This window comes from Serinus canaria, chromosome 13 (genome assembly GCF_022539315.1).
Source record: "Serinus canaria isolate serCan28SL12 chromosome 13, serCan2020, whole genome shotgun sequence".
Classification (NCBI taxonomy): domain Eukaryota; kingdom Metazoa; phylum Chordata; class Aves; order Passeriformes; family Fringillidae; genus Serinus; species Serinus canaria.
The window spans coordinates 14,652,362-14,782,795 of record NC_066327.1 but is presented as its reverse complement, the minus strand read 5'-3'; the positions used below and the strand labels follow the sequence as shown (position 1 = coordinate 14,782,795).

Below are 130,434 nucleotides of genomic sequence, written 5' to 3'. Positions count from 1 at the left end.
ATCTCCCATCACCACACATTTCCCGGGACCTCCTGTGCCAATGCAGTCCTGGACCAGCCATGCACACAGGTAGGGCAGCAATTGTGGGGTGCCCATTTTCATCCCACCATGCTGCCTCAGGCAGATCCATGAGCTCCAGGACATCTGCCTGGACATTGGTGGGGGCCAGTGGCAGAGGAGACCCCCAGCACCCTGTAAGCAGAGCTGTGGTGCAGCAATAACAGCCCTCCTTCAGGCTGGCTCATTATTACTGATGGCATTTGCATGGAAACAGGATGTTTTTACTCCTTGCGGCTCCATCTGCTCCTGCTGAAGTCACCGCTCTGCACATGAGCTCCAGGGGGCTGCCATGGGAACGAGGGCGAGCTCCCCCGCAGTGCCGGGACCCCCAGCTTGGGCTCCCACAGTAGCCAAACCCCCCAGGCAAGCAGCAGGACAGGGCGAGGTGGGGGTACCCAGTGCACATGGCACCTGAGGGGGGCACCCAGCATGGTGCTGCCCTGGGCAGTGCAGTGGGGAGGGGGCTGGGGGTCCCACGTGTGATGCCAGCCCCATCTGCTCCTTGCACCTCTCTCCTGGGATGGCTTCCAGCTCCTGCTCCTGGCACCGTGCCAGCAGTGACAGCAACAACACTCCCACCCCCTGGGCACCCACTGCATCCTCCCTGTCCTGGTGCCCAGCTGGGGGTGCCGGTGGTGCCCAGTCCAGCCTCAACTTCTCTCAGTTCCTTCAGTGCCATGGAGGGGCCATGCCAAGGCTGTGTGGTGTCACCCTGCATGCCCCTCCTGTGTTGCAGGCCAGCGTGGCTGGGTCATCAGTGGAGAAGTGGCAGGGTGCACTGACAAATGAATAAACTCTAATTAATACAGATTGAGGAGATCACTTTTAATTCCACTTGCTTTCCCTCTTGCTGAAGAGAAACAGAGGGGATGGATGAGCCAGATCCTGCTCTGCAGCTGCCAGAGCCCTGAGTCCTGCTGCCAAGGGTCAATGTCTGCCTGGCTCATGCTCCTGGGGGCATCTGGGACCCATGCCCACCTGCCAGGGTGGTGTGAGGGGCTGCAGCACATGGGGAGCCATGGGAATCAGAGCCTTTGAGGAGGAGATTGCAGTGCCTGGCTGGCCCAGTGCCTTCCACCCCACATGCTCAGCATCTGGGTGTCCTGCAAGCCCCAGAGGGATGCCAGAAACACCGGTCCCACTGGGTGCTGTAAATGGATTATTACTCAGAGTAATTAAGGTGGAATTAAAAATTAATTATCCTCTCCAGTGTTCCACGGTCATGGCTCAGCCACGTGCTACAGCCATTGTGTCAGGGCTTTCTTCTGAAAAAGACTGGATTAAGGTGGAGGTGGGGGGAGGGCATCACCTGGTGAGCAGTGGTACACCCAGGCTCTGTGGGCTGCAGCTGCAGCTCCCTAGGGATGTCACCGCCCTGGAACTGCTCATCTCTCACCACATGCCCCAGGTGCCACTTTTTTCTGGGCCAGCTGGGGTGAGGCAGCTCCCACCACCACAGAGCCTGGCAAGCCCCTGCCTGTGCCGTGCCCGACCTCCTGCCCAGCCCTGGCAGCCATGGGCAAGGCCAGCCCTGAGATTTTCTAAACTCCCATCAAATATTTAAGTAGATATTTGAGCTCATGTATAATGGATCGCCCCGTGCGCTGCCTCCCTCTCCATTTGTGGTATTTAAGGAAGGCGAATATTAAACACCATTGTATTAGCAAAACCGCGCCTGCTTAATTGAGTTACAAACAGGGAAGGTGCTGACGGGTAAACAATGCATAATGCAGGGACCCAGGGCACAATGTGGCTGCCCTGGTGCCAGGCAGGGCTCTGCAGGGCATGGGACAAGAGGGTGCTCCAGCAGGGTGGACACTGGTGCTGATGGTGTCAGTGGTAGAGCCAAAGGTGTGAGGAACACGTGTGCTGTGTAACAGAGAGGTGACAGCATGGCACAGCACAGCAGGGCATGGGACAGCTTGGCTTGGGATAATGTGGCATGGTGTGGGACATCCCAGGTGTCATCCTGCATAGGGATGCTCAGAAATGGAGCCAGTGAGAACAACCTCAGCCACACAAGGAGCAGAAAGATTATGAAAATGAAAAGTAAATAAATATGGATGTTGAGGACCTAATTCTGATAAGAGGATTTTCAAAATTAGCCATTTGCAAGAGTAGATTAACGATGCACAGTGCTGGGGGTGGGAAGGGCTCCTTTAGGATGTGCAGCAAAGCCTATTGGGCACAGCCTGTTCCTTGTAGCCCTGAGAACCCAAAGAGTCACTCCCCACTTTTTGAGGAGATGGATTTGCTGCTGCTGTGGGGGAAAATGAGGTGGCCAGAAGCACAGCATGGTGTCACTCTGCAAATACAAGTTCTGCAGACACAGTATCAGGGTACCAGGACCTCATCACAGAGAATCGACATCTGGCAGCACTGGGATGCAGGTGCTGCACCCAGGATGACCCACTCCAAGCATTGCAGTGGGTGCTCCTGGATGGAGCCGGTGATGATGCCCCCCTGGGAGCACTGTGGGTGCTGGGGCAGGGGCACCACTGTATGCTCTGAGCAGGGGCAGGAGGCTGCTGGGGCTTGGAGAGGCTTTTTGTATCCTCTGGCTGGGATTTTCTATTCAGGCAGCCAAGTAGAAATCTCATTACAGACTGGCACAAAGGCAGTCCCCATCCCTGTCCCCACACCAGGCTAGGGGCAGGCAGGGTGGGCACAGCTGTGAGCAGTGTGAGGTTGTTCTGGGCATGGGCAGCTAGCGGGCTGCAAGTGGCTATTTGTTGTCCCCAGCCATCCTTTGTAGCACTCACCCTGCCCTGGGCCAGTCAGTCCCATGCCCAGTCTAACACAGAACCCCCACTTTGTGGTACAGGTGGTTCTGAAGTGGGTGCTGGCTCCTTGACATGAGTGGGGCAAAGCCCCTGTGCTGGCAGGCAGGGTCAGGCAGGGCACGCTGCAGGCAGCCCAAGCACCCCGTGCCCAGCACTCCCACAGCAGCAGCAGCAGCAGCCAATTAATTAGCAGGGCGGTGGGAGAGCAGCCGGCGGAGCTGTGCAGGATCGATGGGCACATCGACCGCCCAGGAAACTCCAGTCCTTCCGGCCAGAGATGTGGAGCTGGAGCATGAAAAGAGCCTGGCATCCCCCTGCCCCGTGAAAGGGGGTGGCTATGGATGCACCATCAGCAGCCCCTTGTGAGGGCACACCGAGGTGCACAGGGCCAGGAGGGAAAGGACAGGCACTGCCACGTGTCCTGTGTCCCGGCAGCCTCAGGGCTGCCGCCTGCTCCCCTGTGAACCGGGAGAGTGGCTGGTCCCCGGGCCACGCTGGGAGGACGTGGGGCTGCTAATATTTGGATGTGTCTGTGTTGAGGGAGGTGCAGGGTGGTCCCTCGGAGCTGGTGGCATCCACTGTGGGAGCTGAGGGAGGGGGGTGAGGGCAGGGGCAGTACCAGAGTCTCGGGGACAGTATGGACATGGTGGCTCGTGGAGATGAAGGCTCTGTGGGCACGTGCCAGCCATCTGGGGGGCACCCAGGCCATGATACAGGACCGGCAGAACACACCCCAAAGGTGTGGTGGCACTGTCTGCACAGCCCTGTGCTGCAGTCATGCCTGCAGGTTTGTGGCCACACAGCTCCTGTCCCTGTCCCCATCCCACCCGCCCACTCCCCCCGCCTGCCTCTGCCAAGCGAGAAGTGCCAGCCCGTCCCTGCGGGGAAGGAGAGTGCTCAGCCGTGTTGCAGAGCCTGGTATCCACCCAGATGAGAAGTGACAGCAAAGGACCCTTCTCAGGTACAGGCTCCCTGAGGCGCAGGGCAGGAGATTCTGTCCCCGTCTTTGCCTCTTCTGCTGCTGGCACTGGGGACGGCCCTGCAGGCATTTAACCACTTCCCCGCCGTGCAGCTGCAGCTGGAGGGCAGCAGCCACCCAGCACCAGCAGTACCACCCATGCCTGTCCCAAGCTGCAAGAAACAGGATAAAGCAGGCAGAGCCCGAGTGGCGGAGCAAGAACCAGAGGTGCAGCCCCTCTGCTGTGCCCCACTGTGTCCTGCCAGCCCTGTCCATGCCCGGTGGGTCCACAGGCCCCTCGCCTCCCGCATCTCCCGCACTGGCTGCTGTCTCTGCCGGGAGGTTGTCATGGGAACGGTGCGCTGTAGGTACCCCTCACCCTGGGTACCCCTCCTTGCATGCCACGGTGATTCTGAATGGAGGGTCGGCACAGCCTGTGCCCTTCCAGGGCCCAGCAGGGAGGGCACGGGGAGCTCCAGTCCAGGAATGTATGGGGGTGCTGGTGGCAGCCAGGGACGGAGGTTCCCTGCATAACCATGCCTCTCCTGCAAGGTCCAGAGTGTCCCTGGCCCCTGGCTGGGTGACGGGGCAGGCAGGTGGGCTCAGGCACTGCGGGAACAGCGTGGCACAGCCTCAGCACTGGCAGCCATGCTGCCTGCCCACTCCCACGGTGAGCCAGCGCTGCCTGTTCTTCCCCAGCCCACGCACCCTGCACGGAGCCAGCAGCTCCTTCCCCAGTTTTCTGGGGGATTTTAACCCTGCAGCACTCACTGGTTGCAAGAATGGGTGCCTGCACCTGACATGTGCTAGGGGCAGGATCTGTCCTTGCTGCCAGAGCTGGTGGCTCAGGGAGAGCTGGACTGGCAGTGCCTGGCCATGGCTGCATGCCAGCTGCTGGCAAGGTGACCCAGCATGGGCACCCAGCACCACTAACCCACAACCCCTGCATGGAAAGGGGGACACAAGACCCCATGCTTGCAGCAGCACAGTCCATCCCCATTCCTGCTGTGCCCCATGGCAACCCCAGCCCCATATACCCCACCCCTCTTGTGCCATGTGGGTCCCTTGACCCGCACCTCCCATCCCCACTAGACCCCACAGCACTCCTGCCCCGCCCACCCCTGTCCTTGCAGGCCGCTGTCTGCCCTGCCTCCCACCCACCCCCACCTCCAGCCCTGCCGCATGTCTGCTGCCATCTGCCTCTCCCTTTTGATTAGTATTAATTTTTAATTATTATTATTGACAGGGCTGCCAGCTGGGACAGCTGCCCAGCATGAGATAGGCCAGGGGCAGCCCTGGCACTGCTGTACTCCCTGTGTGGCTGCTGGCAACTGCTGTGCCCATCCAGGGGGTGACTTTGTGCCCCCCAGCACCCTCTGGCCCTCAGACAGGGACTGTGGGGTGCAGAAGTTGAGGATGAAGGTCATTGTGTCCCCAAAGGGCAGGCTCTGGGTGGGCACTGCCAGCCCCCCAGCCTGGCTGGGCTGCAGTGCTGATAGAAACCATAAAGCCATGGAGATAAATGGCTCCTATTATTTTTCCAATCAAAAGAAATCCCACTGTGGCTACATGAGAATGGTGATGAACCACGGCACTGCAGCAGCCTCTGCACCCCCTCCTGCCCCAGCTAACCTTGGCCTTGTGATGTGATGGGGCAAGGGCACCCTATGAGCACAAGGCCCTTGCTGGGGTACAGGGACAAGGACAGCCCGGCTGCAGGGTGCCCTAAAGCCAGGTGGGGGGCAGTGACAGGGCCATGCGACACAGAGCAGTAGGTTGAAGGGACAGAGGGACAGACAACCCCTACCTCTCACACACTTGATGCTGTCACTGCTGGGGAGGGGCATTAACGGTGCGTTTCAGGGGGTCTCAGCAACCCCTCCTGCAGTTTCAGCTTTGCCAGCCCCATGAATGGCCCTGCCTGTGTCTCCTTCTGGGCGGGGGTCGGCTGGGGTAGCGCTGTGGTCCCACTTCAGGCACGGACCCAAAAGTAGGCAGGGCAGGGCAGACAGGGACCCCACCGCAGGCAGAGCAGGCTGCCATCCCTGCCGCGCCGGAGCCGCCAAGGCCGGGCGAGCGGCACCATCGCGTGGCGAGGCACCGGCGGTACAGGCAGCAACCGACACGCCGTGCCCGTGCGGGACCAGGGGGCCAGGCAGGCAGAGCCAGCCCCTGATCTCTGCTGGAAGCACCCCCAGTTTGGGGTGCTACCCCCCATACTGCATCCCCTCATGCCAGTCCTGCTGCCTGCAGACCTCCCGGCTCTGCGTCCCTGCCGGGGAGGGCAGTGCGGTGCTGTTGCCCTTGCACAGAGAAATGACCCAAAGCCATCACATGATGCAAGGACACAGGGACGTGGCCTGACACACCACCCACCAGGGATGAACTCCTGTCTTCAGTCTCTAGTATCATCCTCTGCCGGGAACAGGAGCAATATTGGGTGGTGGAGGGCCCTGCATTGCCCTCGGGGAGCTGCAAGGCTGATGTTCCTGGAGGAAGGCAGCTGAGTCCCAGGGACAGCTCTCTGCAGCCATGGCAGCTGCAGGGTAGTGCAGGACTCACTCAGCAAGCTTAACCCCACAGGCTGCACTGCAGGCAGGCGAGACCCTGGGTGACACAGCCACAGCAGCTGCCTGTCAAGCTGTGAGCAGACAGGTCACAACCAGCTTGAAGAGCAGTGGTCAATACTTCACCCTCCTGCAGGACAGGTCTCTGCAGAGCCTGTCTGCAGGCAGGGCAGCACTGAGTCATCCCAGCAGGGGACAAGCAGCCCTGGCTCTGGGCTGATGAGGTGGCATGGTTAGGCTGGACATGTGACCCTGGACAAGGTGCAGCCCTGGGCTGAGATGGAGCTTGGGTGCTGCTGGAAAGAATGGAGGATATCCTGGATGAGAGCTGCAGTGAGGGCAGAACTGCAGCTGCCTCTGTCAGGGGGTGAGCAGACAGCTCCACCTCTGGAATCTGACTAGGCAGGGAAGCACAGATACAACAATCAAACAGACAAATAAAAGATTAAAGGACAGAGTGTGGGGTGGGGCTGGAAGAGAGTATGGGAGGCCAGGAGCAGCAGAAGGGACAGCAGAAGACATGAGCCTTTGAAAGGAGAAGTCAAAGTCCCAGGGCTCAAAAGATTGAGGTTGTGAACCTGCAGGTCTGGCAACAACAAACCTTGGGAAGAAAATGAGCTTCATAGCACCTATACTGCAAGTGTCTGAGGAAGGGGATGCAGCACAGGGACCATGCTTTGCTGCAGCTTAACACCCACCCTGCAGGGACACTGCCAGCCCTCAGCTAGGAAACTGATCTTACTGAGAAGGCAGACCTATGTCCCACACATGTGCAGGGACTTAGGAGAAAAGTGGACCAGCTCCCCAGACTGAGCTGACCCAGATGAGCTGGGCCTCACTAGTCCCTCCCATGCCCAGGTTTTCAGGGCAGTGAGCTGTGCCCATGCCTTGGCCAGGGGAGGACAGAACAGCATCCTTCTGGGAGCTATCCAGGGCCCTCGAAAACACAGGAAACACCCCCATAGCCTCGGGGAGAGGGGCACTGGTCACAGGCTCTAGGGCAGCTGAGGGGACATGTGCAGTGTCCCAAGCCCACCACACTGCCAGCTCTGTGCTCCTGGCCCCTCTCACCCAGAATGTGCCAGGGTTTGGCACATCCTCATCTCCCTCCCAGGAAATGTCCCCAACAAACAGGGGCCACCCCAGGTTGCCAAGAGCCCTGGAGACACAGATCATGCTCAGATGCAGACATTTATTGTAAGACAGAACATGGGGACTTCGTAGGCAGCTCCCCACAGTCACACCACAAACTTGGTCTTGGCAAGGGAGCTGCTCTTGGTGGCTGTATCTGCATGAGCCTGGTACCCAATGGCCACCTTCTGTGATAGCCCCAGGTGCTCCTTGTAGATCCGCCTGGAGGGGAGAAGGGGATGCATGAACAGGGCAGCGCCTCTTCTCCCATTGTTCCTATTCCCCTAAACAGGGGGAGCCCTTATTCCCCTGTGCAGCCTCCCACAAAGCTGCATTACCCAATGTGAGTGACTCCTTCCTGGTTCTCTGCTTCCCGGGTCCAGATGGCAATCTTGTCCCCCTTGGTGCGGATGTTGATGACGGCCCCGCACACTTCATCACTGTACTCATCAAACATCTCCCCAATGAGGCACAGCAGCTGTTGGAAGGAGAAGGGGAGCCTGGGACAGTCACCACTGGGGCTCAGCCCTGGGGCAGGGGGAACAGCCCAGGCAGGACCCTCAAGTGGGGCAGCACTCACTGTGTCCAGCCAGAAACGGTCCAGCTCGGTGTGCCGCTGCTGCTTGGCCAGGGTGATGAGCCAGCGCCCACCACGCTTGTTCTGGCTGTCCTCCCACATGGGCTCGATGCCGTCCTGGGGGCAGGCAAGGGGACAGTCAGGGGCACCAAGTACTGGCCAGAGCTGGCCTGGGGAGCTGTGAACATCCAGCCAGGCTTCCCCTCCCCCCTTATGGCCAGGGCATGCTGTCAGCCTTCTCAGCAGCCAGTGCACCCCCATAATGCTGGGTGGTGGTGGGATTCTGAGGATGGGGTGTCATACCTTGAAGAGGGAGTAGTCACAGCCAGCTGCAAGCTTGCTGGCTAACTGGATGTGAGTGTACAGCCTGTGTTGGAGACACAGAAGCAGGTGGAATAGGTGCCTCAGGCTCAGACCCCCCCAACAGAACAGCTGCAGAAGGGACGCAGTGGGTGTGCCCACCCAATGCACACTCACGCCCAGAAGTCCTCCACAGTGCTGAATTTGGTGACAAGACGCAGGTTTGCCTGCCACATCTTGCTCTTGTCATTCTTGAAAAACCAGAGTGCCCATCTGGGGACAGAGGGGAAATGGGGCATTCAACCATGCCAGAGTCCCCCTCCAGCCCCCACACACCCCTCCCAGTGCTGGGAGAGGCTATCCATGGCCAGGCCTCCCATACCTGTTCTGCAGGGGGTGCTTGCCCTGGATCTCTGCCGGGAGCAGCTCTTGCTGCCGAGCCCTCTGCCGGCGTCGCTCCTGTTGCCTCTGCAGAGGAAGGTGGGACAGCCCCGAAGAGCCCCATGAGCACCCCAGCAGGGAGCCTTCAGCCCCTCAGCTACTTTCCACACTGGGCACCCCGAGGGCTGGCTGGGCTCTCTGTGTTCTACAGCCTCCCCAGCCCACAGGGCAAGCACCCACCTGCTCCCCTGTAGCCATCCCGACCAGTAGAGGCTCTCCTGGACAGCCTCCGGCTCTTAAGTACCCACAGGCAGGTGGGATGAGGAGCTATCCCAGCTGCAGCTGGTGGGGTGGGTGGTATCCTGGGGAGATGGAGCCAGTCCTGCCCCTCCTGGGGAGCAGAGAGATGGGGGATCCCTCTCTAGGGCAGGGAGCTGGGGGATGAGGACAGGGGCTCACAGTGGGATGGGATCAGGATGAGGGAGTAGAATTGTGTAAGTTGGGCACCATGGTGTGGTATGGGCAGGGCAGGATGGTACCCAGAGAGGGTGGGATAGCATCGGGTTGGAAGGTAGGGATAGGATGGGATGGGGAGGATGGAGTCAGGACAGGATGTGATCGGGAGGGGATGGGTTCAGAACTGGATGTGGTGGGATGGGAATGGGGTGGGATGAGGTGGGGAGAGGACATGACGAGGAGGGGATGGGAATGGCATAGAGACAGTGTGGAATGTGGAGGGAGCTGGAAGGCAGTAAGGATGGAATGGGGTAAGGGCAGCCTGCAGATGGAAAGCAGTGGGATCGGGATGAGATGGGACAAGGAACGGGAGGAGATGTGACCGGGAGAGGGTAGGATAGGATGCGATGGGGGTCAGGACAGAATAGCGTGGGGTGGGATCACGATGAGCGATGGGGATGGGAAGAACGACTGCCCCGGGGGGGCCGCGCAGCGCTGGGAAGGAGCCTGCGGGGCTGGGACGGCGAAGGGCCGGGGGCGCCGCTGCGGTGCGGGGCGGTGCGGGGCGGTGCGGGGCGGCTCGGCACGGCCGAGCACGGCTCAGCCCGGCTCAGCCCGGCGCAGCCCGGCGCGGCGCGGTCCCCCCCGCGCATCACGGCGCAGCGCGGCGCAGCGCGGCCCCGGCACAGCCGCACTGAGCCCGCCCCGCCGCAGCCCGGCCCGGCCCGGCCCGGCCCGCCCGTCCCCACCGACAGCGAGCCAGGTCGGGCGGGCGGCGGGGCCGGGGGCACGGGACCGGGATGCGCGGGACCGGGATGCGCGGGACCGGGATGCGCGGGACCGGGATGAGCGGGACCGGGATGCGCGGGGCGGGCGGGCGCGGGGCCGGGGCGGGGTGAAGCCTTGCGGCCTCTCCCCGCAGAGCCGCCATGGAGGTGTTTATGAAGGGCTTGTCCAAGGCCAAGGAAGGGGTGGTCGCCGCAGCTGAGAAGACCAAGCAGGGGGTGGCCGAGGCCGCGGAGAAGACCAAGGAAGGGGTCCTCTATGTCGGTAAGGACCGGCTTGCCCTGCCTACCCCCTGCCAGCCCCGGCCTGCCCCCTGCCTCCCCACCCCGGCTAATCTCTGCCCGTCCCTGCCTGCCCTACCGGCCCTCTCTGCCTGCCCTTGCCTGCTTCTGCGTTTGCCCTTGCGTCCTCCTGCCCATCCCCCTGCCGTCCCCTTGGCGTTCCCACATGTCCCCGGCCCCGCTCCCCCTCTCCCCTGCTCCTTCCCCGCCACGACCACCCTGCGGCGGAGTGCCCCGGGGCAGAGGGTCGGTGCCCGCAGTGCCTCGCTGCCCACCGGGAATCTGCAGGGCACGAGAGTGGGCTCCGCAGGCAGGAGCAGAGTCGGGGGCTGGTCCCCAGGCAGAGGGGATGGAACCCTAGGGGACTGGACCCCTTGCAGCTCCCAGCCTGAGCCTAGGGTCTCTCAGCTCTGTGCCCGGGATGCTTTGGGGCAGGAAAGCGCAGAGGGACCATGATGGAGGTGGTGACCCCTGTGTTGGGATGTGCCTGTCTTGGGGCAGGGGTTGGGGACCGCGTTTCTCCCCGTTGGAGAGGCAATGCCCTGGAGCTGATCCCACACTGGCATCTCCCCTGCAGCCGGCTGGTGACTGAGGGGCCCCTCCGTGCTGCCCTTGGGGGCGGGATCTGTTCGGGGCCAAGTCCTAGAAGACATGGCTGGCAGGAGGAGCTGTTCCTGGGCAGTCTGTGTGCCTGCCTGGCCGTGGTGCTGGAATGCCCAGGGAGGGAGCTGAGGCCAACTCTGCTTGCAGTGGGAGGGAGGAGGGTGCAGGTCTAAGGCTCTGTTCTGCTCCAGAGGGTACAAGCTCTGTAGGAGAGCTGAGGCCCCAAAACTGTTCCCCTGGGCAGTGATGGGCACCTACCCTGGGCCCCCATCCTCACTAGGGTGTATTTGCTGGACTGGGGTACAGCAGCTCAAGGAAGAGCCTGAGGTCCCATCCTACAGGAGCTGGCCAGCCCCTACATTTCCTTCCATCCTAGACATCCCATTCTGTGGGGTATCCTCGGTGGTGTCACCCTGCTTGAGGGAGCTTGGCAGGGTTGGCAGAGCCAGCAACAGCACCCAACTCTGGACACTCCAGCTGTGGGGCTTGCCATGCTCTGTTGGCACCAGCTCTAGGTTTGGATCCTGTGGAAGGTTTTTCTCAGCACAGCTGGCATTCACCCTGCCTGGCTGTGCCCTGACACAGTGCTGGGCCCTGGGGTCTCTGCCCTGCCTGGCATGTGGTGGCAGCCCTGTGCTACCCCAGCTCTGCCTCCTGCAGGGACAACAGGAAGGAGCCTTGAGGGGAGCCAGGCAAGTGCTCAGCCCCGAGGTGCCCTGGCATGGGGTGTGGACAGGCTGCTGTCCTGGTTCAGAGCCCTGCCAGGGTCCCGGGGCTGGCACATGTTGGAGACCAGCTGTCAGTCCCTCTAACCCCATCTCTGTCTCTTTCTACCCTCAGGGAGTAAAACCCAAGGTGTGGTGCAAGGCGTAACCTCAGGTACGGGCCCCTCTGTCTTCCTGCCGCGGTACCCCTCTGGCCCTGAGAGCACGGCCACACTAACGAGATCAGAGGCTAATTGAGGGGCTGATGTCACTCTGCTAAAGCCTCTTATATAACAGGGCTGGCAACCAAGGATTTGCAGCGGCTGCTCACACTCCTTGCCCAGCTGCAGAGCAGTGTCATGGCCCCCTCCCCTCCCCACCAGGGCAAGGAAGTGCGGAGAGCCTGATCCTGCCCAGTATCTCCCCGCCAGCTCCCCCCGTGGGTGGTGCAGGGCATGAAGCCACAGCTGGGCACCCTTTTTGGCACGGGGGGGGGCACTGATGGGCACCCTGGGCTCTTGCAGTGGCTGAGAAAGCGAAGGAGCAGGCGTCCCAGCTGGGCGAAGCAGCCTTCACCGGCGCCGGCAACATCGCAGCGGCCACCGGGCTGGTGAAGAAGGAGGAGTTCCCTGCAGACCTGAAGGTGAGAGTCCCCTGGCACTGCCATGCCCGTGGAAAGGCTGGCACATGCCCAGCTTTGGCAAGGAGCCCTTTGGCCGTTCTGCAGTCCCAAAGCAGAGAGCATGAGGGTGCCCAGGTGGTCTCCTCGTGCCCCGGGCGTGCGCGGCCTCGTGCGCGGCCTCTGCGGACGTGTGCGCGCTCAGGGCCTGGCATGGCGGCCCGGGCCCGGGCCTGTGGCGCTCCAGCGGCTGCGAGGTGACCTGACAGCTGCGGGAGGGGCGGCGGGTTCCAGCTCGCCGCCCCATGAGCCCTTGGCTTCCAGCTTAGCCCAAAATAGCATCAGCTGAAGAAATGAGGCCACCGCCGCCGCTGCACAGGGGGATTGGCTGCCCCCCTTTCCCGCCTGCCAGCCCCGGGGAGGGGTTACCCAGCACCGCCCTCCCCTTCCAGGGATGCAGGATGCTCCCACAGCCCTGCCAGCTCCTGGAGCCTGTTGAGGCCCACGTGGTGCCAGCACTCATTGCCTGCCCGAGGCTGGGGCTGGGAATAGTGTATATATGGGCATGCACACACAGCCCCTGGTCCCACAGACCTGTGCATGTCACCTCCCAGCTAGGTGCTGTGTGCCCAGGGTCCCACTGGCTCCCCATGGAGCACCTTGTGTCCTGGGTGCATTGCTGGTCTGGCAGGGGCAGGGAGGTGTTCTGTGTGTGTGTGTGTGTGGCACTGACCTCCTGGTTCACTCTCAGGCAGAGGAGGTGGCCCAGGAGGCTGTGGAGGAGCCACTGGTCGAACCGCTGCTGGAGCCAGAGGGGGAGAACTACGAGGAACCCCCGCAGGTGAGGGGACAGGTGGCACAGTGGACACAGTGTGACAGCGGTCAGTGCACTGTCCAGAGCAAAGCTGGTGTTGGGCTGGAGAAGAGAGGGGCTCTGTGCCCCACCTGAACTCTCTCACTGGCTCTTTCCTTCCCCATCCCGCAGGAGGAATACCAGGAATACGAGCCAGAGGCATAATGGACCCCCATCCTTGCCTCTTCCACCAGCAGCACAACGAACCGCCGGTAGCCCCCTGCTCCTCTCCAGCCGGCCCCGGCCGGTGCCCATGTGCCGGGGAGGAGCAGGGGTGCCCCTGCCCCGTTCGCTCACGAGTTCTTCCTCCAGTTCCGTTCCAAGGGACCGTGTCCGTGTCTCTGTACCATGTCTAGCAGTGAGAAGCACCCGCTGTGTCCAAGCCCCCAAGCCCTGGCACGTGGCCGAGCCGTGGGCGCTGCCCGCAGGGGCCGGTGTGTGTGTGTGTGAGTGTGTGTGGGTGTGAGTGTGTGAGGCCCGGGTTTATGGCTCTGTTTCCCTCCCAGCACCATAAACCCTGGCTGTGTCCTGGCGTGTCTGTGTGTGTACAAAGCATGTTTACCTGCTCGCGGGCTGCTGTACATTTCGCTTGCACGCGTGTCCCTGTGGTTCTGCTCTGGTCATCGTGGAACTATTTTTTTTTTTTATATATATCTCTCTCTATCTATGGGTGGACGGGTCTTTTGCCTTTGTGAACCCTTGGCGCCTCAGCCCGCTCCCCAGCCTGCTGGGTGGTGACGGTGCCTGCGCCTCCCCCGAGGTCCCATAGTGCCGACGCTGTGTTGTGACGTGGCATGGATATTCCCCCGTCGCTGGATGTGCAATACGAGGGCAGCTGCCAGTGACACAGCTGCCCTCGTGTCCGTGAATAAAGCCAACTCTTGTCTGTAGCCCCCTGGTCCTGGTTGTGGGGTCCCTGGGGAGGGGTTGACCTCATGCCTTGGTGGCAGGGGTAGTTTTGGAAAGAGGAATAGGGCTAGTGCTGGGGGAGTGGTCAGGAGTGGTTGCTCATGAGGACAAGATGCTTTTGTGACTGCTGGCTGCTGCATCACACAGGTCATTGTGCCCTGACTCCAGCCAGACTCTGGCTGAGACTTGGGGTGCAGGCAGTGTCCCCATACCACCTGCCTGTCTGCAGGGCTTTGCATCTGCAGGGGGCCCTGTGGGGCTGAGAACAACAAGCCAGGGTAGACACAGACCTGGGCTCCAGCACTGGTTCCCCTCTCTTTACATGCCCCTGCTCCCTTCAAGGGGCAGGGGACGTGGCTGTCACCCACAGCTTGTTCAGATGCAGTGTGACCACCTGAAGGGCAGGTGGGTGTCACACATTCTGTGGGGTGTCTGCCATGACAGGGGGTTCTGTGCCCACCCCACAGTGCCATCCTTGGGTCTTCAGCTCTCCCAGGGCAGGACCACCAACCCAGCCTGGGGCCCCAGCTAGCCTTTAGCCCCTTGACTGCATCATAAGCTGGGGTGGGAGGCTGGGCTGAGTGTCCCTGCCATGAATATCAGATTAGATCCCCCACCTGTGCTGGCTCCAGCTTTGCCAGCGAGGAGTGAAGCTGCAGCAGTCAGCACGGACACACAACAGGTTTGCTGATGCCAGCAAATCCCATCCTGGCTCTGGTTGCAGCAGTGCTGATAGCACTCCCTGTGTGTTATTGGAAGGACTGAGACAGCTCTTTGGGGACTGGCTGGCTGTTCCCCTAGAGCATTTTTTCCTTCCCTTGTCCAATTCTGCTATCCATGCACAAGCAGACCCAAACCAGCAGCAGCATGGCTTGCCCCAGTGCCAGGGAGGCTGTAAAGGGGCTGAGGCAGACGCAGTGTGGGGGAGACAGGCCCGTGCCTGGGAGAGCTGGAAGCCAAAGAGCAGGGAGACAACTTGCTCAAAGCAATGCTTTATAGGAAGCAGGGTGTCCACCCCCTGCACAGCAGGGCTGTGACCCTCACAGGGCAGCTCCCTTGGGTGCTGTGTCTGTAGGTGCAGCTGCCCTCACTGGACACAGTGAACACCTGCTCTGGCTTCCCTGTCCACACAAAGGCTGGACTTGCAGTCATGGCTGTAATTTTCTGAAGAGGGCAGAGCTGTGAGGCTGGTGTGTGCCAGGAGGGTTTGGCAGCAAGAGGGGGGCAGAGGTCCCCAAGTAGGCAGTGCCAGGTGTGAGCACTGGGCACAAGCCTGGCACAACCCTGGAAATGGGGTACACAGCTTTGTGGAACACAGAGAGCGACAGGGATCCAGCAGCAACAAGGAGCACAGCTGAGCATGAGGCTTTATCTGAGATGGATGGAGTCACTGTGGGAAGATGAGCCTTGTGCTGACCTGCCAGGAACTGTGATGAGGTGCCATGGGTGGGAACCCCTCAGCCAAGGGTTTTTGTAGCAAGGCAAAGAGCCCAAGAGCAAGGATGGATGAGGCAAAGAGCCCTCAGGTACCTCAGCTGACTGTTCCATGGTGTAGGACAATCCTACACACAGTGGTGGGAGGAAGCTGGTATTCGTCCAAATATTATTTGCTCACTTTTTTCTGCTGCCCATGATTTTCAGTGCCAACACGGTGACACCCCAGTACCTTCAAGAGCATCATCTCCTCTGCCCTGGGGGAAAGTCTGATAAAACAATGAAGACTGAGAATGGAGAAGAGCCAGCCAAGGTCATTCCAACGATCCTTGCTCCCTGGCAGCAAACAGAGGGGCTTGGGCTTTCCTTCCCCCAAATTATGTAACTTGCTACCTCCACCTCCGTCCCTCTGGCACAGCAGGCAAGATATCAGTGTGGTGATGTGGCACCTTCCTGGGCTGCTGAATTCCTAAAGCCAAAGTTCAGCTGTGCTGCTGCCACTCACACACCAATGCAGGGTGTGTCAGGAGCATGTGGCATGAGTGGTCTGTACATTTGCTTGCTCTGGGATGTGTGTTCTCCCTCCTGAGCTGATTCTCAACAGTGGCAGGGATGAAGGTCTTGTGAGACATCTCCAGGATGCTGTTGTCATAGGGATCTGGTTTTGGGAAGTCATCTATGGTGCTGTGGTCCTGGAATGTGCAGGACAGTTCTGATGTTCCCAGCCTGGCAGTGTTAAGCACAGCCCTCAGAGCTGGGTCTGTAGGACACCAGGGACAGCCACCTTCTCCATGGGGATTTCAGAGACAGGCACTGACCACCACCCCTTAAAGAAAAGCGACTGGGATGACTGGGCTCAACTCAGCTGCTCATAGTCTTATAGTGCCTTGGTGCTGATCCTTCTGGAATTGTAAATGGCTCTGTCTCTGTGTCCCCCACACAGATACAGCAGGCATCAGACCTGTGCAGGTGTTCAGCCCATTTTGCCAAAGCTCTCCAGTGACATGGAGCAGAGATGTGGGGTGTGGGGAGAGGGAAGCTGTGGGGGCAAACATTTAACCTGGCCCTCTGTGCTGGTAACAGTTCCCTCTCAGGAGCTTTTGCTGAAAAGCACAATTCTTGGTGAATGTTTTGGCTGGATAGAGACTAGGACCTGGCAGGACAGAGATCTCCTTTGCTGGTGGGAGGGTAGTGAGAAGCAGAGTCTGCTCACCTTCCAGCTCATCCTGTCTTTATCACCTCCAGAGCTCCTGGACGTGATGTTCCAAGCACAGCATGCTGTTCAGTTCCTAGGAGCCAATCCTGATAGAAAACAGATCCAGTGAGAAACAGTCCCTTGGTGGGCACCACACAGCATCCAGGCATAATCTGAGCAATCCTGCACCTCACACTCCCGTGCAATTGGCTGCCACAGCACCAGCACAGAGCAGGGCCATGGGAGAGATCAACTTTCCTTACTGGGATGAGGATTTTCCACTGTTTGCCCCGAAGCCCTAACCCACTTGGTACAGCTCCTAAAAGCAAAACTGACACTGCAAAACGAGTCCCAAAACTCAGCAGAACTATCCACAGAGTAGTCAAGGTTTCCAGCTGTCTCATTCTCTGCTGTATCAGCTGTATCAGCAAAGCAGAAGGATGTGTGGAGAGAAAAAGGATTGGCATAGACAGGGCTGTTCCTGAGGGTACTGCCGGCAGCAGCTTAGGGTGCAGCCTTGGTTCAAAGCCTCTTCCACGGGGGAGGGAACTGCTGTGAGGAGAGAGGGCTTGGAGGGATACACAGAGTGCCAGCAGCACTTTAGCTGTGTGTTTTCCAGCTTATTCCTCCCTGTCAATGGCCTCGGGAATGGCAGCTGCAGGCGCTGGATCAGGGCAGCAGCGCCTGGCCAAGAGCAGGAGCTGCTGGAGTTACAGCAGGGGGAAGCACCTCACCGCAGTTGTGAGCTCGACCTGTCTGCAGGGAAGAGAGGGAAGGTCCTTCCTGGGAGGGGAGGAGAAAATGCAGTGCTGGTACTCTCAGGGTCCCACCGAGCTCTCAGGCTCCAAACTGGTGCTATCAGAGTTTACCCAGTGCCCCACTGAGCGGGTGTAGGTGTTTGCTATCCATCTCCCACTCCCCAAATACTGACATCAGGGGCCAGCACACCAATCCCAGGCCCTGTGGAGGAAAAATCAGTCACATCTTGTCTTGCAACTCATTTGCTGAGCTCCATCCAAAGCATATCTAGAACTGGGTGATTTCCACGGGCTGTTCATGGTCTCTGACACACCAAGGAGTCCCCTGACCAAAGTGTGATGTTGCCCATATCCCAGGGCCAACCCAGATTTCCTCAGGTGTGAATGGCTTTGGCTTTCACAGGGTCTTTGCCTTGTGATCACTACTCACTGAACTATCTCCCACATGTTGAGGCAGGAGAAACCTTCACTCCTCCCTGAGTCTGAGCAGGCCAGTGGGAGTACAGGATAATGTCCAAGCGAGGCCCTGCCCAGGAGAAGGACAAGCCTGAGGGTCCCTCTACTCCAGATTCTCAGTGCAGGCAAAGTAAGGTGTGACGGGATGGTGAAGCCCTGGGACAGTGACAGGCAGTGATGGTGGCAGCCTCTGAATCTGCCTGGCCAGGCAGCTGCTGCCTGCTCCCCTGGCTGCCAGCACACATGGCCTACAGAGCTGGAACAAACCTACCACCTACAAATTCCTTCTTGGCCTTTTCTACAGTAAAAGGCCTTGTCATTTTCTGTTCCTGTGCAAGAACAACAAAACACAGTTGTTACTAGAGGCCCCAGGAAAAACCACACAGCCTCAGTACAGCATCCAGCAGCTGTCCTGCCCTGCCTGCTGGCTCCAGGGAGTTTAGTCACAGCAGCTGGGGACTCAGGAATGGAAAAAAGAGATGTGTGGACTCCTGCTCCCTTTGCTCACTGCCCTTCTAAGCCCTTGCTGATTTGCCCCTTCCCCCAGCACAGCAGGCAGTGGTGGGAGCATCCCCACTCCAGGCTCCCTCAGCGTGTCTCCGGCCAGATGCACCAACCCATAAACCAGAGTTCACCCCCCTCTGCCTCCCCAAGCTGCTTTTCACAGTGCTGGGTGAGTGTTACTCACTACAAACATCTCCCCCCACTCGTCACAGCACATCGGCACCGGGAGGGAGGGCTGTGCAAATGGAGCGTGAGTTATGGGCTGTCGGCAGGGAAACGAGGAGTGAACTCACCCAGCATTTCCTTGGATTCATCCTCACACCCACCATGGCAACACAAAAAGGAACATCTGGAAAAGGCTGGGTAAGGCAGACAGATGTTCTCTGCCAGCTCACCTGCTCCCCAGGGGGAGGAAGTGACTCTGGCAATCGTGACCGTGTTGGTGAATCCAGGCAAGGGGCCACAGCTTCCCCGTGCCACACATGGCCCCCTGGTAATGCCATGAAGCCTCTGCAGAGCAGAGCTGAAGGCAAGATGGGATATGGACCTTGAGCCTGCCACAAATGCCACCAGCCAGAGCTGAATCTATGACAACCCAGGCACAGAGATTGCATCTGAGGAGCACAATGCTTGACACTTCCTGATCAACACCAACATTCCAGGCTGCCCGTGGTGTATTTTGCAACAAGACATGCCCTCACTCATCTGTGCTCAGGGGGGGCATCTTGCACTTCCAAAGCCCTGCTGTTTTTCACAGCACCTAATGAGCTTTTCTGACTCGTGGCCCCATCCCATGCCCAAGTCACCATGTGCTTTATGTTCCCTTTGTACTGACCCACTACAGTGCATTTGTGTGCTGTTAATGCAGCCAGGGCTTTCACTTCATGGGCATGGATTGAGCTGCTGAAACGAACCCCTGGGAAAGGAGAGAGGAGAAGTGAAGAGTCCCTGCCTGTCTGCCACAAAGGCACAGAGGCACTGTAGGAAAGGCTTTCGTTCTTCTGGAACAGCAGCATCTGGTTGTATTAGATGAGTGTATTGATGATCAGAGGGCAGGAGCATTCAGCCGTGGAGATAGGATGGGTGAGCTGGGGCTGTTCAGCCTGGAGAAGGCTCTGAGGAGACCTCAGAGCTCCTTCAGTACCTAAGGAGAGCTGGAGAGGGACTTTTTCCAAGGGTATGGAGTGATAGGACAATGGGGAATGTCTTTAAGCTGACAGAGGATAGATTTAGGTTAAATATTAGAAAGAAATCCTTCCCTGTGAGGTGGTGAGGCCCTGGCACAGGTTGCCCAGAGAAGCTGGGACTGCCCCATCCCTCAAAGCGTTCAAGGTCAGGTTGGATGGGATTCTGAGCAACCTGATCTAGTGGAAGGTGTCCCTGTTCATGGCAGGGATGTTGAAACTCGATAATTTTTAAAATCCTTTCCAACCCAAACCATTCATTGCTTATATGATTCTCTATGTTAGTTCTTTTCCAGAGCTCTCCCTCATCCTGCGCTAAGAGATCAAATGTGTGGCTGGGTTGTTCCCCAGTGTCACCACCCAGCTCTGGCTGATTGATGCTGTGCTTGGGTCCCTCTCAGTGGCACAGAGCAGCTGGCAGAGCTGGGTGTCTCTGCTTCCCCTGTCCCTCTCTCTGCCCCCAGCTGGCCCTGGGGCCATATCCCTGTCTGTACCCGGCAATATCCTGAATGATGTTCTCAGGCACCAGGCTGCAGTGTCCTGGATGCAGTGTTCGCCCATCCCACGGGGCTGTGGCAGGGGCTGTGTTTTGGGGCACCTGGGACATGAGGTGGTGGCAGGGATCAGATATCCCCCCCAATATATCCACACCAAGGCAGCTGGGAAAACAACGCTGTTTTTAGGGGGCTTGGTGCTTTTGGGTAACATGGTCTCTGGGTAACATCCTTGTCACCCCAAGGCACTCACAGCTCTGGGCATGCTGAGGGTCCTCCTGCTGGTGACACGACTTGGGGGACAACACAGGACCCATGGCTGTGGCTGGAGATGGGATCCTGGTGCCCCTGGGCATCCACTGCCACTGCCATCTGCGAACACCCCACCACCTCCTCACCCGACATCTCTGCTAGCCGATACCGTGGGCAGCCGTGCGTGAAGGTGCCGTGGCCGTGAGAGGCCATGGGAGCCCCCCTCTCCTCCCGCGGGGCAGTGCCGCAGGAGTCACATTCCCACCCAGAGCGTGCCAGCTGTGTCCCACCGCTCCCGGGCACAGCCGGGCACCGGGGAGCCGGAGCCCGGGGAGCCAGGCTGGGGCTGAGCCGAGTGCGGGGCGCGTGTGCTGCCGCTCCGGCGTGTGCGGGCGCCGGCGGCTGCGGGGGAGCCCGGTGTGCGTTCACGTGGCGCTGCCCGTGCGGCGTGGGAGGTGGGCCACGGCGCCCAGGGAGGGGGTGCCGTGCTACCTGCGCCAGCACCCCCTCCGCCGAGGGAGAAGGCGCTTTTCAGGCAGCTGCCTGGCTCCTCCCGAGCCGGCAGCGCGGGAGTGCGTTGCCAAGGCAATGGGGACCATCTTACTCATCCTCCTCGCTATTGTTCTCCTGCCAGCCCTGAGGTGCCCGGGCGGGGAGAGGAGGAGGAGAAGGCAGCCAGCCTGGGATGAAGGCTGCCTGCAGGGAGGGAAAGATGCTCCCCATGGTCCTCCCTCTACCCCCCCCCGGCCCCCCAACCCCCAGCCAGCTCTGGTGGGACAGGGGCACTCTGGTGGCAAGATGCCGATGGGGATGGGGAGAGACGCTGCTGGCGGAGCTTAGAGAGGCAGGTGGAAGCAAATGGCAGCAGGATGTGACCCCGCAGCCTCCTGCCTGCAGTAAAGTCCCAGCCAGAGGCCAGGGGGTGTTTGTCCCCTCCTCTGCCAGGACTTGCCCCAGTCCATGGTGTCCCTTGGACCCGAAATGGATGTGACAGGGTCTGGGTCTGATTCCATACAGGGCACCATAGGACAGAACCCCACACCTGTGCCTCACAGTGAGTTAGTTCCCCCAGCGCTGCAGGCATGCAGCTGGGTCCAGGCAATGCTGCAGGACTGGGATCAGCAGGCAGGACCAAGTGTGGGGACCAACACCTTGAGGAGGTGACGCGTTAATGGGTGCAGGGATACACCCCCCACTCCAGCCTCTCCAGCCATCTACTGGAGTGCCCGTTGGTGACATTGCAGTGCCTCGCTCTGCCCCAGAGAGGGAGGGGGGCAAGGATTTTTATTTAATTTCCATATCCTGCCTCCCTATTTTTAGCCTTCAGGGTTTTGTTCCAGGCTGGCTGTTTACTGAAAGAAGCATTTCCAACCTCCCTTGTCTCCAAGCAACCAGGTGTGCCAGCTCCCATGGAACCAGGCTTACCCTATAGATCTATAGGGCTGGGGGACCGGTGCTAACGTTATCTCCAAGATGGGGAAACCTGCCTAACCTTAGCACCCACTCCTCCGGACCCTATAGATCTGTAGCTCCTGTCTCTGTGCTGACATCTCTGGGTAGGGGAGGGGAGCCTGGTCCCATAGGGTGCTGAGGGGCCGTGGGAAGTTTGGGGGTCATGCTGGAGGTTTTAGGGGGGGATACAGGGATGCAGGTGAGGCGAGCAGGCCGCCTTCCCCCCCGCAGCGCGAGCGGGAGTGCGTGGGAAGGAGTTAGACAAAGCCTGAGCCCGGGAGCAGAGGCAAGCGCTGCCGGGAGCTAGACGGGGCCGTTCTTCCCTCCCCGTCCTCCCCCACCCTCGGGCGAGGGGTACTCGGGAGCCCATCTCCATCCCGCCACGCTGGCACGCTGTCCCGGTCCCTCGGGCTGACTGGGACGCAGCCCCGTCCCCGGTAATGCCCGGGAGGGAAGCTGCCGTCTCCATCAGCAGGTAGGAGGGGGACTGGGCTCTGTGTGGCTGTCACCCCCACCCACGGGACCTACGCTAAGGTTTGGGATCCCCTGACTCTGCCGGTGCCGGTTGTGTGTCCTGCTGTGCCCGAGTGCAGCGGGGAGTGCCGGGATGCTCGTCCCTGGGGCACAGGGCGCGTTGATGCTTTGGGGGTACCGGGGGGAGCTGAGGGACCATGGGGGGCTCCCGGGGCGGGCCGTTGTGGTGACAGCGATGACACCGGGGGACATGCGGTGTGCCGGGAACCCCCCCCTCCCCGCGCGGAGCCGGCTCTCCCTCGCCTCCCCACTGCTGCTGGGGGTGCCGGGGCGGGCGGCAGCCGGGGGGAGCGGCCCGGGGCACGGTACCGCCCCCGCCGCCACCGCCCTACGCATGCTCGCCGCCGCTGCCGCCGCCGCGCCGAGCCGAGCCGAGCCGAGCGGGACGGGGCCGGACGGGACGGGACAGGACGGGACCGGGCGGGAGGATCCGCCGCAGGTACCGGCGGCCCTGGGGCGCACGTGGCGGGACCGAGCCGGGCGTTGCCGTCGCCCGCCCCGTACCAGCACCCCCGGGGGGGGGGGGCGGTGTTTGGGGGTGGTATGCAGCCCCGGGACGGGCGGCGAGGGGCGGGTCGGCCACCCCCGGCCGGGGCTGCCACGGGGCCGGCTTTGTCCGGGGCTCGGCCGGGGAAGAGGGGCAGGGGCGTGCACACGCGTGTCCGTGCGTGCGGGTGTGCCCGTGGCCATGTGCTGGCGTTTGCGTGCCCGTGCGTGTGCACACGAGTGTGCAAGGGCTCGCAGCTCCTTCGCGGAGCATCGGTACCGGGCACGGTACTGATCCCGCGGGATCGGGATGCTGTCGGGGCAGGTCGGGGTGCTGGGCGGCGCGGCCCTCCGGGGATCGGGGTGCTCCGTGGGAACCTACAGACGGGGCGAGGATCATCGCCTTCGGGCTCAGCCCTGCTGGCGGACGTCGGTGACTGCCTGGTCCCCGCTCCTGTCGTCTCCCTTTGGGGGAACTCGTTTGGCTCCAGCTGCGTACGCTCGGCTCTGCCTTTTTTGGACCCACGAGTGGCCGTGTCCGGAGGCATGGAGTGCCCCAGGCCTGCGGGATGCATGTGTTCCCAGCTCTTCAGGGACTCCCTGGCATTGCCACAGTCCCGGAATGTTTGGGGCTTCCTGCCGTGCTTCTGCCCTATGGGGCTGGGCAGGTTTTGGGGACAGCCAGGTGACACTGGACCCTGTTCCCCTCAGGTGGAGAGGGAAGGGCTTAGGCTGCCCTGTGCTCCTGCCCTTCTCTGCAGCCTCCCTTGGACCCCAGGCCCAGCTTGCTCTCCCCCTCACTGCGCCCAGCTTCCCACTGACAGGAGGGGGCTGCTGAGCCCCCCAGTTCTCAGCCTGGTGCCCAGGACCATTCTCCAGCTAACACTCTCTCTGCAGAGGTGCCTGCACCGTGTCTCCTGCTCCACCAGCCCCAGCAGCGCCTGGATCCCGCTCCCGGTCCTGCTGTGCCGGGAGAAGGCTGACTTTTACGGTAGGCAGCCGACACTGCTCCTCCCTCCCCATGTGCCTGGGCACCGTGTGCCACCACACAGGCTGTGCCAGGGACAGCGAGTGCTCCAGGTGGCCACCCAACCCGTTGTCAGGGGTGGCACAGAGAAAAACAGTCAGCAGCTGAGGTCTAATGGGGGTTTGTGTGCTGCTCGCTCCTCACTGCCCCATCCTCTCTCTTGCAGACCCGTGGCGGGAGTAGCATGGGAGAAGCCTTCCCTGGGCATGGGCAGCGCTAAGGAGCCCGAGGGGCTGCAGGTGCTGAGCTGCCAGGCTGGGGCTGAGGACGCCTGCGAGCCCAGTGCCAGCTCCCCTGGCTGCCCCGTGGCAGGCGAGTGCCTGCCCGGCTCTGGCTGTGCTGCGGGAGCTCGTGCCATGAGGAACTGCTGTGTGGCTGAGGCAGAGTCTCAGGGCACCAAGGCCAACTCAGTGGCAGAGAAGAAGGTGCCATCACCAGCAGGACCAGCTCCTGGCACACTTCTCCAGGATACCAGCACAGAGCAGAGTGTGGCAGTAGCAAAAGGGAGCTGCGGAGGACCAAGTGGTGCTGCCTCTGCCTGTGGTCCAACAGGGATGGGGGTCCCCAACACCCAGAAGGAGGATGCAGCAGCCCCCACTTCCCCTGTTTCTGATCCCTGCCTCCAGGCAACCAGCAAGGACATGGGGAACACGCCAGCTCTTGCCAAACATGTGGCATTCATGGAGTCCTCTGGAAGCACTGGGACAGCTGAGCTTCCAAGCCAGGAGCAACCCCAGGACAGCAAAGGGAGATCCCTGGGTGCTGCTCCCCAGATAAAGAGCAGTGAGGCTCCCAAGCACCCCCAGGGATGCAAAGCAGACTCCCCCAACACCAGCACTGTGGGGATTGGGGGTCGAAGTGAGGCAGGACCAAGCTCCACTGCTCTGGGCCAGGGCAAAGCTGAGGGGACCTCAGTCCAGGATGTGGGTGCTGGGAGCAGCCAGCAGCCCCAAACAGCCAAGCAGCTCTGTGAATCCTACTCCTTTGAAGTGACCCCACCCCAGGACACTGGGACACAAGACATGGGGACGCAAGTGGACAACCGTGCGTCCTTGGTGTCGGTGGCCTTAAGCCCCATGAGCCCCCCATGTGGGGCTGCCGCCTTCACCTTCCCCAAGAGAGAGGCAGCCTCTGCAGCCCCACGCCTTGAGCCCTGCAAGAAGGATGCGGAGATGCAGGTGTCCATGCCTGTGGAGACCCGCTCAGTGGCCACGGGGCCGATGACGCCGGTGGCCAAATCCCCGCAGACCTCGTACCCTGAGGTGCAGGTGAAGGGGACGGTGCCGGAGGTGGTGGAGGAGGAGCCTCCGGAGCCCATCCGGGAGGTGAGCTGGGATGAGAAGGGGATGACGTGGGAGGTGTATGGGGCCTCCATGGAGGTGGAGGTCCTGGGCATGGCCATCCAAAAGCACCTGGAGAAGCAGATTGAGGAACACGGGCGGCAGGGGGTGGTGACCCCGCAAGCCACCCGCACCGGCTCCGTTAAGGGCGGGCCCCGCAAGGGCGAGGCCAAGAGGCAGCCCAGTGTCTTTCGGGCTCTGCTGCAGAACGTCCGGCGGCCCCGGTGCTGCTCCCGTGCTGGCCCTGCCATGGAGTGAGCTGCTGCCTATGCTGGCAGGGTGGGGGTGCCTCGGGGCTTCTCTGCAGAAAGTGGGGATGAGTCCCTGCCCTGGCGTCCCGAGACACCCGGTGCCAGTGTGCAGGGCTGTGGTGGTGATGGAGCAGTGCACACTGGGACAAGGTATCTCCTTTGCTGGGGTCCTCCCTGTCAGCCTGGGGTTCCCCCATGAGTGTAGCCCCATGGAGGTGCCCTGGGACATGAGACTGGTGCCCTGTCTTTGTGCTTGGTGGCTTTTTTCAGCACGAGGAAGCACGTGGCTCCTTCCAGATGGAGGCAGCTGCTCCTGTGTGTCTCTTGCCCGTGGCACGGGTCTGAAGATGGCTCAGGGTGCATGCTGCTGGCTGCCCTGAACTCTGGCACCCTGAGCAGCAGCATCACTTCCCATGCTGGCGAGACACTGGTGCGTCACCCTGCCATTGCTTTGCCTGTCCAGGGCTTGGCCGCACTCCAACAAGCCCGTGGCTGTGCATGAGTGGGTCCCCACAGCCACTCATGGCAAACACCAATCCCCCAACTTCCCTGTTCTCTCTGCTCCACTGCCATGTTGTGGGTGCCCTGGAGCTGGAGGATGTGGCCACACAGAGCACCAGGACAGATCTCAAATGAGAGAGACGGGGCCAGCCATGCGTGTGATGGAGAGCTGCTCATCCCTGTCACCATGGCTGGAGGTGCTTGGGGAGTCTGTCCCCATGGCCCCCAGCTCCACCTGCCTGGAAGCAGCACATCCTTGCCACGGCTGGTGGTGGACATGAGGCCTGCCCTGCTTCCAGGCCTGTCCAGCTGGCCCAGTGGTGCTGGAAAGGCCCCATGTGCTGGGGACACAGGCACGTGTCCCGCTGGGTTCGCTGGCTTCTCCTCTCCGATGGCAGCTGGGGACACGACGACTGCAAAACGCTGCCACTTTTTACAGCTGGGGTTTTACAGGGTGGGGGGGAGGGGAGCTTTTCTTGAACTGTGTTTGCATTTTTGGAGCTTTTTAAGAGACACTTTCAGCCATGAGCGTCCTGCCTGGAGCCACCTCCCCCGCGGTGGCCTGTGGGGCTGAGACCATCTTTTCAAACACTTTTCCTACGTTGCCTGTGCTCTGCTAGGCTGAAGAGCATTGGAGTGAAGGGTCAGTCTGCAGGGGGGTGAATATCCCTGTGGTCAGGCTAACATCCCTGTGGCTGGCAGCACCTCAATGTCCTGCCAAGATGTGGATCTTGGCCCCCCCAGCCTGGCCCCATACAGAGGACCAGCCCCACAGTGCCACAGCAAGGGGGGCCCAGGCCATGTCCAGCATCTGATGGGCAGGAGGCTCCAGACAAGGGGTGCTTGGAGAGCTGCACCATCCCCTCTGGGCAGAAGTGCAGGAGGGCTCAAGGTGCCAGAGTCACCTCTGCAGCTGTTTTCCCTTGTTAAGGTAAACTCTTGCCCACCTAAACCCACACTGTACATCCTGGGCTTGTTTTGTCCCTGTGGGGCTGCAAAGGGCTTGCTGAAGTACCAGCTGGCAGCCAGGGCTGTGGCAAGTGCCCACTCAGTGCCGTGGAACTCGCTGGGACCTGGCTCTGCTCAGTGCCTTGGGCTGTGGGACCGGTGCCGCGGCCATGCCAGGGAGACCAGGAGCCCTGGAACATCCCCTTGCCACCCTGCCCCAAGCTGTGCTCACCTCCAGCCCTGCACTGCCAAGCTGTGGCACACCAGCACTGCAGCTTCATCACCTATTTTCTTTCTCCTCTTCATTTCTTTTGGGGGGGGGGCGGGGGGAGGAAGGGCGGGAGGATCAGTCTGTCATTGTGGATGTTGGGTAATAAAACCTTGCACAAACCTCTTTGGGGGCTGCCTGCACCTCCCTCCCCTGGGGCAGAGAGGGTCCTGGGGACAAGAAGCCCAGCTGAGCCCAACAGTGGCACCTCCCCTCTGGCACCAGCTGGCCCAAAACCAGTACTTCATTCTGGGAGAGATGACTCCAAGCTGACTGAGCCCCCCAGGCAGATGGGCTGATGACCACAGGACACTGTGACCCCCATGGAACAGTTTTATTGCTAGATACTGAACATATCAACACTGAAGCAGCTGCCCAAGTCCTGCTCTGGCCCTGCTGCACCCTGTGAGCCTGCTCACAAGTCCGTGGTGGTGAAGGTGGTGTTGAGGTATGCTGTTTTGGTGGGCTCCTTCAGGTTCAGGGCAGCCACCAGCACCTCCTTGTCAGTGGGGTCTGTTGGCCGCATTTTGACCTGCTGCGGGGGGAGAGTGTGGTCAGAAGGGATGGGGACAGAGATGTAGGGCAGGGACAGCCGTTCTTCCTTTCCCTTCTGTTGAGGGGTGCAGAGTAAAGGACACAAAGAGTCCATGAGGCTCTGGGGACCACAGCAGAGAGAAGAAGGTGCAGGGTGCTCTGTCAGGACTCCCAGCTGCCAAGCACTGGCAGCTCTTTGCACACTTACCTCGACCTCAAAGTTGTCGTCTGCTGGTGCATTTACTGTATTTTCATCCAGGGAATTCATGCTGTGGAGAATGGAGGGTGGGAGGTAAAAAAGGACTCAGGCACTGGAAAAGTGAGATATGAGGTGACAGCCTGTGGCCTTTGGAACCTGTCCACAGAGCTCACCTGGTCACAGAGATGGAGTCCTCGTGGAAACCCAGGTCGTGGGAGGGATCCAGCGGGCGGTTCAGCATGGGGTTGGCCCTGGTCAGGGTTGGATGGCAGGTAAGTGCTGCCCCTTGGGGCATTGCAGCCCCTGGATGTGGGGACAAGCCTGATCTTTTCCCACCTGCTGCAGGGAGCCCCTCACTCACCCCTCAGCGTTGTACTGGTTGGTCCCGGGGATGCCAGCTCCCTGCTGTGCTGTTGCAGGGTTGAATGTTGTGGCCACCTTCAGAGCCTTCATGGCATTCAGCTTCCTCTTGTAGCTGCAAAGCCCAGGGATGGGGGGGATGAGAGGGGCAGGGAGGAGCTGGGCTGTGGGATGGGGTGGGCAGAAGCGGGTTGGAGGATGGGGATGGGTCTGGGGGTGCTGGTGAGGAAGGGGGTGGTGGGGGGTGGTAGGAGGGGGTGCAGGCAGTGAAGTACCTCCTGGTGGTGAGTACCAAAACCAGGGTCATGATGAGTATGAAGATGAGCAGGAATGCTGCCAATCCTGCGATAATGCCAATCAGCTCCGCCTCCCTGGTGGGCTTTGTCACCTCCCCGGGGCCCTGGCACAGAGCAGGGGTGAGGACACAGTTCCAGCCAGGGGAACCCCCCAGCGAGCCCCAAAGGGGTTGCTGCCCTCTCCCCCTGCCCCTTTCCTGGCCCCACTCACAATGACAGCCAGGCCCAGTTTCACCAGCTCAGCCAAGCCCACTGGATCGGACTGTATGAGTCTGCCAAGGGAAGCAGAGGTGTGAGCAGCTGGGCTGGTTCCAGCACGTGGCAGTGCTCATGCACAACCCCAGCACTCACATGCTCAGGTCATTGACATCCAGGGCTGTGCCATTGCTGTACACGAAGTAGGCCTCCATCACTGACTTGGCATCCACGCTGCAGAATCACAGAGATGGGGGGAGTGTGGTGTTGGGGAGCAGGGCATGGTGCCCTGCCCCAGGGTGACCCCCCTGATGCCACCACCATGTCCCCTTCCCCACCACCACTCACTGGGTGTCACGGGTGTCCTCCACGCTTCGGATGGCCACCACGTAGACTGCTGCCTTGGTCACTGTGGTCAGGGCCCTAGGAGCAAGAGAGGGTGGCAAGCTGGGCTGGACATCCTGTGGTTCTGGTCATGGGCACAGGAAGCAGACTGACCCCCTGAAGCCCCCTCCTCTGGTGAGGACCTGCCTGGCCCACCCTGTTCACAGTCCATGAAGCTGAGAGACACAGTTGGTGGGTCCATCCGTGCACCCCCAGCCCCAGCCCAGCACCCCTTACAATTTAATATTTTCGGAGTTACTCTGGACTTCTTCCACGGTTGTCACGAACAGGAGCCGAATGCGGTAGCTCTGATCCACTGTGAAGATCTGTGTGTGGGGACCAGGGGTGAGCAGAGCTGGGCTGGGAGGGTGGTGTCCTGGGACAGAGGTTGGGGGTGACACTCACACTCAGCACGGTCTGTGCTCTGTGCACCGGTTCCTCACCATCCTCAGCCTCCACCGTCACCTTGTACTGCCCCTTCAGAGATTCATCAAGGTTGCTGGCCACTCTGTGAGGACAGGGACACCAGTGATCCCACTGCACTGCACAGCATGTCCCCTGCCATCCCTCAAGCTCCATCCTACCTCCATGCCTAGGACTCCAGAAAGGCTTTGGCCCCTTTCCAGCCCATGCAGACCCTGCAGCAGGCAGGAGCTGAGCTGCATCCCTCCCACCCCAGCCCAGCCCCACAGCCTCACCGGATACTCCCGATGTAGGCGCCCTTGTCAGGTGTTGTGGAAATCCCAAAGAGGTTCTCGAAGGGCCGGCTGACCCCGCTGTCCTCCACAAGCACCACACTGACGATGGAGAAGGTGATGGTTCCTCCCAGCCCTGAGTCAGCATCTGTGGCCTGCAGGGATAGAGCATGGCAGGAGCATGGGTGGGAATGGCTCCTGCCTGCCCACAGTGGGGACAAGTGAACAAGGCTCCACGGACTGACAGATACAGGTAGGCAGCTTCTCACCTTCACAGTAGCCACTTGCAGGTCCACAGGAGAGATTTCAGGGACAACCACTGCCAGGAACAGACAGATGGATGGTGCAGTCATGCTGGTGAGCAGCCAGACTTGTTGCAGACCCCACGCCCACAGAGCCCCAGGGTTCCAAGCACCCACTACTGCCCTTGGCCCAACAGCCTTCATGGAAAGCACTGAGTAACCCCAGCCTGGCCCCTGCACTGCTCAGCCCTGCCCCATGCTTGGGGAAGATCCTCACTGCTGGTGAATGTGGCAGGGCATGTGTGGGTGCAGCAAGGAGCCCACGTGATGTGCCAACCCCAGCTGCTCACCAAAAGTCTCTGAGATGGCCTCGAAGACTGGTGCGTTGTCATTCACATCAGTAATAATGATCCTCAGGGTTTCTGCAAATGTCCCAAAAGCAGAGCTCTGATCACCAACACTGCAGTGCTGCAGCACCATCCTCTGCTTCCTGTGGTAGCTCTGTCCTCCCAAAAGGCTCAGGTCAAAAGAACTGGGGACAACCTCCCTCTATAGCCAAACCACCCAGCTCACAGCTTCTTGTGGGAGGTGGGAGAGGCAGTCCCAGCACCTGCCATGCCCCGTGGTGGGGAAGGAGGGGGCAGTGGGGCCGTACCATTCTGGCTGTAGCGGTTTCCTTTCTCCGTGTAGAGGTCCTCCGCCCTCAGCGTGAGCAGGACCCTGTCACACACCTCGTAGTCGATGTCTGAGCTGTTCACCAGCACTGAGCCATTGGGTGCCAGCACAAACCAGTCCCAGCACACATCCCCAGCACTGCTGTCCCCCTTGAAGCAGGCGACCGCCAGCTCCTCGAAGACCAGCGAGTGGTTGGTGTCAGGGTCGAAGGCATTCAAAGTACAGATCAGGCCCTGCTGTGTCCCGTTCTCAGCCACCGACACATCCTGCAGAGAGCCTGGCAGGATGGTGGGGGACTCATCATTGACATCTAGGATGTGGACTGTCACTGAGACATTGGCCTTGTCCTCTGCGTTGTCTGCAGCTGTGTTCTCTGCCAGCACTGTCAGGGTGAAGAACTTCTGCTGCAGCGTGTCGTAGTCCAGGGGCATCTCAGAGTCTACGAACAGCTGCCCACTGTAGTTCCCTGGCCCCAGGCGGGTTGAGCGGATTAAGAAGTTGCTGGAGCCACTGCCTCTTTCAAGTCGGAATGAAATGCGGGAATTGATCTCCGTCCGGTCGGCATCTGTGGCATTCACATCACCCACAAAGGACCCTGCAGGTGGAGACAGACACTGAGTGGGCAGTGGGCACTGACTCAGGGCCATTGCGGGTCCCACAAACCTGGCCATGCAACTTCTACCTGGAGAGTCTTCAAAGACTGAGAACTCATAGGACTGGTTGAGGAACACGGGAATGTTGTCATTCAGGTCCTGCAGAAGACAAAGCCCATGGCTGTAGCCCTTCCAGGAAACAGGATTCCCCACAGCCAGCTGGGGACAGGAGTGTGGGTATCTGCCTGCCCACAGGCAGGAGCTACACAAGCCCTCTCCTGCCTCCCTGCATCAACTATTCACTTTGCCCCCACAGAAAGCCTGGAGACATGGCACCTCTGCCACAGCCAAGGATTACACAGCCCCACCCTGCCCATCCATCCCAGTTCCAAGCCCCAGCCTGCCCCAGCATGTCCCTGCTTGTGCCCAGGGCTCACCCCCACGGTGATGGTGACGTTCACCGTGGTGTTCAGTGGTGGCTCGCCGTGGTCATACACCATCACTGTCACCACCATCTGTCCATGCTCATCTTCCAAGGCTTCGCGGTCCAGTGGCTCCTTGCTGTGCATCTCACCTGTGTCTGCATTGATGGTAAAGTTGTTGCTGAACAGTCCTGGCAGGATCATGAAGCCCAATTTGCTGTTGAGGCTGTCAGGCATGTCATTGTCGATGGCCTGAAAAGGTCAGCATTTGGAACAGGCTGTCGGGCACCTTGGAGACAGCCCCTCCCCTCTGACAGCCCTGTCAACCCCCTCACCTCTGCTGGCCCATACCTGGATCCGTGTACTAACATTCTGCCCCTCTTCCACCGAGATGAAGTAGGAGCCAATGACGACAGGCACCATGTCATTGTCATCCAGCACGGTGATCTCCAGCACCGTGGTGCCCACCAGGCCGCCCCCATCCTTGGCCTGGAGGTTGGCGTAGTAGATGGAGCGAGTCTCCCGGTCCAGCAAGCTCCCGTTGTGCACCAGCAGTGCCCCGGTTGTGGCGTTCACCGTGAAGACATTACGGCTGTGGCATACACAGAGCCTTCAGTGGAGCCACTCTCCAGGATGATGCCCTGGGCGTGGCTGGCTGTGCCCTTACGTACATGTTCTCTGGGAGCAGCTGGTAGGTGATCTGGCCCAGGACACCACTGTCTGGATCATAGGCCTGAAAGACAGAAGGAACCATCTGGTCAATCTGTTTCAGCCCTCAGAGCAGTGATGAGTCTGGGGCAGTGGCTGGTGGCAGTGAGCACCCCAAAAATGTGGTGCTGATAGGCAAGGGGTCCCACCCTTGAGTACTTCCTGTGTGTATGAAGATATCAGTGCCCTCAGCACAATCTGTACTAGAAGTGCTAGGTGTGCCCAGTGCCCTTCTTGGGGATATTAGGTGTGCCCACTCCCTGCTCAGAGCCTGACCGTGATGTTTGGGGAGATGACGGTGCCATCGGGGCTGTTCTCCATCACAGACAGGTTGTAGGTGCTCTGGGGGAACTCGGGGATGTGGTCATTGCTGTCGATGAGGTCAATGGTCACGGTGGCTGTGGAGCAGCAGTCTGTAGGGTTCCCCGTGTCATTAGCAATGATCTGCAGGATTAAAAAGGGACTGTGTCTCACATGAGCCCCCAAAGAGAGAGACCTGTCACACTCCAGCCCAGCTTCCCTGCACCAAACAAACTGCCAGGGCAGAGCCCTGTTCTGCTTTACTCCTGAGCTCTGCAAGGGAAAAGCCATGTCCCCACTGTGCCCCAATGCAGGCAGGGAGCAGGAACTGCCTCCACAGAGCAGGCCAGCCCTACAAGTCCCACCTGCACCACCATGACATGGCTTATCTCGTAGTCCACCAAGGATGAGTTTTGCACCAGGATCTGGACTTCCCCTGCGCCTGCAATCGTTGTGGGGAACACAGTGAAGGCGTTGGCATTCGGACCCTGCAGGCTCAGCTCAAAGTTGCTGTTGATGCCCTGTCAGGGAGGGACAAGAGCCAGGGTGAGTGGTGCAGCAAGGACAGGCACCAGCACCACAACCCAGCAACATGGACAGGCTCCTACCTTATCTGGGTCGTAGGCAACGATGTTGAGGTTGGACACAGGCAGTCTGGTGGAGGAGTGCTCTATGATGTTGCCTGTGAAGTTGTTCTGAGCACTGGCGGAGAAGTTGCAGCTGGACAGGGAGCAGTTGTAGAACTGGGGCTTGTTGTCATTGACATCAGTCACCAGGATTGTCACCAGGGTGCTGGCCTGGGCCTTCTTGCCATAGATATCTGGGTGCTCTTCACGTGCCTGGGGAGGAGGAGAGAGTAGGTTGGAGGGGCCCAGGGAGAGGAAGAGGATGGGGTTCCCCTTGCTATCTCCTACGCACCGTGACGTTCAGCAGCACTTCATCACTTGGCAGCTGCTCACGGTCCAGGGGCTCACTCACAGTGATGGTGCCCGTTGTATTGTTGATAGCAAAAGGAACATTGGCATCTAGGACAAGGGGACAGCAGGAACCAGTGGTAGCCACTGGGAAAGACAGGCCTGGCCCTCTCTCTGCCAGCAGGTCAGAGGATCTGACCAGTTTCCAGGATACCCATTGCTGTCTGACCACCCCTCCTGCTCATCCCACTGTGTACTCCCCTGCCTGACCCATTCTGCCCCATCACTCACTGGTGATGATGTAGGCGATGTTATCATTCACCCCTGTGTCTTGGTCCATGGCGGTGACAGTCAGCACAATGGTGCCCTGTGGGGACATGGCCATCAGGGAAGGACCTGTGACATCTCCAGCTGCCCACAGGCCTGGTGGCCAAGACATTTCAGGGCATAAGAGCCCCCAGGGAGGGCCAGGGGCAGGGACATGACACTGGGGCAGGCAGGCTCCTGACCAGGTCACAGTTCTCAGGCACAGAGCCTGAGTAGGGCTCATTGAGGAACCGTGGGTCCAGGTTGGGCACGTCCGTAATGGTCAGGGACAGGTAAGTAGAGCTTTTCTGGATGATCCATTCATTGTACAGCCATCCTCCGCCATCCTGAGGAGCAGAGCAGAGCACCTGTCAGTCACAGAGCCCCCTTACTTGGCAGTCCTGCACCCCCAGCCTGGATGGTCCCCACCTGCGCGAGGATCTTGATCTGGTAGAAAGTGTTCTTGGCGTAGTCCAGGGAACCATTGAGAACCAGACTCCCATTGGTCAGGATGTAGAAGAGCTGGAGGTTGTTCACGTTGTCTGGGATCACCTGAGCAGGGGACATCAGCCTGTGTCACCAAGGCAGGGAGCAGAGGTGTCCCAGCAGAGATGGGGGCTCTGTCCCCATCCTTCTGCCAGGCTTGGCCCAAGGGGACCCCCAGCCACCTGGCTCATCCCTGGCCTGAAACTGAAAGCACCTTCCACTCACTGCCCAAAACCTCTCTGCACCTCCAGAGATTTGAGCCTGCCCGGGCCATATCACCCAGCACCTCAGCAGCACAGGGGAGGCCCAGGAGTGGGGTTTGACCCACTCCACAGTGCTCTGTGCTCACCTCCTGGATGCTGTAGCTGACTCTGGAGGCGTTCCCAGTGTCGCTGTCGTTGGCAAACACGGTGTAGATGATGCTGTGCACAGTTGTGTTCTGGGCACACAGGGGGTGGTGGTGACAGAGCAGAGGGTTGATGCTAGGCCTGGACCCTGCCAGCCCTGCCCTGGCATGTTCTGGCCCTGCAGGGCTGCAGGTACTGCCCAGTGCCATGGGACACTCAGGGATGAGCTTCTGCCCTTGCTCAGGCTGGGCAGAGGCTGGAACCACCCCCCCCCCCAGCCTCTTGGGAACAGAGGCTACACCTCAGCCCTGGAGCTGCTGGATGGGGGTCAGACCCAGCCCCACGCCCCATCTACACCTTGATCCAGTGTCACAGTGTCCTGGGCTGACAGGTAGCTTGGGCACACCCTGAGCTCATTGCAAGGGCAGAGTCCCAGTCGTCTCAGGGTGACGCAGAGGCTCCCATTGGGAATTGCCCTGGTCACAAAGTTCTCCCAGGTGCTGGCTGCACCATGGACAACTCCACGCCCAGGCACACTGTCACCACACACCCAGGTGTGTGGGCTCACACTGTTTCCAGCCCGTTGTTGTCCCACTGCTGGCACACCCATGCCGCAGGAGCCACCCAGCACCCCTGCCCTGCTGCCCATGGGGACTGGGAGGTCCCAGAAAGGTACCTCGGGGACGACAGCATTATATGGCAGGTGTTGGAACACGGGGGCGTTGTCATTGCGGTCCTCCACGATGATGGTGACTTTTCTGGAAACCTGCCAGGTGTCAGAGAGGGCACAAGGATGGGGGTGTGGGAGATGGTGGCCAGCAGATCTGGGTGCAGTTCTGGCACCCCATGCCCACCCTGGCTAGCCAGCCAGCATCACCCACCAGCTTCCAACTGCCTTCCCACTGAGCCTTGTCCATGGACCTGTCCATGGGGGCTCCCTTCCCCCTGCAGCCACCCAGCCCTTGCCCCAGCACTCACCTCATTATTCACACCATCCCACACTCTGGCAGTGATGGTGAGCCTGGCCTGGAGCTGAGGGGACACAAGGCAGGACTTGGTCAGGGCCAAGGTGAAGCTCAATCCTTGGATGGCTGAGCCCCAACCTCTGTGTAGGGCTGAGCCCCAACTTCTGTGAGGACAACTTTCCCTTCAGGGGCTGGGTTCTGGGGCCAGGAAATGACCCACAGGCTCTGCCCTCCATCCCCATACCCCCAGATTCCCACTCAGGCAGGGATATCTGGCCCCATCCTCTGCCCTCACCTCACGGTCCAGGGAGTTTCTCAGTGTCACTCTGCCTGATTGGGAGTCAACAGTGAAGTAGAAGGCGTCTGAACCTTCGATTTGGTAGGTGAGAGGGTCATTGTCTAGGTCATAAGCCTCCAGCTGGAAAGCAAACTGGCCTGGGGGCACAGGCAGTGTCAGAACCCCCCAGTCACTCCTCTGACCCCCCAGACCCTTCTTGAGACTGCCCTACTCACCCAGCTGCAGGTCCTCAGGCACGTAGAAGATGGTTGAGTTGATGATGGGGACTGTGTTTCCTGAAACTAGAGGGAAGAGGAGCTGAGCACCATCACTGTGCTGGGCAGACCCAGCTCTGGCAGCACCTCCTCAGCTCCAGCCCAGGCTCCCAGCTGTGGTTTGGCTCTCCATGGCAGGCAGGGGAGCCCCCAGCCCTTGTGCCCTTGTGCTCATCCCACACCTCCAGACTGTGCTTCTCTTCCAGCTGCAGCCCCCACGCTTTCCATGCTGTCCAGCCCTGCCCTGCCCTGGATCTCCAGTGGGCCAGGCAGCTGTTTTGGGGTTGCAGCTTGCCCCAGGGAATGGAGAAAGAGTATTGGGGGTTGAAATGAGCTCCAACAACTCCCACCTACCCATGCCAGATGCCAAGAGGAGTCCTTACCTGTTGCCAGGAGGAAGGGGAGCAGCACCAAGGAGTGCCATGCCATCCTGCCAGGATGCCTGTGGGCACACACCAGGGAACAAGCACCTGAGAGACTGCGGCCTGCCCCCCAAATCCCTCCTGGAGAGCAGCCACAGCAGCCACCAGGGCAGGAGAGGTGCTGGTGGGGACAGTCCCCTCTGCTGAGCTGGGCTGGTGAGCAAACACCAGGCGCCACACTGCACACCAGGTAGAGGAGACTGTCCTGGGCATGGCTGGAGGCTCCACTGCTTGTGCCCCACAGGGCCTATCCAAGCAATGCTTGGAGTCCAAGAGTAACCCATGGCATGACCATGGTGTCTCCCTCCTTGTGCCAGGGCCTGTGACACCCCCACCTCCCCCCCATGCAGCACGGTGCCCGTGGGGGCTGGGATAGGGGCTGACATCCCTTACCTGTGGCTGTGTCCCTGAGGATGCTGCCTCTGCTCTCTCCTCTTGACACCGCCAGACCTTTGCCTCCTGCAGTAAACATGTTCATCAATCATTAACTGCAATTAAGGGGTGAGAAATCCCTCTCCCGACTTCCGTATTCCTTGTTCTCATCCTGCAGCTCCCACCCAGCTCAGCTCCAGGATCACTCCCCAAAACCAAGTCCCCAGCTCTCCATGCTAGGTGCTGTCCCTTAGGATTCAGCCACCCCAACCTGCATCCATGGGACTCTGCAGAAGGGGTGTGGAGCCTGCAGGGAGGCAGAGGGATCCCAAACCAGCCCAGGAGACCAAGGGGGGGTTAGGGAAATGCCCTGCATCCCCTGGGCTGGGGACATTGGCGTCCTACCAGGACAGGGGGTGGGCAGCAGCCTTGTGGTGTGGCCACTGGGGTGGGTGCCTGGGGCCCTCTGCACCCCCTGCCACCCACTCCCCTCCCCAGGAGCTTGGCCCAGCCTCCCTGACCTACTTCAGACCCGCTAGGGACAAGGGTGGATTGTCCAGCTCTGCTCAGGCAGAAGAGGGCTGGGAGGTGGCGGTGGGGGGGCATGGCCAGCCTGTTGGACCCCTGCATCCGTGTCCCTATTCCCTGGGGAACACACAGGGCCTGGATACTGGAGAAACTCTGGAGTCTCTCCAGACACTCAGCCTGCTCTGAGGTTCCCATCTCACCCTACACCTGGGTCAGAGAACCCTAAGAGAAGGGGCTACAGGGGACAGAGTGTGACCACCTTTTAGCAAACCTCTCCTGAGCTGGTCCAGGACCACCCCAGCTCCTGCAAAGGCTGCTCCGGGACATCCTCACAGACACCCCATGAGCTGCCTGCGGTTATCCCTAGAATCCTCCAGGGCTGTCCTGGGGTGCCTTCCCGAGACTCCTGGGGCTGGTGCTGGACACTGTCCTGCAAACTGTCCCTTGCTGTCCTGGGACACTTCCACACCTCCCAGGGCTGTCCTGAGACATCCACAACTACCTGAAAGGAGGTTGTAGCCAGGTGGGAGTCGACCTCTTCCCCCTGGCAACCAGTGAAGGTTTAAGCTGGACATCATGAAGAATTTCTTCCCGGAAAGGTTTGCGAGGCATTGGAATGGGCTGCCCAGAGAGGTGGTGGAGTCACGGTGCCTGAAGATGTTTAAGGAAAGACTGGATGTGGCACTTAGTGCCACGGTCTAGTTGACATGGTGGTGTTGGGTCATAGGTTGGGCTGCATGGTCTCAGAAATCTTTTCCAACCTAACTGATTCTGTGATTCTCTAGTTCCTGTGATCGTCCCAGCTCGGTGGCGGTGCCGTTGGTGCGCTGCCGCTCGGAGCATTACGGCCGGAGAGTTTTGCTGCGCCGCTCTTGGGCTCATTACGGCAGGAGGCGGCGGGCTCGCCCATCGGCGCGGCGCGGGGGGGGAGAGGCGGCGCTGCGCGGGGAGGGGGGGGGCAGCGCGGCGCGGCCGGTTCCATCGGCGCGGCGGGCGCGGGGGCGCCATGAGGCGGGGCTGAGGCCGGAGCGGGAGCGGCACCGGGACTGGCACCGGCACCGGGACGGACACGGAGCCCGGCGGGCCCGGCCGCCGCGCCATGCGAGCGGGCTGAGGGGCGGGCAGCGCCGGGGCACGGCACCGAGCGCCGGGGGCGCGCCTCCCGAAGGTACGGGGCGCGGCGGGGGCCGCAGGCCCGGGCTGTGCGGGGCAGGGCCGGGGCACCAGGGGGAGGCGGCGGGCAGGGCCCGGGGCGGGGGGAAGGGGAAGGGCAGCCCCGGGGCAGCGGGACGGGGAGGGCGGCGGGCAGGGCCCAAAGCGATGGGGCGGATGCAGGGCTGCGGGGCCCGGTGCGGCGGGCGGAGGAGCGAGCGCGGCCCGGTGCGGCGGGGGCGGCCGAGCCGGGCCCGGTGCGCGGAAGGGGCGGATGGACGGCGCGGGCGGGGGTGGCCGCTGCCGGGGCATTGGGGTTCGGGGAAGCAGCCGTGAAGCGCGGCCAGGCCCGGTGCAGCCGCAGGGCGGTGGGAGGAGCCCCCGCTGCTGGGGGAGCCCCGCGGGGACCGGGGGGGCAGCGGGGAGGGAGCCGGAGCGCGGCTACCCGTGGGGGCTGTCCGAGCCTTCCCCGGCCGGAGCCCCTTCCTGGGGTCTCCCGCGACCCCGGCCGGGCGGAAGTCAGGGGCTTCTGCTGAGGCTGATTGTCTGGCTTCAGTTAGGGGCTTCTGACTGATTGTGTCCTCGTCCCGCTTGGCACCTCGCGGTGTCCCGTCCGCCGTTCCCCCGGACCCGGTAAACTGTGCCAGCTCGGGGCAAGCTCCCGTGTGGGATACGGGACGGGAGGGGAAGTGGTGAAACTCTTTGGAAAGTTGTCCCTGGGGAGGAGGTACGAAACAAATGAATCCGAGGTGACGGGGTGGGGGTAGTGGCACCCGGGGTGGTGGCAGTGGCACAAGCCGTGCTGCCGGCCCGGCAGGATCTGTGCTGGCACCGTGGGCTGTGTGTGGGACCGTGGCAGCCCTGTCCCACGGAGGACGCATGGGACCGCGTTGTGGACAGCTGGGATGCGCTCCAGGGTTTGCTCTCTCGGGCAGGAGTTGAGCTCTGTGGCTAGGCAGGTTCTTTTGCTCCATCTGGGGACAACCCCTGTTTCCAGGAGCGTGGCTCTGTTTTGTGCTGGTACCTTGTCCACCAGCTCTGCACCGGCCCCGTGCTCCAGCACAACTGGCTGTGCGTGCCTGCAGCTCCAGACATCATCCCTGTGCTTGCTTCTGGCTGTCCTGTGCCAGTGCCTTGCTCTGTCCCTCTATCACTGCACCCATGTCGGCTCTGATGGCCCAGGACCTCGAGGCCCCCTCGAGGTGGGGTCTTGTGGCCTGGGGAGATGCGCAGGGCAGAGCCTGGTGGGGCAGGTGGGTCCCCGGGGCCAGGCAGGAGCCCCGGGAGGAGGAGCAGCTGTCGGAGGAGAGCCGGCTGCGTCTGATGTCACTGCGGTGCATGGTGGGTAATTATGCACGTTGCAATGAAAATAATAAGGCCGGCTCCATAGTGGTGTCTAAAAATACTGCTAATGCGGAGTGCCTGCTGGGCGCCTTTGTTTGTCACCTTTGGGTGTCTGCTCTGGGGCTGGCCAGGTGGTGTCACACCCCTCGAGCAGTGGGTTAGGTTTAGCAGGTGAAATGTGGCCCCTCCATTCCCCCCCACACTGGGACACGGTGCTGGTGGAGACACGGCAGGTGTTGGCATGGGAGGTGAGGCAAGAGGCACCTGTGTGTGTTTGGGAGGCTCCATTGCAATCTCCCTGCATGCAGCCATGCAAGGAATCCTGGTGGGATGGCAAAGCTTTGTTCCCCCAGCCTTGCTTGGAACTAGGCACTCTCCAGGTGATGAACAGAAATCTTTCCTGATATCCCCTGGCGAGTACCAGCTGGTTCGAGTACAGATCAGGATTTGGGCCCTGGTGGTGTGGTCTGTCCATCACTGGCATTGTGTGGCCAGGCCAGAGTTCACTGGAGCTGGGGCTGCCGGACCTTGCCTTTGTGGCTGCCACCATGGTGTGTCCTGGCACTGACAGGACTCAGACTGTGGCAACTTGCTGCTTTCTGGCTGTGCAAAGGTGGGAGGGAGGGAGGGAGGGAGGGAAAGATATGCACCTGGAACAGAGGGAGATGATGTGATAGGTGCCAGGGGGGCACCTGAGTGCTGGCCAAGGGCTGCCCAGCACTTTGATGTCCACTCTGTGGGCTCTGCCCAGATGTTCTCTGTGCAGCTCTGGCTGCTGCTTTGTCCCTCTATCTGCTGCCAGGGCACTGGAAGATCCTGCTGCAGTGGAGGGAGAGGCTTGCAGGGGTGGTGAGAGCCATCTGGAGCCTACTGGCCTGGCAGGGGGAAGGTGTTGTGTGGCAGGGCAGCAGCAGAGTGCTGGGAAGGGCAGGAAACACTGAGCCTGTGTGCCTGGGTCTCAGTGACGAGTCTCTTCCTCTTTGCGTGCAGGGAGGTCAGAGAGGTGGCGGCTGCTCTTGGTTCCCAGCTGGTGCTTGTGGTGGGCTCTGGCTCCAGCTGTCAGCTGTGGGAGCTGAGCCTTGTCCCTCTTCACTGTGCAGCAAACAGGGAGATGTCACCCTGCTGGCATGCTTTTCCCTTAGGGTCATGGCTGCATTCCTGGGGCCCTTCACTGGAGTGGGAGTGTCGCTGCTGCCTCTGTTCTTGCCAGGTGCTCACTCCAACCTTTGAAGCCACTCATGTCAGTGGTGTTCCCCTGAGCAGTGAAACACACTGTCCCTGCCTGCTGGGCTGTGTGGCTCCCTTTGGTGAGTGAGGAGCAAGGAATGGGGTAGAAGACTTTGTGAATCCCATTGATCTGCACCATGGAAGCTGTATGTTTGCATCTGCCTGTCCAGGACCAGGGCCCTGTGAGGGGAATTGATCAAGCTGTAAAACCTAGAGCCAGCTAATGAAATAGGGACTATAGATTTTTATTTTAAATGAAAGAGAGTTTAGGAGAGATTTAATTATCCTTGGTTTATGGACCTGTTAGAGGAATGAAATAACAGCTGGCAGGTAAGGGTTGGGCTTCATCTTGCATCACTTTTCTCCCAGGTTGTCTGCAGAACTGCCCAAGTCCTGCCACCCAGGGTAGAGTAGGGAATGATGTAAAGTCACTTGGAGCAGAGTTAGACAGGGTGAAGTCCTGCTTATCCTGCTGGGTGTCCCTGCTTCCTGCTGGGAGTACGTGTGCTGAAATAGCTGAGGGGCTGGCCCTGGGCAGTTGGGGCTGGTGTAAGAACAGCTGTCCTTGGTCCCTGGGGCTTGGTGTGGGCCGGTCCTTGTGCTAATGGACAGCAGAGAGTTCAGGAGCCCTGTACTCACTGGGTTGTCTCCCTGTAGGTGTCATTATCCAGGGGCTGTGGGCACTGAGCTCTCACCGACACTCGTGTACCTATGCAGTGTGTGGAGTTTATAAAGAAGAGCTGCAGAGCACTGGGATTTGCTGGGCTCAGCTGTGTGTTGGACACAAGCTGTAACGCTGTCACTACAGCCACTCCTCCTGTGTGCATCCACTCCACTGTCACGTGAGGCCGGCCTCGGGGCACGGCTCAGGAGGTGCTGGTGGCAGGCAGCACGGCGCTGGTTTTCGGCAGGAAAGCCTGGCTTCTCTGTGCTCTTGGAGGTTTCACCTCTTTATTGAGGACCTGGGGCACAACATTTTCACACAAAGATGTTCCCCTTGGCTCCCTGCTTGGACCAGTCTGGAGAAGCATGGTTTGTTACCTGCTGTGTGTGGGTAATTGGTTGGCCAAGGGGTTTGCGTACCCACCTTGCAGGCACAGCCTGTATGGTGCCAGTCTGATATGCACAGAGGCTGCTCAAACATCCGAGGAAGGTGCTGGTGCTGGCGAGCTCTCCCAGAGCACTCCAACAGTGATGCAGGAACTTGGGAGAGCCAAGCCGTGAGTCTAGTGGTCATGGAGCTGCATGAGGATGTTGCGTGGCTCCCTGAGACAGGTCAGTTCCAGAGGGGAGCAGTGTGGATCTGTGCTGTCAGCTCACAAGGGTATTGGGAGAAGCCAGCCTGCTGACTGTCTGGGCAGCAGAGCTGCACCATGGTGCTTATCCTTTCCTCCACCCTTGCACCTGCAAGTCCTCAGCATTTCAGGGCAGGAGCTGTTTCCTGGGGACACAAGCAGACCATGGGTCCCATGTCCAGTGTGGCATGTCTGGGTTTTCTGGAATGGCGTGATTTGGGAGGACTCCACACTTTGCTCTGTGCATGGTAGAGCGTGAGGTTGAGCAGTGTCCCCAACAAACAGCGCTCGTTGCTGGCCTTGGGAATATTATTTTCTAGCTTCAGACTGGTCCCTAGAGACCTGCTCTCACTGGCTGCAGAGCTGTAGTTCTGGGTCTTCCGTGGTTACCCTGGAAAGTATGATTTTAGCTCAGCCATGCAGAGCAGAGGACTGGTCTGCAGTACTGTGTGTTAGGAGCTTTCTCTCCCGTGAGCCTGTGTCTTGGTGATCCAGGCCTCTGGCATCTCTTGCTGTTGCCCCTGGGAAGGGAGGGCCCATGTTCTGGTCCTTCTTCCCCCAAGCCCGGCAATGCTGAGGCGCGGTTCCCTCCGGCAGGCTGTCTTTCCCCTGCTGTGCTGGTGGGGCTCCCTAGATGTATTTGCATTTTGAGACAAGTGTCTTAGTTGGTTTTCTCTCCATGCCTGTGCTTTGGGAGACTGGTGAACAATAAAAATCTGCCGTGGAGAGCTGTAGCAGAGGTCAGGCAGCTCCTGTGCCCCAGGCTGCTCTCTTGTCACCGCAGTTGTGCTTTGCGCACAGGGGCTGTCAGCTTGAAAGTCATGTTTTTGCTCTTAAAACCAACCTCAGGCACTGGTTTGGGGTTCTCTGAGTGATGTACGGGGACGTATTGCAGCAAACCTCCTCTGCACTTAGGGTAGTGGTCACTCCCTGTTTTGGTGCATCTTATAAGCAGCCTCTCGGCAAATTTTTAATCAAGGACAAAGGAGGGTGAATGGTTGTTGAAAATCCTGAGTTTCTCTGAGCTCCTTTCTGAAATTGATTGTTGCAGGTTGTCCGTGTCCCTGCAGGCTTCTTAAAATGCAAAACAAACCACCCAGCCCAACTTCCTTACTGTCACTAATGCTTTCAAGAGACGCTTCGTTTTGCTGAGTGGTAACGAAACTGCTCTTCGCCATCTACCAGCTCCTGGCTCTGCCTGTATCCCTTTGCAGGAGCTGCTCTGACTGAGAGCAGGTGGGGAAGGTGTCTGGAGCCTGGCCCCTCCTACCCTCAGCCACTCACTTGGCAGATGCCATTTAACACTGTCCACTGCATGTAGACAGCAGGCTGGACTCAGAGAGATGCTTGTGGAGAAGTGGCAGATGAGCTGGGGACTCCAGGGGTGCTGTGTGGAGAAGGAAAAGAAGGGTGATCCCTCCACCCTGTGCTGGATCTGTGTCAGGAGAGATTGGGTCTGATTTAGGAAAGGGCTGTTTGAAATGAGAACTAAAAGTGAAGGGCAGAGGAGTATGGAGTCCTGAAAAGCAGTGTCTCGTAGCAGGAAGGAAAGGAAGGACCATGGAGGCAGCAGGCAGCAGGTTGGGGAGGGACATGGTGGCATTTGCTCTTTTCCTGCCACCCATGTGCAGCTGAACTGTGGAAGTGGCTGCTGCAAGATGCCTGGACAGATAGAGGTGTGTGTAATTCAGCATGCTTCTGTTCAGGGGAGAAGAGGCCGCCCAGGAGAGAGGAGGATACAACCCATTCCTTGATTCTGCTGAGCTACAGAGGTGGCCAAGCTGGGCTCAGTTGCTGCACCTGCAGCCTTCTGGTCATGCTATTTAGGTTGTGCTGGTGTTTCTAGGGCAAAGTGAAGGAAGGTGGAGATCTCTGCAGATTATTTACCCTGTTCTAAGGAAATGAAGGCTTGTTGCAAGCTTACTGTTTATCTGTGTTCACTCTGCTTTGAACTTGCTGGATGGTGTCAGTTGGGGTAGGTGTCAGGTGTGGATGCTGCCTCTGAGGTCTTGGCTTGCTACAGGCTCTGGCTCTCGGGGAGGAAGGTGCTGCTAGTTCTCCCTCTGCAGTGCAGCTCAGCCATGCTATTAGACATCAGAGAATCCACGTGGGAGAGATCGACAGGAAACTGGGCGTTATCAGTTCCGCTGCCTGTGCAGCTACTCGCTCCTCATGTCAGCATCCTCCACGTGTGTGTGGCTGGAGGCGTTTGATGGGAGTGCTGTCAGCCTGGGGGTGGGAGTGGGTGGCGTGTGATCACGGCAGAGGCGTCCTGCCTCCACTGCCAGTGAACTCAGCTCCACTGGGTGTGTGGAGCAGGGAGGGAGCTCCTTGCTCCCCCATCTCCACAGTGGAGAAGTGCTTCACCCTGCTGATGTTGGGGTGTCCCATGTCCTTCCGTGCTTGTGTTGGGCCTTGGATAGGGTAGGGATACTCCCACTGCTCCTCCCTCCCTACAGTCTGAGAGCTTCTGTGTTCTTGGTGCCAGTTTGTTCACACTTTTTTTCTAGGCCCTGGGGAGAAAAGAGTAGGATCTGGGGCCTCTTTCTCTCCCTAGACTTGTGTGAGAGGCCCAGGAGAATGTGGAGATGAAGCACTGGCTTCATGCTGAGTGTTGGGGAGAGCACAGGGCAGACCAACCCTCCAGTGGGAGATGTGCTCTCACCACTGGATCACCCTGGCTAATCCTGTGTCAGACCTGACCTATATATGGTGTGAGGGAGGTGGCATGTCTGTGGCAGCAGATGGTCTCTTCAAGAGCCTGGGCTCAGAGAGACTTTGTCCTGCTGGCCTCTGGCTATCCTCAAGGAAAGGATGGGCCACCTGTCGGCTTTAGAGCATCCAGGTTCAGCCTGAGTAGCCCCTGCACGTAGAGAACTATCAAAAGCTTACGGGCTGTCCCATTGACCAGGGGTGTCACAGGTCCCTGTGGCTGGACTGGAATCCCTTGTCCTGGCCCAGAAGCATTGACCAGCATTACCAACCTTGCTGTAGCATCCTTTGGGCCCCTCACATGGCTTTTCAGGCAAAGCTCTGTACTTGGGACAGTGTGATATTGGAGTCTGTGTGCATGGCTGTGTCCCTGAGACAGTGTGGGAAGAGCTGTTTCCACATGCTCTGATCCTGTGGCTGGATGTGTGGTGCCCCATCCTCACTGGGCACAGCCATGTGCAGTGTGGCTGTGCCAGGGGAATGATCCAGCCTGGCTGGGCAGGGAGCGTGAGCAGCGTGTGAGCTGTGTTCCATCGATGGCTTCTCCTGGTGCCGTCCTGAGGACATCGATAGCTGCTGCCCACGGGGAAGCTGGTGATGCTGGAGCGGGTCTGGAGGGAGTGTCTGCAGAGATATCCACCATCTGTGGCCTCTACCTGCTGCCAGTGCTCTGCCCAGGATCAGACCGTGTCCTGGCAGTCTTGTGAAGGTGCAGTGCTGCCTCTGCCCACAAACAATGGCAAGGTCAAAGGACAGAGTGCTGTTTTCCTTCTCTTCCCTGTAGTCCCCATCTCCTGAAGCAAAGAGGCTGTAGTGGAACAGACCTGGAGGGTGGTTGTTCAGGTTTGGGCTGATTCAATCCTTTGGCTCTTCCTGCTGGAGTTCTTGCCTGAGTGCGTGGCTCTGACACCATCATAGGTCTGCCCTGCTGTGCTGCCTTCCTGTTCTGTGTGTCCCCTAATATGGGGACAGAAGCAGTTGGCTGTGGTGCTACTGACAGTCATGGTAGAGGGATCTTCCCCCAGAGTGCTCTGTGTCCTGGAGAATCCTTGAGCCTGGTGTAGCTCCTCCTGCATGCCTGGATGTGGGGTGAAGAGGTGAGAGCCTTGAGAGAGGCCTGAAGAGACCTGGGCACGGGGCTGGAATCGAGCTAAGCTGAATCCGACTGCTCATCACAACAAGAAGATACTGAATTGTTAAATCGTCAATCTGAGGTTTTCTTTGAAAGGGGTGATGCTACAAATTAATTAGCTCCCTTTTGGTTGTTAGCACTTTAAAGCCCAGCTGTCAGGGGAGGGCTGGTTTATAGGCATTACATCAGGGCTGCCGGCTGGCTCGCTCGCCTACCTGGGAATTTCTAAGTGTGCGTTGTAACCGGGGGAAATTTGGCTCAGATGCAGCATCTGGCACTCAGTGAAGCTGCTGCGATGTGCTGTCCTGAGCACGGGGATTTGACTGGTGCCTGAGCGGTGCTGTTGGGGCACACGGGGAGCCGCTGGCTCGGCCTCTCGGTGCGCAGCTCCCGGGGTGGCTCTGCCTCTCAGCGTCCAACTCTCAGCGTTAGCCACCAGCCGGGTGACTCGCTCAGGTGAGCTGGAGGTGTGCAGATGGTCCGAGTAGTTCCTGCTTCTTGCTTAATTAATGTGAGAGAATAGGAGGCTTTTCTGAAGCAAAAGGGTCTTTTCTGGTGTGTAAAAGTTTGAACTGGCCACAGATCCCCTGGGAGAGGTGTCGGTGCGGGAAAAGGGTTCGATGTCCTAAGCGGGACCGGAGTAGCCCCTCCATGCTCCCGTCCGAGCGCGGAAGGTGGTGGGGAGCCGAGGCCCTGCTTCCCCACCCCGGTGCTTTCTGCCCACCAGCAGAGAAGCACGGCGACTTCCGGGCCCACGGGACTGCCATGCCCGCGGCCCACCGGGCCCACGGAGCTGCCAGCCCGGTGACCAGGGGCCCGGGAGTGATGCGGGGGCACAGCCGCAGGTACCGTGCCACCAGCCTTAGGGCCTGTCCCAGCGGGGCGAGGTGGCCGGTAGCGGCACCAGGCCACTTGAGAAGGGCGGTGGGTGCCCTCGGTTCTGGGCCCACCCCGGTGGTTCCGGACGGGGGTCGCTGCCCCGCGTGGCGGCCCTGCGCTCCAAGATGGCTGCGGACCGTGACACGCCTGGTCACGTGGGACGCGCGCGCGCCGCGCCGCTCTCCCCCCCCGGTGCCCCCGGCCGCCCCCCTCCTTCCCCCCCCGCGGCAGCCGCGCGCGCCCCCGGTGCCCCCGAGCGCTGTGACTCGGTCCGGTGCCTCCCGCTGCTTCTTAAAGGGACAGGCACCCCCCCGCGCACCCCGGCCCGCCGCGGCCGCCCCGCGCCGCGGAAAACAAAGAGGCACCGGAAACAGCGGCGGCGGGGAGGGGGCCGGCCCGGCGGGAGGCGGGCGAGAGGGAGGGAGGGGAGGGCCGGCGGCGGGCCGGCGGGGGGGGGCAGGCCCGGGCCCGGCGTCGGCGAACAAAGAGCGGCGGGAGGGAGGGGGCGGGGGCGCCGCAGCGGCACCGGAGCGGCGGCCCAGGCAATCGGTGCAGGTACGTGCGGGCCGGGGGGGGGCGGGAGCGGGGCGTGGGCGGGGGCCGCCCCCCGGACCCCCGACGGCACCTGCCCCAGGCGGCGGTGGCGGGGTCCGGCGGCCGCCTTTGTTATTGCTTTTGTTTGGCGCCGAGCACATGGCCCCGGAGCGGCCGCTCTTAAAGCCACAGATCCGCACCGGCACCGGCAGGGCTCCGCGACGGGGGGCACGGGCTGGGGTGCGCTCCCGGCTGCCGGTGGCCGCGGTGCCTCCCCGGGGTACTGCACGGTGGGGCGCTCCGTCGGTGCGCTCCGGGATGTGCTGCTCGCCCCGCCGTGCGCCGCCGTCTCGGACACAGAGGGTCGGGTTTGGGTCGGGTTCGGCTCGGGTCTGGGGGTGGGGTTAGGAGTCGGGGTCGACCTTCCGAAGAGGCTGCCGGTGCGGCGGGGCCAGCGGTGACCCCGCTCCCGGGGGAGCTGGCAGCGCCCGCTTGGGAACGGCGGGGAAGGGGCTACGGAAGAGCTCGGGGTGCCGGGACGGAGCCGGCGGTGGGTGGCAGCAGGGTGGCAGGACCCTCAGGGCGGGCGGCAGCCCCGGAGCCCGCCTGTGCCCGAGCAGATGGCACCGGGCGTGAGCGCTGGCGCGCTGCTAACTTTGTTCTCGGCGGGGCTCGGGAGCCGCCTCCCCCCGCCCCTCCGAGGGGCTGCGGGACCGCGATCCCCTTCGTTTCGGAGCTGCAGTGGCCTCCGCGGGGTCACGGTCATCCTGCTCGGTGTGGCTGCTGGCTTCCAGCCGCGGGTGCTGAGGGAGCCGGGTGTGCCCGCTTGGGACAGGAGGGTGGGTACCTTACGGGTGCTGCTTGTGGCAGGACGAGGGCCGGGCCAGCGCTGTCCCGCAAGTCGGGGGTGCCGTCCTGCCTCGGGATGCCGTCCTGGGGTTCCAGGACCGCAGGCAGCCGGCCGCTCTGGAGGTCTCAGGAGCAGGCGAGCCCCTGTGTGGCTTCAGTGTTCCTCTGTGGATGTGCTGCCCATCCCAAAAGCCCACTGCTGTGGTGCCTGGTCTGGAAGGTGCCTGCTGGATCACACAGGGCCTTGGCACCACGTGTGCTCTGAGAGTTAGGATGTGGAACTGGAAGCAGTAACACCTCAGGGAGGCTTCTTCAGAGTGGGGCTGAACCTGGGTTATTGCTTGCATTCTGGCTCCCAGCCCACTCAGGGGCATATTGCAGCCGGGCAGAGCTTCGAGGTGGACAGAATAAACTCCCTGTGGAAGGAACCTCCTGGTCAGGCACACCCCCTTCCCTGGTGACGGTCACAGACAGATTCTGGGAGGGCTCAGCCTGCGGCTATTGCTCTTCTTCCTTTTTCCTACCAAAACAAAGAAATTTGCTTTCAGTTTCCACAGTAGTGTGGAGATGAAGATGAGGTTAAGAAGAGACTTGTATGTGGCACAGGACTTGTCCCAGTTGTTGTTGATACCCATCACCCAAAAGTGACATTGCAGCTTCTCTCTGCTGGGCTGAGTTCCCCCAGCTGAGCAGCATTCCCCAGGCTCCAGGTCCCCGGAGTGTCTTTCCTGTCCCGGGTGTGTCTTTGCCTTGGGCACTGAAGAGGAGGTGGAGCTGAAGAAGCTGCTTTGGGGGGGACCTCACCAGCCTGCAGTGAGCTGGATTTAGGGGTGTGTGGGCTGCGGTGCCAAGCCATGGCTGCTGCCGTGTGCTGGCCTCATGCTGTGGAAGCTGAAGGAAGCTGGGCAATGGAAGGGTATGCAGGGAGGGTCTTAGATACACATTAAGGCAAGGAAGGCCGTTTTGGGACCTGGGAAAGCAGAGCCTGGGGATGCCCAGCCCCAAATGCAGATGTCTCCTCTGTGTGGTGCCAGGGTTGATTGGGGGTGAGGGGTCAAGCTGTGTCCGGGGAAGGGGCTCTGGTGCAGGAACACCAGTCAGGCTGGGTGCAGGAGGGGAGATGGGGCAGGGCCGGAGCAGTGTTCCCACTGCCTTGGGGAGCATCTGGGGGAGCAGAGCTACCTCCATGGCTTCAGCACAGCCCATGCTTGTCCCCTCCTCTGTGGGGATGTGTGGCTGCACCCTGTTTGCAGCAGGGAGCTGACAGAGAAGGGCCATGAGCCCTGCTGCCACCACCAGCCCCTGCGCCGGTCACTGGAGTAGCAGTATCACTCCAGAATAGGATGTACAGGAGCTCAGCAACAAACAGCACCCCCCAGAGCAGCATCAGGGACCTGCTGGAAACTCCCCATGCCATGCTTATGTTCCCTGTTGGCCGGTGAGCAGGCTGGGATGCTGCCACAGCCACATGGCTCTTCATCACTTTCTTTCCTCTGTGCCAAAACTAAGTGCAAAAATAAGTCTTTCTCTCTCTCTCTGTCTTTGTGTCGTGCATGGGAGGTGACTCCGGCCATGAAGGGGAGGAACAGTAACAAGGGAGTTTGGAACAGGCTCTTCCTAGCCCCTCTCAGGGCCATATGCAGCCCCAGGAGATGGGGTGGGTGCAGCTCTAGTGGAGGAGCAGAAAGAGCTCCAACTATGGAGCAGCAGCCTGAGCGGTGGCGGGACAGTGCCATGACCCGCTGTCCCTCTTGCAGAGTTCAAGCTGCTGGTGTCTTGCCCTGCCTGGAGCCTGAGGTCCCGTGTGCCCATCCGCCTCCCGACGTCACCAATGCGACCATGGGAACTGGCAGTGAATAGGCGGCCGCCCTCTGCCCCTTTTGCCCAGCGCCGTTTCTCGGGGGGACCCTGCAGCAGCCCTGACCACCTCCGGCGAAGGTACGGGCTGCAGGGCGGTGTGGAGCCCTGTCCCCTGTGGCACATGGGGTTGTGGGGCCGGTTATCTGGTCCTGCTGGGGCAAGACACCGGCTCCCAGTGGGGCTTGGGGGAACATTGACAGGGAAGCACATCCACCTGGCCCAAATGAGGGGTCCCTGGGGAGCAGGGGTCCTTTTTATGCTGCGGACACGGAGAGGTCACTTGCAGGGTGAGCAGAGAAGCTGGTTCTGGAGCTGTCCAGCCTGACATGGTCTGGCACAATGCCCTGAGTATCTCACCCAGGGCACTGGGCTGATCATCCTGTAGCCATCCTGCCTGGGGCTGTGGTGCCCCTCTGGCCTGGGGGGTCACTCCTGCTCTGTTTCTCTCCTGCGGTGGCCCCACAGCCCCTCTGCCAGGCGTCAGTGGGGACGACGCGATCGACCTCTGGCAACCCTGCTGGGCCAGGATGAGCCCCAGGTGCACCCTGCCTTCCCCCAGCAGCCACACGTCCCTGTAGATGAGCCTCGCGCCTACGCTCTTCCCAGCACGCCGCCACGAATGCTTCACCCAGCCGCTCACCCACCCCACCAGAACCCATTCATGGTGGATCTGCATGATCAGGTAGGTGCTGCAGCCCCCAGCCCCACTCCCAAGTGTGATCCTGTGGTGTTCCTTGGGCTGTTGTCTGGAGTGGTGACTTGTCCTTGGGTCCCCTCTGGCCACTTGCTGCTGGGATCACCCAGCCCTGAGCCTGCTGGTGCTCTGATTCTCTGAGATTTAAATCTTGGGGTCCCTCTGCCTTCTGGGTATGTCCAGGGTGATCCCTGCTCCCAGGGGCTGGAGACAGTCCCCTTGTAGGGTTGTTCATGTGACAACTGTCATCATAATCCATGGTAATGGTGATGTGTTGGAGGCTGTGTCAGCCTGTCTGTGCAGAGGAAAGAAGGGCTCAAAACTCCCTCAAGCTGAGCCTTCACTCAGCTTGTTTCTCTGGCCACACCAGCGGGATGGGCATGCCAGTCCTAGTGCTGAGTGCCCAACGTCCTGCTATGACCCTGTCAGGACAGGGACAGCTCAGACAGGGCTGTACCCTGACTGTGCCCTCGGCACCTTGTCCTTAGGTGCACCAGGGACCTGTCCCTCTCTCCTACACGGTTACCACCGTAACGACGCAAGGCTTCCCCATCCACGCTGGCCAGCACATCCCTGGGTGCAGCACCCAGCAGCTCCCAGCATGCTCAGTGATGTTCAGCGGACAGCACTACCCGCTCTGCTGCCTCCCACCCCCGGTGAGTCACAGCGGGGGACGCCTGGGGACAGCCTGGGCCGTGAGTGCCCAGAGGTCCTGTGGGTACCTAAGCCCATTGTAGTGCAAGTTTCTGGGAGCACAGGGTCTTTTGGAGGCCCTGGGGAGGGGGCAGGGGTGTCTGACCCTTGTTTTTCTCTCTGTCTCTCCCCACAGCTGATTCAGGCATGTGCCATGCAACAACTTCCCGTCTCCTACCAGACATTCCCCCCCATCATCTCCAGCGACCATTACATCCTACACCCACCCCCACCGCCAGTGCCCCCCCACCAGCCGCCCCACATGGCCCCCCTGGGGCAGTTCGTACCTCTCCAAGCCCAGCATCCACGTATGGTGAGTTGGGGTAAAGGGACAGGCTGGGGACGTGATGCACCCACCACCTTGGGGTCTTGTCCTTCTGCAGCCCCTGTGGGTCTGCAGAAGTTGGGGGTGGTGGGTAGGGTGCCCAGTGTGCCTCTGTCTTCGTAGCGTTGGGGAGGTGTAATTTGGGATGCTCCTCCCAGTCTCTAACTCTTTCCCCACAGCCTCTGCAGAGGATAGACAATGACGTGGACCTGCGAGGGGAGCAGCACCCCATCGCAGGCTTCACATACCCTCCGTCTCACCACGCTCCCACACTGTCGCCCTCCATGCCGCTGCATTACCTCCCCCATGACCCGCTGCACCAAGAACTGCCATTTGGCGTGGTGAGTCCCCATCGTTGGGAGGGGTTGGGAACGCTGTGGGGCTGGCACGACTCTGAGTGCCCCATCTCTCCCTGCAGCCATACCCCCATATGATGCCCCGGCGGCTGAACACCCAGCGGTACCGGCTGCAACAGGCACTGCCGCCACCACCACCCCCTCCGCCGCCTCCTCCGTACTATCCGAGCTTCCTGCCCTATTTCCTGTGAGTATTGGTGGAATATTCTGAGATGCATAGGGCAGGGGAGGCACTGTGAATGGGGGCCACAATGGCACTGTGATGGCACAGAGGGCTGTGCCCCCTGGGAGATGCCAGGGTGGACATTGCTGACTGCCCTGTCCTTCCCCCCCCAGTTCTATGCTTCCTGTGTCACCAACAGCCGTGGGGCCCACGATCAGCTTAGACCTGGACGTGGATGATGTGGAGATGGAGAATTATGAGGTGAGTCTGCTTGGCTTCCTCACAGTGATATAGGATGGGAGAGCTGGGGGGGTTTGCTGAATGCTCTGCTGGAAGGGGGAATCCTGAAGGGGTCCTGTGCCAGAACAGGAGATGAGCTGTGCCGGCCTCTGCATCTCCCTCCAGGCACTGCTTAACTTGGCCGAGCGGCTGGGGGAGGCCAAGCCACGGGGACTCACCAAAGCAGACATTGAACACCTCCCGTCCTACCGCTTCAACCCCGAGAGCCACCAGTCTGAGCAGACCCTGTGAGTGAGCTTGGGGTGCACATGGGGGGCCTGGCAGGGATTGGGAGCCGTGGCTGGCAGTGCGGCTGTACTGATGGCTGCTTCCCCCAGGTGCGTCGTGTGCTTCAGCGACTTCGAGGCCCGGCAGCTTCTCCGTGTCCTGCCCTGCAACCACGAGTTCCACGCCAAGTGTGTCGACAAATGGTTAAAGGTAATGCCTGTGCCCGCTCTGGGGGAGCAGGGTGATTTCTTGGGCTGCTGTGGGTATGGGGTGATACCTTTTGGGTGGCCTCAGTGCCCTGCATGCGCTGGGAGCTGGGGCCAAGCACTGTGCAGGGCTGGCTAAGCCACTGCTGGGATGTGGTTCCAGCCTTGCTCACTTGCCCCTATCTCTGGTTGCCCGCAGGCAAACCGCACGTGCCCGATCTGCCGGGCGGACGCGTCGGAGGTGCAGCGGGAGGCGGACTGAGGCTGGCGGGCGCTGTGCCGCACAATTCGCTAGAGGACAAGGACGCCGGGCTGGGGCGGGGGCTGCTGCCCGCTGCTAGGGCCTGACCCTGCGCTTACCCCCCCTCCCCAAAGCCTCTCCTCGGATGTGGTGAGCATTGAGCAGTCTGGGCTCCCGGCCAGCCCTCCTCCTCCCCGCCGGGGCACCGACTCAGCCGGACGCCCTGCCCGCTGCGCTCCCAGGGCCCCGAATCGTGTTGTGCTGGAGGCGGGAGGTGCGTGGCCGTGCCCTCTGCGCTCCAAAGACGCTGTTGTTGCTCCATCTCTTTCCAGGTCGTTGTACTCTCCTAGGGAATTAGTGGTTTTTTCCCTTTGTCACTATTTTTTTTTTACGATAGTTTTTCCCCCCCTTGTTTCCTTTTCATTTCCGTCATGTTTTTGGTTCCTTGGCCGTTTGCCCTAGGGGCACGCAGGCGGCTCCTCCCCTCAGCGTTGCTCTCAGAGGACGCGGGGAGGAGAGAGGAGGGAGCGCTGCGGGTTTGATGCCGGCAGCACCCCGGCCCCGGGCACAGCCGGAGAAGGAGGCTGGCGGAGTGTGGCCAAGGTGTTACACCAGCAACCCCGCGGCGTGGCTGGGGCAGAAAGGCAGGAACACAGGAATGCCTCTGTCCCCGCTCCTGTGCACAGCCTGGCACGGACTCTCTCCTGCCTTGGCTGCCCTGAGGAGCCCCAGAGGGCTATGGCTGCTTGGGGTGTTTCGCCAGTGTAGGATGGTGCTGGCGCAGCCCTGGCCCCTCTCCCTGTTCATTCCCCTGTGCCTGGCCAGCGCAGCTCCCGGGGCCCAGGCCGTGTGGCATCCCGCAAGGCAGCCAAGCTTGAGGAGGGGACACCAACCCCATCCCTAGGGCTTTGGGCATGTGGTTTCCCCCGTGTGCTGCCCGGCCCCCACCTCCTGCTCGTATCTCTGTCCCGACGACGTAAATCAAGGTAGCCCCGTGCCCCGTCCTGCTGGCTGGACGGCGCGATTTCCCCGGCCGTGGGCAGCGAGGGGCCGGCTGGGCTGCGGCCCCCAGAGCGGGGGGGTTTTATTCATAACTTCGTGGAGTATTTTCAGTGCTACCCTGGCCTTGGCCCGGCTGGTGCGGGGGAAGCTGTGAGCGGTCCCCTTGCCACCGTATCCCCCCTGTCCTTGCAGGCGTGGGGGGAGAAGCCGCCACACCGCCGCCCGGCTCCATCAATCCCGCGTGGCCGTTGTTTTGCATGATTAATTAGCGAGGAGGGTGACGGGAGGCGGTGGCAGGGGTGGTGGTGAGAGCACCGCCCTCCCGGCGCGTCGCTGACGCCTGGGAGCTTCCGAGCGGACGCCAGCCCTATGTAAATGTTCACAAATATGCATGCATGTCTGACCAGCTTGGAACGTGGTCTTGGCTACGTCTAGCCGGCTGTGGGGTGAGGGGGGTGGGGAGAGGGGTTTTTGTGCTCAGCTGATACTGCCATGCACTGTACTGCACATGTCCGCAACGCCACAGCAGGACCGTGAGACTTTCAGGGCCGTCCCCGCGGGGTCCGCGCCCGCGGCGGCGGCGTGTGCAAGGGACCGGGGTGGGAGGGGGCGGCTCCCCGCGGGGCGGGGGGCAGGCGCGGGGCTGGCCCCCGGCGGTGGCTCGGCCGGGTGCGAGGTGAGGGGCCGCGCCTGGCACATGGGTAGGCACGGTGGTGTTCCCCACGCTGAGGGCCAGAGGGCAGTGCCAGCCACCGGTGGGCCGGCCCCGGACGCTGCCCGGTCGGGCGCGGGGGGGTGGCGAGTGGTGGGGGGCTACGGGCCAGCTCCCCCTCGCTGCCCTTTCCCACCTCTCCGGCGGCCGCCCTCTGTGCGGAGCATCGAGGCCAAGGGCCCCGGCCCGGCGCCACCCGCTCCGCCGTGGCACGGGTGCCGGCACCGCTGGGCTCGGTGCCCCTTGGGCAGGACCCCGGCCCCTTCCCCGTCCCTCACTCAGTGACAGATAACCAAAGGAGTCCCCGGCTTCGCGCCCCCGGAGACGCCCCCTCCTCCCCTCCCGCCCTCGCGGTGCCCAGGGAGCCAGGAAAGCCTTACGGTCCTTTGACGGCGACTCGAAAGCTCACAGCTCGTGTGCTGCAGAATTTATTCCAATGAGCAGCTAAAAGTATCATTTAAAAAAAATAACAAAAAGAAAAAATGACAAAAAAAATACTAAAAAACAATTATTTAGGGTGTTTGTGATTGCTGACTGCGCTGTAGATACCACTGTTTACCAATGAATTCCTGTGGTGGGATAGTGGACTGTTTACTGTTCTATTATACCAGTCCCCGGGCCCTCCGGCGGGACCCCCGCGTTCCCCGCGGCTCCCCGGAAGGTGCTAGGACGTGTGTTCTGTGTTAGAAAGTTTTTATATATATATATATATATATAAATATATATATATAATTTTTTTTGCTCTGTTACTTGCACATTTTACAGTTACCTCATTTTTCCCATGTATGTATTTGAAAAAAGGCTAATATATAGAAAAAAAAGGTTCTTAAAGCTCTAAAAGTGTTTGTTTTTTTCCATTCCATTGGAATCATATTGGTTTTGTAGCATTTAACATAACTAGTATGTTGTATTATATATATGTGTATTATACTGATTGAAATTTTTAACAGATTTGTACTTTTTTTAAAATGAAAGTTGCTAGTTCTGCTTGACCAAGTAGTGCAATCATTATTTTTTTTAATGTTGTGGCTGATTTTGAGAGGGATATTCACTAATAAATGTATGATGTATACCAACACGCTGGGCCCAGCTCTTGTCTCAATGGGGGCTTGAGGGGAAGAGTGAGGACCAGGGATGGGAAGGAGCTGCTGCAGTTGGAAGGGCCCTGGAGAGAGGCTTGGAGGGGAGCCCAGGAGAGCCTGAGGGTGGGAGCAGGGATTGGTTGGCTGCTTTGCCCCCAGCAGTATCTAGTTTTGAGCAGCACCACACACCCCTTCCTTCTCACCTAGCGACCCGTCACAGCTTGCACAGAGATGGGAAATTCCTCCTGGCTGCTATCCTGGGACAGCAAAGCTCCCTGGGTGGCTCTAGCCACAGCAGTGGGACACCTTCCACCTCTCCTCCATCCCAACCCTCCACCATTATTCCCATGCTGGGCCAGGGGAGGCTTTCCTCTATTCCTGCCCATGACATGTACTTTGAGATTCCTTCCACCCCAGCCATTCTTGGCTCCAGGACAGGTCAACTGCAGGAAAAGGCTCCTTACCCCTCTGCCTTTGGGCAGCTGATGGCCCAGCTCCACAGCCCTGGCTGCACCTCTGGCAGGGACCAACCTTACACTCATCTCCCTCCTGCTCCACAAGGGCTCACCCAGCCTCATCAGCTGCCTGAGCCCAGAGCTGATGCCACAGGAGGTGGCACAACAGCAGCCCCAGCCCTGCCATCCCCCATGCTGGGCACGCTCTCCTCTCATGCAACAGCTCCATGGGCACAAAATCACCAGTGTGACCAGAAGCTGAGTGCACCCCCCATCTGGGAGCCACAAGTGGCAGAGCAGCTGACCCCCTCCCTGGGGCAGGGGCAGAAAGCATCAGCACAGACATGCTAGAGGCAGAGTTTATTACACTACGCAGGCTAAGAACCCTGGGCAAGGCCCCACATGGGTAAGAATTGAACCAGCTCTTTATCAAAAAGTTAATACTATAGTCAACCCCAATCTCCTTTGGTCATTACAAAGCAAGAGAAATATTAAAAGAACAGTATTTATACACAGAGGGAAGCTGAAGAGAGTCTGTCCAGCCCTTTCCCCCCACCCCAATCCCAGCACGTTCCGGTACTCGGTCTTGTGTCTCTCAGGAGCAGCAGAGTATCAATCTTCACAAGATGTTGGGTTGCTGGGGTTTTATTATTATTGTCATCAATAAAAGCAATAATTACCAAGAGCTGCCATTCCTGTTCCTCCCCAGGGAGGGCGGAGGGGCAACACCAGCTCCCCCCGTGTGCCCCCCGGTGCAGGGGATGGCCGTGTGCAGGCGTCCTCTCGCCAGCGCACACACACAGCACAGCTGGCACGGGCCATGTGGTCTCTGATCCCTCGTTTGTACGCAGTCTTTTAAAAAAAATATTGTATTATAATAATAATATGAATTTCTCTTTCTGTTTTGTGTCTTCTGGAAAAAAAAAAACGAAACAACAAAACAAACAAAAACAAAACCAAAAGGAAGTGTCAATCGTCCGTGAGGTCCTGCACAAAGAGGACTTCCGTGTGGCTGAGTCCCGCCTCCTGCAGCGTCGGGGGGTTGGGCCACTCCTCTGTAGGGAGGCAGGGCAGGACACGGCGAGGGAAGTTGGCCTCAATCTGGAACTTCTCAGGGCTTTCTTTCAAGGAGAACAGGAAATCGTGGATCACCTGGGAAAGAAGCACAGAAATAATTGCCAGCTGGGGGAGCAGTGACACAGCCAGAGTAAATCGCTGGCATCTGTGGGGGAAGGCTCCCAAATTTGCACCATCACTGCACTGTAGACCTGAGACAGCCATTTCTTTGGCACACATGAAACTGGGCTTGGCACAGAGCACTGGGGAGACCAGACACTGTTTCTGACTCTTCCTACACCTTTATTTCATAGGGAGCAGTGGAATTATAATAGAATATATATATATATATTGTATATAATTATAGAATGTTAAGGGTTGGAAAGGATTTGAAATATCATCTCGTCCCACCCCACCCAGTCATGGGCAGAGACACCTTCTAGCTTTTCAAGAGGCAACAGAAGTTTCTGCCACTTTGTCTGCTCTTTCAAGCTGGTGGAACCAGGCGCTACAGCACTCTCCTTACCAAGGAGCAGCTCTGCCTGCCAAGGCTCTCAGCAAAGGTCACCATGTGGCAAGTCCAAGGGCAAAAAGCCACCTGCAAGTCTCTTCAGCCCTTGCTCTGGAAGGCCCCTCAGCTCTGCCCCAGGCTCACCGTCAATGACTGTGTGAAGTGGAATCGCCGCTCCACTCTGGAATCGTTGGGCAGCTTGAAAATGATCTTGACGCTCTCTGGGTCATCAGGATGGGGCTCTGGAGGAAGGCATTCCGACTTCCTCTCCTTCTCCTCCTGCAGTGTCTGCAAGGCAAGGAGGGAGCAGGAGCAATGGCTGTGCACTCAGCTGACCTTTGTGCCTGTCCCCTGCAGCAGAGCTGCTCCAGGAGCCTCGGAAATGCTTAAGCCCCAAGCAAGACAAGCCATGCCTATGGCAGGCCAGGCATCCCACAGGACACTGCAGCCCCACCTGCAATCCCTCTGCTCTCACCTGCCGCCGCCTCTCTTCTGCCAGTTTTTGCTGCTGCACTTCCTCCTCCTTCTTCTTCTTCCTCTCCCTTTCCTCCTTCTTCTTGCGCTCCTTTTCCTGGTCTGCACGCAAGGATGCCAGGTATGCCTCGTCCTGCTGCTGCCTCAGCACTTGGGTTTGGTTCCTCTCTTCCCTGCAAACACGGGTGGGAAGTGGTCAGGGCTAACAGGCCCCAAAGTGATGGCAGGCAGAGGGCAGGCCCAAGAGTGCAGGGACAGCCTCCAACTCATAGAAGCACACAGCAGGTAATGCCTTGGCATACCACAAGCTCCCAAAAGGCCAAGCCAGGTCTGCACAGTCCCTCACAATTAAACTGCTTCTCAAGAGTGGGTAAAATTGATCTTAAAAGGCTTTTCAACCCCTGCAGCTTGACATAGCTGACAGACAGTACATGAACAGTGCCCAGAATTCCTGCCTCATATTTGAGATTCTTCCTGGTTTCATCTCCTTCACGTAATCCCTTGCACATTTCATAAACTGGAACGTGTTACTGGGTCCTCACCCACAGAGCGTGGGGCAGAGGAGGGACAGACAAAGTTAAATGGTAGGATCCCGTTTTGGTTGCAACCTGTACATCCCTAAGAGTCACCAGGGACTTGTGAGGCCCCACCAGAAAAGCAGCCAGAGCTCAGCACAGCCAGCCCAGGCAGCAACACACAGCTGTGGACACCAGCTCTCCTGCCTGCAATGCCTTTGCTCCCATTTGGATCCTACTGGTTATTGTCCAAGCTTTCCCTGCAAAGCTCCAGCATGCCAAAGGTGTTCTCCAACTGCAGAGAACAGAGTACTCACATCCACCTTTCAGTGGTGGGATTGTGTGTGCAACACATCTGAATCCCTGGCTATAAGATGGCCTGAATTTATGGACTGATGATGCCCCTGGTAAGAGGAGAGCCCATGGGCTGTGTTACAGAACGGGAGGTGCTGAGCTATGTGCCTACACACGGTGTCTGGAGGGAGGAAAGGGACAGAGCACAGCCTGCCTCAGCATGGTTTGTGCTGCTGGAGCTCTGGTCCCACCCTACCTTTCCAGGCGCTCAGACACCAGGTATGTCTGGTTGGCATCCATGATGAACATCAGCTGGTTGATGAGGTCATCAGCCTGGATGAGGCCTTCCAGCCGCCCAACCACGGTCATCCTGCGGTCCTTGAGCATGATCACGGCCAGGAACGGGTACGTGTTCTCCCGCAGGGCCTGAGACACTGCAAGCAGGCACAAACGTCACCACCCCAGACACAAGGGCCACCAAGGGGTACAGCACAAGGGTTTCCCATCACTGAGGGCCAAGGAAAGCACCTTCCCCAGATATTCTCTCCTCTAAGGCAAAAAAGGCCTCAGGCTCCACTTTGAAAATCAAACCCTGTAAGTTAGCAAAGGGAGGACATGACTGATGGGAAAAAAAATCAAGCTTTTAAGTAACCAAAAAAGGCTCTTTTAACTCAAGCAGGAAGGAAGTAAATGGCTCTGAATGTCCATTGAAAATGGGACAAAGCCATGGGTTTAAACTGCAGGAAGAGAAAGGACAAGTACATGTAAACATTTGCTCAGGTGATTAGGGATGGTTGGACTCTGGAAGAAACTGTCATGGGGGGCATGGAAGTACGTCCACATTTCTGACCAAATTTAGGTTGGCTTTGCTGGAGGCAGGCTCTGTCTGAAGCAGGGAATGGAACAGATGATGTGCTTAAGGTACTGTTCATATACGGCTGCCGATTCCCTCCTTGAAACACACATGGTACATCATGCAACTGGGAGCCTTTGTTACCAATGGAGCCCCCAAACAAAACCAGAGCAGCTCAGAGATTTAACGAAAGGTCATGATCCCTTCCAGCTCTGCTTCCCAGGCTGTGACTCCAAAGCATTGCAGCAATGAAACAGGAATAAGTCAAAGACTGTCTCCTCAGAGAGCTGTTCTCTCAAGCTGTTGGTAACTGGGAGCAGAACTATGGAGCCAAGAGTGACCCAAATGTAGCATTCTCCTGACCATGAAACAGAAATGGTGGAAACAACACAAGAGCCATGAACAGAACTTTGGGGAAAGGCTCCACTTGCAGAAAATCCTTACCAAACTGCTGTCTGGCCAGGTATGAACAGCTCTCAAACACTGTGGGCTTTTGACGAGACACAGAGATTGGTTGTGGATTAAGGTGACTGTCTCAGAAAGGGAAAGAATGCACCTAACAAGTCCTTCCTGGCCTCAGGCGTCACAGGAGCCAGGGTTAAGGACAGATCTAGTTGGATACTTGTTTCTCCTCTCAGTTTATCCCCAGTATACACCCACCAACTCCCACTGACAAGGCACTGAAAGCAGCCTAAATGCCCACAGCAATGATCACAGAAGTACAACTGCCCAGAAACACACAGAATGGTGGAGGTGAAGATCAGCATGTATTTCCTTGGCATCCAAACCTTTGAGATATCCCAGGAAACCAACACGTGTATTTCCCCATGCAATCCTGAAATCTGTTTTATTTTGTGCAAGCAGACAAGAGAGTGTTTTACATGTGTAAATCTGTCAAAGAGCATCTGGCTTGTTACAGAGACAGGAGGGGACAGGTAAAGCCCAGGAGGGACACACTCACCTCTGTATCCCTCTGGTTTATTGGTTGAGCAAGCCCAGAAGAGCATTCTAGTGTTGATGAGGGTGATGACCTCAGGTGCACACAGTGTATTGCTGGGGGATGAGAAGAGACCATGTGAGTGAAGCTGAATTTCAAATACAAAGACAGCTATTTGGGAAATTCTCCTACCTACCGGCAGAACTCATCTGTGTCTTGGTGGTCATCCCCGTGAAGATAAACCAACAGGAAGCGCAGCTCCCGCTTGGCATCGTTCAGTGCCTTGGCATAAGAGCAGAGCAGGTAAAGTTACACGGTCTCTGGGCAAGGGGAACGCAGCACCCACAAGGCTGGTGTGACCCAGGCCTTTACCACTAGAGTGGTTTGAGTGAAGCAGCAGTGGAGGATGAACCTGTCAGACCTTCTAAATGAGCCTCTATTTAAGAAGGCTACAGTGGTGTTCTCTCATATCCTCTCAGGATGTGGCTTTGGGGAACACTGAACTCAGAGTGAAACTGGGTAGGCAATGACACGGACTGACACCTCAGCTGCCTCACCAGACTCAGCTAGCAGTGAAGAACCTCTTTCACCCCTTGGACTCACAGTGGCCAAGGCTGAGCTTTCCCTTGAGCCTGCACAGGACACAATCTTCAAATCACACCAAATGAAAATTCTATTGAAACAGGTAATAAATAGTGCTGCAGGCCTCCCAAAAACCAGACAACAAAGAAAAGAATCCCTCCCTTTCCACATCTATAGTGTCTGGATCCCACCCACTCAAGAGCATTTTTAACAAGACCACAGGATAAGTGCATAATATGCTCCCTGTTTTACTGGCACTGAGCTTTGGTAGCCTAACCATTCCACAATTGCTTGAGTTTGGATTCCAGGAATGACAGAGGAGCCTAAAAGAGCTGCAGAGGCGGTGAGCTCCATCACTGTGCAGTGTGGAGCAGACAGGCACTGACAGTTTTTCCCCAGGCACTTGGGAAGCAGTGCTGATCAAACTGTCTGATGGGATGCTCTGCAGGAGACCCTTCCCTTGGCCAGGCTGAGAGAAGCTGTGCAAGAGGCAGTGTCCATAGGGATATCCCTCTTCTACAGAGAGCCCACTCAGATTTGATACATGGAAAACTCACCTCCCATAAATTCTTAGGGGCTCCCTCTCAATTTTGACTCCCTGAGCTGTTGTGAAGTTGCATTGTGATACAAGCCCAGGCAGTTAATCCCAATTTGGTGAACAGAAGGACAGACTCTGGCACAGCACACTAGTTTATAAAAACAAAGGCAGGATTACAAAGAAAAGCTGTCGGCTACAGAGTCACACAGACGGTCGAGGAACAGCCAGAGTAGCTTTGCTTTCCAACTTTGCAGGCTTGGCAAACCATCAAGCCTGGCAGACACTGGTTTCCCAATACACTTGTTCACTAGCTCTCCATTACCCTGTTAAGAGAGTTTGGGGATAAACGCTGGGCTTGTAGATGAAAAACAATTTTGTCATGGAGGCCCTGACACCATGTGGCAAAATCACCACTCCCCAGAACCTAGGCACCAACACATGACACTGACCTGGCTGTAAGTTCCCTGGTAGAAGACAGGGTGTATCCTCCCATATTTTTCCTCAAACATATGAATAAACGAAATAATGTCACCCACTGGGTCGGTGACCCGACTACGAGGATCAGGGCGTATAAAACGCAGAGCAAACCTAGGAAGGAAGCAAAGGACACTGGAAATTCAGCTCACTGACTTCTTGAGGCACAGGTTTTCTTTTCTACAGATAGTCACTGGGATTCATAAAGAGGAAAAAAGTCATAGCTGAGACCCTTGAACATTTATAATCTGAACCTAAACTGGCATTCTGCTCCAAACTGATACCACTGCTACAGAACCAACCCCCAATGAAGATTCATCTCATGCCAGGGATCAGTAAGGATCTGAGTTCTGTGTGGTTAACTGTTTTAGCTTCCTCTGAAGCGTCAGGCATAAGCCACACCAACAGTAGGAGGTTTGAAGAATTTAGTCAAAGATGGGCTGTTAAAAGCCACACAGTTTTGTCCAGATAGCTTTGAAAACTGCATTTCTGCTAATCCAGAACTAACAATTCCAACGTACAAAGAGTTGCAGAAAGAGAACATTACACTATGAGTTCTATGAAATTGTCATTCCTCTGAAGCTGAAACAGCTTCACTGCAAGGCAGATATCAGTGCTGTTTAGTTCTACCAATGCACAGAAGATACACTGAACTTTGGAAATGTCTTTAATGGGGAAAAAGAGTAACACAACAGGGAAAACTGCCAAACCAGGGCAGATGGCAGGACTGCTGGCTATTTACCACCACTACCATCCCCTTCTCCCTCTATCAATGCTGCAAAGGAGACAAGGAGAATTAGTGCTTTGGGGCAGTAAAGGGAGAAGAGGCAATAGACAGCAAAGGGAATAAAGCAGAGGTGTTTACAGTTTGGGTTTTGCCAAAAAACATCCAGGAATTAGGGCAGGTTAATCTTCAGCCCAGCCCAGTGGGACACAATTCTAGTGTTTGTCCAAGAATACCAAACAGCTGGACACTGTTTTGCAACCCCTTTGTGTGGCACTCAGTCTGTAAGGCTGAGTGGAGTTAGACATCCAATTAAACACACTTCATTTACAGAGCTGCAACGTGCTCTTTTTCTCTGCAACAAGATTTATTTCTTACTAAACAGCAAAGGAACTTTACAAGGCCACAGATAATGCCAGTTAAGGAAACAAATGGAAAATCTGCCATGAGGCTTAAAGATCTAAGTGACAGAGATCCAGCCAAATCCGAGCTAGAGTGTTCCCTGATGCAGTCAATAAGTGAGTCAGCACAAACAAGGACTTACCTAAATATATCAAGTAAGGTGTAATAGGTGAATCGGAATGGAAGCATTATGAAGTAGTAACCCCATCCTAACAGGCCCTGCAATTACAAATAAGGAATTAATTCTCTTAACTATACAAAAAGACTAACAGCACCAAGTCTTACAGGTGCTCGTGCAAATTTGTAAAATATTAAGGAAAGTAATACTGTATTCCAGTTAATACACATTTAAGGGGGGGCTCTAAAAAGAAAAACATTATCACTGCCACATGGAGGGGACAGTCCTTTGTTCCAATTCCACTGATCAAAAGGCTTTACTACACCACAGCAAGACAGTCTATGACAAAAAAAAGTCCTCATACTGTGAATCACAGCATGGAGAAAATCTCCACAGCAGTAACAGAAACTGAAGGAATAGCTCTATGTTTTGTTTTTTTAAGATAAAATATTTAGAAAGGAGATAAGAGCATGCAAAGAAAACAATTTCTTTCCCTGCTTGCAAGTTTTGTATTCACAGAGAGTCAGCCAAGAAGCAGGACAAAATCCACTGTAAGATAACTTGCCCTTGGCTGTGGCCTTGAGACAACGTAGCTGTAGATCCTGTGGTCAGCTGTATTGACCTGCAACGGCCGCAGTGGAGGAGGATTAAAGACACTTGGGACACCCTCTTGCTCATTCAGTCGGTCCTGCACAGCTGCCTTTGACATAAGAAAGAGCGAAGGGAGGTTTCAGGCATTGTATGCATTTATACTTTGGACAGTGACAGTGGGTATTACATGTCCACAGCCCCAGGGAACTGGATAAGCACAGCTCCTGACAAACAGCAACCCCCCTCCACATGGAACGCCTTCTCCATGGCAGCCAGCACACAGGCTCCATGGGAGGCCACATCGTGTGCCAGTCAAGGAACTGTTCACAGCCATAACGACTCTGCTGTGTTTGGCTGAAACCAGTTCTCCAGATGTGTGGAGATACAGCTCTAAAGAGCTACTTGGGTAAGTCCAGGGGGGGACAGATTAATCTCACTGGTAGGCCCCCCTCCCACAGAGGGCTGCATTTAATCCAGGTATTTGGAAACTGCTAGAAGTCTCATTTTCAGTAGTACCTCTATGTTCCAGTTGTGCTGCTCCAGTGTGTGGCGACATTGGTCCATGGACTCTATGCCAGTCAAGTCCTAAAGAAAGAGAATAAAAGCAGATGAGTGCCAGAAGTGCTGCATTCTGACTGCTCTTAACAAGGCACGAGCACATGGTAGGAGTTACCACAACACATTATCACAATGCTCAGTTTTTAAGTGCCCTGCTCTAAGTTTAAGAGCAGAGTGACCCGTAAACACACAGGAGGCCTCAAACAGGCCTTTGCACTCTTCCAGCACCAGCCAACTCTCAGTGTGCCCAAGGTCTGTCACTACAACAGCACTCAGCACAGTCAAGGGTTTAACACAATACTGCCCACAGGCTCCACTCAGAAAAGATGGGCTGGGCCAATGCCCTCAAACATCATCTTGAACTCAAAATACAGACAAAGCACTTCTGAAAACTCAAGATGACTGTTACTCAACTCACTGCCAGCATAAACAGAAACTAAAACCAAAATGAGCCAGGCATTACTGAAGGTAATGTTCCCAGCACCACAGGGGAAGTAAAAAAGCATAGTAAACAGTGTAGTAAAAAAAGGAGGAACAGTTCAACACAGGGCCTGAAACAGAAAAAGTCCAAACACAGTGACAGACCTCAAAGCCACTGGGTATATTTTAGCCCTGTGCCAATCAGAGTTTCTGCACAGGAGATCAAACAATTGTGTCTGTTATTACAGGAAGCCACATCAATATCTCCTGAACAGAGACAAATGTTTGCTGAAGGGAACACCGCTGTCACTGTGCCACAGAAACATCTCTGCCCACTGCACTGGCTTTAAGGTCTGAGCAGATGTTTTCCTTGCTTTCGGGAAAAGCCCCTGACGGACTCCTGACAGGCTCACCAGTTAAGAATGCACTGAATTGTGTTTTTCTACTGGAGAAGGATGGTGCATCTATTCCTCTCCCTGCCCCCATTCATACATTCCACATGCCACTACCACCAGTGTAACAAACACTGTGGACAAATGCCCTATTCAATCTCTGGGCTCAGTTCAAACTTTTGAGCATTTCTTGGCTTCTTTCTCACCAAGTGTCCAGATCACCACCTTCTCTCCAATCTACTGGGCAAAAATCATTGTTTCATTCTGCTGCAGAGACCCAATCAGACTGCTTAAAGCACTGTGACTGCAGAAGTTCAGAAAAAAAAGCACATCAAGTTGCTGTTCAGTGGTGAATAAATATTTATTAAAAAGTAAGTCTGCCACAAGCCTTGCAAGGGAATGCTGCAGAATTGGATTTCGTAGAAGAAATAAAGCTCAGTCAATTCAACTGTTGCTGCTAGAATACCTCTGATTATCACTCAGTTTCATAATTTAATGTTTTAGTTTAGCTATCTTTCTTTAAATATGTGCTTCACAGAGTAAAATTTAGGGTTTGCATTCTGACTTTATTTTTAATTTTTTTTTTATTAAATTTATTTTGCATTCTGACTTTATTTTTTCAACCTGAATTCCTACAGCAGGCACTTCATTGTCTTTTTATAAGGACACCATTAAAGGCACCTGCAATCTACTCAATTAATTGATTTTACAGTGGAGTCACAATGTGTTTATTCCAGAGCCTTGAAAGTCTTCTGATCATCACTCCCCAATATTCTGGAAATTCTGCTGGTGTTTACAAAGTTTACAAGATTCAGAAACTCATTTACACCTTTGTCTCTACATGTCTGGATTATCTATGAGCACTAAGAACGCCACCGAGCATTCCCTCCTTTTTAAATTATGCAAAATTCTTCTGCAGTTTTAGGTCAAAAAGCAGCAGAGCTACCAACAAGCATTTAACGAGCACTGAAACACTGCAGCATTTGCAAGACCATCTGAGTTCCACAGAGACACCAGAGCCAGCCAACTTCAGCCTTCCTGACCACCACCACAGTGACAGGCAGCTCTAGCCACTTCTCAGTCTTCTACATGAGCTCTCCAGGGAGGTGAATTTCCTTTCTTTTTTTTTTTTCCTTAGCATCTTAATTCAGCTGCTCTCAACTCAAACCAGAAGTGATAAAGCCAATCCAAGCAGCACAGCGCCAAGTGCTCCCGCCACTTGTCTGATCAATGAGGCTTCACAATCAAATACTGCAGGAAAAGCTGCTGGGCAAAGGCAGCTTTTAACACTCAGCACCTTGCTGGCTGTTACCCTAAAGTGCTCCACTAGATACACCACAGCTCCACCATGTTCTGGGAGACACACCAGGGCTCAGAATGACCCACACCCGATGTAAGGAATGGCAGGATCACAGTTCAACTGCCACTTCAGACAACTCTTGCTGGCAAACACTGATACTGGTCATTATCACCCCCATGGCATTCCTATGGCCCCTGCTTTACCAAGTCATGGAAACAGATCAGAAACTTGAAACTCCACATTATTTCCACTGCCTCAGGATCTCTGGTGAACTTTGATCAGCTGCAAACTTACACACATGGCAAACCAGCACATTTTTAGGATCATCAGGGCTAAGAGAATAACCAGCATCTTCACACCTTGCTGCTCTGATCTCTTATTAGCTGTCTTTAAGAGCATGGATCTTACAGACATAGTAAGTAGTTAAAATTAGTCCCATTAAACCAGCACTCTCAAACCTTCAAATAAATCCAAGCTCAACACAGTGGCCAATATTTCAAAAAACAATTATTAAATTCCACAAATGCCAGAAAAGTTCAATAGTGCCTTCTCAACCGCCACACAAAGCAAGAGTGTTATAGTAAATCATAAGGAAGCTTTTGCTGGAGGTAATTATTTGTATCTCTCACCTTTGAGACTGCTCAGAATCTTCTCAATACTGAAGCAGTGGAAAGTACAATTTCATGCTTCAAAAGTAGAAGGAATACCCTGAGTGGACAAAGGTTGTAAACTGGACTTACGAAACCGTTGCCTCTACAGATCCACTCCGATGTTGAAACACAGCACAGGAGATGCAAATCCACAGGACTAACTGGCACTGCTCTTACTTCCCAACCCACTGCCAAATCCAGAGAATTACTTTCCAAGGGTAAAGAACATGTGAGTTCTAACTGGAAAAATGCCTTAACCAAGAGTTTCCCATTGCATATTACAGCAAATGCCTTTCTGAGGGTTTTGATCGATTCACTGAGTGGGAAAGCTGCCTGGAGTTTCATGTTTCCTCCTTCCCCTAAATCAGAGCCATATCCAGCCTTGAGCATTCTGTTTTCCCCAGCTGAAGTCAGAGATTATATGAGTGCCAACTCTCTTGAAAATAACACTCCATTACTTTACATTAGCATATTACAATATCAGACATCAGCCCAAGTGTAATGGGCACAGATCAATAACCAGATCCTAGAAAAGCTGCTCTGCTGTATCTTCCATCTCCCAAATGAATCACAACTGCACAGCTTTCCTAAACTGTTCACAGTAAACTTCTCTCTCCAAATGTCAGGACAGCGAGGTCTTGACAGATGAAAAATTTAGATGCTTTTATTCCCTTACATTATTAGCCAGCTCTCTGGCAGTAAATGGGAGGCTGAAAGCATGCAAGAGGCTTTGTTGCTTTCATATCAAGTTTATCCCAGTTCTCTCTACTGTTTTTTTTCCCTTTACTAACCTGCCCCAGCATGGTGCAGATAGCTGCCCTGTTCAAGCCCTGCCCACAAGAAGGAAGCTGCTGGTTTCAGCTTTCTGCCAGCAAAGCTGTTTGTATGAGCACTACAGAACCCAGCACACAAACAGCAGTAGAATTAATTAATGCAGAGCAGGCACTAACACAGAGCTGTGCCCAACAGCTCAGGCCAGGACAGGACAGCACATTCACCTCTGCCTGGAAAGGTGCATTCTCCAGCAGAAGTAGAATAAACAGTTTAGGGCAACAGCATCATCACCCTAAAGAGCTTTTTGCTAGGTGAATGCTTCCCTCCATTTGGCTCTCTATTTCACTGAGGGCCTCCTACTATTCCTTACCTCATCCTTGTCATCCTGCCTTCTTTCTGGTCTGCTCTGCTGCTCTCAGCACAGTGCAGTGGGATATAACCTTCTGTGGAAGTGCAGTGCTCTATCACCATGGAATGCTGTACAGCCTACTTATGATGGCACATCACAAAGTGTGAAATTATCCTGGAAAACACTGAAGTGTTTGTTCCCAGCAAAGTCAGCAGGGATCCCTGAAGGCTTTCCAAGCTGATTTGTAGCTATGTACAAATTACTTTAATGACACTTACTTAATCTCTCCAAACACCTCATTTTTCCTATTGGAGTCTGAGGAAAAAAATCTCTTCCAAGAGGACTGATTTACTTTTGAGGACACAGCAGGATTCACACCCAAGGCCTTCTCAGCTAGGTGGGACACATCAGAGGGGAAGGAATCACCAGTGGGGTCTGTCATTAGCCCTGGAGAGAGCTGATCCAACATACCCCAGAAGAGGGAGGATCCTGGCTGGTATCCAAGCCTTCTGGACCACAACTTTCACATCTGGCTCTGCACAGCAGTGGTCTAAATGAAAAAATTTCTCCTCTTACAACCTGAGGAGTGTTTCCCTGTGCCTCAAACCAAAGCTTGACAGGAAAGTATGAATCCTTCCTTCTGGTCCCCTGGAAGCCTTCTGTCCATGACAACACCAGGGAGCATTGGGAAACAGGATTATTTCACTTCACAGCTGTCCACAGGTTTGCAAACAGCAGCAGAGTCAGTGGTGAGAGCAGCTGGTGCTACCTGTCTAGATCAAACAGATGAGCAAGAACCAGGATTTCTCACAGCAAGAGAACAGGACATTTACATGTGCAAAACCCTCACCTACTCACCAGGCAGCACAGGGACAGCAAAGGCTAACACTGCCTGTGCCTTTTGTCTTTTGCCCAAAGAACTCAGTTTGCAGTAGACTTAGAGGGGACACCTGTAAAGCAAGTTTCCTCCTAGGTCCAGTCATGAGAAGACACCTCAGCACGTTAATTAAGTCAGGGGGCTGTGAATCAGTTGAAGGCTTGGGAAGTCAATGAGTGGAATGATGAATACTTGCACTGTGTCACCTGGGGAAGGCAGGGCCAAATGCCCCTGGAGTCCCTTTAAATCTACAGTTACATTACACCAAACTTTCAATGCACAGCCTTACAAAAATCATGTGAAGCAACAAAAGCAGACAAAGCACTCTTAAAAGTGATCACAGTATTTGTAAAAGAACTGCAATCCAAAGGATGCCACATGGTGTCCTACAGCTCAGAAACAAACCCAAGACACCTAAAGGTAATTTTCATTGCTCAGCACATTTAGTTACTCATCCCTGAGCAACCCTAAAAATTTCAGCTGCCCAGCACTGTTTTCTCCCCAATAAGCCACATCTTCAGATTTGTTTATGATCATTCGTCTGCCACACAGCCCCAGGCCTCGCAAAGCAAAGGTTAAGCGACCTTGCCCGTGTTGTGTAGCAGACACAGATTAGATCATTACAGTCTCCAGCTGCGTTACCCAATCGTGAGGGGCAGGAACCATGTTCCACAGAAACCCACGGGATAACTCTGCCTCGGTGACAGGAAAGGCTCTCCAGCTACGACAAGGAAAATTTTCAGACTAATTAAAATGGCCGGGACTTACCAAGGAGTTTTTCCTGCAAGGAGTGTACTGAGCAGCCACCTCTCAATTAGCGATGACAGAACATCGCCCCAGCGAAGCATTAGGGGCACGGAAATCTCACTCACCCAGGCCAGGACTGGGCCCACAGGTGTCTCTCCTCTCACCGTCCCCTCATGTCCAGCTCGACACCCCACTCCAGGACGGGCCTATCCGGCTCCGTGAGCCCCATACCCCCCAGCGCCGGCGGGGCGGGCCCAACTCAGCCCCTTCCGTGTCCAGGCACCGCCTCCCCCCCTCCCACCGGCCGCCACGGGCCTCCCAGGACGTGGCACCTGGAACTGAAGCAGCTTCTCGGTCTGCTCCGCCGTCAGCTCCCGTTCCTCAGGCGCCGCCATTTTGCCGCCGCCTCTGACCCGCCGCTCCGTCACTCTCCGGAAGTGACGTCGCCCGCCCACACTTCCACCCCAGCTCCGTGCGGCGCTGCCAATGGCTGTTTATCGGCCACTGCCGGAACTGCCGCGCCGCATTCCGGACACAACCGAAGTGCTCTAGGGCCTGGCCGGAGATGCCCGAATCCCATCGGCGGCGGTGGCCGCTCTCGGGTGTTCCCGGTGGGCACACGTAGAGTTCCGAAGTGTGCCGAGCACCTCTCGGGTGTTCCCGGCGGACAAACGAGGAGTTCCAAAGCGTGCCAAGGGCTGCTCGGGTGTTCCCGGAACAGGCCGGGGATGAGGGGGCAGCCTGTTGCTGTGGGAGCGGGCCCTGAGCCCGAGGGGGGCGGGGGGATATGAGCCGAAGGCCCCCGGGAACTGGCTGTGTTCCCGTCACCGCAGGGGGTGCCGGACACCGAGCGGGTCCTGCCCGGGCACCTCCGGTCCCGTTGGGTGGGTCCTGCCCGCTACCTCCGGTCCCGCCGAGTGGGTCCTGCCCGGCACCCCTCGTCCCGCTGGGCCGCCCGTGCGCCGGGCCCAAGATGGCGGCGGCCGCTAAGATGGAGGAAGCTGTGAGGGGGCCCCGCTCCCACCCGCAGCTACGAGCACCCGCGTGAGGGGTCGGCGCGGCGGGACCGCGGCCAGTCGAGCCCCGGGAGAGGCAGACGGGCAGGCCCTGCTCCCCGTGCCCGCTGCGGCTGGCCGGGAGGCGGGACGCGCCCGTGGGCCCGCCCCGGTGCTGATGTCAGCGCGGCTGCCCCGCCCGCCGCCGCAGTGACAGCGACAGCTCCGCCCGGGCACAGTCGGGCCCAGCCCAGCCGAGCCGCGCAGCCGGACCGGGAGCGGCGCGGGCGGGCCGGTCATGGCCGACGACTTCGGCTTCTTTTCCTCATCTGAGGGCGCTGGCGCCGAGGAGGACCCGGCCGCCGCCTTTCTGGCCCAGCAGGAGAGCGAGATCGCGGGCATCGAGAACGATGAGGGCTTCGGGCCGACCGACGGCGAGGCGGCCGCCGCCCCGGGCGGGCAGGCGGCCCCGCCGGAACAGGGTGAGCACGCTTACGGGGGCCGCCCCGCTGCGCTCCCTCTGGGTGCGGGCCGGCTCCCGACCTTGTGGGGTAATGTAGGGCTGTGCCCCCTTCTGTCCCGAAGGCAGGGAAGGGTCCTCTGGGCCGCATCCACACGGGGCTGGGGTCCCCGAGGGGATGCAGTGCATCCCCGGTGGGTGATGGGGTCTGTGCTGCATCTCATGGGCCGGTGGCGGGGTGACCCTGTGGGCCAGGCTGGCATCCTAGCAAGGGTCGTCTGGGCCTGTGTTTGTGCCTAAAGGGCTTCTCGAATCTTGGGGATGTGGGGTAAATCCTGAGCTGGGATGTGCCAGCCATGGGGGGATTTCTCCCCCTTGTGCTGGGTTTCCCGGGTTGGATGAACTCCCGACTCCATGTTTCAGTGCTCCCAGCTATGGCAGTGTAAAAGGCATCCAGGCGGCACTGAGGAGCAATGACAGCCTTGTCACTGTCCCCACAGACAGGAGAGCCCTTTGGGATGCAAAATGGAAGACATTGCAATTGGGAACGTTGTGGTCCCAGGCCCTGCAGGTAGAATGTGCCAATTCTGCTCTCTTGTCTCCAGCCTGCAGGGGCTTTGGCGTCTGCTCTCTGTGTGGACATGGGAGCACTGTTGCCACAGGGCTCTGACTCTTTCCCCTAACCCAGCCCCACAGGGTCTCCTCATGCTGTCTGTGGAGCAGTGGTTTCAGAGCTCTGCACACAGGGCCATGGAGGCAGATCTGGGCCTGGAGAGGTGTTGACAGCCACAGTGATAAATGCAGTTAGACAGGCTGGAGCTGGGTGTAGTCATGGGGCTGAGCACTTTGAGGACAGTGCTGGCCTGAGCTGCAATGTCTGTGCCTGCAGCTGGCTGGCCAGAAGAAGCCCTGTGGTCAGTTGGGGAAAGCTCAGGGCCTAGAGCGTGACTCCTTCAAAGCTTCTTCTCTCCTGGCAGCAGAGAGCCCCCTGCCTGGGCTGGCTTTGTTACCCAGGTGTGCAGCTCTCTGGGGCTGTGTGGGTAGATGGGTGCCCCATTACCAACCCTGACCTTGCAGCTCATCACAGGTGGGCTCCCAAGGACCTCGGCCTGCAGGCATGCCCTTCTGTCCTGGTGGAGCACAAGGAGTGTTTCTGTGGGGCCATGTCCCTGGAGAGTTGTCTTGGCACTTGGCTGGCAGCTCTTGGATCAGCTGTGTCCATCTGCAGGGGTTGGGGTTGGTCAGGCTGTGTTTCTACAGTCAGAGCAGCAGCCTGTGTCAGTCTTGTGCTGGGGCAGTTTCCCTAATCTTCAGATAAGATTAAATAGCAGTGAAAACACCATAAAGACATAAATGCTTGCAGAAGTTTGTGTGGGAGAGTGAGAGGTGCTTGCTGAATCCTACCAAGGACAGGACACTGGGAGGGTGTCATCCCATGGGTGTGCTGGGCTGAAAAAGGCACAGACAAATTCCCAGAAGCTGATCTGATGTAGTTTCATGAACACCATCCCCTCTGGGATCACCTGCAGCTGCCATAGTTGTGTTTTTCCTTCTCTCTTCCTTTTTCTCGAGCAGGTTTCCAGAATGGAGGAGCCACTGTCAATGGAGATGTCTTTCAGGTGAGAGCTCAGCCTTTTGTTGGCCCAGGGCTGCTAAGGAAGATTGGGTGTGTATGGGGCCAGCAATCTGTTGTTCTGCCCCCAGCATTGACTGGAGTTTGCTATCCAGCTGCAGAACAGCTACGGTGCTCCTGGAAAGGTCTGGGTCTCCCGTGGGAGTCCTGGCTGCTCCATTCTCTTTGAAGAGAAGATGTGTCCCACCTGCCATGATCTGCCCCACATCTGTTTGCCTGTTTGCAGGTGGCTTGTGCCATGAAGGAGTGCCTGGGCCCTAAGAGCAGGTGACAAATCGTCCATTCCCCAAGAAGTCCCCTCTCTCCAGCCTGGGTAGCTTCTAGAGGCCTCTGGGGCAGGCAGGAGCATCTCTTGACAGAGGCCAGAGACAGGATAGGGCTGCCATGGGACTTGGATCTCCCATGAAAACCACTTGCCCTGTGGCCAGGGGACTCTCGGGGGAACACACCTGGGTCTCAGATCCCTTTGGGAGCCTGAAGCCTATCTCTGCTCTCAGCAGTGCCAGCCTTTCTCAAGCCTTTCACACCACTTGGTGCCCAGCAGTGGGGCGTATGCACTGCCCAAGCCTGGTTTACAGGATGATAATCGCATCAGGAATGGGACAGACTTAATTAGATTGAGGATCTTGGAAGAAAGCTGTAATCCCATTCCTGAGGTTGGTGTCAGACTGGGCATCTGGCCAGTGGAAGGTGTTAGGGGAGGTGCTGGGCCCGGCAGGGCCCTCAGCTCAGATGTGAGGGAAGCAACTCAGTCCTGGAGCTGCCTGGGCCCCAGTGAATCCCTGGGGAGCAGTTCCAAGGCCAGTGTCTGCCCTGTGCAGTGAGGCTGCCCGGAGGATACAAGAGCTGTGGTGGCAGTGAGCAGCAAGTCAAGGAGGGAAATGCTGGGAAGGCTTTAGTTGACAGGGCCTGAGGCTGGGAGAGCAGCTTGAGCAGCACTTTGGGAACACATGTCCCAAGCTGTCACCCTTCCTACCTCCTATCTTGGCTTGTCAGTGCTAGGAGTGTGGAGTCCTGACTGCTCCAGCCCTTGGAGGTGGCTGGGCTGGGCTGGGCTCTTGGAAGCACTGGTGCTGATGGTGAGGTGCTCATGTGCCACAGGAGTCCAACGGCCCCACGGATGCCTACGCAGCCATAGCCAAGGCCGACCGGCTGACCCAGGAACCCGAGAGCATCCGCAAGTGGAGGGAGGAGCAGAAGAAGCGCCTGGAGGAGCTGGGTGAGACCCAAGGCCATGTGTAGCCCCCTGTGCTTGTGGCACCTTGTGACATGGCAGTCAGGGCTCTTGGAGTCCCTCACCTCTTGGTGACCCTGCTACATCCCAGAGAGATGTCTCGTGCCCCTGCCAAGGATCTGATATCCTTGGGGCTGTAGTTCTTTTTGGCCAGTATTGGTGGGGACTGGGGACAGGTCTGAGAGGCTGCAGCTGTCCTGCCTGCCAAGGGGCTGCTCAGCACACCCAGCAGGTGCCAGTGTGGCTGATGGGCTCTGTCTCACTCGGGCCTTAGATGCGGCATCGAAGGTAACTGAGCAGGAATGGCGTGAGAAGGCCAAGAAGGACCTGGAGGAGTGGAACCTGCGTCAGAATGAGCAGATGGAGAAGAACCGAGCAAACAACAGGTATGTCAGGGTCAGCATGGCCAAAAGTACTGTCTACCTTCCTGGGATGTTTGAGGGCCTCTTTCCCCACAGAGGGGTCCAGCCCTGCAGGGACAGAGCCTTGCCAAGCAAGGGGAGAGTCCCCAGGTCTTGGAGTGGCTCTGGTGGCTGTGCAAAGCTACTCTGGCTGGAACCACACTGGGATCACCCTGGGATCTTGGTGCCTCCTGCCCCTGCATGGGGCTCGCAGGGGGGGCAGGGTTGGGCTCCAGGTTCTCCTGGTGTGCTGAAGTGTGTGGGTTACTCTTTGGGAGAACTAACCCCCTCTGTTCTCTCTTTCTAACCCTCTGCCTGCCTGTTGCTCCGCTCCACTCTCTCTCTCTCTGTGCCCGGGGCTAGGATCGCTGACAAAGCCTTTTACCAGCAGCCGGACGCCGATGTCATTGGCTACGTGTATGTGCCTCTTACAGACCATATCCTGCCCCAAAGGCTCTGGGGGTCTTGGCCCCAGCACTGCCTGCCCAGCCAAGGGAAGGGGGGATGCTGGGAGGTACTGGCCTGGTGAGCTACCAGAGGGAGGATGATGCAGCTGAGTGTCTCCAAATGGTGGAGTTTTAGGACATGAGTGGAGCTCCTAGAAACGCCTCTGTAGGAGCTGGTTGAAGATGCAAAGCCATGGGCTCTTATGACTTTTTGGGGATGGCTTTGTGGGGGTGAAATCTTGGGAGCAGGCAGATACTCCTGCACGCCTGGATGAATGATGTTTTGGGTGAGTTCAGCCAAAGGCAGACTTGAGCATCGCGTGTCTCTTGGTCCCAGAGGACACTGAGCTCATCAGCTGGAGTAAAGGGACAGGAAGCAGGGACACAAGGGTTTTTAAGACAGAAGGAAGAGTTTGCTTGGAAAGGGGTCTGCCAGTGACAACCCACAATATCTTTGCAGGGCCTCGGAGGAAGCATTCCTGAAGGAGTCCAAGGAGGAGACCCCAGGCTCTGAGTGGGAGAAGGTGGCCCAGCTGTGTGATTTCAACCCCAAGAGCAGCAAGCAGAGCAAGGATGTCTCGCGGATGCGCTCGGTGCTCATCTCCCTCAAACAGACACCCCTGTCCCGTTAGCTGTGCCTGGCACAGCTGGGAGCACAGCGGGCATGGCTGGGCTCACTGAGCCAGGAAGGGCCTCCCACTGCCTGCTCCGTGATCTGCGCCTCGGCTGTGCTCGAGTCACTGGTTGTATAACTCTCCCCATGGTTTTCCTTTGCTTAAAAGGTGCATTGGTCTCTTTTTACACTTATTTATAAATCACTGTGGCATTTCCCCGGGAAGCGGCACTGGATGGCAGAGCTGAGTTAGTGGGGAAGCCCCAGCCCAGGCTCTTCAGGATATTATGTCTGAGGGCCTGGCTAAATGACCAGGGAATATCCCATCCTGTGTTCCCCACTTCAGCCCTGTGCTGGGAATAAACCTGCCTGCAGCTGTCCTGGCAGCCCCATGTCCAGGCTTCAGTCCTAGCCCTGAGGCAGGTATCCCAATGGGATCCTGGGCTGCTGTCTTCCTTTCCCATGGGATTTAGATCAGATCTGGAGCAGGGTTGGGAGGGTGGAGAAACAGCCCTGGCTTGTCTCCACACTGCTGGGTCCTGCAGGGAGTGTGGCTGCAGCATGGCATTGCCAGACTGGCAGGGACTGAGGAATGTGAGTACAGGTGCCCAGTTTGGGCCTGGACTGCCAGCGGCTGCCCTAAGCCCATCAGAACTCTGCCCAGCCTGGCCATGCCCCGAAAAGTTGGTGCAGCTCCAGTGTTCATGTCCCATCCATCCTGCAGTGCTGGCAGCACAGTGGTGTGGGCCACTGGGAGGGACTGTAGGGGAAGCATGCAGGATGTTTCCTGTCCTTCCCCCATGAACACCAGCAGTTGGGAATGTGGGATTACAAGCTTTGGGGGACCCTTGGCTTTGCTCTGCTCCTTCCCTTGCTACCAGAATGGGAGATGGAGGCTGTGTAGTTGCAGTGACGTAGAAAGGTCCAGCTGCCGTGGGGCAGGTCCAACCCCCATCTTCCGTTATAATCCCAGGGCCCAGAGCAGGGTTGGGCAGAGTTCTGGTGCTGGGGCTTGTACTGGCCCTGAGAACAACCTGCACATCTGTCTGAAGTTGCTCTGCCCCCTGGATTTGCCCACCTAAGGCAGTGTGGGGAGATGCCTCAGTCCTGCTCCCTGCTCAAACTTTTTCTCCTCTGCTTGGCAGGGATGGCACCAGTCCTGGGAACCTGCACAACTCCTGGGTAGCAGGAGAGGGACAGCCTTGAGCTGGTGCTCTGGGTCTGGTCTGAAGGGCTTGGGAAGGGCTTGCAGCAGCTTGGGGGCACATAGAGCAGAGCCCAAAAAAACATTCACTTGAGCCCCTCTGCAGAGCCCTGCTCAGCTGGAAATCCAGTGTGCAGAGCTCTCCTGCCCTGCAGCTGTCGCTCCAGGGCCAGAATGTCACCGGTCCTGCTGCTGCAGCTGTGGGGGGTGCCTGGGCACCCATGGCTTTGGGGCATGATCTCACCAGTGGGCTGGAAGATAAATGGGTGTGTAGGGAATCACTTGCTGTTGTGTGTTGGGACTGTGCCCCCTGACCATAGGCCTGATCATTCCTGCCTGGCCCCCTGAGCTTCAGCATGCGTAGGCAGCTCTGCTGTGCTGCAGGACACCTGGGGACTTGGCTGCCTGCCTCAGCCTTGCGTTGCAGAGCAGCGGGAAGCACCCCTGGCTACTTGTGGGGGAACAATGTGCCCCCCTGTGCTCTGTCCCTCCAGGCCATGCAGGCAGCCGGGCCCCTGGGTGCTCCAACTGCCATGTGCTCCATGTCAGGCTGGGGCAGCTCTCGGGGAGCCATGCCCACAGCTGTTCTACATCCCCTCGGCTTTGGTATCTGTGACTGTCCAAATTACCTGTTACAATAAACCAACATCTCCAATCCTACAGGGCACTGTTGTATTTCTGCGGTAGGGATGCGTGCTGTTTTTAGGAGAACCTACAGCCATGAAGCCTCGTGTGGAAAGGATGAGGCTGGAGGAGGAACATCCCACAGGAAAAAAAAAGGAGTGAGAGGAAGGCCAGAGGGTTTGTGCTCAGATGGGGCCAAAGCAGTGGCAGCAGGACCCAGGGCTTGGCTCTGTCCCCAAGGAACTGCAAGCTCTGGCTTGTCCAAACAGGCCGAGCTGCTCTCTGTCCACTGCACCTTTCTCCAGCTGCCAAGGGATTGTGTTCATGGATCTGCCCACCTGCTGCTCCTCACACTCCTGCCCCAAGCTGGCTGGGCTGGAAGTGCCAGTGAGGCAGCCAAAAGCAGTTTCCTCTGGGAAGGATGTCCTGTGCAGGCAGCTGTAGAGAGTAGACAGGCTCTGGGCTCCTTGTGCTGAGGTGGAGCTCACCCTGCTCAGCACTGGCAATGTCTTGTTGCCCATCCTCACTACTCAGATATCAGCTCTGGTGAGCAAGAGCATTCCCTCTCCCTGCCAAGGCCCACCAGCACAATTCCCTGGACAGGACAATCCATGTGCTTGTTTGCAGACAGAGGGTTCACCCCTCAGCCCATCCTTACAAGGACTCAGGGCACAGGCACCAACTCACAGAACAACATCTGCAAACAGCCCAGGCTGTGGGGTGAGGTGTTTCAGCATAGGCAGAGGTGTCTGTGCCCCTTCCCCTGCAGGTATGAACTGCTGCAGCCACAGTGCAATGAACAGAGACTGTGGCCCCATGTCCTCCCAGCTCTGGCCCTGGCATGGGAGAGCAAAGCCTTGTGGATCACTAAAGCCCCTGGTATGATCCAAAGCCAACAGTTGGGACCATGTTGGTCAGGACACAGGCAGGGCAGGTCCCCTGGAGAACAAGATGTTGCTGACTCCCCAGAAAAAAACAGCCAAAGCAGCAGCACATCCCAGAGAACACAGCCAGACATCCTTTCAGAAATGTGAGTTCCCTGCTTGTTTTCACAGGGAGTTTTATGTCTCATTTCTTGCATCATCACAGCTTCAAGACAGCCATGCCCACTCCTTTTTCTCCCTGCACTGTTTACTGCTATGGCTTCTCAGTGCTCTGCAATCCAGTATCAGTCAGAATCTTGCTGCAATTCACTTTATTACTCACCAGTTTCAATTGCACAGCTCACACAACCTCCCAGACTGCCTCCCCCACTGCCTAGGTCTGTCCTGCCAGGACCAAGCCGTAAGCAGTGGCTCCCTCCTCATGGGCAGCTCATTTCTCAAATGCTGGTCACTGCCTGACTACAACCACACCTCAGACCACGACCAAGAAGACACAATTTTATCAGCCTGTGACATGCAGCTTCAGTGCTGCAGGAGAGCTCTTGGGGAAACAAAACAAAACAAAAAAGCCATAGCCCGAATTACATGTTAATCACAAAGTGTATTCACCCCATTTCCAGTGCTCCAGAACTTGCTGTACCGAGACATCACAATAGTCTCTCAGAAAACTCCGTCCCCAGCCAGGATCCACCCTGCTAGCCAGGGCTGTTGGTAGACACTTGCCCGTGGCCGCAGCTTCGCTCTTGTCCGATGTCACTGTCGGGATTTGAAAGCCGTGGCCGCCATGCCCCCAAGCAGGGCAGCGAAGGTGCAGCCCTGGGCTATGACACGCGCCCGCATCATCAGCTGGGAGCGCCGAGTGTTGCCTTTCTTGAAGCAGATGATTCCGTAGACCAGGACACTGACGGTGCACAGGCAGCCTGCGGGAAGAACGGAAGCTGTGAGGCGCGGCTTCCCCCGCACTCCCAGACCCGAGTCGCGCCTCCCCGGGGGACAGCCGGCCCGGGGCTGAGGGACAGGCCCTCACCAGCGGCCATCGCGCCGGCCCGCGCCCCTCACCCAGCCTCCGTCCTGCCCCCCCCCGCCCCACCCTCACCGAGGGGCACCAGGGGGTTCTCGCGGGTCTTGCGCAGGAACTTGTCCGCGAATCCCTCCTCAGGGAACGTGGGAAACGGGCTGGGCTCCAGCGGCGGGGGCGGCCCGGCCGCCATGGCCAAGGTGACAGCAAGGCCCTTTCCGGCTGCCGTAGCCCCGCCTCCGGAGCACTGTATGCCGGGGGTTGCAGTCCGACGCGCGCACTTACCGCACGGCTCTGTTGTCTTGGAACTACACTTCCCGTGGTGCCTCGCGGCGCACGCGGCAGCCCCGTGGCCAGCCCGCAACTGTCCGCCATGCCGAAGGCCAAGGGGAAGAGCCGGCGGCACAAATACTCCTACAACCTCAACCGCAAGCGGCTCTACCGCAGCGCCCGCCGCCGCGCCGCACCCCGCATCGCCTGGTGAGCGCCGCAGACACGGGGGGCCAGCGTGGGCTGGGGCAGGGCGGCCGGGAGCCGCTGCACGTGTCTGTGGGGAGGGGGACGCGCACCGCCACGGGGTGGGGGACACGGCCGTGATGTCTCTTGTCCCTGCGCAGCTCGCACATCCGCCATGCATGGGACCCGCACAAGTCGGTGGCGCAGAACCTGGCCGAGATGGGCCTGGCCGAGGATCCCAACAAGGCTGTCCCCATCCCGAAGAAGCTGCTGGTAAGGAAGGGTTTGGCCCGGACCGCTCCTTTGTGGGGGGAGGTACCCTGGCAGCACTGGGCGGGTGGCTTTGGATAAGTCTCTGGCAGTGGACACTTTTCTTATCTTGATCTACACACTTATCTCACCAAGATCCTGGCGTGGGAACGAGCTACAGCGCTCCGGAGACATAATGGACTTTAGAACAAATATAAAAAACGTCAGTCCTGGGACTTGCCAGAGATAGGGGGATTGGGAACTCTGCAGCCAAGTTGTTCCTGATAGTGAAGAAGGGCTCTTTGTGTACAGCAGTGCCAGCCTGGCCCATCTGTGTAAGAGGGCAACACTTTCAGGTGAAAGGTGGCCCCAAGAAGCTCAAGGAAGAAGTAGGAATGACCTTGTTTGCCATTTGTCTCCATTCACACATTGTTTTTCAGCTGACAGCCTCGCCCACAAGCCAGTTTAATGGCACAAGTAAAGCTCTGCTTAAGCCAGCTGGGATTTCCTGCCCCTTGCAGCCATGTAGAAGCAGTTTGGAGTTTTGGGAACAATGTGTGAGGACACAGCACTCTCACAATTGTGCTTTTCTTCATTTGTCTTTTCTCTGCTATAATTCAGGGGATGGAAGTGGAAAGTGATGGACAACAGCCAGGAAAGAAAATAGTGCGGAAGCCATACGTGGTAAATGGTCAGTGCTGCTCCTGGGGTTCTCCTGAGCCCCTGTGAGCTATTATTTTGTCATCCTGTGCTGTGCCAGGCGTAGGGAAGGGTGTTGTTTCTTATCCAGCCTTGTGGAGGAGCAGTGTCTTTTCCACATTCTTTGTCCCTGCAGCCTCAGGAGGGCTCTTGTCACTCCGAGATGTGCTGGTGCCTGGTGCGTGGCCCCAGGGTGACAGGAAGCCATGGAGGCAGTACCTGGTATTTCAGTGGTGGGCTGGGCAGCTCTGAGCAGTCACTCTGCAGCCTGGGCTGAAAGAGTCTGCTGCTCCTGTGTGAGCTGGAGAAAAGCTGCAGTGCAGGCCTGGATGTTGTCTAGGCCATTCTCTTGCACCAACATGCTGGGAAACACCCTGCATGCACCAGCAGCCAGGCTGTGTGGCTGGAGTCAACCTTGGGGGGAGGCTGGGGGCCTCTGAGGTGTTGTTGCTTCCTTCCCCTCCCTCATGCTACCTCTGTCCTGTGCCTAGAGATGGAATTGGAGGCCAGCCTCCCTGAGAAGAAGTCGAACACGCTCTCACGGGACCTCATTGACTATGTGAAATACATGATCCAGAACCACGGGGAGAACTACAAGGTACATTCCAGAGCAAGGGATTCACTCCTGGATCTTCCCAACAGCAGCATGAGAGCTGCTAATCCTCTCTGTCCTGGATCCTGTTTTGCAGTCAGCTGATTCTTAAGGGAAAAAACCACTTTGAACTGTGGCCAGCTCCATCTGAGTCAGGCAGTGATCACACTGGTGTGGGTGGGCTGGGTTGGTGTTTGCTCTTGGGGCTGCTCCTCTGACTTACCTTCTCCTTTGTCGCAGGAAATGGCTCGGGATGAGAAGAACTACTACCAGGATACTCCCAAACAGATTAAGAGGAAGATCAATGTGTACAAGAATTTCTATCCCGAGGAGTACAAGAATTTCATTGCATCACTCAAGCCAGAAAAAATGGAAGTGCAGTGACTCCTCTTTTTCCTCAGGTTTACCTGCGAGTGCAGGCTTGACATGAATATTTTCCAAACTGAAACAGCCTCCGGTGATGGAGGAAGAACCCTCACTAGGCAGAGAGGGTTTAACTATCCATGAAAGACTGTAAGCCCTGGCACTGACTGTGCTGTTCTGCTCACTTTCTGTGTGGCAGCCAGCATTTCTTTAGCTTTGCTAAAATAAAATACTCTTTCTAGCTGTTTGTGAATGTCTTGTTTGTGGGCTCTGGCTTGGTGCTGTCCTGCTTTGGAGAGCTCCTGGTGCCAGCCTGTGTGATGGTGGCCTTGGACACGTGTCCCCATGGTGACAGGGCTGGGTGTGGGCAGCACTTGGACTTTCGCTGATTGTCCTGTAGGCAGAGTAAGTTGGAGCAGGGCCATGTGCTATGGCTTTTCCCTGTGCCTGCAGCTTGGGAGAGCAGGCTGGGGTCCCTTTCCTGCTGAGGAACTGGAGGGCAGCGGAGAGGTCACCCTTTCATTGATAGAGGAAGGAGCAGCTGTAGAAAAGCTGTCACAGTGAGACTGTCTGCCACGTACTCATGTTCCTGATGGACTTGCCAGCTTCCAGGATTGGTTTTCTAGGACCTAGCGCCCTGTGGGCTGACCCAGCAACCTCCTGTCTGCAGGAGGACGGGACACGTGGGCGGGACATGACCCTAGCCCCAGCTCCTCCACCGAGGCCCTGGGCGCGCTGGGGGCCGGCAAAGCCTGCCTTCCCCTCCGAACTACACCTCCCAGCGTGCCCCGTGCGAAACCACCGCATCTCGCGAGACCGTGCCCCTATAAGAGCACCCCCGCAGGCGTAAGCAGCCGCCGGCTGAGGCGACTCGCGGCCGTTACGCTATGGCCGCTCCGGCGTTGGCCCTGCTGCCCCTCGCCGAGCCCCCTGAGCCCCTGCCATGAGCTCTGCCAAGCCCGACGCTCCCGGTAAGGTTCCCCACCCGCTCCCCGCCGGTCTCGGTCACGCGCGGCGGCGGGCGCTGAGCGCTGCGCTCTCTCCGCAGCGCTGGAGCCGGGCGGCGGGGCCCGCTCGGGCAGGATGTCGTTGCCCCTGGGCGTTCCACGCCGCGCCTTCAGCTACGATGATGCCCTGGAGGACACGGCGCCCATGACGCCGCCGCCCGCCGATCTGTGCGCCAGCGTGCTCTGGAAGCAGCCGGTCATCCCCGAGCGCAAGTACCAGGAGCTCTCGAAGGTACGGCCCCGGCTGGCCCCGGCATGTCCTTGGGTGCCCCGCAGCTCTGGCACCCGTGTCTCCTGGCATCCCCCCCATCCTTACACCCCTCCTGCCTGGCTGGCGCTGCCCCCCTGCCCGCACAACAGGACCCTCGGGAGGGGCTGGGGACAGAGCCCGGCGCTGCTGGCTGGCTTTGCTTTGGGCACATGGAGGTGTGGATGCGACAAACGTGTGTGACTGTCTCCTCCGTGTTTGTGGTTAAAAAACCCCAGCGACCAGGTGTAATTAAGCTGGAGCTGGTTTAGGTCGGATGTAAATCCTTTACAGTATGGGTGGTGAGACACTGGTACAGTTTGCAAAGAGAACCTGTGGCTGCCCCATCCCTTGAAGTGTTCAAGGCCAGGTTGGTTGGAGCTCTGAACAAGCTGCTGTACATGTTCCCCTACCATGGCAGGGGGTTGGGATGATATTTAAGATCCCTTCCAACCCAGACCATTCTGGGATTCTGTGCTTTGAGTGCAGGACCAGCCCTTTTAAATTTAGAGGCTGTTTTCTAAGTTTGAAATTAAGCTAAATGTTGTTGGATGGAAGAACTTAGTTCTGTATTCCTTTGAACTTAACCTCTACTTTAAACCTCCTCGGTTTTTAAATCTCTTGTGAGAGACAAACAAAAGTTGTTGTTTGGTACAAAAAATAAACTCTCCAGTAGGGAACTCCTGTGTTGGGTGGGGTAAGTCAGTGTTTCACAGGATACTTTGTTTTCTAGTGTTTCTTTTCTGTTTCTTTGCTGGGGTCTAGTGGTGGAACTATGACCACCAGACACACTGAGCAACAAACATGTAAGGAATGAGGTGGGAAAGCAAATTGTTCACTCCAGGCTCTGCTCTGTGACTGCCATTCTGTGAACAGCTGGTGCTTGAGCTGCCTGTGGAAGGTGCTCTTGGTGCTTTTGCCCAGTTGACCTTGAAATCCAGTTTGCATTTAGGAGAACAGATGTTCTGGTTTCTTGCCTGTTGACCTTGTTGTACTTGGACTAAAAACTTGTTTGCTCTGAGCTTGGTAGGTGCTCAGATGTTGAATGCAAGTCACTTGTTCATTGCCATGAATTCTAAGGTTCTCATCATTCCTGGGCTGCAGTGTGCACAGCCTAGGGATTTCTCCCATGGGATGAAGCCTGGCTGCCAGAGCAGCATGGCCTTGTCTCACCTGCGTAGTTACAGTTAGGTGCTGGGATACTTCCCCATCTCAAACTGTCCCCTGCTGCTTCCCCACAGGATGAGGAAGGGGATGCCAACATGAAGCCTGTCATAACTCCTTCATCATCCACTGAAAGTGTGAACAAGGTGCCTGTGGTGAAGGCCAAGGCCACTCACATCATCATGAACTCCCTCATCACAAGTAAGAACTCAGCTCTCACACTCTCATATGTGGGTTCGGCACTGAGGGGGCTCCAGCTTGGTGATGCCAAAGGGTAATTCCTGGAGAACTCTTGGGTTCAGACTGGGTCTGGTGCTGTGTGAGTTTGTTTTTTTCAAAGAATGTTTCTAGAAGGAGGCAAGGAACTGGGGAATAGGCCACATGTGGTGCTTGTGTGTCTCCAGGGGTGGGGTGGGAGTGCAGAGTTTGTTGTTTGCTGCAGTCCATGTTGCTGGAGTGCAGAGGCTGCTGCTGCTCTGTTTGATTATTAACTTGCTATTTCTGAATGACAGGCAGAGCTCTACCATTAACCCAAGCAGTGAGGGCAGCTGACACACTGTGCTGATGGAGCACTTGGTGGCATTGATGTTGTTAATAGCAGCAGCTGCCTTGCTAACTGCAACACTTCTAAACATAAATCATGATGCATTAAAATAAAATTGGGTCAGTTATGTTTGCAGAGATGTGCCCTTTTGCAGTAAGAGGAATTATTTTTGTGGTAATCTGTCCATGCTGCCTCTTCTTTCAGCAGCTACAAAAAACAGGATTGTGATCTGTTTTAAAGAAGACAATGGGCTTTTCCCCTAATCTTTTTGTGCTCTGATTCCTTTTGATTTTTCTCCTTGTTCCACCAGGGAATGAACATCTTATGCTGGGGATTGGAGGAAGTGCTTATGTTTTTTAGAACTGAAGTTGATATCAGGGTATTAGATGCTGGCTCTGTGTCTGGCTGAAATAGCTTATTTCACCTGATCTAAAATCACAGTGAGTCTTTAAAACATGACCTGCAAGGCTCCCTTCTATGCAGTGGGCCACCTAAAGTGTCCAACTTACTGGGTTCTCCTGGATTTATGAAGTTGTGAGTAGGAGTGATGCAGTGTCAGGGGTGAGATGGGATTAATTACACGTGTTGCATTTGTGATATGTCTGGTGATTTGAGACAAATCACTGCTCATCTCACTTAGCCCTGTGTCTCAGCCTGGTTGTCATGTCAGGATACCTCACCAGCTATATCTTTCTGCCTCAGCTTGTTACAATGTGTGAAGGATGAAAAAAAGGGGTTTGCATTCAGTTGCTAGAACTGCTTGTGGTGGCATGTCTGTACCAATTTTTGCTCTTGTGTGTTCCAGAGCAGACTCAGGAGAGCATCCAGCGCTTTGAGCAGCAGGCAGGGCTGAGGGAAGCTGGCTACACACCCCACAAAGGCCTCACCACTGAGGAGACCAAGTACCACCGAGTGGCTGAGGCAGTCCATGTAAGGCTTGTTTTCCATTGCATTTCTCTATGTAGGATGGGTCTGGTGTAACATTTACCTGGTCACATAACTTTTGGAGTGTGTTGCTAAAACTTTCCTTAGGCTGCTTCCTCTGAAGGCTTTTAGCTCATTGTGTAGTAAAGTTTACCCACTTTTATTTTAAAGTTTGCATTAGCCTTTGTAGTTTTGAAACAGCTTTTTTTTTATTCCCAAATCTGTCACATTTTACCGTCATATCAGACTATGACAGTTGTCTTTCCAAGTGGGAACAACCCTACATAATTTCTAATTTCTTGCTGTACTTTTGAATGGTGCCCTGCAGTTGAATTCTGCAACTATGTGTCCAAAGAGAACTTGTAAACTGTACATTTCCATTGTGGAAGTTACCAGATGTGTCTTACTGAAAATAAAAGTCTTGAATGAACATGTACTGTGGGCTGCTGAGCTCTTAAAAATTTTGCAGTTGGAGTTTAATAGTCAACTCTTGCAGTGTCCTCCCACGAGGCCAAAGTTTCAGTAACTGCGTCGATGAATTGCATTAGTGTGGCTTGAATAGCCACAGGAAACATTACAAGGTACCCTGTGTATTTTGTGTTTGAACTGTAACTGCCCTTCAAATGACTTCTTCAAAGTTCAGTTTGTACTGTCCAGCTTGTAAATAACATGGTTTGCATACACCCAGTTCCTGTTTGTTTTGTGCCTAGGTTCATCTCTGTTCCAGGGCAGTGTTTCCATCCTGATGTACACTAATTACTTTACAGGGTCTGGTATTCCTGATCTTATAACTTCTGGTAGAGCTGGTCTCACCCTTAAAGAACTGGTGGGACTGAAAACTTTGTTGCTCTGATAAATGCTGGAGAAAAATGGGTGTTGTGGAACTTGGACCAGTTACCAGGTAGCTGAAGTGAGCTCTGCTGCATCCACAACCTCCCTATGAGTGCTGGTGTTCTTTTCTGTAGCCAAAAGTGAACTTGAAAAATGCTAATATTTGATGTGAAGAGAAACTTAAGGGTGTGTACCCAGGTATTGTAATATTAGATACAATTTTAGGTGTGGTGACACTTTCTTTATCACCTGTGTTTGGTGAAAAAATAGGTGTTGTTCCTTATGTCCAGTATTTAAGCTGTGTTGCTTCTCTTTCTCTTGCCTCTCCTGACAGAACCTAAAAATGCAGAATGGAGAGACAACAAAAGATGACAAACAGAATTCTTCTGCTCAGTCCACTCCAAGCAGCACCCCCAACTCCTCTCCCAGGCATAGAAACAGGTACTCTGCCTCCTTTGGTTTCCTACAAGCTGCTGGAGTGGGAGCTGCTACAAATAACCTTCCTATCCTGTGAGGGACTGCACAGGGTGAAATTTAGAGCCTGGTGAGGATTTGTGTTGGGTAGATCCAAGTGTTAGAAGCCTGTGGAACTTGAGCATGCATAGCTTTTCCTGGGTGGTAACAAACCTATTAAGATTTCTTAAATTGCCCCTTTTAACTACATGAAAAGTTCCTGGCATAGTGGGGTCACTTGAAGTATTTATTCTCATGTTTTAAACATCTCATTTATTTTTTTTCCTTAGGGGTTGGTTTAGTCAGGGATCCTCTACTTCTATCACTGGCTCAGACTTTGCTATGGAAGGTGGTGGGGACAGATTGTCATCTGAAAGATGGAGCTTTTTTGGACCCAGAGCTGTCCAGAAATCAGCCAGTGATGCAGGTATGTTCTTGAAAATCTGCCTTGCCAAGGGGGGAACTGTCACACAACAGACTTGCTGGCTCCTTCTGGAGTCTTATCCTGCTTGCCTTGTTACTCTCCAGGACCACCTTGGGAATGTGTGTTAGTCATATAATTTCTGTGCCTAAATATAGAGCAGTTGGGTAAAACCTTTGCCAAGGATCTGGATGTAGAAATAACTTGCAGTGAGCTTCAGTGGGAGGGGCAGGGTGTGAAGGTGACAGCTTTTTACTCTTTCTCTGATACGTGATGCGACCAAGACTGGAACTGCCCACCCCTGATGTGGAATAGGCTTCACATGATATAAAGCTGTTGGAATTTGCATAGGCTGTGTGTGGCACTGAGTGTCAGTGACACTGCTCACTCCTGGCAGCAGTAGGAGAGGATTTGACTGGTTTTCCTGGTTTTTACTGTGATTTTTTTTCATCAGGAGGATTTACCATTCAGTCCTATAAGGGTGCCCAGAAGCCATCCCCAATGGAGCTGATGCGTGCTCAGGCTACAAGGATGTCAGAGGATCCAGCCACCTTCAAGCCACCCAAAATGGACATTCCAGGCACAGATGGGAGGAAACAATCTCCACGTTCCCACAATATCAAACCTCGGGATCTGAACGTGCTCACTCCCACTGGGTTCTAGAGGAAAGCTTCCAGTGTCTTTAGCAGGCTACAGGGTGTCTTAGGCTCTGCTTCCCTGTCCTGTGTGCTGCAGTAAAGTAGGAAAGTCTCCTTTTCCAGCTCTTCATCTCAGAAAAAGAAACCGTCGTGATTGTTCTGCTAAAGCCAGTCTTGGAAAAGCTCCTGCACTGTCCTAAAGCAATGAAACCATCCTGTCTACTGCACTGCACTGGCTTGGGCTGCCAGGCTGCTCCGGATGTGCTTCCCAGTACACCACACCAGAGGGAAATCCTGAGCCATGTTTTTTTTTTGGACAGGATTCCATGTGGTGTGTGAGCACCTGGCTTATATGCCTGGAATCTGATTGTCTTGTCCTGCTCAGTGCTGAAGGACCCACAGGAGGACTGGTTCTGTCAAGGGATCAAGCAGAAAACGAAGTGAACAAGCAAGGACTGAAAACTGGACCATTAACTGCCGGATGGAAGATAGGGTATGTGGTAGGTCAGTATAAATGTGGCACTCCCTCACTATTTAGTGTGACCATGTTTTTTGTTCTTGGAATGTTTTTTAAAGGGAAAAGGGACTAGTGACCATTCAAAGATGCTCTCATTGGAAAGACAGGGAGCAGAATCTAATGGAGCTTTGAAGTAATGAGGAAGAATTCCTTTTCTTTCAACTCTTCATGTTCCTCTAAGAAGGTGGAAGTAATCAAAGATGGTGTGGCTTGAACCAACTAATCCTCCTCTCTTTGTTCTGCAAAACAGCACTGTCTTGTGTTCTAGACAGCAGATTTGCACGTGTTCTGGCACTCTGGATGCTGCTTGATTTGTTTTTGTTGGTTTGGGTTTTTTTCCCTAGAATTGTGTAGAATGTATTAGACACTGGGAACACTTCTCAGACAGGGTATTTTGTTTTATCAGCATTAAGTAAGTGTGTTCTGCAGGGCTGGGGGAGGACTGAGGGCAGACCAAGGCTGAACATTCCTCCTTGCTAAGGTACAGCTGGATGTGATCCTTGACCAAGTCTGAACCAGTTCCTGGGAACAACTAACACCAGCTTTCAAGAAAAGTGGAAGGAATTCCTGCCTATCCTTAAGCATGATAGGCAGCATTGCTCTAGAATCTTCACCTGTGCTGTGGCAAATGGGTCTCCTCAGGTCTGCACTTGATCTCACAATGGTGTTGCAGAGTCCCTCAGCCAGCAGCAGCCTTGCATCTGGAAGGGGAAGCTTCTCTGTTGCCAAGACATTGTACAGAGGTTACTTAAGAGGTGGTAACTGTTGAGCTCCAGGGTTTCTAACTTAAACCAAACAATCTCCCTGGAGGGTGAGACAGGGTTGGCTTCCTTGGCTGGCTGCTGGCCCCTCTGAAGCAGCACATTTTGTAGCACTGCTTTCTCTCAAGCTTCAGCAGCACTGCCAGTGATGTGTTGTGTGATAGTCCCCAACCAAACCAGCAGTTCTGTCACCACTCATTTGCACCTTGGCAATCAGGCTCTCATTTGACATTAATTTATTTGTTGACTGTATTCATGTCTCCTAATGTGTATGTTTGTTTTGTTTGTTACAGGACAATAAAATTCTTATGGAATGGAGGTCCACAGTGTGTGTTGGTGCTGGCACAGTATCTGGGAGAAATGTGGGGCTGTCCAGTGAGCATGGGGTCAAGGTTCTGGTGGATAAGGCTCTGGCAGCACCTCACTAGGGTGAAATATTTGCCCACAAACTCCCCTTTAACAGGGAGATTAGGTTTACAGCCAGGCTCAGTTCTGTCTTAGGGCTTGTGCAGATGAAACTAAACATGGCATCTTTGATTTCTTGAGCAATCCAGATTCATGTTCCTGAGATTTTATCTCTTGTTGCTTGTGTGCTGTTTCCACATGTACTGTGGAGGTGGGCATAAAGTAGGAACTAGGCTGGTGTTTCCCTAGAGATGTCCAGTTCCCCTCTGGAAAGTCATGGTTTGGTGCTGTTGTAGGGTTTTTAGCTGCCCTTTTAAAGTGCTGGTGATGGAGGATGATTCACCTGGGCTGGGGAAGCCTGAGCTCTGAATGCTGGTGCTCCCTGTGCTCCTGGAGTGTGAGCTGAGCTCAAAGTCATGGAACAGATTCAGATACTGAGGTACAGGCTGCTGCTGTGATTCTGATTACACAGGTGAATCTCAGAGATTGGGAAGGCTGGGGTTTAAAGCATGGCCTTGTGGTGTGATCTGACAGAGCTCTGGACTTTGGAGACTGCTGGCACCAAGATTAAGATTCATAGCAAACATGAAAAGAATTTATTTTTTTAAATGTACAAAGTGCTTTGTAAAATTGCATGAGGTAAACTTGAACGGAAATTCTGAAATAATGTAAACCAAAAGTCTTTCAAAAGAATTGTATAAACCAACCCCATGATGCTGAGATTGCAGTCTGAGATGGGGGAGTTTATACTGAGAACACGAAGTTTTGTCCCCCTTGCTGAAGTGGTTGTCTCCATCAGGCAGCAGTGACAGTGAAGAACAACTCTTGCAGCTTGAACAATTTCTCCCGGATTTGTGGGGGCAAATAATTCCTTTGGGCAGTGCTGGCATCAAGACAAAAGTGTCTTGGCAAACATGAAAAAAACTCATTTTTTAAAGTGTACAAAGTGCTTTGCAAAACTCCACAAGGCAAACTTGAATGGAAATATGGAGACAATGTAAACCAAAAGTCTTTCAAAAGGACTGTATAAACCAACCCCATGATGCTGAGAGTGCAGTATGAGATGGGGGGTTTATATTGAGAACACAAAGTTTTGTCCCCCCTGCTGCAGTGATGTCTCCATCAGGCAGCTGTGACAATGAAGAACAACTCCTGCAGCATGAACAATTTCTCCTGGATTTGTGGGGGAAAAGGCTCCCCCAGGGTCTTCTGCATTCTGGTGATGAAGTCGTTCATCTTCAGCTGAATGTCCAGCTGGCTGATGTCATCACTGTCCTGGAGCCTGGGCTTGGCTTTCTGAGCAATCAGTTTCATCCGGTCACTGACGGACGTCCGCAGGTGCTCTGCAAGAGGAAATGCTGGTGGGGAGAGGCAACACCCAAAGGGCTGCCTGAGCTGCTGGGATGGACCCCAGTGTGCCACAGGCAGTGCTGGAAACGGGACTGATCCTCTTGTTATCCTTGATGGTTCTGCACAAGACTTTGGGAAGAAGGAACTGGCCCCTCCTGGAGCTCATTTGGCATGCAGAGAGTGCCCAGGAATGGGGAAGGGGCAAGGCTTGTATAATCCTTGTCTTCTGTGTGAATGGCAACATGGGCAGCTGCAAAGGAATCTCCAAAGAGCCCAACAATAGTGATTATTATCTAGGACTTCAGGGAGAGTGAGACTTTGCATATATGATGGTGGATTCCTCTGCATTCATTCATGACAGCCTTAACCCTGGGCTAAAACACCTGAAGCTGGAAGAGACTTCTGGCAAAATACAGAGTTTTATATGTTTTGTGACTCTGCCACTCTCCTGGGGTCAGAATTGCTGTTCCATGGCTGCTGTGGGTGGTGCTCTCTGCACAGTTTACTAAGTGCTGAAAGTGTCCTGGCCTGCCCAAAGGAGAGTGTCAGAGATGGTGAGGGGTCTAGAGGGGAAGCCACATGAGGAGTGGCTTAGGTCACTTGCTGTGTTCATCCTTGAGGAGACAGATCAGACCTCACTGGGGTCTACAGCTTCCTCAGGAGAGAGGGGCAGCTCCATCTCTGCTCTGTAGGACAGTGACAGGACCTGAGGGAATGACTGAAGACATGCCAAGGGAGAGTTTGGTTGGCTATTAGGAAAAATATCTTCCCCCACAGGGTGGCTGGGCATTGAACAGGCTCTCCAGGGAATGATCATGGCTCCAGAGCTCCAGGAGCGTGTGGACAACTCTCTCAGGCACCGGGTGGGATTATGGAGTGTCTATGCAGGGCCAGAAGTGGAGTTCAGTGATTCTTGTGTCTCTCTTCCAACCTGGGATATTCTATGATCCCTTTGCCTTCTGCTATTCTTCCTATTCTTCCACCCACTGTGCAGCAACTTAGACGACAGTGGGTACAAAGCACCCTCTTGTGCACTGTCCAGTGCTGGGAAGTGCTTCCTTCCTTTAGGAAGAAGGCTATTTTGCAGGGGCTAAACTTGGCAAAGCAAGGTGGGTGCTCAGATTAATGCAACATCACTTCTTTGACTGCTGGGAATAGATCCTGTCATGGATGGAGGCCCACTGTCTTTCTAAGATTCATTGGCCATGAGTCCAGTAGTGATGAGAGACAGAAGAGGATTTTGGCTGTTCTACTGCAGCCTCTTGATGAGACTGTTAATGCCAGAACAAGCACTGCTTACCCAGTTTTACACTATGGTAGCTCAGCAGCAGCAAACTCAAGTACTGCAGCATCTCATCCCACCTTTGCCATGTTGCTGTTTCATCCTAGGACAGAAGACAGTATTTGGTTGTTAGAAGTTTTCTCAGAGGAAAACAATCAAAGGAGAGGTTGGACTGGATACCTGGTATTGTGGCAGCACAGAGGAATGGCTCAGGAAATACAGGACCTTGTCCAGAGACATGGCTGAGGTTGTAGGCATGTCACAACTATGCTGGAATAGCAGCTCCAGCAGTCTGCAGCGCAGGAGCTGGCTCTCCATGGTGTTTAATAAAGCTTCCCTGGAACACAAAAGGAATTTACTTTGGTTGAGACAGCACAGCCTGACCAGAGGCAACTGTTCCAGCATGTTCCTGGTGTCCTGCTGACCTAGTGCAGATGTGAGGTGACTGCAGGGGCTACCCAGCCATGCCCTGGAAGGAAAACCACCAGATGTGGTGAGAGACCTTTGTTATGCAGCTTGGCCATGGCCATGTTTTCATCCTCAGGTGTGACCTGCTGCAGCTGGAAGTTAGTACAGTTGCTAAAGCAAACTGAGCTGCTTCACTTCACCCTGCCCAGCAGTCTGTGTGGCAGTGGCTCATTCCTGCTGACGTGCAGGGAGCCCAGCCAAGCAAGGGTGACGTGGGGTCAGGGGTAGAAGGATCTATATCTGTCCTGGTCAAAGCGACAGCTTGGTTAGACTCAGTTTGCCTTGGTTTATACCTGGTGTGTGCACAGAGTTCTGCTGAAAGGCTGTGAAGGGCTGCTTGCTGGGCATTGAAAGATGGGTTTGAAAGATGCTTGGGGGCCTAATGGTCTCTTGCTTAGAGCAGAGCCAGTCACGCCCTTGTCCTTCGGCTTCAGATCTGCATTTCTTAAAGAAGCAAACAAAGGGTGTCAAGGCAAAGCTGCAGGAACTGCATCATATTTTTGACTACCTGGTTGCCCATGGGAATCAGTGATGTCTTTGCCAGTGCTTGACTGCACTGCACAGTACTGCTTTTTGGACTCTCTTTACAGTTTTAAGGTCACAACTTTAATAAGTGGGAGAATCGACTCTTCTCAGCAACACACCACCTGGGTGTGTTTCCATCAACACATCATCTGCTCAGCTAGTGATGTTGCATCTCCATGGGAGACACAGCCATGCTCTTGCTGGCTAGCCCATCTTTCTATATCCTGTAGAACTTTATGCATTCAGACTTGAATGTAAATTGAGAATAAGACAATTGATCACACAGGCAAATGCTGCCTGGCACATGCTTGTCTCACCTTTGGCTCCTCAGGGGGATATTCAGTATGAATGGGAAAATGTCGTCTGCAATCTTACGGGAGCTGCAGGTGGGAGATCTGTCCACTTCCACTGCCATGGCCAACATCCGCTGGAGCAGGAGCATCATCCTGGGTGAGAGGGGACAGTCAGCACGGGGGGACTCTGCCCCTCAGCTTGCCAAGCAATGCCTTGGGGATGGCCCCTGCTTCAGCCTTGTGCTGAGAGGGGTATGGGAATGCAGTGGGCCAGGTTTGGTGTCTCCTGAATCTCATGCTTTTGCAAGCAAAGCTCATCCCCAGATTAACCCTTGGGAGGTCTTGGTGGCTCTCCTGAGTGTTGGAGCAGCATGGGGCTGCCTGAGCTGGGGGCCACAAGCTCCAGCCTTACACTACATGCAAGAGGATGACACTGAGCCAGTTTCCTACCAGGTGAGAGTCTTTTGCTCACCAAGTCTTTAACCCAAGAAGAAGAAGAACCAGCAAAGCTGGTTCAGCCTGGCTTCCCTGAACTGACAGCGAGAGAGTGACTCTGGCTTCTGCCTGACTTGGGTCCATGATAATGCCAGCAGGGAGTTTGGAATTCTGGAGCTTACTTTTGGGCAAAGAAAGCTGTCTGGGCCTCTTCTTTCTGAGCTGTCTGAGTGCTGGCCAGCCTTGGTGAAGATGAGCTGTGTTCAGCCCTGGCTTCTTGTAGCTGTTTCCGGGGCTGGGAGAACCCAACTCCCGTAACTGCTGCCACCAACCAATTGACCACTTCCCTGGAACAGAAACAAGAATTTTATTGGGGACGTGCCTCATTTTGCTGTGTTCTGACCTCTAGATCCACTTAGAGCTGGAGGAAAGGCCCTGACAATGAACAGTATGTTCCACCCACTTGGATGGGTTAGGGAGTAGCTCTGTCAAATAGCTCAATAAAGGAGCTCTCTTAATTTGTACACTTGCCTGCAGGGCTGCCTCCTTCTCAGTCCTGTCCTGAGCACTGCAAATCTGACCTCATCCCTGGGAGAAGCCCACTCTATTGTGACTGGAAAGGCCATGCATCGTCTGTGATGGTTTGCTTTTGTAAATCTTTTCCTAATCTCTATAGCTGGACCTATGCTTCCCTTTGTCTCCCAAGTCTGCTTCTGGGAAAAGTCTGAAAGTCTGACTGGAGTCCTGACAAGTGTTTCCTAAGCCCCTGCCTCTCAACTTTTGGTTAGAGAACAAGGAGGAGGTGTTCCTTACTTGACATTGTTGAAGCACAAGTCACATGAAAGCACTTTCTTGGCAATTGACTTCTGCAGCTGGTAGGACTTCAGATTGTGCTGGAAGTCATCCTCCAGGGTCTGTACCACGTACTGCAGGAAGAGGAGCCAGCCAGGGGGCTTCTCCTGGAGGTAGAAGGAGAGCACATGAGTCTGGTGGGGCCACAGGCTTAGGAACACCAGGGAAGCTGGCTGTCTTGGGAGTGTACTGATGTACATACTGAGGAGTAGTTGTAGGAGGAGCTGCCTGGCTCAGGCAAGATCCTGAGGGGCATTGCTGGGCATTGAACTAGTGCTGTGATCCAGAGTTTATCTGTGCCTACTTCAGTGGGATGACCTACTTAAAACTGTGCAGAGGGTTAAGGGAGCACTGTGGATAAATGTGGGATTCCCAGCCGGCACTCACTGTTGGACTGGCTAGCTCTGCAGCGGAGCACAGCCACAGGAAGCACTTAGGAACACTCACCCTCAGGCAGCGTGTGCTGGATGATCCCTGCCCCATGTGACACACAAGGTGCCAAGTACCTGCTGCTCCACGATGAATTTCACCAATGTCCAGTCCCATCCCACTGTGGTGATGTTGGCTGGATGGAGCCTGCAAGGACAGCCATGTCCATTTGTGCTGAACTGCCTGACCCTCTGCTTGGAAGCACATCAGCCTCTTAGCCCTTCCCCAGCCACTCCCAGCCCCACTTGCTCAGATGCCTTCCCTGCCTTCTCCTCTCCATCTTTGCCCTCACCCCTTCTCCTCCCCATAACACATTAATTCTTTGGAAGTACCTGACAGGGGTTATACTCCATGGAGATGCCCAGGACTCCTACATCTGTGGCCTCATAAAACATTGTACCTCTCTGTAGGAAGCCTGAGGAAACTGAGGGAGCTGCTCCAGCCACTGCTGGCACTGCTGCAGCCCAGGGACACTGGGCTGCAGCCCAGGGACACTGCCATGTCACAGCAGTGAAAAATGAGACCTGTATTTCAGGGCAAGACAAACACACTCTTCTGTCCTCAGGGCCTCCCTTGTGTCACAAGTTGTCCCTGACCCACCCTCAGAGAGCCCAGGGTATGCCTGTGTTGGCAGGAGGATTATCCTGGGTTATAGGGAAAATTGTTCCCTGTTCTGTGAGTGAGCCCTGCAGAGAATAACCCTTAAGCTGGGCAGACCCCTAGGAGCACCTAGCTAGCCCTGGGACAAGGGGAACACATACATTTGGATCTTCATCAGCAGTGAGTAGATGTCATTGAGGATATCCCCTTCGTGGGTGTCCAACAGCATCTGTTTGATCAGATGGCAGATGATTTCTTTGGGGGGACGGTGCTGGCAGGAGACAAACTCGTTCAGGAAATACAAGGTGCCCTCCAGGCTGTTCTCCTCCATGGTGGTGTGCACCATGCTCAGCTTCCCCCTGGGGATGAGCCCAGGTTTTTGCTGTGTACAAGGCAAGACAATGGGTGAAAGCTCCCTGGACACAGACGAATCCAGCTGTGATGGGAACTGCAATAACCAGAGCCCCCAACTGCCTCGCAAAGGGGAGCAGGGGCTGCTCCAAATCCTGTTTACCTTCTGTGTTTCCCTGTTGGGTGCTATGCCTTGGAGGAAGAGGTGCTGGACTCCATTCCTGCTGAAGTTGTGCAGTTTATCCAGCAAGGCCTTGCTGTCAGCATCAGTCATGGCTGGGGTGGCTTGCAGGATTGGTTGGTGTGCTGGGAAGTTACTTGCTTCTGGCAAAGACCTTTGGGCCTTTCCTGGTGTTATAGGAAGGGCTGGGGCAGGGCTCAGCCTTGGGGGGAGGTTCCTTTCTGGGCAGGGCTGGGGAGGATCCTCCTCTGGGTCATCAGCTCTCATGCTGCTGTTGCTGTCCAGGCTGGGGGGAGATGGGGACTGGCAGTCTGAGTCTGACTGTGAGTCCAAGCTGCTGTTAAAGGCAGTAGTGCTGTAATCCTGCTCCAGGCTCCAGCTGTGGCGCCTAGAGTCAGGAGAAAGGTAGCTGCAGTTCTCCATGGTTTCTGCTGTGACCATGCTGGAACTGAGCTTCTCAGAAGTGTTGTGTAATGCTGGTGCAGGACTCGGCTCCGGCCCTGCCTGTGTTTCTTTTTCTGCAGTGGGGCAGAGTTGGGGATGGGACATGTGTGCAGCTGGGGCAGCATTTCTGGAGTTCTGAGCAGCACCAAGGGTGGACTGGAGAAGGCTGCACATGTCCTCAGTCAGGTCGATGATGGCAAGGCTGCCTGACGGTGTCAGGTCTGTGTTTGCATCCTCACAGGTCAGGTCAATGATCTCCTGTGGGCACAGAGCATCAGTGTCAATGTCCTGTCCTGCCAAAAGCCTCTGCTATGGTGGCACCGTAGTCCCATTCCAAGAGGGAAAAAGGCCACCAGCCTACAAAAGGGGCAAAGACCTTTCTGCCTGTCCAAGGGGGCCTGTGGCCCTGAGCTCTGGGATCAGCCTCCTCTGGCAGCACAGCTGAGCCTGAGCCCAACCCAGACTCTTCCCCACTCCCCTGAGGGCTCACGTCCTCCTGCCTTGGCTCAGAGCAGACCTGTCTGCCTGCTCAGCTCCTTCCCACGACAGGGAAATGCCAGTCTGGCTGGCATGTCCAGGGAGGGCAATGGAAGCACAGGGAGCTCTCCTGTACCCAGACACTGGCAGGAACAGCACAGGATCCAAACCCTGCCACCTTTTCTGTGCCACATCACCTGCTCTGGAGGACAGGAGTGGTAGGAAACAAAACTGCCTTTTCATCTGCACCAACTGGAGTTACAGCAGCCCTGACACTTTGGAGACTCCCATCAGGGCCTTGCTGGGCAATGCAGGGTCCGAGGGGCAGCAGGAGCAGGCAGGGGAGGCAGCTGTGCCTGCGCCAACAGCAGGTCACACACCATGCTTCCCAAGCTTTTGGCAGGCCCAGGAGGGGTCAGAGCCTGTTTGCTCTTGGGGAAAAAATCTCCCTCAGCACCTCAAAGCAGGGAACACGTTTAGCAGAGAATTTAAATCCACTTTCCTCCCCCGATTCAAACCTGCTGCCTTCCCCAAGGAGAGGGCAAAGCCCACCGGGCTCTGGGATGCAAGAGGAGCTGCAGAGGGAGGGAGGTGCAGGGCTCCAACCGCCTCAGGACCCGGGACAGCGGTGCGGGGCCGGACCGTTTCCCCGTCCGGGCCTGAGCCTCGTGCCCAGAACCGCCGGCACACGGCCTCGCCGGCCCCGCACCCGCTGGCGGAGTGGGACAGGGCCGAGGAACGGCACAGGGAGCAGGGGCGGCAACCGCTCCACCGCATCCCGCGGCCGGGTCCCGCCGGGGGCTGAGCCCTGCAGGGCCGGACCATTCTCGGGGTGCAGCGAGGGCACCGCGACACGTTATGGCAGGCACCGGGCTCTTTCTGAGGGTATATGCCCAAGGAGGCTGGGACCCCTGCAGGGAGCGCGCTTGTGGAACGGGGCTCTGCTGGCGGGAGGTGCCCGCGGCGAACCGAACCCGGCTGGGGGGGGTGGGAGCTCCCCGAGGACGCGGCTGGAACGGGACGGGACCGAGGAACGCACGCCCACCCTCTGCACTGCGCCCGAGGCTGCTTGTCCGTGCGCGCCTCCCGTCCCTGCCCGCCATGGCAGCGCCGCCATCTTGTGTGCGGCAGCGGCGCCGTGCCTGGCGGGAGCCGCGGGACTCACGGCGAGGCCGGGCAGCGAGTGGCGGGAGCGGCAGGGCTGGGGCGGCGGCGAGGGGGCGCCCTCCGAGTCCGAATCGCTGACGAGGACCACGTTGTTGTCCATCTCGGCGGCGGGCGCCGGCTCCGCTCCGCCGGTGGGGCCGCGCCGGGCGCGGGGGGCGGCGGAAGTGGCGTCAGGCGCGGTGCCGGGGCGGGGCGCGCGCGGGGGTGGCGGTGCCGGTGGCGGCGGCCCCGCCATGGCGGTGTCGCCCTACGTGCAGGCCATGCAGGAGCTGTTCCGCGCCAACACGCGGAGCCGCGAGTTCCCGGCCCACGGCGCCAAGGTGCACTCGGTGGCCTGGAGCTGCTGCGGCCGCCGCCTCGCCTCCGGCTCCTTCGACAAGACCGCCAGCGTCTTCCTGCTCGAGAAGGACCGGCTGGTGAGAGAGATCCGCCGGCATCGGGCGGGCGCGGGCGGTGCGGATCGCTACCGGGAACCCTTGGGCATCCCGGGCGCGCCTGCTTGGGCTGGGGTCCGGAAGCGGGAGAGTGTCCCGGTGGTCGGTGCCGGGCCTGGGGGTGGGTACTCGGTGTGCACCGGAACAGGAGCATCGCCAAGGGCAGCGCAGGCCGGGTTCACGAGCCGGGAATGGAGCTGGTGGTGCCTGGCGGAGTTCTCCATCCTGGCCGGCCGTGGGCGGGAGCTCTGACCATGGTGGAACTGGGATGGCGGGGCGCCCCGGTGGAGGCTCCTGATCTATCCCAGCGGGGATGCAGCGTGCTGGGATGTGGGCTGGAGTGGGAGCAGAGCTGGGCACAGCCTCACTTCGTCTGTCCTCACCCTTCAGGTGAAGGAGAACAACTACCGGGGCCACGGAGACAGCGTGGATCAACTCTGCTGGCACCCCAGCAACCCTGACCTGTTTGTCACAGCGTCAGGGGACAAAACCATCCGCATCTGGGATGTCCGCACCACCAAGTGCATCGCCACTGTCAACACCAAAGGTGAGTCCTGCCTTCCCAAGGCACCTTCCCAGGTGTGTCCCGGCATGAGCTCAGCTGTGTGGGACCCATCTGCAGTGGCACAGAGCTTTGCACCTTTCCAGTGGTTATTTCTGGCTGGGACATCTTTGCTAACTGCATTATATTTGTGTTGCACTCATCATGTGAGAGCTGATTTACTGTGGGATCAGGACTGGTAGAACTACTGAAATATGCTGCTGGCTGTTAAAATGTCATTTGTAGTTGTCTCTGGAGTCAGTGGGCTGTGGGACTGGAGAAAAGCATGTTTACAGAGCACTGTGGTGGGAATAAAAGTTTGTGTGGACTCAGAAAAACAATTTGAATTTGTGTGATGCTTAACCCAAATACCATCTATGGTCTTGGCAATGTCCAGTTTTGAGTTCTTTGGGCTGGGAATGGCACTGTAAAGTTGTGTAACAGCAACCTGCCATGTTCTTACCTATGTTCAAAGGTATTAATTTTTGGCTTCTGCTTTTTCTGGATCTCAGAGATGTCTGGATTCAGAGGAACTTTGGCATGACCTTGTTTGGTGATTGTTATGGTCCCACCTTGGCTGAAATGGGGTGTGGTGTATTATCTTCAAGCTGTACTTCTCTCAAGTTTGGTTTTGCTGGATAGCTGCTGTGTGCAGGGTTTGTGTGTTAGACTGAAGAACTGGCAGTCTTTCCCATTTGGGAATGGTTTGGAGTGGAAGTGGGACCTGCTGCCTTTCTGTCCTTCCAGGTGAGAACATCAACATCTGCTGGAGCCCTGATGGACAGACCATTGCCGTGGGGAACAAGGATGATGTGGTCACCTTCATTGATGCCAAGACACATCGCTCCAAAGCTGAGGAACAGTTCAAGTTTGAGGTGAACGAGATCTCGTGGAACAACGATAACAACATGTTCTTCCTCACCAATGGGAATGGCTGCATCAACATCCTCAGGCAGGTGCCCCTGGCTGCTGGTGGGCTGGGCTGGCTGCAGTCATTTGCAAGTGCCTTTGCTGCTTTTGGGAAACCTGAGCCCCACATCCCAGCAATGCCCTCTGGTGGGAATGAGCTTGCCTGGAGCTCAAGTTGCCACAGCTGTGGGCTGGGCTCAGCTCCCCAGAATGGTCCCTGATGCTTTGCCTCCTTCACTAGACACTCAGTGAGTCCTGCCTCGGCAGGGTTTGCTTCTAGTCCTGGTGTGCCTCATGCCTGCCGTGCTCTAGGGAATCCCTGTGCTTCTCTCACTGTTCCCTGCCCTCTCCCTTCACTTCCACAGCTACCCAGAGCTGAAACCCATCCAGTCCATCAACGCCCATCCTTCCAACTGCATCTGCATCAAGTTTGATCCCATGGGGAAGTACTTTGCCACAGGCAGTGCTGATGCATTGGTCAGCCTCTGGGATGTGGATGAGCTGGTGTGTGTGAGGTGCTTCTCCAGGTAGGTAGAGCTGTCCCAAAATTGTTTTCCCCCTCTCTGGGGACTGTGGTGGCAGTGCCTCATTGTCTGCTCCCCTGGGTTGCTGCAGGCTCGACTGGCCCGTGCGGACATTGAGCTTTAGCCATGATGGGAAGATGCTGGCCTCGGCATCAGAAGATCACTTCATTGACATTGCTGAGGTGGAGACAGGTAATGGTGTTATTTTGGGGAACAGCAAGGAGGGAATTGGATGGAGAAGTGCTGGTGGAGCTGGGAGGACACAGGCAGAATCCGTCTGCTAAGGAAGAGCTTTCCTGTGCAGAGCAGAATGCCATGAGGGGGAGCCTCTGTCTCAGAAGTCCGTGGCAGACATGCCTGTCATGTCAGTACCTTGTCACTGGGTGACTAAACGGCGCTGGAGCAGCATTTGTGCTGCCTCTCCCCTTTGCTGAGGGAAGCAGCAGGTGCTTGGCTTGGGGAAGGTGAGCAGCAGAGGGGGCTGGAGGCTCTCCAGGCTGACATGGCTCCTTTTCCATGCAGGAGAGAAACTCTGGGAGGTGCAGTGTGAGTCCCCCACCTTCACAGTGGCCTGGCACCCGAAGAGGCCGCTGCTGGCCTTCGCCTGTGACGACAAAGATGGCAAATATGACAGCAGCAGGGAGGCTGGCACTGTCAAGCTTTTTGGGCTCCCCAACGACTCCTGATAAAGCTTCTGCACCCAGCGAGGCAACACCTGCCTGCCCTCGACGGTGGGAGCTTAGCATAGGTGGGGCAAGGAGCTGGCTCATCTCCTTGCCAGCCTGGCAGGGCTGTGACCTCGGGTTCAGCTCAGTGTGTCCTGTTCTTGGGAGCTTTATAAACAGGCAGCTGTGTGCTGGGGAAAATGGGGGGACTCTGGCAGGGCCCCCCTCTGCTGCCTCGTTACTGGGGCGTGGGGGGCTTGTTCCAAAGGCAAGTGGCCAAAGAAAATCAGTCACTGAAGGTGGCTGCTGTGGAGCCTCCCATGGGAGGTGCTCTGCTTTGACCAGGCTCCCCAGCAGTGATGAGATATGTGACTGTCCCCTTGTCCCCAAAAGCTGGGTGGCAAGGGCAGCTCTGGAAGCACAACCTGCCTTTCCCCCTCCCAGACATCTCCCATGTCCCTTCCCTGTGCTGGGGCAATGAGGGGAGGGTGGGGGGGTTTGAACTGGTAGATGTTTTCCCAGCTGGGGCTTTTTTAAAATATTTGTGGTGTCTTTTTCTAATTTTGATAAATCCTGTTCCTTAACGAAGGTGCCTGTGGCTATTTGTAGAGGGAAAAGGGTGGTGCTGAGCTGCTCTCCCTTCCTCTGCCTCCTTCCCTTGGCCATAGCAAGATCCTGGCAAGGGGTCTGTCGGGGATTGTCACTTTTGTCCCCTCTGCCTGTCCCCGCTCTCTGTGTCCCCTGTCCTGCGCTGTCACCACACCAGGGGGCGCTGCGTCCCCGCGGTGGGGACAGGTGACAGGGAGACGAGGACGCTGCAGGTTCCATGCCACGGCTGCCAGCCCCGGGGAGAGCCCTTCCCCTGCCCTGTCCCCACTGCCTAGGGAGGGCTGTGGGGATTTCTCCCTGTCTGCACCGCCGTGCCGGGTCACAGGGCACAGCCTGCCTGCAGTGGAGACCTTGCCTGCGAGATCTCTGCCGTTCTCTACCCTCATATTTCCTTCTGACAGAAGCTTTTCTAGGTGACTGCTCTGCTGATGCCTCCTGGGTAACAGCTGAGCTCTTTGCTGGTAAATGATGGCACATCAGAGCTGAGGCTGGCACCAGGCTAAAGCCTCCCAAGCTGTGCCAAGCCTGGGTACTGCCAGGGTGTCTGCCTCAGTGTGGGGGCATGAGGTACACCATGCCCACAGCCTCATGCTCCTCTCTTGGAGTGGTGGAATGCTGTGACCCATCAGACACAGCCCTTGGACCCCTGGGTATCACCAGTCATTCTGTGAGGGAAGTCCTGGATTCAAGGGGAAGGGGGAGAAACCTTCGTGCCATGTCTGTGGGACATCCCTTTTGTGTTGTCCCCAGAGAGGACAAATGCCTGTGGAGTAGGAAGGCAGCAGGAATGAGCAGGACTCTGGGAGCCACATGTGGCTGGCTCCTGCACCTGTAGAGGCCTGGCTGGGGGCCGGCCCCCGTGTGATGATCTGCCAGATTTCAACCTTGAGGCTGATGGGGTGAGGGAGCTGACATGGGCACCCAGGAAAGCAACGGATGAGAAGAAGCCGGAGCAATGTACAAATCCCTTTATTTTATTAGTTCGTCAAAGACTAGTTCGAGCAGGATGGTCACAGCATGTCTGTGGGACCCCGAGCTGCCCGCCACCTCCCAGGAGGGCCCTGGTGAGCGGCTGGGGGCTGTGGCTGAGGAAGCACAGGGAGGGCGAGCACGGTGTGGCAAGAGACGGGCCGGGATGAGGGTGTGCCCCTGCCTCCCCTCGTTGGGGTGCAAGCAGCGGCTCCTGGGACATCCCGGGGCGCTTGCCCAGGGATCCCTTCCCAGGCCCGGGGACCCACGTGTCTAGCGTCAGGTGAGGGCAGCCGGGTACCCCCAGCCCGGGACTGGCCCGGCAGCCCTCGGCCCCGCGCTGGCTTTATTGCAGGGGACAGAGAAGGGGTCCCGGCAGCACGGCGAGGGGCGCCGCGGGTGGCCCCCGGGGACAGTGGGGACTCGGGGGTGGGAGTCTGAGCAGCGGACACGAGGACGCATGGAGCGACGGGGCGCACCCTGGCACAGAGACACTAATGCGAGAACGGGGGCCAGCGGGGCCAAGACACAGACGAGCGAGCGGCGGGGACGGGGAACGGGGCAGGGGGGCCCCTGCCCCGCGCGTGCCTTTGTACACGGTTGGCGGAGCGCGGCGCCCGCTGCTCCCGGTGCTGAAGTATTGCAGTCTAACTGATATGGCTTTAACTATGGGGCCAGAGATGCGGGGAGGGGGGTCCCCTCCAACCCCCCGATGCAGGAGCACACCGGGCAGCCCCGGGGGACCCCCGTGCCCGACGACCGGGGATGGGGGAGCTGCGGGCAGGGCGCCTGGCTTTGTGCTTTGGGCTTGGCCCAGGGCGGGAGGGGGCAGGGGGATGGCAGTGTTGGGGACGGGGGCAGGCTAGCAGAGGCCTACTGGGGTCCCCTGGGAGAACAGAAGGGGCAGGGCAGGGGGCACAAGGAGCCACCCCGAGGGGCCGGTAGGGCCTGGATGCCCCTAGCCTGCCGCGAGGTTACATCAGTGCATTTGGTCCCGGTTCGCCCTGTCCGGCCAGGGCTGCTCCCCTTTGGCGTGGTGGGGGGGCCCTGCCTGGACGGGACGGGGCGGGCTTTTGGTCTGGTTGGGGGACAGGGCAGGAGGGGATGGGAGGGGGTGTGGGGACCCCCTCTCCGGGGCCAAGGGAACTGATGGAGGAGTTGGAAAGAGGGCGCCCGTGCCCCAGCACCCTATGGCAGGGTTGACGGTGCTGTTACTTCTTGAACATATCCTGCAGTGGGCCGGGCAGGTACTTGAGGACGGTGTCCAGGATGCTCTCCTCCTCCTCCTCTTCCTCGTCCCCACAGCCTGCCGGGATTGCCTTCTTGGGGCGCGTCAGGCTGCCCTCACACGGCTGCTCCAGAGCAGCTTTCTCCTCTGCTTCCTTCTCCTCCTTCTTCTTCAGCCCGTACTGAGAGGACACAGGCTCTCAGCAGGGCAGGCAGTGGGCACTGCATGCGCTGTGCCCCGTGCCCATCGCCACTGGCTTGGGCCACCCTCCTCCCGGCCATGCTGGCTCCCTGTCCCAGCCCCACCCCGGCTGCCACAGGCAGGGGCAGGCACAGGGGAGGTGTGTGCCCACCTTGTCACGGATCTGCTGCCGGACTTTCTCCCGCTCCGCTTCCATGCGGGCGTGCTTGGCTTTCCGCTCCTCCTCCTGCTGGCGCAGGGCTTCCTGCCTCTCCTCCTCCTTCTTCTGCGCGTCGGGATCCTTCTCCTCCTCGCCCCCCAGCATCTTCCCCATGTCCTTGGTGGCCCCTGTGCATAACGAGACCCTTGGTTGGTCCCCAAGGGTGCTGCAGCCTGGTGCTGCTGCCAAAGCCCCTGTAGCAGCAGGGAGGACAAGGAGGTCCCTAGCAAGGAGGACCTGGGACTTCCCCAGGGCCACCTGTGCTGAAGCGGGCTGCAGACAGGCTCAGGAGGCTGTGGGGTTGGGGAGTACCACGGGCTGACTGTTCTGCCCTAGTTCGTTGTCAGCTGGGGGAGATGCCAGCAGCTCCTTCTTCAGCACCCAGGGGACCTCCTGGGGAATCCCACTTAGCAGCAGAAGAGCCAGGATTCCCCAGCCAGCCACTGACGGCACTGGAAATGGGAACCCTGGAGGGCTCCAGCAGCAGCTCCCCACTGCTGGAGACACTGCATGACTCTGCCCCTTGCTATGTCCCTCCCACTGCACTATCAGGGTGGTGGGCCAGCATTGCTCCCGAAGGGGGGACCCTTGAGGGGGAACAGCTCCCACTCACCGCCCAGCGCTTGCTTCATGACGAAGTCCATGGTGCCGGTGTGTGCGTGTGGCTAGGCCACTGCCCAGCGCTCATCCAACACTCTCCGGGCTTGCTGACCTGGGCCACCTGTGCAGGCAGAGATGGACAGGTTGGGGATACCGTGCTAATGTTCCCTGCTGCCCAGGCTGAGGGATGGAATGACCGCTGGGGCTGTGCTTTGCACCCTCTGCATCCTCAGCTCAAATGCCTGCCAGGATGGGCAGAGGGAGGTTCTGGGGTCTGCAGGCAGAGAGTGACCTGTGCCTGCTCCCCTCAGCCCCCTCCCTACATCCCTTCTGGCCTTGAGAACCTGTGGAGGCACTAAGGCAGGGACTCCAGAGGGATGTTCCACCTCAGCACTGCCCTTGGTGTGGCACCAGGAGCCCTGGTGTTCTGCTTGGGGGCTGGTGCGATGGGGACCCACCACACCACCATGCACCTTGTGCCCCTGCTTTGTAGGAGGGGGTGACAGACCTTGTGTGGGGGTGCCAGTGTGGCACAGCCAGACCCGGGGTGCTGTGTGTGTGCGTTTGTGTCTATGGCAGCGCGAGTGCTCTGCAGAGGGATGGGGAAGAGGCTGTTGGCGGGTTGCGGCAGTGCTTGGGGGCTGCAGGGGTTGCAGGCAGCAGCCTGTGACTGTGTGTGTGATCCGTGCGGGTGCTGCGGGTGGGTGACACTGTGCAGGGGCACTGCCTGTGCAGGACAGAGCGGGTGCGCGCCGTGCCTGCGCATCTTCCCCATGTCCGCGTGAGCTCTGCGTGCAGCCTGTGTTTGCTCAAGAGGTGTGTTTGCGGGTGCCTGCAGGCTGTGTTTACATGGGGGGTGCGTGCACACACGCGTGTGGATAAGTTTGTGGGGCTGCAGACTGTGCGTGTCCCCGTGATGTGCGGGTTTGCAGCCTGTTTGCAAGCTTGGAGTGCATGCGTGTGCGAGTTTTGGGGTCTGCGGGCTCTGCGGATGTGTGTGCACGCAGGGTTGCGGGCTGTGTCTGCCTGCTGGGTGTTTGTGCTGCGGGTGTGCGTGAGTTTGCACACTCGGGGGGTGCTGCAGGCTGTGTTAGTGTGAGCGTGGGGGGGTTGTGTGTGCAGGTCCGTGGGTTTGCAGGCTGCACGGGGGGCTGAGCACACAAATTTGCAGACTGTGTCGCGTGTGTGTACGTGTGGGGGTGTTGCAGGCTGCTTGTGTGCTCTGTGTGTGTGTGTGCATGCGGGGGACTACAGGCAGAGGGTGTGTGAGGGGGGTGCCCGTGCCCCTCATGTGCCACATGTGAGTGGGGTGCTGCAGGCTGTGCTCGGAGCCTGGGGGTGCAGTTTGCAGCGTGTGTGTGTGTGTGTATGTGCTCGGTGGGTGCTGCAGCCCAGCGGGTATCCACACCTCGGCTCCCTAGAACCCCACTGGGACTGGGGGGGCTGCACGAGCTGTGACCCCGGGAAGTTTGCTGCTGCCAGCTCCGGGGCACCCCGCAACAACGTGGGGGGGCTCCTCCGGGCAGTACAGTGCTGAGCTGTGGGACTGCAGCGGGGGCTTGGGGGGCACCGGGGACGGGGGAACACCGGAGAGCGCAGGGACACCGGAGCCGTAGACAAGGTGCAAGGATCACGGGGAGCACCGGAGCACTGGGGTCGCGTGGCCGGGGGGCTCGTAGCGATAGCGGGGTACGTGGGGCACATCGGGAGGTGCACGGGCGACGCAGGGGGAACACAGCAAACGGGGGGAACACCGGCAGGCACCGGGATACCGGGGCCGCAGAGACGCAGGAGACACGAGGGGGGCCGAGAAGGCGGGGGACAGCGGGGACACGGGACGTAGCGGACACCCAGCATGCGGGGGACACCGGGACCGCAGCGGGGTGCGGGACCCGGGGGGCGCGCCACCGTGGGGAGGGGGGGAAGGTGGGGCGCAGGCACAAGGACGACGAGGGGGGAACCCAGGTCGGGGAACACGCACCGGGGGCGCAGAGGATACCGGGGAGGAGGGGGAACGCGGGGACACGGGGAAGGCGGGAACCGCGCGGGGGGCGAGGGTCGCGCAGGGAACGCGGTGCCGCGGAGACCCCTCTCCCCCCACCCCATCCCGGGGTCTGCGACGCGGGGCCCCGCCCGCCGCCCGGGGCCGCCCGGTGCCGCAGCGGCGGCGCTGTCCCTTCAGCACCGGCACTCACCGGCTCCGCCGCCGCTCGCCGCTGCCGCCGCTCCGCCCCGCCCCGCCCCGCCGCGGCCCGGCCCCCTCCCGCCCCCGGCGGCACGCGTGGGCCCGCCCGGAGCGACACCCCCCTCCACCGCGCGGACCGGCCCCCGCGGGGGCGGCGGGATGCGGAACCCCTCCCGGGAAACGCCGCACGACCCCCGGGAAACGTCCCGGGGAGCCCCGCACCGCTCACCAGGTTGCGGACGGGGCCCCCTCGGACACAACCCCGCAGGGCAAGCGCCTCCTGCGCGGGGTTAATGATTCACCGCCGCGGCAATTAACGGGAGAAACGAGGCATTCATCAGCCAGAGGTGCCCCCAGTCCCGCACCCCCCGGCTCCCTCACTCGACCCCCCGACCCGCAGCTCCCCGGCCTCCTCTGCAGCGATGCGGGGCGGCTGCGGGAGTTTAATTAAAGTCCCTGATAAATCATATCCCCTTCCCTCCCCTTTCCGCCAAGAGCTGCCGCTCGGGGGCCCTAGCTTTGGATTTTTGGTGCTGCTCCCCCCGCGGGGCTCCCAGGGCAGGATTGAGGTGCTCAGGGAGGGGATGCCAGAGGGTCTATAGTGGCATCAAGGATATGATGCCCACAGAGCTCAGAACCCCCTATAATGAAGGGTTCCTGGGTAGGAAATGGGGTGCACCACCCTGCCTGGTCCCCCTGCACCTGCCCGAAGACAGATGGGCTCCTGCAGCCTTCTCTGCAGTGCGGGACAGGACTCCCCACCCTTGTCCCGATGCATAGGGACAGTGTGTGCTCCTCAGAGTGGCAACCGGTGCCTCCTCATTAATCCAGCCCTGGCTTCTTTGAGACAAGATGAGCCCTGAGCGAATCACATCAGTGGTACTTGGAGCTGGGCTTTGGGATAGCCGGTGCTTGATAGTGAGGCTCTGGACTAGCAGTCTGTGGGGGCCCAGAGAGGCGCTGGAGAGGGTCGGGGTGTGGGGTCCTTTCAGGGATGCCCCCACCCCTAAACGTGGGAGGCTGCAGGGAGCTGGGACAGGCTGCAGCTGCCCCCACAAGCCCCTTGGGGTGGGCTGCGGAGATGCTGCAGCTGCTGGGGCTGATGTGGGAATGCTGGAGGTGATGCAGGATGTGGGGCAGAAATGGGGGGACATCTTGCTGCCAGGGGGGCCAAAACTGGCTTGCAAGTGCCACCTCCAGAGAGATGCACCAGCAGATCTGTGCATGAGCACCCACTGCCAGCTCCTGCTTCAACGCATGGCTCCTGCCACGGACAACTCTCAGCACAGGGACAGCACATCAGGAATTTGTCCCTCTTGTTCACCCACTCTCACTGCTCCCAAAAACACCCCCTGGCACAACCCATCTCCACCAGCCCTGAGCCCTCAACCAACAACTCCTTTTTCCACCTCCAAGGTAAAAAAGCCTCCTGCCCTAGTGCCCAGCCCCACCGTGCCTGCTGGCAGCTGGTGGGACAGGCATGTGGGTGGCAAGACAGGCCTGTGCTTGGCCCGTCCGTCTGTCCATCCGTCCGTCCTGCGGCAGCCCTGCTCCGGGCGTTGACGTCAGCGCTCCCGGCAGCCGGGCGGTGGGCGGGCGGCACCGCTCCTATTGTATTAAAAATAATACAGCGGAGCACAAATTCATTACAGATAAGTGTGACAGCCAGGAGGAATTAACGAGCCCGTCTCTCAGCGCCTGACAAACGCCTCCTTTTGTTCCTGGGATGGGTCCTTGAGTCTTTCAATCTTTGGAGATGCCTCGGCTCATTAAGCACATCCTCCTCCAGTAGATCCCAGTGTGCCAGAGAGGACTGCTCCCAGTATCAGCTGAGGCCAAACTGGCAGGGACATCCCTTGTGCCAGTGCCCAGTGCTAAATCGGGCTTGTCTTTCTTGGGAGTTAGTGGCCTGGAGTACTGTCCCCAAGCACTGTCCCCACGTGGGGTGTGGGGTGGCCGGGGGGAGGTGGGCGAGGCAGCCCCCGTCCCTGCTGCTGCGGGAAGCACGAGGCTTGTGTGAGCTGAGGCCACCCACCCCAGCACTGCAGCTGCCAGTGCCGGCAGTGCCACGGCAGCTGCTGGGCTGGTGGGCACCCTGCTCTGCCCTGCTGGCCAGGATTCCTTGGGAAGAGCAGCCAGCAGCCCTGGGGATCGGCTCCTGCCCTGCACACCCCTCCTGTGGGACAGAGATGGATCCAGGGGACCCCCACAGTGCCAGAACTGAGCCAGCTCCAGCTGGTGTTTGGGGGATGCTCCTGGTGCTCGTGCCCAGTGTGGGCACTCCTTTAGGCCCTGCTGTTCCTTGGCATCACCCTGGGCAGTGTCACCTGCTGGGTGCCTGCCTGGAGCTGCTGGGGGAGGCAGGAAGGGAAGGGATGCGGAGAGGTGTGAGGGGCTGGGTAGCAGCACCGTAGCCAAATGGGGGAGGAAGCTCTCAACATCACCAAATCCTGCAAACGCCTCTGTGGAGTCAGCACAGGTGCCAGGACCCCCGCAGTTCTGTGCTCCACTCCATGCTGACATCCAGGGAGGGAATGGGGCTGGCTGGTGCCACCACACTGGCCACAGTATCCACTGTCAGCAACGCCTGAGTGGCACCTGCCTGCTGGCATCGTCCCCATTGTCCCCTGACAGCCAGATGGGGACCCTGCAAGGTCACAGCCTCTGTGGACCCTTTCAAAGCTCCCAGGCAGAGGGAATACCTGCACCCATCCCTGCAGCACTGCCAGCCTAGCCTGCTGTCACCCATTAGCCCAGGGCAGTTATTTCACTTATCCGCCCCCCAACATCTTTGCAGAAAATAATTATTGGTCCTTCTCATTGCACCGAGGGATTAAAAGTGGTTAACTCCATTTCCAAAGGCTTTGTTATGTTGGTTTTCCCTCAGCTGCTGCACAAGGCGATTTCCACAGTGCCACTTAGGCAGCTTTTATCAGGTTGTCTTCTGGAGGTAATTGGGTTTTTCAGGAGCCTGTTTAAAATTCGTAACCCAGCCTCTTAAACAAAACAAAAACAGCAGCGCGGAGAAGAGGAAGAGGCAGCACGAAACATGCAGCAGCTGCAGCCTCTGAAGAGCAGCTCTGGTCCCTTGGGGCTGGCATCCGGCGGGGGCAGGGACAGGGACAGGCACCAGCCGTGCAGTGGGATCAGTCTGGAGACAGCCCCTCCAGCTCAGCGGCTGAGCACAGACTGCTCGGGGACAGCGGGGACCCGGCGTCACTCCCTCATGCTGTGCTCAGGGTGAGGAGACTCTGTGGTGCTCAGAGCCACCACATCCAGTCCCTGGGGATGCCGGGGCCACCACTCTGCCCCTGCAGCAAGTCACAGACACCCCAGCACACGTGGGAGAGACCCCAGCACCCACTCAGCCCTTGTCACACCCATGTCAGACATGGGGTGCAAAGGTGGTCTCTGTTTGCTCAGCACTCACCAGGAGCCCTGGGGCTGGTGGGGAGGGAGGTGGGCTCATGCCATAGCCTGATCCCCACTCCACCATGAAGCTCCCAGCTGTGGCAGGGCTCCCTGAGCTCACCAGAGAGGGATAGTGCAAATCGGCAAAAAACCACCCTTATGGGGTAACTTCTGCTAGCCCGAGCCCCGGGGCTCTCCCTGGCTCTGGGCTTTGTTGGCTGGCTTAGGGGGGATCCTGCTGCCCACCCTGTGCACCCCTGCAGCCAGAGGGGTTTTGGGCCGACACTGCAGCTGTTGCTGCTCCCCTGCATTACTGCCCATCTGCATTGCTGCCGCAGCCCTGTCACTGTCACCCTGGCTGACCTGCCTGCCCTCTCCTCGCTGGACAAGGGGTGCACTGGGCACCCCCAGCCCATCCCTGCCCCTCTCGGTGCCATGGGGTGCAGTGTGGTTTGGGGGCAGTGGGTGGCAGGGGGCTGCCACAGCAGATGGGCGGTGGGGCCGGATCACGGGACTGCTCCTCACAGGGCTGTCCCCGGGGGCCATCCACAGGAGCCGGCTGTGAGCTCACCCTTGCCGGGCCCCATCACACACCTGCTCCTCCCAGCCCTGCCTGCAGGCTGGGGAGGCTGCGGCTGACCCAGGGATGGGGCGAGGAGAGGACTGAGCCCGTAATTCCAGCTGTTCCTAGCATGGTGGTGTCCCAGGAGGGTACCAGAGAGAGAGAGGGGTGCTGCTGAGCCCTCCAGAGCTCCCCAAAATTGCCATCTACACCTACATCTGTGTCACACAGTGATGCAGGGGCTGAATCTCCCAGCAGGACCTCTCAAGGGGACAAGGACTCAGCTCCAGGCTACAGCTAAGAAGACTCCAGAGTGGCTGGGCTGTCAACCATGGTGTGACCGAGCACCTTGGCTTTGCCACCATTGCTCTGTGCCCTCTGCTCACCCAGCCTCGGTCTCAGAGCCACTCAGAACCCCAAGGAGTCCAAATGAGCACTGGGGCACACCAGAATGGACCTGTGAGTACCAGGGGGACCCTGCTGGGATGGACCTGTGAGTGCAAGGGGGACCCTGATGGGATGGACCTGTGAGAGCCAGGGGCACCCTGCTGGGATGGACCTGTAAGTGCCAGAGGAACCCTGCTGGGATGGACCTGTGAGAGCCAGGGGCACCCTGCTGGGATGAACCTGTGAATGCCAGGGGGACCCTGCTGGGACAGACCTTGCCACTGGAGTGCTGCAGTGGTGACTCCTCATGCCCGCAGCTCCCGGCTCCCTGAGTGTGTCCGGTGCCTCTGTGCTGTGCATTATTAAACAGAGGCACTGCAGCCCCTCGCTGTTTATCCTGGTGTGGCTGCAAGGGGACAGGCCGTGGTGGCTCTCTGCAGACTCAGCTGCCCAATTAAGGCTCTCTGCAGGTCTGGCCAGCTCCCCAAACAGGTTTATGACCCCTGGCCTTAATCACCTGGCCGCTTCCAACCCCCCATCCATATAGGATGTCTCCCACTTCCCTGTGGAACAGACACTGTGTTCACCTTGGTGCTGTCACCTAGGCTGTGCTGCCCTGCCCTCGCAGCAGGGACAGCCTTTCCATCCCCACGGCCTCTCCAAGGGCACGCTGGCGCCGAGTCCACCCCATCAATATTTATGGCAGGCACGCACACCCGCAGCTCTGCAGGGGCCGGTGTGGAGCCGGGCTGGGCACAGCACACCAGACTCGGCTTGGGAAGCAGACAAAAACCCCCTGAGCTCCTGTGCTGCCTCCCCAGCCCCTCACCCTGTGCACACACGGATTTTCGTCCTTGCCACACTGACAGGGCACGTGCAGGCACCGCTGTCTGAGGTGGTCAGGAAGGTGTGGGTAGCGGATGCACAAGGATCATCTCCTGGCTCTGTGTCAGCATGGGATTTGGGCACCCACTCCCCACAGAAAGCCTCAAAGTGGTTATATCCACCCTCATTTCACTGGCAGGAAAAAGACAGGAAGGACAAGGGCATGTTTGGCTCAAGGCTGGACATCCAGGTCAGAGCAGAGCAATGGCAGCCCCCACCTGTCCCCTCTCCAGCCAAAACACCCTAAAAAATGAGACCCTTGGCACTGCTCCCCTGAGGTTCAGCCTCATGCTGACAGAGTGGTGCTTTTGTAAAGATCCTGTAAGCTCTTTGGGGCACCTGAGTTGAGGACAGAAACTGGGGTGCTTTAACCCCTCTCTATACCACCAGTGCTGGGGAATGGGAGGAAGTGAGGAGCAGGGATGCTTGACCCAAACTCCCAGCCTGGCTCTGGGAGAGCACCTGCCTGCTGCGTGGGAAGGGCTCATTGTATCCTGTGAGAGGGGAGATTTGGGAGCCCAGAATGCCCCATGGCCTAGGCAACAGAGCTGGATAAGGGGGACAACACCAGGGGCACCCTGATGGCAGCAGATGGCTGCATGGTGGGGGCTCCATGGCAGCGTGGGGGGACATCTGGGTGCCTGGGCTTGGGCCAAGCTGCAGCTCAGTGGGAGCAGGATGAGCCTGAGCTGCCCTAGCTGGGGAGGTGGGGAGGGGACACCAAGGAGTAGCTGGGCTGGGTGTGGGGCTTGCTGCCCACCCCAGCTGCCTGTGCTGGGGGTTTCTGCTGTGGCGTGACGCCGGACAGGCACCGTGCTGCTCCAAGAGCTGCTGGGGCTCGGGCCAGAAAATTCATTCTTGGCTGCTTTCAGAGGGGTTTGGCTCGTACCTTTCCCATCTGGGGGCTTTCAAATGGAAAAAAAAAAAAAAAAAAAAAAGAAGAAAGAAAAAAAACCCTGGCCCTGTGCCACCTCCACAGCCACCATCCTTGCCATGGTCTCCAGGTGGGACTGTGCCCAGCATCTGCTGAGAGCCTGAGCTGGTCCTCACTCCCACAGCCTCTGCCTGCTCCTGAGCTGCTTCAGGTGCCTCTTCCCTGCATCAAATTGTCACCAAGATGAGCCCCCCCCCATCTTGGGTGACCTGACTGGCTCCGCTGAGGCAGCCCCAGGTGGTACCTCTGAGCCTCCCCATCCATCCCATGACTCTGCTGTGCCCCCCATACCATGGGGAGTAAAATGTCCCCCAGCCCCCCAAGAGCCACAGCGCTGCCTACCTTGGTGTGTGCAGCACCAGGAGCCTGCTGCTTCAGCACCTAACGCAGGGGACAAGGACCTCGTGGGGGTGGCTGGGCATCGCAGGGAGAGCAGGGCCTGCAGAGACACCAACAGCGAGAGCATGAGTGCCTTGGAGGGGCCACAGCACCAGGTGGCACAAAGTGGAACCACTTGATGGGGGACAGACAGAGCACACCACTGCTTGCTGCTCTCTCCACCACCTGGGTGGGTCTGTGTGCTCCCTGCATCCTGATCTCCAAGGATGGAGCAACCTGCTGCCCAGAGCCACCATCTCCCTGCAGGTGGGAGCCCAGCAGGGTGTGCAGAGGGTGACAGGCGGCAGGAGGTGGCAGCTCATCACAGTCTTTGCCCTCTCCTGGATCAGGCACCCACTCTGCTGCTGGCAGAGGGCTCCTGGCCATCTCTGCAGGTACCTGGCAGCTCGGATGCCTTCATTAAAAATTTAGAGGGCTCTCAACTCTTTAAGGGTTTTAAAATTTCACATTGAGTCTGCCTTCCTTAGCTTGCACATGATGAATTTCTTCATTGGAGAACATAATGGCAAGTTAAAACAAGCCACCAGACAAAAGTCCTTGCTCAGACTCAGCAACTGGAGGAAGCCTGATGCTGCTTTGGGCTCCCCCCTCCTGCTGGACCTCAGGAAACTTCTGTCTGGGGATATCATCCCTTCCTCAAATGTCCTTGAAACCCTCCCTGTGCACTTTGGGAGATGCAGGGGGATGCTGGCCTGGGCAGGGGCTGTGCAGGAACCTGGGTACCAGTTCTGGGTGCCACGCTGGCAGTTCCTGGGGTGAGTTGTCCCTGTGGTGTGGCTCATGTCACTGACATGTGACATGGGCGCGATTTCTCCTCTGTAACTTGAGGAGCAGGTTCCTGGGGAAGTTACTAATTCATCCTGACTTCAAGCAAAGGCTTTTCCTCCACCCTGGGGAAGGAGGGAGGCTTTGGCAAATTGGAGATAAATATATGACCCAGGGGAGCCAAGGGAAACACAGGCAAACACTGACGCTGTGGAGGAGCAGGGGCTGGCATGATGGAGCCTGCATTTTGAAAAGCTGTACAGAGCAGGGATGCCTCATCCCAACCCTGAGAGCAGGAGGCACTGACAGCCCCGGGGAACAGGGTTTGGGGAGGTTGGCTGTGGAAAGAGGCAAAGGGTCCCCAGTGGGACCTCAAGGAGACCCCAGAATGGTGCCTGGTGCCCTGGGAAATGCAGAGAGCTCAGCCTGCAAAGAGCTCAGCAGCAGCATGAAGGTGACCTTTGCTGGGGACAACCACTGCCTCCTTTGGGATGTGGGAAGGCTCTGGAGCAGGGTGAGAAGAGCTGCAGAGAGCTGCAGGGATGTGCTCCTGGAGGCATCTGGTTTCCAGACAGCGCCGTGCCAAGGAGACAGCTGGGCTGGGACAGAGGCAGATTGGCTCTGCTGCCATGGCCTGGGTGCACATCAGCAGATATTTGTTTGCTGAAACCCCAGAGGGTGGGAAGAGCAGGAACACCCTGCCCAGACACCTGAGAGAATGCAGAGAGACCTGAGGGGTGCTGCTCTAATCCCTGCAGGATATTTTTTATTTCAGCCAGACCAAAGAGTTTTTTAATCTCCTTTGCAATAGGCAGAGCCTGGCAGTACCATGAAGATGCATCTCACCGGGACAGCTGCACTAGCTCAGTCTGTCTGTCTGTCTGTCCAGGCAGCCAGACACCAACCACAGCCAAAGCAGAGGACAGGGAACAGCAGAGCAGGGCGATGGTGCCAGAACACCCCCAGCTCCAGGGACAGCAGTGCCCCCAGGTACTGGCAGGGATGTTTTCATCCAGTCTGGACACAAGACACAGTATCCAGGGAAAATTTAATGCTCCAGATGAGACATTAATGAGTCCACAGCTCTTCTGCTTTGAACATCCAGCTCTCAGCACCCTGCTTGAGTAGCTGAGCTTGTCCCAGTGTCTGAGAGGAGGAGGGGAGGCTGGGGAAGGAGGAGGGTGAGCAGTGAGGTGCACAGGCTGAGAAACTCAGGCACATCTCAAAGCACTTCCCCTGCCTAAGAGAGATGTTCCTGGGGCCTGCCTTGGGTCTGGCACCAGTTTGGGCAGCAGGTGAGAAGGAGGATTCAGAGCCACAATGCTTGGGGACAGCCTGTGCTGGCAGTGTGCTGTCCTGGCTCTCATGCAGGGGTGCAGAGGACTCAGGGTGCCATGCCACACTGAGCAGCTCCCAGAGGCATTCCCCAGTTGAGGTCTGTACCTGAGCTGCCTTGCCTTCAAAAAGCAAAGACCATCAGCCTCAAACATCTCAATTCCTCTGGCACAATTCCTCTCACCTCAGACTGGGGCAGGTCTGGGTTGCACCATTGTGGGGCTCTGGGATTTCCCTGAGATGAGCAATGTTTCTGAGCCTCTGGGGACTGTCACAGAGGGGCTGGTGACACCACTTAGGGAGGGATGGACCTGCTGGTCTGGCTGTGTGCAGGAGGAGCAGGGTGGTGCAGAACAACAAAGGTGGCAGTGGCTCCTGGCCAGGCACAGCCTGGAGAGCCCACAGCTGGACAAGGCAGCTGGTCGGGGTCTCTGCAGGCAGGAAGGCTCTGTGGGACCAGGAGAGGCAGAGGGGAAAGCTCCTGGGACGAGCGAGCGGCGAGCACTCAGGCGAGAGCAGGAGCAGGAGCACGGCTTGTTTACCCTGGCTGAGCAGGCCTGATTGCTCTCTATAAATACACCCAGAGAATAAACAGCAGGGAGGGAGAGGGAGCATTTAAACTCCAGGATGATGCTGGCATAAGAACAAATGGGAAGGCCTGGCCAGGAACACAGAGGCTGTGGGCGAGAGCAGAGTTCCTCTGGCCACAGGGAAGATCCTCTGGGTCCAGCCCTGGCTGCTGGGGAAGTGTGTGATGCCCAAGGGCTTGGGCTCGGTGCCATGCAGCCTGGGCTGCAGTGACCATGCTCTCCTGTCGTGCCAGACCTCCAGAGCCCCAGGCCACAGGAGCACACTGGTGCCCAGGGGTAGGAATGGAGATGTGCCACATTGCAAGTGATCACCGTCTCTTCCCCAGAGGGGTTTTCCACAGGGACTTCTCATTTCCAGAGCATAAACCAGGCTGGGCAACTCAACACAGCTCCCCTTGGCTCCTGATATGGGCTTGGTGGGCTTTGCCTGGCAGCAGCCCCTGCAGAAACCCAGGGAAGAGCCAAGGTGTGAACCACAATCATCCTCCAGGGCAGTGAGGTGTTCTGAGCTCTGTCTGCTCGGGGTCATTTCAATACTAATGTCATCAAGCAAGGCAACAGAAGAAACAAACACTCGGCCCACAGCCAAGTGAGACTTTGAGGCATTTTTCTGTGCCAGTTTGTCTCAGCTGAGCCATCTCCAGTTTCCCCAGGAGGGTGAGGGTCAGACACTGTGAGCAGTGGTACTGGATGGGGACTCAGCTCCTTTGTTTCCATGCTAGAGCCTGTCCTGGCAACTCTTGGGGTTCTGCAGCCTCTGAGGCACGAGGGCAAGTTTGGCAGGGAGGGCACCTCTCCGTGCCCTGAGCCCAGCCCATCCTTCCTCATCCTCGATTTGCCAAACCCAGCCCCTCAGCTTGACTCCAGTCACTCCGGTTCCTTCACCAGCCCTGGCCAGCAGCTGGTGGAGCCCGACTACAGAGCCTGGCTGGTTGCAGGGAGAAACCCTGAGCCTTGAGCCCTGTTCTGAGCGACGGTGCCAGCCCTGCCTCTGTGCTCTGACTCACCGCACCGCCAGCCTCGGGCAGTGGCTGCCCGGTCACGCTCGTGCCATGCGGGTGGCACTGCCACCGCGTGCTGCCAAGGCCCGGATCACGGCAGCCACCTGCCCGTGCGCTGCAGCCGTGGTGCTGGGGACACGGTGGGGACAGGGGCTGGACTGTGGGGCTTAGGAGGTGCCTCGTAGGGACAGTGCAGAGGGGAGAGGGGTTGAATCTCAGGGGACTGGGAACGGTGAAGCTGGACTGCTCCACGAGTGGTTGGACTTAGCCGTGGAGAGCTGGGTGGAGGAGGGAACCTCTGATAGGGAGGCACGGGAAGAGCCCGGCAGGTACCGAGATCCCCACGGCAGAAAGGTGCACGCAGCCTCCCGGCTGCGGGCAGGGGGTGATGGCGGGATCAGGTCACATCCTCTCCCTGCCCAGAGCCCCGCTGGGGCTGGGAGCACCCCCGTAGGGGATGGCCGGACACGGAGGGGTATCCAAAGCCCGGTCCGGGGGTGACAGCCCTTCCCTGCACACCGGCGTGTCCCCCCTCCCCAGACCTGCGGGTGGGCAGCCCGGGGGCGCGCCGCTCAGCTCAGCATCTCGCACCCGCATCACCTGCATGGCTCCCCGCATCCCGCATCACCTGCATCCTTCCCCGCATCCCGCCCCGCATGCCGCATCCCGCCGCTCCGCGGCCGCCGCCCCGTTATATAAGCCGGCGGCCCCGGGAGGCTCGGCGGGCCGATCCCCGCGCCCGTGCCCGGCCCCCCCGGGCTCTGCGGCACGGCGGGCCCGGCACGGCCCGGCCCGGTCCCGCACCCACCTGGCTGGCTCGGCGCAGCTCCGGTGCGCCCCGTCCGCCCCCGGCGCGGAGAAGGAGCCGCCGCCGGAAGGGAGGCGGGAGCCGTAGCGGTACAGGGGGGGCCCGGTGCTGGCTCCCCCTCCGCCGCACGGCCTCCCGGGCGGGGCCGCCTCCGTGCCCGCCTCCGGACCGCCCCACGCCCCGGGCGGCAGCCCCCGGCCCGGCCTTCCGCCCCGGTACCGGGCGGGTTCCCTCCGGTACCCGGCAATTGCTTCTCCGGTACTGAGCGGCAGCCCCCCCCTCTATTCGACCATCCGCCCCTGAAACCCGGCTGTGCCCCCCTCACCCCGCATCACCCTCGGTATGAAGCGTCTCTCCCAGCAGCGCTTGTGCCTCCGGTGCCATGACAGCCACCCCCAGTGGCCATGTCTTCCTGTACCCCATTTCTTGGCCACCCGTTTCTCCAGTGCCCAGCAATTACCCCACTCCCTGGCCATCCCTCTGGACCCCTGAACCTGCCAGTTTCTCCCCATCCAGCAATTCCTTCTAATATCTGCTCTCTCCCTAAGGCCCCAGTGCTTCGCTGCCCCCCTGAATTGGTGATTCCTCTCCTGTGCCACTGCTAAGCCCTCCAGAGGATGGGTCTCTAGACAGGGCACCTCTGGGTGTCTCAGGTGCCAGCAGGGCTCCCCAGATGAGTGATTCCTGCTGCACAAAGCCCTTGCCCAGGCTCTCTTGCAGGGTGTCCTGAGGATGGGGGTGATGAAGAGCCATGAGATCAATGGAGCCTGCAGGGCTCACAGAAAAGCCAAGGGGGAGCAGAGGAGGTGGAGGGGCTGGAGCAGGGGCTGCTCTGGGGGCTGCAGAGCTCCAGGATGGGGACATGGCCAGGCTGGCCACGTGTTGCTGCATGGGGTGGGGAACACCAGAAGGAGGGAGTGTGAAAAGAGCAAGAACTTGTCCACTTTAAGAGAGGCTTTGAGAAGGCAAAACTCTGGTTCAGGAATTGGTGCAGGGCATGGTCAAGAGGACTGCAAGATCCCACTGGTCTGAGGGGCTGGAGCTCATCCTCCCCCTGCCCAGTCCCTGTCCACAGGCTGCTCCCTTGTGTTCCTGGCAGGCAGCTGAGGCCCTTTTCCCCCTAGATTTTATTTTGGGTTTGTGGATGCTCAGAACAGCTCCCACCAAGCCCTGGAGATGCTCTGGGGTTGGTGCTTTTTGAGGTGGGCTCCTTGCCTTGCAACTTGTCTTTGCAATATGTTTGGGATCTCGGATCGCTCTCTGAACAGGGGGTCCTGTCTCTCCCTCCTGAGAAGGGGGTGCAAGACAGCTGTGTCTTAATGCCCCAGGAGGGCTCAGCACCACGGCCCCAGGGGAGTTTGCTGCTCCCATTCCCCACCCTGAGGAATCCCTCCTCCACCAGGCATCCTGGCAGGGTCACATGCGGGTCACCCGGGAGCCACCTCCGGTTGTCCCTCCCTGCTCCCGCCGTGCTGCTCGTCACATCACGCAGCAGCTCGCTGCACCACTCCTTCTTGCAGGGCTGCTGCGGGATGGAGAGGCTGATGAATAAATCAATCCCCCTCGGTGCTGAGGCTGCAAAACTTGGATGCGAGCAGAGCAGCAGCGCCGGGGCTGGCGGCCTGACGGCCGGGGTGGCACCGCTTGTGAATTCCCCCCATGCAGCCGCCGCAGACAGAGCTGCTGCTGCAGCCAAGTGGGCAGCTCTGATTGCCTTCCTGACATGTTTTATTTATCAAAGCGCTCAATATGCAGCTCTCTCCTGCTGTCCCACATTTCCCCCAGATTCTCCCGCTTGGAAATGGGAGCAGCGGTTTGGTGCTGCTCCCATTTCCAAGCGGGAGAATCTGGGGGAAGGAGCCTTGGGGTGCTGCTGGCTCCTCTTGGGCTCGGGGGGCAGTGGCCTCGTCACCTCCCCGCCGTAGGCTCCCGATGGCCCTGCCACATGGCTGTCACCAGCTGCCACCCTGCCGAGGACAGGGGTGCCTTGCTGCGAGCAGAAGGAAGCGCTGTGCTGGCCTTTCCTGAGCCCAGGGAACACTTTTAAAGAGCAGCCAGGTTTTTGGTCCTCCTCCTGTGCTTTGCCAAGAGCAGCGGTGCCCCAGGCAGATGCCAGGTGCCCCAGGAGGCTGCTGCCGTGCCTCTGTTCGTGGCAGAGGCTGGCTTTGACCTGGTCCTGGCCAAACTGGCCGCTGTCCCTGGCCCATCCTGGCTCCTGCTCGCTTTCCTCCATAGCCTCCAGCTGCCTGTGCCCGAGGAGCAGAGGAGGGAGCTGCAGGGTGCGTTTCTGCTGCCTCGCTGCTAATAAATAAACCCCAGTAATGAGTTGGGCTCTGGCGAGCGGGCAGGTAGTGGCAATAATCCCCCAATTAAGTGGATGAGGCAGACAGTTAAGTGCAGAAAACCCACAAATAAACAAGAAGGAGAATAATATAGGAGCAGGGAGGAGCTGGTGTCTGGGTCCCTCAGCCTTTCCCCCGGCAGTGCCAGGAGCACTCTGGGAAGTGTAGTTCTGCCTTCATCCTCTGCCGACATCCTCCTCTGCAGGGACGGAAATCCCGAATTTTCAGCCCGTTCCTCCGGTTGCACCAAGGCTGGGCGCTCCATGGAACAACAGGGCAGTCAGCCCTGGGGATGTGGAGCAGGACAGGAACGTAGCTCTGACGGGAGCCTGTGTGCACTGAGCATCCCTGCCGAGATGGGAGCCCCCGGGGCTCCGAGAGAGGAAGCCCTGCCAGGCAGAGACTCCTTGGGGCTGTCTCCATGCCACCAGTGTGGAAACTGAGGGATGGAGAGGCTGCAGCTGTGGGATGGCCGCTTTGCCTTCTCACTCCTGCCATGCACGTGTGAACATCCCTACCCTCGAGCTTCCTCCGGGTGGAAATATCGGCTTGGAGAGCTTGACAGAGGGTGCACTGTGGAGAATGGAGCTGTGCAGGGGCCGTGCTGGATGCTGGCACAGCACAGCCTTTCTCCTGGAGCCCCAGACGGACACAGAAACCTCAGTGAGAGCAGATGCCTCCCCGGCTCTATCGATCCGGCCGTGGGCTGTGCGTGCCTCATGCTGGACTCATGGTGATGATCAATACTCGTTTTTCTCCCCAGCCTTCACCTCGCTAATGGGAGCCACCAGCCCTGACACCAGCCCAGAAGTGCCAGGAGGAGATGGCCTTGGGTGGGCTGGAGTTGGACCCACTCCTTCTTTGCATTCTTAGGGTGAGGGTCCCCAAGAGCTGCGGTGCTGTCACAGCCTGGGGCTTTGCCACCCGGCACCGGTGAGCTGCTGGCTGCCATGGCTACAGGGACACTGGACACTGGTCCCCAGCTGGCACTGGGATAGCTGTGATTAGTCATAAACAAACATTTTGGAGCAAAGGTCCAAGGGCTTGTGGCGTGCTGGGAATTTGCTCCCTGCAGGGACACGTTTCACCCTCCTCAGCAGCCGGAGGTGGCTGCGCAGGTGCAGTGCAGGAGGAGATGCTCAGCTCCTCAGTTCTGCCTGTGCCACTGCAGGTTCCTGGGAGGATGTTCCCACCGTGTGTGGGTGGAACAGGGAAGCCCATGGTGCCAGGGGCCAGGCTGCAGTGCCAGGGGACACGGTCCCATTCTGCCTGGTGGCAGGGCTGCTGATGGTGGCACCACGGGGGTTTTTCCTGTGCTGGCAGCAGAGGGGGGACTCATGAGAGGCATAATAATAATAATCCCCACGTGAAGTATAAGAAAAGAAGCTATTTCAGTATTGCCTCCTCCGCCTGGTGAGCCCACAGCCAGGCCTCTATCAGGAAAGGGAATGCAGATAAATCAGCCATTCTCCTTAGGAAGATGAGCTTCTACCCCTCACGTGGCACCAAACCTTGGTGGGAAAAGGTGCTGGTTCCTGGTGAATGCTGAGGTACAGCTTGTCACAGACACAGATACAACCTGCCCACAGACCCAAACGTTGGGCAGGAAGTGCCTGGCATCAACTCAGCTGCCTGGATCCCTGTGATGAATTTCCCAGAGACAGCAGCAATTCCTGGAAATTTTCTTCTCTGTGTCTGTGCACACAGTATCTGGGAGCTGAACTCCCTCAGTGGAGAAGGGGAAAAAAAAAGACCAAGAGGAAATTGAAGAGATTGGGGTTTTGATGCCTTCTCCTTTGAACACAGGGGCTGAGCAGTGATGGGTGAGGGGCTGTAAGATGGAGCATGCACATTTTACACCGTACACATTTGGGAAAGCCAAGCCAGCCTGCATGTGCCCTCTGTCCTGTTTTGGAGGGCAAGAGCTGCCCTTCATGGCAGACTGCAGAAGATTGATGTGTTTTTGAAGGCAAACCGGAGTTTTTGCCCTGAAACGGTGTGGGTGCCTGCTCCGAATGCTAAACAGCTCCTTGGAAAGCAGTTTCAAAGAACAAAGGGGAGCAGGATGGGGGAGCAGAGCAGTCAGCCCCTTCCTGTGCCCCCTGGAGACTGCACTGTCTCTTCCCAAAAGTCACAACAGATAATCAAACTCATAGGAAACCCCCCCCAGGAAGTCTGGCCCGTGGTTCTGGGGGTCTGGCTGGTGGAATTCCCCCCTCAAGAGGTCACAGCCTGTTTTGTGGTGGCCAAGATCCACTCCTGGAGGATCGTTTTGGGGGGGCTGTGGATTTATTTTGCAAGTAGCTGCCACTAGTGGGACATGCTGTGCTGGTGGGGGACCTGTCCCAGGGGTGTCACCAGCTGGAGCCCTCTGTCATGGCTGCTCCCCCCCAGCCACCCCAAAACTTTCATAGTGTCAGCACCATCCCAGGTGCCCTTGTTGGGGTGACACAAGAGCATCTCCTGTGCCCCCAAGCTGCCACCCCATGCCCGGGGTCTTTCAGGGCAAAGGGTTGGGATCTCCACAATCAGCCCCGAGGTACTCTCTCCACAGATCCTCCCACCTGCCTCTGCCAACTAATGGAGGTGATTTTCACCTCCTTTCATCTGGAAAACCGCCGGCAAAACTCATCTAACAACTTCCCTGGCAGCAGGAGCATTGAAGAGGTTTCTCTCTCACATTCACAGCAGGTGATTCTCCGTGCTGCTCAGAGGAGGATCGCTCTGGCTCGGGATGCAGAGCAGCGCTTGGGAACCCCTGTGACCCCGGCCCACACTCAGCGGGGCTCTGGGACGTGCAGCAGGGGCAGACATTACCCCCCCTCAGCACTGTTTCTCCTCCATCCTCCCTTGTGCCCTGAGAGAGGTGAGGAGTGATGCAAAAATAGCCGAGGTCATTCCCAGAGAGCAAACATCCCAGGGATGATGTGAAGAAGGGTAAAAAGTTGAGGATAGGGGATCTCCCCTGTACTGTGCCTGAGCACGACCTCTCCTGGTGGTGGAGATGCCTGTGAGCATCCACTGATGGAGACACCTCTGTCTGGGGATGGGAGCATCATCACAGCGAGGTGGATGCTGATATGGGATCCTCAGGAGCTGCTGTAATCTCATTCCAGGAGCAAATCACATTCCCAGCAGCCAAGGACATGTTAGGTCTTAATAAAAATGGTAATTCCCAGCAGATTGAGTTGGGAACAGGGAAGGTGGCTCTCGCTTCCCCTTTCAAGCCTTCTCCAGTGCCCATGGGGAGCGTGGTGATGCTGGAGGAGGCAGAGGGCTGCACTGAAGGATGAAGGATTTGGAAAGTAGGAGCAAGAGGTTTCTGTGAAACCCCAGCTCCTCACATCCTCTGAGATCCGGCCTCGGGTCCTTGTCTGCCTAATCCCTGCCCTGACGCTCACCCGAGCTGCCCAGCCATGAAAGCCAGAACTGTTTGTTTGCAGTTTCCTAGGAGAGAAATCACGTTTAAAAAAAATTAATTACACACCTGAAAACAAAATCTGGCTGCTCAAGTGCACATCAGGGATAAATGGTGTGCTCCAAATTAGACAATTTACAGCTTGGGTAAGTAATGAAGGAACCCAGCCAGGCGTGAAAGCAGAGGGGGAGAGTAACCCTGGGGGGATGTGGGGTTCTTTTCTCCCTGCTCCCCTTGTCCCCCATTTCCTTCATCCCTCTGACCCCCTTTTCATTGCTGCTTGCTGAGAACCCCCCATTTACCCAGCTCTGCTGGCTCTGGAGCAGGTCCTTGTGGCCCCAGCCTCGGGAGTTCAGCAGGGATTTTGGATGAGCATGAGCCCTTTTAGAGCCTGGAGATGGGAACGGCCCCAGAGAAAGGGGCAGGTAAGGAGCAGAAGGAAGCTCTGTGCATCCCAGGGAGCCAAGGGCCGGGTGGGACGTCTCTCCCTGAGGTATCCCAGTGAGCAGAGGTGTCCAGCATGGGGGTCCCTCGCTGCCCCCCGACCCCCCTGGCATCCCCCAGCCCCCGCTGGCCTCCGCAGTGCTCGCTGTGCGCTGCGTGGGCGGGCTGGCAGCGTGCAGCCAAGGAACGGGCAGCAATCCAGGCTTGCTGGCGAGAAGAAAATAATTTATTTGCCTTATTTTTCCCTTTACAGTGTCCCAGCCCAGCCTGTGAGTGTGGGGATTTAAAGGGGCTGTGTCCCAGGGCCGTCACGCCGGTTTGGTGGCAGTGGGGATGGTTGATGTGGCTGGAACAGTGAGGTGGAGCTGAGCTCCGTGAGTGGGCTGGTGGCCGTGGGTGCTTCCTGGCTTGCCTACAGCAAGGAACCACCTATGGGGACTTTTGTTGCCCCGGGGCAAAGTTAAAGTGTGGGCAGCACCCATGATGGGTGAGGAGATGCCCTGTGCCTCTCACACTGCCCGGGGGAAGCCTGGAACACAGCAGCATCCTAGGAACCCGTAGGAATCGACTCCCTCATCCACCCACGCCCCTCTCTGTCCCCCGTGTGCTGCCCACCAGCTCCGACAAGGGGCAGGATCCTCCCAAGCTCCCCAGCCTGCCGACATGTGATGGTGCGTGGGGATGGGAGCAGCCTCCCTTTTCCCCTCTCTGCTCCACTCCCACCTCTGCTCGGTGCCGGCTCGGAAACCAGCCAGCTAATGATGTGAGCTGCAGAGCAGATGGGGGACCTGACGCTCCCCTCCCCGGCAGCGGATTAGGCATGCAAATGGATGTATGGAGACGCGGAGCCTCCTGGTCTGCATCCTCTCCACCCCCACCACACGTATGGCGATTCAATTCGCAGCCCCCAGGCCCCCACTCACAGCACCCCCGGCCTGGCCTGGAGTCACATGGACGGACAGACGGACACGGGGTTGTGTAGGGTCCGTGCAGCCCTGCCTGCGTGCGGGATGGCCCCTCCTTGACCTGTGAATGCCTCCTGTCCCCGTGTGATAGCGGCAGTGCATGAGCTGCATCGGCTGCACCGCTTCCTCCGCCGCCTCCCTGCGCTCCTCTCGCAGCCCCAGCGGTGCTGCTGTGCCCCGTTTGGGGCGAGATGCTGTGCAGAGAGCTGGGAGCAGCGCTGGGACAGTGGCCCAGCTGCTATAGTTGCCCAGCTGTGGGGGATGAAGTCCCAGCAGCAGGGATGCTCTGGGATGCCGGCAAAGCTGCTCCTGCCCCGGGCAACAGCAAGAAGCATCAGTTTAGCTCCTGCAATGCCTGTGACCCCTTCTCAGCCTAAGAAATGCTGCGAAATGTGAGCTGGCAGAAGCAGGACAGTCTGACTCGGTCCTACTCCACCTCCAAAACCTGTGGAGAGCTGGAAAGTGCAGGAAGGTTTGGGGCTTCATGATGCCCAACACAACCACATGCCCTGGAGGGACTGAAGCGGCCCCAGTGGAAACCAGTTCAGCCGGGAGTGGGAGCAGAAAGGACAGCCCTGTTTAGCCAGCCCTGCAGCTGTAAAACCAGCTCCAAGAGAACACAAAGTCTGCCCTTCCCGACATGGGGATGAGACTGTCTGCACCTGCAGCATCACTCCCTCAGACCCTCTGTGCCACTGCAGCAACGCTGTTATCTGTAATGCCTGGGAGCAGGAAGGAGATTAATATTCATCACAAGGGAGTGGAGCATATGGAATATGAATAATGCTAATTGTGTCTGTATAGATTTAGTGTAAGAAGCTTCCATGCATTAAGGAGGGAGGGAATTAGGTCTCTGAACCGTTTCAGACTCATTTCTGGCAAAGGAGTGCCTGCCTGCCTGCAGGTTGGGAGACAGGGGTGAGGATAAAACTTGAGTCCCATGCCTGAGTGTGGGAGAGGCTCGGGATGCAGGGAGACTGTGAGGGCGAGCACAGGCACCCTGTGCCTCCCAAAAGCCAGAGTGATGGAGCAAACTCAGTCACTGCAGATGCCAAGGAGGAAAAGGGGCTGCTTGTAGACCTGTGAGCCCCACAGCTATGGGCTGCTGCAGCCAGAGGCACCCCCAAGTGCCAGTGCTGGAGGTGGCTGTAAGCCTGCTGTGCCTGGGCTGATTTTCCATGTGTGTGGCCCCACTGGGCTTGGGTCCCTGGGCCAAGAGTAGTGCAGGGCTGGCACTACTCCTGCCCTAGGTGAGTTTATCTGCCCCCAGGTGCATGGCAGGCAGGGAGCTGGCAGGAGGCAGTGCCCTGTGCACTGGGGGTTGGACTGGTAACGAGGTGCTGGGGGCCAGAAAACTTCACGCCTTAAACATTCATCCCATTTGCCTTCTGGGGACGAGGGCTGGTGCCCCGTTTTAATCGAATCAACTCATGGCTTTAATGAGGTGAAGAGGAGAAGGCTCATTTGCTCAGCCAGGCAGGGAGAGCAGGCTGGGCACTGCAGGTCCAGGGCTTTGCAGACCCCCCCCAGGCTTGGCGAGTGTGTTCCCTCCTCATGTAGCATGGGCTGACTCGTGGCAGTGTCACCTTGGTCACGGGAAACTGGTAGGAACAGCAGGATCAGGCTCCCCTCCCTGCAGCTGCGCTTCCCCCTGTGCCCCAACACTGCAGAGGGGTTCAGGCTGGACACCCCTCTTCTGCTGTGCTCCCCAGAGATGGCTCTGTGGCAGCAGAGAGCTCAGGAAAGGCTGGGGTCCTCCTTCTCCGGCAGACTGGAGCTGGTCAGGGAGATTTGGCAGCCTCAGGAGGGGATGGAAAACACCTGGGGTCCAGCTGCTCCCTGAGATCCCTTCTGGCATCCCTGCAGCTGCAGTGGGAGGATGCTCCATGCCTTTCCCCATGCTCTCCAGGGCCAGCAGCTGCAATTGTCTCAGGCTTGACCATTGCCCTCTTCCTCCCCTCTCCTCCCATCCCTGAGAACGTGATTCCTCTTCCTGCACTTTGATCTCTCCAATTTTTAGCTCGTTCTGGCTGCTTTATAGGCACTAATCCCTCTGCAGGCACTGGGGAGAATCCACCTACACTCCATGCAGTCTTAAGTCTTATTGTGTAAACAAAATCTCAAACACGAAATCCCTAATCCTTAATGGTTGGAGCCTCGGATACCTGTTCCCCCGTGTCCTGCCCGATGGAGGCTGGAAGAGGGGGAAGGTCTCTGCCATGTTTGCTCCCATCCTCAACCTCAGCACAGATTAAACATTTGTACATGCTTTTAACCTTGGTTTTTTTTTTCCTTTCTTCCAGCCTGTTCACACTGGTGAGCCACCCTGGCCCCCTCCCTGCTCCACTGCATTTGTTCAGCTTAGGGGATCAAACTGGGTGACATTTGGAGTTGGGATATTTAAAATGCAAATTTCCCCTGGATAGATAAGTGGAATTTGCTCCCTCTTATGAAGGGAATCTCTGGGGAGAGCCGAGCACTACGGCCAGCCTGCTCTGAATGCGAAATGCAGCCAGGGGAATCCCTGCCCCCCCCCAGCCTGGCACTTGTGGGCAAACACTGGTGCAATACCCACCCTCACGGCCACAGAGAGATTTCCCCCAAACACAGTGAGAGGTAGGAGCTGCAGGGCCAGCCGAGAAACCTGTGGTGTTTCTGGATTACAGCCAGGGAGGGAGAGATCTCGGTGGCCGCTGGTGTAATCCCAGAATTGATGTTTTTTCCCTCTGCACCCAGGGTGCTGCTGATGTATTTGTCTCTCCCTCCCAGCTCGGAAATTAAAGCTTTCACCACTTTTCTTGCTGCAGAGGAACAAATGTGCATCTGAGAGGGAGATTTACACTTTGCTTTCCTTTCTGGAAATGGAGCGTGATTTTCCAGTGACTGCAGATGCTGGGCCTGTCCTGACGCCTTGAGAGGAGCTGCTGGGTGGGGAGAAGGAGCCCCCCCACCCATCCACCCTCCCTGCCTGCTTCAGCAAACCAGGTGGGTTTTACACCCCAGAGGCTATGGGTGAGAGGGCTGCAGTCCTGTGTTTCCCCCTCTGCACTCACATAACTCCTTGATCCCCCCTCTTTCCTCCCCCTTCCCGGAGCAGGCTCCAGGCTGGGCTGATTCACCTCCTGGCATGGCTGCACTCAGAACCTGCTAAACCCCACCAAGGGAGGAGTGCAGCATCTTTGGGGAAAAAAACACTCCATGTGCTGCCAACCCCATCCAGGAGGAGACTGCAGGCACCAGACTGCACATGGGGGGCAAGTGGGTGTGGAAATTACAGCAGGAGAGGAGCAACCCCGGGCTGGGGGGAGTTCACTTGGAGCCACTCATGTGCATCAGCTTCATCCCTGCCTGCCCTGCCTGCCCACAGTCTCCCACTCATGCAGC

General features: G+C 57.6%; 13 protein-coding genes across 28 annotated transcripts; 7 read left to right on the top strand and 6 right to left on the bottom strand.

The window, feature by feature from the left end:
• Positions 1-7,606: 7,606 nt before the first annotated feature.
• EIF4E1B (eukaryotic translation initiation factor 4E family member 1B) lies at positions 7,607-9,015 on the bottom strand. 2 transcript variants are annotated; one of them, XM_009091676.4, is made up of 7 exons: positions 8,998-9,015; positions 8,759-8,844; positions 8,554-8,649; positions 8,380-8,443; positions 8,080-8,193; positions 7,838-7,977; positions 7,607-7,721 (listed from the first exon to the last, which is right to left on the bottom strand). In XM_009091676.4, exons 1-7 carry the CDS (start codon positions 9,013-9,015, stop codon positions 7,607-7,609), a joined length of 633 nt encoding a protein of 210 aa, XP_009089924.1. The 2 variants fall into 2 exon arrangements, with proteins under 2 accessions (XP_009089924.1, XP_030085309.1); XM_030229449.2 differs by having other exon boundaries at positions 7,838-8,193.
• Positions 9,016-9,456: 441 nt separating this feature from the next.
• Positions 9,457-13,937, top strand: SNCB (synuclein beta). 3 transcript variants are annotated; one of them, XM_050979645.1, is made up of 7 exons: positions 9,457-9,524; positions 10,136-10,263; positions 11,724-11,762; positions 12,112-12,230; positions 12,958-13,047; positions 13,192-13,271; positions 13,332-13,937. In XM_050979645.1, the coding sequence occupies exons 1-6, from the start codon at positions 9,487-9,489 to the stop codon at positions 13,222-13,224; spliced, it is 447 nt and encodes a 148-aa protein (XP_050835602.1). In that variant the 5' UTR covers positions 9,457-9,486; the 3' UTR covers positions 13,225-13,271; positions 13,332-13,937. The 3 variants fall into 3 exon arrangements, with proteins under 3 accessions (XP_050835602.1, XP_050835601.1, XP_050835603.1); XM_050979644.1 differs by having other exon boundaries at positions 13,192-13,937; XM_050979646.1 differs by lacking the exon at positions 9,457-9,524 and adding an exon at positions 9,916-9,976 and having other exon boundaries at positions 13,192-13,937.
• Positions 13,938-22,580: 8,643 nt separating this feature from the next.
• On the top strand, positions 22,581-27,128 carry GPRIN1 (G protein regulated inducer of neurite outgrowth 1). The gene is made up of 3 exons (XM_030229446.2): positions 22,581-22,670; positions 23,615-23,708; positions 23,911-27,128. Exon 3 carries the CDS (start codon positions 23,951-23,953, stop codon positions 25,340-25,342), a length of 1,392 nt encoding a protein of 463 aa, XP_030085306.1. The 5' UTR covers positions 22,581-22,670; positions 23,615-23,708; positions 23,911-23,950; the 3' UTR covers positions 25,343-27,128.
• Positions 27,129-27,419: 291 nt separating this feature from the next.
• Positions 27,420-37,625, bottom strand: CDHR2 (cadherin related family member 2). The gene is made up of 34 exons (XM_009091674.4): positions 37,541-37,625; positions 37,396-37,420; positions 37,041-37,112; positions 36,609-36,667; positions 36,187-36,252; positions 35,969-36,108; positions 35,687-35,740; positions 35,385-35,474; positions 34,711-34,800; positions 34,305-34,427; positions 34,079-34,222; positions 33,861-33,936; positions 33,574-33,680; positions 33,264-33,494; positions 33,021-33,176; positions 32,632-32,799; positions 32,319-32,380; positions 31,999-32,239; positions 31,663-31,899; positions 31,315-31,384; positions 30,613-31,227; positions 30,308-30,379; positions 29,985-30,034; positions 29,719-29,870; positions 29,426-29,528; positions 29,258-29,346; positions 28,985-29,059; positions 28,793-28,870; positions 28,653-28,713; positions 28,421-28,545; positions 28,147-28,260; positions 27,959-28,036; positions 27,795-27,855; positions 27,420-27,587 (listed from the first exon to the last, which is right to left on the bottom strand). The coding sequence occupies exons 1-34, from the start codon at positions 37,623-37,625 to the stop codon at positions 27,468-27,470; spliced, it is 4,089 nt and encodes a 1,362-aa protein (XP_009089922.3). The 3' UTR covers positions 27,420-27,467.
• Positions 37,626-38,550: 925 nt separating this feature from the next.
• Positions 38,551-55,339, top strand: RNF44 (ring finger protein 44). 8 transcript variants are annotated; one of them, XM_050979815.1, is made up of 11 exons: positions 38,551-38,715; positions 50,429-50,609; positions 50,997-51,213; positions 51,714-51,881; positions 52,055-52,231; positions 52,423-52,584; positions 52,662-52,786; positions 52,936-53,023; positions 53,168-53,289; positions 53,380-53,479; positions 53,675-55,339. In XM_050979815.1, the coding sequence occupies exons 2-11, from the start codon at positions 50,503-50,505 to the stop codon at positions 53,735-53,737; spliced, it is 1,329 nt and encodes a 442-aa protein (XP_050835772.1). In that variant the 5' UTR covers positions 38,551-38,715; positions 50,429-50,502; the 3' UTR covers positions 53,738-55,339. The 8 variants fall into 8 exon arrangements, with proteins under 8 accessions (XP_050835772.1, XP_050835773.1, XP_050835771.1 ...); XM_050979810.1 differs by lacking the exon at positions 38,551-38,715 and adding an exon at positions 40,715-46,374; XM_050979809.1 differs by lacking the exon at positions 38,551-38,715 and adding an exon at positions 49,467-50,328.
• Positions 55,340-57,312: 1,973 nt separating this feature from the next.
• On the bottom strand, positions 57,313-71,576 carry FAF2 (Fas associated factor family member 2). The gene is made up of 11 exons (XM_009091520.3): positions 71,436-71,576; positions 65,553-65,621; positions 65,011-65,145; positions 64,470-64,546; positions 63,177-63,315; positions 61,804-61,889; positions 61,632-61,723; positions 60,074-60,251; positions 59,010-59,181; positions 58,679-58,822; positions 57,313-58,119 (listed from the first exon to the last, which is right to left on the bottom strand). The coding sequence occupies exons 1-11, from the start codon at positions 71,496-71,498 to the stop codon at positions 57,937-57,939; spliced, it is 1,338 nt and encodes a 445-aa protein (XP_009089768.2). The 5' UTR covers positions 71,499-71,576; the 3' UTR covers positions 57,313-57,936.
• A 739-nt stretch (positions 71,577-72,315) lies between these two features.
• On the top strand, positions 72,316-78,749 carry CLTB (clathrin light chain B). 2 transcript variants are annotated; one of them, XM_030229313.2, is made up of 5 exons: positions 72,316-72,580; positions 74,131-74,177; positions 75,293-75,410; positions 75,700-75,811; positions 76,733-78,749. In XM_030229313.2, exons 1-5 carry the CDS (start codon positions 72,397-72,399, stop codon positions 76,902-76,904), a joined length of 633 nt encoding a protein of 210 aa, XP_030085173.1. In that variant the 5' UTR covers positions 72,316-72,396; the 3' UTR covers positions 76,905-78,749. The 2 variants fall into 2 exon arrangements, with proteins under 2 accessions (XP_030085173.1, XP_050835774.1); XM_050979817.1 differs by having other exon boundaries at positions 72,317-72,580; positions 74,134-74,177.
• Positions 78,750-79,891: 1,142 nt separating this feature from the next.
• On the bottom strand, positions 79,892-80,864 carry HIGD2A (HIG1 hypoxia inducible domain family member 2A). The gene is made up of 2 exons (XM_009091519.4): positions 80,694-80,864; positions 79,892-80,517 (listed from the first exon to the last, which is right to left on the bottom strand). The coding sequence occupies exons 1-2, from the start codon at positions 80,806-80,808 to the stop codon at positions 80,351-80,353; spliced, it is 282 nt and encodes a 93-aa protein (XP_009089767.1). The 5' UTR covers positions 80,809-80,864; the 3' UTR covers positions 79,892-80,350.
• Positions 80,865-80,935: 71 nt separating this feature from the next.
• Positions 80,936-83,215, top strand: NOP16 (NOP16 nucleolar protein). The gene is made up of 5 exons (XM_009091517.4): positions 80,936-81,095; positions 81,233-81,344; positions 81,942-82,011; positions 82,511-82,617; positions 82,852-83,215. The coding sequence occupies exons 1-5, from the start codon at positions 80,989-80,991 to the stop codon at positions 82,993-82,995; spliced, it is 540 nt and encodes a 179-aa protein (XP_009089765.1). The 5' UTR covers positions 80,936-80,988; the 3' UTR covers positions 82,996-83,215.
• A 570-nt stretch (positions 83,216-83,785) lies between these two features.
• KIAA1191 (KIAA1191 ortholog) lies at positions 83,786-90,799 on the top strand. The gene is made up of 7 exons (XM_030229191.2): positions 83,786-83,945; positions 84,023-84,213; positions 85,470-85,593; positions 86,742-86,866; positions 88,026-88,132; positions 88,435-88,571; positions 89,020-90,799. Exons 1-7 carry the CDS (start codon positions 83,918-83,920, stop codon positions 89,226-89,228), a joined length of 921 nt encoding a protein of 306 aa, XP_030085051.1. The 5' UTR covers positions 83,786-83,917; the 3' UTR covers positions 89,229-90,799.
• A 654-nt stretch (positions 90,800-91,453) lies between these two features.
• SIMC1 (SUMO interacting motifs containing 1) lies at positions 91,454-99,975 on the bottom strand. 4 transcript variants are annotated; one of them, XM_030229189.2, is made up of 10 exons: positions 99,619-99,975; positions 97,635-98,354; positions 97,282-97,502; positions 96,598-96,667; positions 96,053-96,198; positions 95,422-95,586; positions 94,829-94,957; positions 93,699-93,855; positions 93,537-93,621; positions 91,454-92,229 (listed from the first exon to the last, which is right to left on the bottom strand). In XM_030229189.2, exons 1-10 carry the CDS (start codon positions 99,973-99,975, stop codon positions 92,009-92,011), a joined length of 2,271 nt encoding a protein of 756 aa, XP_030085049.2. In that variant the 3' UTR covers positions 91,454-92,008. The 4 variants fall into 4 exon arrangements, with proteins under 4 accessions (XP_030085049.2, XP_030085048.2, XP_050835573.1 ...); XM_030229188.2 differs by having other exon boundaries at positions 97,282-98,354; XM_050979616.1 differs by having other exon boundaries at positions 97,282-98,354; positions 99,739-99,975.
• On the top strand, positions 99,974-103,397 carry THOC3 (THO complex subunit 3). Its single transcript, XM_030229458.2, has 6 exons — positions 99,974-100,156; positions 100,565-100,721; positions 101,463-101,667; positions 101,990-102,151; positions 102,240-102,340; positions 102,671-103,397. The coding sequence occupies exons 1-6, from the start codon at positions 99,974-99,976 to the stop codon at positions 102,832-102,834; spliced, it is 972 nt and encodes a 323-aa protein (XP_030085318.1). The 3' UTR covers positions 102,835-103,397.
• Positions 103,398-104,375: 978 nt separating this feature from the next.
• Positions 104,376-119,987, bottom strand: CPLX2 (complexin 2). Of its 2 annotated transcripts, XM_030229436.2 has the most exons (5): positions 119,882-119,987; positions 115,326-115,422; positions 106,633-106,740; positions 105,972-106,147; positions 104,376-105,800 (listed from the first exon to the last, which is right to left on the bottom strand). In XM_030229436.2, the coding sequence occupies exons 3-5, from the start codon at positions 106,661-106,663 to the stop codon at positions 105,603-105,605; spliced, it is 405 nt and encodes a 134-aa protein (XP_030085296.1). In that variant the 5' UTR covers positions 106,664-106,740; positions 115,326-115,422; positions 119,882-119,987; the 3' UTR covers positions 104,376-105,602. The 2 variants fall into 2 exon arrangements, with proteins under 2 accessions (XP_030085296.1, XP_030085297.1); XM_030229437.2 differs by lacking the exons at positions 115,326-115,422; positions 119,882-119,987 and adding an exon at positions 108,815-108,854.
• Positions 119,988-130,434: the final 10,447 nt, after the last annotated feature.

What these genes read in the sequence shown, in the direction of transcription:
- EIF4E1B (XM_030229449.2), bottom strand. An exon ending in ACTGTGGAGGACTTCTGGGC is followed by an intron (nt 8,444 to 8,553) that starts GTGAGTGTGCAT and finishes TCTCCAACACAG; the next exon opens with GCTGTACACTCACATCCAGT. An exon ending in GTGACTACTCCCTCTTCAAG is followed by an intron (nt 8,194 to 8,379) that starts GTATGACACCCC and finishes GCCTGCCCCCAG; the next exon opens with GACGGCATCGAGCCCATGTG.
- SNCB (XM_050979645.1), top strand. Translation starts at nt 9,487, where the DNA reads ATGTGGAGGGAGCTGGAAGGCAGTAAGGATGGAATGGG. An exon ending in GGCAGTAAGGATGGAATGGG is followed by an intron (nt 9,525 to 10,135) that starts GTAAGGGCAGCC and finishes CTCTCCCCGCAG; the next exon opens with AGCCGCCATGGAGGTGTTTA. An exon ending in GGAAGGGGTCCTCTATGTCG is followed by an intron (nt 10,264 to 11,723) that starts GTAAGGACCGGC and finishes TTCTACCCTCAG; the next exon opens with GGAGTAAAACCCAAGGTGTG.
- GPRIN1 (XM_030229446.2), top strand. Translation starts at nt 23,951, where the DNA reads ATGGGCAGCGCTAAGGAGCCCGAGGGGCTGCAGGTGCTGAGCTGCCAG.
- CDHR2 (XM_009091674.4), bottom strand. Translation starts at nt 37,625, where the DNA reads ATGCCCCCCCACCGCCACCTCCCAGCCCTCTTCTGCCTGAGCAGAGCT. An exon ending in TCAGCTACAGCATCCAGGAG is followed by an intron (nt 34,428 to 34,710) that starts GTGAGCACAGAG and finishes TCCCCTGCTCAG; the next exon opens with GTGATCCCAGACAACGTGAA. An exon ending in TTGGTACTCACCACCAGGAG is followed by an intron (nt 28,261 to 28,420) that starts GTACTTCACTGC and finishes TGGGCTTTGCAG; the next exon opens with CTACAAGAGGAAGCTGAATG.
- RNF44 (XM_050979809.1), top strand. Translation starts at nt 50,082, where the DNA reads ATGCCATGCTTATGTTCCCTGTTGGCCGGTGAGCAGGCTGGGATGCTG. An exon ending in TGGTGGATCTGCATGATCAG is followed by an intron (nt 51,214 to 51,713) that starts GTAGGTGCTGCA and finishes CCTTGTCCTTAG; the next exon opens with GTGCACCAGGGACCTGTCCC. An exon ending in AAGAACTGCCATTTGGCGTG is followed by an intron (nt 52,585 to 52,661) that starts GTGAGTCCCCAT and finishes CTCTCCCTGCAG; the next exon opens with CCATACCCCCATATGATGCC.
- FAF2 (XM_009091520.3), bottom strand. Translation starts at nt 71,498, where the DNA reads ATGGCGGCGCCTGAGGAACGGGAGCTGACGGCGGAGCAGACCGAGAAG. An exon ending in ACCAGGGAACTTACAGCCAG is followed by an intron (nt 61,890 to 63,176) that starts GTCAGTGTCATG and finishes TCTTATGCCAAG; the next exon opens with GCACTGAACGATGCCAAGCG. An exon ending in TAAACCAGAGGGATACAGAG is followed by an intron (nt 60,252 to 61,631) that starts GTGAGTGTGTCC and finishes GCCTGCTTGCAG; the next exon opens with TGTCTCAGGCCCTGCGGGAG.
- CLTB (XM_030229313.2), top strand. Translation starts at nt 72,397, where the DNA reads ATGGCCGACGACTTCGGCTTCTTTTCCTCATCTGAGGGCGCTGGCGCC. An exon ending in GAAGCGCCTGGAGGAGCTGG is followed by an intron (nt 75,411 to 75,699) that starts GTGAGACCCAAG and finishes CTCGGGCCTTAG; the next exon opens with ATGCGGCATCGAAGGTAACT. An exon ending in AAGAACCGAGCAAACAACAG is followed by an intron (nt 75,812 to 76,732) that starts GTATGTCAGGGT and finishes ATATCTTTGCAG; the next exon opens with GGCCTCGGAGGAAGCATTCC.
- HIGD2A (XM_009091519.4), bottom strand. Translation starts at nt 80,808, where the DNA reads ATGGCGGCCGGGCCGCCCCCGCCGCTGGAGCCCAGCCCGTTTCCCACG. An exon ending in GAACCCCCTGGTGCCCCTCG is followed by an intron (nt 80,518 to 80,693) that starts GTGAGGGTGGGG and finishes TTCTTCCCGCAG; the next exon opens with GCTGCCTGTGCACCGTCAGT.
- NOP16 (XM_009091517.4), top strand. Translation starts at nt 80,989, where the DNA reads ATGCCGAAGGCCAAGGGGAAGAGCCGGCGGCACAAATACTCCTACAAC. An exon ending in GCCGCACCCCGCATCGCCTG is followed by an intron (nt 81,096 to 81,232) that starts GTGAGCGCCGCA and finishes GTCCCTGCGCAG; the next exon opens with CTCGCACATCCGCCATGCAT. An exon ending in CCATCCCGAAGAAGCTGCTG is followed by an intron (nt 81,345 to 81,941) that starts GTAAGGAAGGGT and finishes GCTATAATTCAG; the next exon opens with GGGATGGAAGTGGAAAGTGA.
- KIAA1191 (XM_030229191.2), top strand. Translation starts at nt 83,918, where the DNA reads ATGAGCTCTGCCAAGCCCGACGCTCCCG. An exon ending in AGTACCAGGAGCTCTCGAAG is followed by an intron (nt 84,214 to 85,469) that starts GTACGGCCCCGG and finishes GCTTCCCCACAG; the next exon opens with GATGAGGAAGGGGATGCCAA. An exon ending in GAGTGGCTGAGGCAGTCCAT is followed by an intron (nt 86,867 to 88,025) that starts GTAAGGCTTGTT and finishes CTCTCCTGACAG; the next exon opens with AACCTAAAAATGCAGAATGG.
- THOC3 (XM_030229458.2), top strand. Translation starts at nt 99,974, where the DNA reads ATGGCGGTGTCGCCCTACGTGCAGGCCATGCAGGAGCTGTTCCGCGCC. An exon ending in TGCTCGAGAAGGACCGGCTG is followed by an intron (nt 100,157 to 100,564) that starts GTGAGAGAGATC and finishes CTCACCCTTCAG; the next exon opens with GTGAAGGAGAACAACTACCG. An exon ending in GGCTGCATCAACATCCTCAG is followed by an intron (nt 101,668 to 101,989) that starts GCAGGTGCCCCT and finishes TCACTTCCACAG; the next exon opens with CTACCCAGAGCTGAAACCCA.
- SIMC1 (XM_030229188.2), bottom strand. Translation starts at nt 99,975, where the DNA reads ATGGCGGGGCCGCCGCCACCGGCACCGCCACCCCCGCGCGCGCCCCGC. An exon ending in CTGCTGATGAAGATCCAAAT is followed by an intron (nt 96,668 to 97,281) that starts GTATGTGTTCCC and finishes CTGTCCTTGCAG; the next exon opens with GCTCCATCCAGCCAACATCA. An exon ending in TTGTGCTTCAACAATGTCAA is followed by an intron (nt 95,587 to 96,052) that starts GTAAGGAACACC and finishes TTTCTGTTCCAG; the next exon opens with GGAAGTGGTCAATTGGTTGG.
- CPLX2 (XM_030229436.2), bottom strand. Translation starts at nt 106,663, where the DNA reads ATGGACTTCGTCATGAAGCAAGCGCTGGGCG. An exon ending in CATGAAGCAAGCGCTGGGCG is followed by an intron (nt 106,148 to 106,632) that starts GTGAGTGGGAGC and finishes CGTTATGCACAG; the next exon opens with GGGCCACCAAGGACATGGGG. An exon ending in GGCAGCAGATCCGTGACAAG is followed by an intron (nt 105,801 to 105,971) that starts GTGGGCACACAC and finishes GTGTCCTCTCAG; the next exon opens with TACGGGCTGAAGAAGAAGGA.